This window comes from Amblyraja radiata, chromosome 24 (assembly GCF_010909765.2).
Source record: "Amblyraja radiata isolate CabotCenter1 chromosome 24, sAmbRad1.1.pri, whole genome shotgun sequence".
In the NCBI taxonomy this organism is placed as follows: Eukaryota; Metazoa; Chordata; class Chondrichthyes; order Rajiformes; family Rajidae; genus Amblyraja; species Amblyraja radiata.
The window spans coordinates 27,549,334-27,693,512 of NC_045979.1; the positions used below are offsets into that span (position 1 = coordinate 27,549,334).

General features: G+C 41.3%; 1 protein-coding gene across 10 annotated transcripts; it reads left to right on the forward strand.

Moving 5' to 3' along the window:
* Positions 1-19,976: 19,976 nt before the first annotated feature.
* csde1 (cold shock domain containing E1) lies at positions 19,977-107,577 on the forward strand. 10 transcript variants are annotated; one of them, XM_033042753.1, is made up of 22 exons: positions 19,977-20,130; positions 32,734-33,086; positions 45,526-45,667; positions 47,653-47,851; positions 50,902-51,011; positions 55,847-55,945; positions 62,258-62,355; positions 65,961-66,042; positions 67,491-67,619; positions 69,816-69,941; positions 71,069-71,281; positions 71,572-71,712; positions 77,834-77,998; positions 80,859-80,951; positions 83,479-83,586; positions 89,028-89,203; positions 92,270-92,382; positions 94,379-94,498; positions 95,691-95,872; positions 99,754-99,917; positions 102,933-103,065; positions 106,328-107,577. In XM_033042753.1, the coding sequence occupies exons 3-22, from the start codon at positions 45,533-45,535 to the stop codon at positions 106,373-106,375; spliced, it is 2,634 nt and encodes an 877-aa protein (XP_032898644.1). In that variant the 5' UTR covers positions 19,977-20,130; positions 32,734-33,086; positions 45,526-45,532; the 3' UTR covers positions 106,376-107,577. The 10 variants fall into 10 exon arrangements, with proteins under 10 accessions (XP_032898644.1, XP_032898648.1, XP_032898646.1 ...); XM_033042757.1 differs by lacking the exon at positions 71,572-71,712; XM_033042755.1 differs by lacking the exon at positions 55,847-55,945.
* The last annotated feature ends 36,602 nt before the right edge of the window (positions 107,578-144,179 follow it).

Below are 144,179 nucleotides of genomic sequence, written 5' to 3' on the forward strand. Positions count from 1 at the left end.
AAGAGTTGATTTGCGCCATGATCAACCTCTCAAAGCACTTCATCACCACCGATGTTAGTGCCACTGATCGATAGTCATTGAGGCATGTCACCTTGTTCTTCTTGGGCACTGGTATAATTGATGTCCTTTTAAAGCAGGTGGGAACCTCAGACCTCAGAAGTGAGAGGTTGGAAATGTCCATAAAAATTTAGAAAAAATTAGGAGTGCCATTGTTGAACCCTTGGTTGGATTTGATAGGACTTGGGGAAGCTTTATTCAACATTTTCACACGATATAAATTGTCGAAATTCTTTGCAGCCCAGATTTTGTTTTGCTTTTTTTAGTTTAGGGGGTTTTGTTTTTCTCTCTTTTCTCTTTTTTCTTCTTTTTTCTTTTTATCTTTTTGTTTTTATATATACAAGTTCTCTTTTAAACACTTAACTTACATAGAGACCGGGAGGTCTATACTCAATGTGTATTTAGACACTGGACTCATACTCAGGTTATACTTGTTATTAATGTAATCCTGATCCCTATGTATCAATATCACTGTTATGTTTATCATAATTTTTTTTGTTTTGTTTTGTTTTTGAAAAAAAAAGAATTAAAAGATTTTAAAAGAAAGAAAAACTCCAGCCAGTTGGTCTGCACAGGTTTTTAGAACACGACCGGGTATGCGATCAGGTGCAGGCGCTTTCCGAGGGTTCACCCCTCTGAAAGATTTTCTGACGTCGACCGTGACCAAAATACCATCACAGCTAACGGGGGCACGAGAAGGCACATCAGTGTCCTCCCGATCAAAGCGTGCGTAAAACGCATTGAGCTCGTCAGGGAGTGATGTTTCGTTGACATGTGAGTTGCCTCCTGATTTCGCCTTGTAGGAGGTGATTGCATTCAGGCTGCTTTTTAGGCGACCTGCTACGACTGTGACAGTCGCCGAAAAAATCTCTCATTAAAAATACAGAACCCTTCCCCACCTGCAGGTAAATCCAAGCTGTGAGCAGGGTAATTATTGACATACTGTAGCTCACTGAGATTGCATCAGCCACACATTTGCTGTTGTGCTTGGATTTCACTGGCAAAACCTGAGGATCTCGGTACAACTACAGCTCACGTGGGAGCGGCAAATGTTAGTCAATATTGTTCTGACTGAGTGTCAAACATCGATTGCAATCCCTCCATCTACTGGAGGTTATTGCCGATGCAGAACTGATAGTATTCACATATAGCCTTTTTTTTGATCGGACAGCATGCAAACAAAAACTTATCACTGTACCTCGGTACACGTGACAATAATACACTAAACTAAAGTTGCAAAATGACTTCCTAATTCTTAGACTCATTCCCCCAACCGATGAAAACAAACATGCCATACGACCACTATACTACTCCATTTACTGGTGTAGCTACTTTTAGGGAGCTACTGTTCTGACATTAATGCTGTTAAGTGTTTGCTATTAACCTTACATTCGAATGCATACCACACACTTGCTAATTTTAGTTTAGTTTAGAGGACAGCGTGGAAGCAGGCCCTTCAACCCACTGAACCCATTCACAGTGCAAAGATAAAGAATAAATGTTACGACATTTAGTGCAAAGATATAACACTGAAGTCGATAAAGTCCGATTAGAAAAAGTTCAAAGGTCTCCAAAGAGGTACATGGGAGGTCAGGACTGCACAGTAACTAATGACAGAACCGTTCAGTTGCATGATAACAGCAGGGAAGGAACTGTTCCTGAATTTAGAGGAACAGTATGCGTTTTCAAACTTCTGTATCTCCTGGAAATCCTTAAAAGAAATGTTGGGAAGAGTTTCGGGCCAACGTGTTCCTGTAATAGTGAAATGCAAAGCTGACAACATTAGGGATCATTCGATGAGGAAGAGTATTGAAGGCTTCTTCAGGAAAAGAAAGGAAAGAAATGGCAGGTAAGACAATTAGAATTGAAGGTATTTAAGAAGGAACTGCAGATGCTGGAAAATCGAAGGTACGCAAAAATGCTGGAGAAACTCAGCGGGTGCAGCAGCATCTATGGAGCGAAGGAAATAGGCAACGTTTCGTGCCGAAACGTTGCCTATTTCCTTCACTCCATAGATGCTGCTGCACCCGCTGAGTTTCTCCAGCATTTTTGTGTACCTTAGAATTGAAGGTATCTCATGATGAATATAGCGTGTGTTGGAGAGAATTTAAGGAGGAAATTAGGAGGGCAGAATGGGTCATGAAACGTGCTTGACAATAAGATTAAGGAGAATTACAGGACATTCGATAAGTATATAGGGAACAAAAGGGAAGCCAGGGAGAAAGTGAGGTGATCTATGTGTGGAGCCAAATGATCAAATGTATAATTGTTTTGGATAAATGTCAATGACTAAATTATATCATAGATACAAATTTAAAATTACTGCTATTTAACTTTTCTTCGTTGAACAAACCATTTGTGGATTTGCAATCGGTGTCCCTGTCTGACGTAAAATATTTTGAATTTGCTTACTAACAAGGTAAGCGTTTCCTTCAGTCGTCGTGTGGCAGGAATAGACGGCATGGTTTTTCTGTTTGATCCTCGGTGTCATTGCTGAAAACATACATATCAGGCATGTGAAGTGTACCGTGAGCTGTTAGATAAAAAACAATCTACATGCAGCTGGTGTCAGTTATGAAAAGCACAAATGAAATATGCAGCACCTGCCTCAAAAACGTGGCATATCTCACACTGTGGTGAAGCTTCCAAGTGTTGGAGGATGTCAGCTTTCAGATTGCAGAGAGAAGTATCAGAGGTTATCTAACTGCCGGCACTGCTGCAGTCCTGTGGTGCCTGGCATGATAGGATTGCTGATGTTGCACATATCTGCTCTGCTGGCTTGCCTGTGATGGATGCTGTTCAAATGAAATCGTTCAATGATGCTTTATCTCCACAGTGGAATTCCTTTTGCAAATCTACATATGCGGGCACCACTACATTTCCAAAGTTGGAAGCACCATACGCCCAAACATTTCGTGTACTGAAGCAGTTCCCGATCCAGCTAAGTGCCAAGCTCCTGATGGTTGTATCTCTGCAAGGAAGCATTTTATTGTGGTTTATTGGGACTTATTGATTTGATTTTGATTGATTTGATTATACCTTTAATAATCCTTTTCAGGAAATTACAGTGCCACGACAGCTTCAAGACAGACATAACACCACACATTTCCTCAAATGGCTTCCATACTTAACAAGTTAAAATACGTTAAAATACAAGTTAAAATACAATTAATTTAAAAAAAAGTGCAGTTATTTATGCGCATTATATAATCTTATAGCAGCTGGTAAACAGGACTTCCTATGTCTCTCCGTTTTGCACATTGGTGCAATCAGCCTCTGACTGAAGATGCTGCTCTTGATCACCTTCAGGGCATGGAGTGGGTGAGTGGGGTTGGTCATTATAGAACCTAGTTTGTTCAGAGTTCTGGCCTCTGCCACCTGCTGGACCGTTCGTTGCTCAGCCCCGACCACTGAGCCGGCCTTCCTGATTAGTTTGTCCAGTCTGTTTTTATCCGCTATATTGGGCAAAGTACTTATTAAGTACAAAGTACCAAAATACTCTAATATTGTTCTGGTGATCAATGAGTACGACCGCCTGTATTAAGAACTGTGGAACACGGTCCCGTCGGGCCGCGGAATGTTGACAGACCCCGGCAGCCGGCATGGCTCGCCCACCGCGGAACTGGGAACCCTCCTGGAGAAAGAAGCTCTCGAGCCCATCTCCTGCTTGTCCCTCAGGACCGGAGAGGAAGGATATGGTTTAGAGGGATATGGACCAAATGCAGGCGGGTGGGACATCTTGGTTGGCATGGGTAAATTGGGTCTATATGCCTGTTTCCGTGCTATATGACTCTATGGCTCTAAGACTGGGAAACGTTACTGATGGCCCCAAGACATTTGGACATATACCTGGATAGCAAAGGTTTAGTGGCAAATAGGCAAAACATCGGCAGGTGGGACTAGTGCAGAAGGGCATCTTGGTCAGCATGGGCAAGTTGGGCCAGAGGGCATCTTGGTCAGCATGGGCAAGTTGGGCCAGAGGGCATCTTGGTCAGCATGGGTAGGTTGGGCCAGAGGGCATCTTCTATGCTGTGTGACTCTATCACTCTAAAACAAAGAATTTCACTGTATGTAGGTATATGTGAAAGTACCATTGAAGCATAGCGGCTTCAATGGAAGATTTATTCCACCACTGTTTTACATGTAGAATAAGTGAAATAAAAGCGTGTTTGAGAATCAGAATGCACAACATCCAATAGTCTGGCAAGTCTGCTAGTCCAGCACCAGCAGAGTCCCAAGGGTGTTGGAATATTGGAATTTTACTTACGTAATAACTAGTCGATGATAATATTAATTCAAGCTGACTTGACTAACTAGGTTTGCATGCCGCTCAAAATAAGATACATTCTCCTGGACTGAGCTCAATTCCGAAACGAAAAGCTTGCTTGCTGCACTTGCCCTCATTGAAATTAATGTAGATGAGGTTATTTCTGCTCCGGGCGACCTCTCTGATGTTGCCGTGAGCAACCGGATGGGAGACTTGCCAAGGTCTGCCGCAGCTGCCTGGGAAGTTCCTGTGGGGAGGAAGTTTAGAGTCAATGTGACCTTCACTTCAGCGGAGAGAGCAGTCTGGGCTTGAGAGCATGGTAGAAGGTCTTTGTACAGAATGTCATGTATCTCAGAGAAGACGGCCTTGGGAAATCTGTGCCTGCGAATATATTGCTCTTCAGCGAGGTCCAGGTAGGCTGGGGTGTCTCTGAAGGGTCTCTGGGATTAGGCCTCCTTGTGGGTGGGCATGCATGAAATCCCCAACTCATCCTGAGTGACCAGGAGTGCCCAAGCCAGTGATGTCATGAATGAGTCACCCACTGAATGAGTAGTGCAACAGCTGAATGCTGGAGGAAACACTCCGGTTAGTTCAGGCACACTGTGCGGACTCTGGAAGGTGTTCGAGCAGCAGGCTGTCAGTTCTGCCGCTACCTAGCCAAGTTACCTGATTTCAGCAGAGCGTTCCTTCAAATAGCAGGGGAAGCAACTAACCAACACAAAATGCTCCTGGTTTCCATTGAGACTAATAATTCCCAATGGCTGTGACGTGGAACTTTGAGCTCCAAATTATCTTATTACATTAGTCAAATTATTGTGTCATCAAACATATGGAATTCATTCCCACAGACGGCTGTGGAAGCCAAGTCATTGGGTATTTTTAAGGCTGATATTGACAGATTCTTGATTAGTAAGTGTGCAAGGGTTATGAGCAGGCAGGAGAATGGGGTTGAGAGGGAAAGATAGATCAGCCAGATTCTGACAGTCTACCTTATCTATGCCTCTCACAATTTTATACATTTCTATCAGGTCTCCCCTCAACCTCCAGCTTTCAGTGAAAACAATCTAAATGTGTCCATCCTCCTCTCCCTGTAGCTAATCCCCACAATTTTATACATTTCTATCAGGTCTCCCCTCAACCTCCAGCTTTCAGTGAAAACAATCTAAATGTGTCCATCCTCCTCTCCCTGTAGCTAATCAGTCATCTCCTGTGTGGGACCTTATCAAAGGCTTTCTGAAAGTTCAGGTACACTACATCCACTGGCTCTCCCTTATCCATTTTACTCGTTACATCCTCAAAAAATTCCAGAAGATTAATCAAGCAAGATTTCTGCTTCATAAATCCATGCTGACTTGGACCAATCCTGTTACTGCTATCCAAATGTGCCGCTATTACATCTTTAATAATTGGCTCCAGCATCTTCCTCACCACCGACATCAGGCTAACTGGTCTATAATTCCCTGCTTTTTTTCTCCCTCCTTTCTTAAAAAGTAGGGATAACATTATCTACCCTTCAATCCACAGCAACTGATCCAGTATCTATAGAACATTGGAAAATGATCACCAATGTGTCCACAATTTCTAGAGTCACCTCCTTGAGTTCCCTGGGATGCACACAATCAGGCCCTGGGGATTTATCAGCCTTCAGTCCCATTAGTCTACCCAACACCATTTCCTGACTAATGTGAATTTCCTTCAGTTCCTCTGTCACCCTAGATCCTCTGTCCCCCAGTACATCTGAGAGATTGTGTCTTCCTTAGTGAATACAGAACCAAAGTTCCTGTTCAACTCGTCTGCCATTTCCTTGTTCCCCAAAATTAATTCACCTGTTTCTGTCTTCGTCTTTGCTATGTTATACGACATCTCCCTTAGTTTTATACTGTCCTTGACTTCCCTTGTCAGCCACGGTTGCCTCTTACTCCGCTTAGAATCTGTCCTCTGGAATGAAATGATCCTGCATCTTCTGGATTATTTCCAGAAATTCCTGCCATTGCTGTTCCACCGTCATCCCTGCTTGGGTCCTGTTCCAGTCAACTTTGGCCAGCTCCTCCCTCATGCCTCCATAGTCCCCTTTGTTCAACTGCAATACTGACACTTCTGATTTTACCTTCTCCCTCTCAAATTGCAGATTAAAACATCATATTATGGTCACTACCTCCTAATGCTTCCTTTACCTTGAGTTCCCTTGTCAAATCCGAATCATTACACAACACTAAATCCAGAATTGCCTTCTTCCTGGTAGGCTCCAGTACAATCCATCTCGAAGACACAAACTCCGTTTCTTGGGGTCTGATTTTTGAAGTCTACCAGCTTATTGAAATCTCTTATAACCACCGTAGCATTACTTTTGTTACAAGCCAATTTTAACTCCTGATGCAACTTGCACCCTATATCCAGGCTACTGTTTGGGGAACTGTAGATAACTCCCATTAGGGACTTTATGCCCTTACAATTTCTCAGTTCTATCCACAATGACTCTACATCTTCTGATTCTATGTCACCCTTCACAAAGGACTGCATTTCATTCCTTACCAACAGAGCTACTCTACCCCCTCTGCCCACCTGTCTGTCTTTTCGATGGGACGTATAACCCTGAATATTACTTTTGATAGGACGTAAAACCCTGAATATTCAGTTCCCAGCTCCGATCCTCTTGCAGCCATGTCTCTGTAATTCCCATAACATCATACATACCAATCGCTAACTGAGCCCCAAGCTCATCCACTTTATTTCTTATACTTTGCGCATTCATATATAACACTTTTAATTCGGTATTCACCTCTCCTCTCACACCGGTTCCTATTTCACCTGACCTTACTCTTTTATCCCTTCTTGAACTTTCTGTCCCATTAATTGGGGTGTCCTTCATAACTTTTCCTGCACTATCTTTCCCTTTAACACCATCCTTATACTTCCAGTTTGTCAACCCCTCCCCCCACCTATTTAGTTTAAACCCACCCATGCAGCACTAGCAAACCTGCCTGCCAGAATGTTGGTCTCCTCTAGTTAAGGTGCAACCCGTCCCTTTTGTACAGGTCACCCCTACTCCAGAAGAGATACCAGTGGCCTATAAATCTAAATGCCTGCCACCGACGCCAGTTCCTCAGTCACACATTCAAATCCCCTATCTCCCTGTTCCTGCCCTCACCAGCACGAGGTACTGGAAGCAAAGTGAGCTTGCATATAAGGTGACAAATGTGAGTGAGGACAGCTTTGTGGAAGTGTTTCCCGGCACGGTCATTATTCTCTGAGAAGTGTGGATATAAGAGTGTGGCTCCAGTGAAGCCAGGTTAGGAATACTTTATTGTCACATGTGACTAGGCACAGTGAGATTCTTTGCTTGCATACACAATGTGCTGTGCCCTTATGTGCACCCTGCAGAAGTGATCCTCTTGGATACCTTGGATGCCTAGAAGGAATGTGGTGTCTTCCCAAGAAGAAGGTGTAGGAGTTTGGAGACAGTCACCACCAGCTTCAAGAATAGCTTTTCCCAACAACCATCAAACTCTTGAACATTACACAACACTACTGACAAACTATGGACTGTTTAGATTGCACCGAGGATTTCTGCCTTTTTTGCACTACTATTGGGATTATTCATGTATTGAATTTTAGTTTATTATATATTATCTTTGTGTCATGTGCTACAGGCCTATAATGCTGCTGCAAATAAGAATATAATTGTCCTGTTGTCGGTACATATGACAAATTAAACACCCTTGACTCGTGACTTGTTGGATTAAGAGTAATAGCCACTATACTCTAGCCACTATACATTTAGACAATAGAAATGCTACATTTCACTTGGAAGAATAACAAGTAAGATAAACTAGAAGGCATCAATCTCAAAGGGGATTATGCACACAGTTAGTTGAGAGTGGAAGGGCAAGATGAGTAAGAGGTGTTTTTAAAAAAGCAAACAACTTCTTGTGCTTTATAAATAGAGGTATTGAGTAGAAGAGAAAGAACATCATAATGAACCTTTATAAAATGTTAGTTCAGTCACCAATGATGTACTGTATCCAATTCTAGACAGCGTGAAAATTTACAAAAATAGTTCTGAGGATGAGGGGCGTTAATTATTTAGAAAGATGGAGGAGATCTGGTAGAATCGTATAGAGTAGCTCAAAATTGTGCCCTGTGGCAGATGGGTCAAGAGTTAGTGGTCTTAGATTGAAATTGATTGGCAAAAGAACCGGAACAAATAAAATGAAGAGTTTTTCCTAAACAGCACATGGATGGGGTCTGGGATGAACTGCAAGGGAAAAACGTGCAGCTAAGAGGGAGATGTGCGACAGGCTGGATTGTTCTTACACAGAGCTAGTACAAGATGTAACAGATTGAATGGCCTCCCTTCGTACTGTGATTCTATGATCCTGTTTGCAGGCAGCACGGTGTGTGATGAAGCAAGTGTCGGTGCTCCGTGTAAGCCATGTTGGAATGTAAAATGGTGTGCAGCAGAGTGGTTTTATGTCAGCTTTTTGTGTGCTGGCCCCCTTTAGTCATCTGATCCGTTAACTTGGGCTGTTTAATTAACGAGGAACAGTGACTGTCTTTCCGATCGATATGGTGGAAAATCTCTGCTTTCGTGGTTAACATATGAGTTGCATAACAACTTAGAAACAGTGGTGATGTTAAGAGAGATGCTGGTGGATACATCGAGGGACTGGTCAGTGAATATGTGGAAACTCATTGTGGATGAGGACAGTAATTAGACCCATGGACAGATCTCTGCTGTTGGCCTCATTTGGTTGAGTTAGATACTAAAAGAAAGGTATTAGTAAGGATGAGCATTATAGCCAAGAATGAGGACATGAATGATGCTGTTTGCAAGCGAGCAGAATTGCTTTACTCCACATTAACCCAATTCTCAATGGTGCAAACATTTGTTTCTGAACGATTCTTAAAGCTTTGGTTCCATATATTCTCCTCCACCCGCATTGGAATGATCTGACATGATTGGAATGCCTTAAGTATCAATTAGCAAGGCAGCACTTTTAATTAGAATCGCTTTCCTTTCTCCATAGATAGACCCAAAAAGCTGGAGTAACTCAACGAGACAGGCAGCATCTCTGGAGGGAAGGAATGGGTGATCTTTCGGGTCGAGACCCTTTTTCAGACTGGTTAGGGATAAGGGAAACAAGAGATATAGACGGTGATGTGAATGAAAGATATGTAAAAAAGTAACAACCATAAAGGAAGCAGGCTGTTTATAGGGTGAAAACAAGGAGCTAATGTGCATAACATTCTTCTCTAGCTTAAGGAATTCAATTAATCTAAATCTTGTAGTATTACGTGTCCATCCAACTGAGCTATGCATTGACATGCCACATATCCCCTCTGGCAGTACATGCCCCCATCTTTCCCTCATCTGGCCTTAGATTAATTATGACCACACAATCTTTGTAGTGACTGTCACATTGGACACATCTTTCCCATATTGTCTAGAGCCTTTCATGTAGTTGGTCTCACTCATCATTCTCCAACACCTTTCCATTGCTCTTCACCTAGTTAGGAACTCATTTTTGGATCTTCCATTGTTATTTATCCAGAGATTTATCTGCAATGGCTCAGTTTCCAAGTACCATTACTTCCAAAGTTTTCCAAGGGTCTAATTACTGTCCACATGCAAAAGGACTGGCAACATTGTGACAGTTTCCACATTTTCATTGACTACTCCCTTGATGTATCCAGTAGCATCTCATTAACACCATCACTTACTAAATTGTTATACAACTCACATGTTAACCACTAATGGATGAGCAGAAATTTCCTACAGGAAAATATTCGGAAGGACAGAAAGGAAAGTAACATGTAGACACAAGGAACTGCAGATGCTATTTTACCAAACGACACAAAGTGCTGGAGTAACTTAGCAGGTCAAGCAACATCTCTGGAGAACATGGATAGGTGGCATTTCGGGCCAGGAACTTTCTTGAGACAGATTGTAGTAGGCGAAGAGAAAGCTGGAAGAATAGTACTATCGCCATGTTGAAGAAACATTTTGACAGATACATGGATAGGACAGGTTTAGAGGGATATGTGCCAAATACAGGCATGTGGGACCAATGTAGATGGGACATGTTGGCCGTTGTGGACTAGTTGGGCCAAAGGGCCTCTTTACATGCTGTGAGACTCTATGTCTCTATGTTATAGAGTTGGGATGTGAGGATCTGGCAAGTGACAGGTAGAGAACTCACTTGACTTCTGGTCATTTGAAATTCTTTCCCACCATTAGAATACATTTGGAGCATAGACCCTGTTATAACACTGGAAATGCGTCACCTGTTTTTCATGCTACAAATTCTTACAAAGAGCAAAGTCAAGAGTCAAGAGTGTTTAATTGTCATAGGTACTGACTGGAACAATGAAATTCTTACTTGCAGCAGCTTAACAGGATAATTTATAATAAACAAAAAATCAATAAATCATTACAAATAAATCATTACAATACTAGTGCAAAAGAAAACTCCAAGTCCACAGTGCAACCAAAGACAAATCTATATGTTCATAATTGAGATTAATGTTGTGTGTTCAAGATCCTACTTGTTGTTGGGAAGAAGCTATTCATAAAGCTGTTATGTACGGTTTTCATTAATTGATGCCTACTTTCAGAGTGATTCATCCAACAATGGTTGCATCATCAGCAAATTTAAAGATACTGTGTCTGGTTACACTGTCATAGATCATGGAAACAGGCCCTTCAGCCCAACCAACATGTCCCATTTACACTAGTCCCAGCTGCCTGCGTTTGGCCCATATCCCTCCATACCTGTCCTATCCATGTACCTGTCTAATTGTTTCTTAAGCACTGCAATAGACCCTGTCTCAACTACCTCCTCTGGCAGCTCGTTACATACACCTACCACCCTTTGTGTGACAAATTGACACATCAGATTTCTATTAAATCTTTCCCCCCATCACCTTAAAACTATGCCCTATGGTTCTTGATTCCCCTAGTCTTGGCAAGAAACTGCGTCTACCCGATCTATTCCTCTCATGGTTTTGTACACTTCTATAAGAGGTATAAGAAGTCATGGTTATAGTGTGCTACCAACAACATCCTATGAATTTTGAAATGTAAGAGAGCAATCTTAACATGACTTTGAGAAAGCAGTGTTAGCATGCAACAATGCTATTGAAGTACAAAAGAAGCAAATAAATGTTTTAGCTAAATAATCTGAGGGATGAGCAGTAATATAGGGCACAAGACCGACGTGATTCAGTAGGTGACTTGTGCTTCAAGAGTGTGCTTAGTTTGGCTGAGACCTTCTACTGGCGAGCATATTGACTGGTTGCATCATGGCCTAGTTCGCCAATTCGATTGCCCAGGAACGAATGCGATTACGAAAAGTGGTAGATACTGCCTGGTCCATCAACAGCACTGACCTCCCCACCACCGAAGGGATCTATGAGAGGTGTTATCTCAAAAAGGCAGCCAGCAACATCAAGGACTCACACCACCCTGACCACGCTCTCATTTCACTCCTACAATTGGTATAGGAATCTGAAAACCGTGACCTCTAGGTTCAGGAACAGTTTCTCCCAACAACCAAAAGTACTTTGAACATTGCAAACACCAACTAAAATATTTATTACGAACTGTCTTGGTTGCTCTAGGAACTTCGGATTTATGTTTTGCACTAATATAAGGTTTTTTAAAAATGTATGGAACTTTCTTTTGTTTATTATATTATCTATGAGTATTGTGTTTACAGACATGTTATGTTGCTACAAGTAAGAATCACATTGTTCTGTTTTCAGTACATATGACAATTAAGCACTCTTGTCTCTCATAAAACTTATACGAGGTCTAATGAGTGAGTCTCAGGCTCCTGCACATGATGACATGATACAGATTCTTGCTATAAGCCAGCATTTGGGGTTTTGCTTTCTGGAATCCCCAGATTTATGACTCTTAACAATAATCAATAATTAAGACTCCACTATAGACTAACCAACTATGGTAACTGCAGATAGACACAAATTGCTGGAGTAACTCAGCGGGTCAGGCACCATCTCTGAAGAAAAGGTGACGTTTTGGGTCGGAACTCTACTTCAGACTGAAAGAGAGAAAAGTAGGGGGGGGGGGGGGGGGGGGGGGGAGGAACTGGAGGCAAGAAAAGGCCAGAAAAATCACAGGTGGTAACAGATAACCTCAGGATGGGTGGAGTCCATAGTGGTCAATTGTTGACTGGGGAAGGTGTGCTAAAGAGAAGGATACAAGGATGTGAACAGTGGAACTGCAAGATTTATACCACTGGGTTGTAATCTGCCCAAGCGAAATATGATGTGCTGTTCCTCCAAAATTTGTGTTTGGTCTCAAATTTACTGTAGCATTAAATTCATAAGTTCCAGGAATCGAATTAGACCATTCGGCCCATCAAGTCTACTCCACCATTCATTCACGGTTAATCTATCTTTTCCTCTCAACCCCATTCTCCTGACTTCTCCCTATAACCATTGACAGCCTATAATGCCCCTGTCCCACTTAGGAAAGCTGAACGGAAACCTCTGGATACTTTGCATCCCACCCAAGGTTTCTGTGCGGTTCCAGGAGGTTGCAGGTAGTGGAAGCAGGTAGGGAGACTGACAAAAACCTCTGGGAACCTCACGGAAACCTTGGGTGGGGCGCAAAGTCTCCAGAGGTTTCCGTTCAGGTTTCCTAAGTGGGACAGGGGCATTACTAATCAAAGCACCGAATGCTAAAACTCCACCCCCTTAAACAATTCTCAGTCCCATTCCTAATTTACACTTGTCTGTGCGCCCTTTGGGACAATGGATTTCAGGATCTACTCAAGACTCCTATCCAACATAGAAACAGTGGCTACCATGTCTAGATTTAACTACATCTAATAGAAATTCACCTACCTAATCCAGAATAATAACTATGAGTGTTAAAGATGATGTAGTAATGACATTGGAAAACAAATATATTTAAGATTCAGAGATGTACGAAGTTAGCATAAGAAATAACTTCTGTATGGTGTGCACAGTATCTTCATGTGACTGCTGCTGTTCCTGAATTATGAAGCAGCTGTCTTTGCTTCTAAATATATCAAACAGCATCACAAGTTCCTTCCTTTGATAGAGTTTAATTTCATTGCCATGAGCTCGACCAAACATCAGACTAGCACATTAGTAAAAACCAACGACGTGACATTCACTCATTAGATATCGTCAATGAGACAAATTAACTGAGGATTTCAGTAATATCTCATTTATATATATCAGTAATATCTCATTTATATTTCCATTGTTGTCACCTGGGGTGAACAATGGAAGGATATGACCAAAGGTCAGGTTTGTTGCTCTTGCATCACCTTCGTCGATCTTACTTTGAATACTTTCAAGGTCATGTTTATGTTTCTGTAATTGAGGCACAGTATCTCTTTGCTGAACACAGATCCGGTATCCTAGCAATAGAAATACACATTGTGCAATCATAAGACCCACATTTCAAGCGAGCGAAACAAGGATTTTGCAATACACATACCAAAAAACAACTATGGTAACAATATTCATCCTCTGAGTTTACGAATGTTCATGTCCATTACCCTAACTAGTTACTTGCTCCATAATGTTTAGATTATTACAATAAATATTTCCATGGACAGAAATTCTGGAGTGAATTGCTGATGCAGTTATGTCCTTAAGACTTTAGAGATACAGCCTGGAAACAGGACATTCGGCCCACCAAGTCCATGCTGACCAGCGATCACTCCAGACACAAGCACTATCCTACACACTCGGGACAATTCGCAGAAGCCAATTAACCTACAAACCTGCACGTCTTTGGAGTGTGGGAGGAAACTGCAGCACCTGGAGAAAATCCACGCGGTCACAGGGAGAACGTGAAAAATCCATACAGACTTCACCCGTGGTCAGGATCGAACCTGGGTCTCTGGCGCTGTAAGGCAGCAACTCAACTGCTCTACCACTGTGCTGCCCATAACTCCAAGATAATTTCAGGACTTCAGAATTCTTCCTGCAAATTTCAAACAGTAAAAGGTTCTGTGCAGGAGAAACTGCAGATGCTGGTTTCGAGCAAAGATAGACACAAAATACTCAGCGGGTCAGCAGAATCTCGGGAGAAAAAGAATAAGTGACGTTTCGGGTCGGAACCCTTCTTCAGACTGCAAGTAGAGGTTGGGAGGGGTGGGGAATATACTGGAGGAAACATCCGGACGCATCAGGGCCAGCAACAGATGACTTTGCTCCAACCTTGTGAAAGCAGACAATAAATTATAGACCTGGCATCTCAAAATGAATAAATATCAACCATTCAGGCATAATGTGAACTTCAGCTGTACTTTGACTTTAATGGTTAGAAAATATGAATTTCAGATATAGCTACCAAGTAAGTATGAAAACGCATACCTCCAGATTCAGGGACAGTTTCTTCCCTGCTGTTATCAGGCAACTGAATAATTGTATCAACAACTAGCGAGCGGGCCTGAGCTACTCTCTACGTCATTGGATCTATAATCGGACTTTACTGGACTTTATCTTGCACGAAACATTATTCCCGTTAGCATGTATCTGTACACTGTGGATGACTCGATTGTAATCATGTAATCAATAGTCTTTCTGCTGACTGGTTAACACGCAGTAAAGGCTTTTCACTGTACCTCGGTACATGTGACAATAAACCAAACTAAACTACTGTGTAAGAAGGAACTGCAGATGCTGGTTTAAACCGAAGATAGACACAAAATGCTGGAGTAACTCAGCGGGACAGGCAGCATCTCTGTTGAGAAGGAACATTTCTGGGCGAGACTGAAGAAGTCACCCATTCCTTCTCTCCAGAGATGCTGCCTTTCCCGCTGAGTTACTCCAGCATTTTGTGTCTATCTAAACCAAACTATTAATCAGTATTTAGCCAAGTGTGCATAAGCTGCTTTGGGGAATTATATCCATTGGATTCCCTTACCACTGTATTCTCATGGAGAGATGGAGTTGGGAAAGAGAGAAACTATGTTAGTCTCAGTTCCAATTTAATTCCAAGTTCTTACGAAGGGTCTCAGATCGAAAATGTTAACCTTGATTCTCTTTCCACAGATGCTGACCTGGTGAGTGTTTCTAACATTTTCTCTTTTCCAGCATCTGCACTCTTTTTCATTGACAAGTATTTCCTTCTGCACAATGAGCTTTATATCCCCATACTGTTACACCCTAGCCAGATTCAGCAGAAGTAAGATTGATCGTCACACATTTAGGTGTAGGAAGCAACTACAGATGCTGGTTGAAACCGAATATAGACACAAAAATCTGAAGTAACTCAGCAGATCAGACAGCATCTCTGGAGAAACGAAATAGGTGACGTTTCGGGTCTCGTCACCTTATCCTTTTCTCCAGAGATGTTGTCTGGACTGCTGAGTTACTCCAGCTTTTTGTGTCTTTTCCACATTTAGGTTTACATATATAAATCAAGTCAAACTCAGGTACAATAGGTTGAGCAAAGGGGAAGATACAGGGTGAAACAAAGAACTGCAGCTGCTGGTTTATACGAAAGATAGAGATAAAGTGCTGGAGTTGCTCAGCGGGTCAGGTGGCATCTCTGGAGAAAAAGGATATGTCCGATGAAGGGTTCCAACCTGAAATGTCACCGATCCTTTTTCTCTAGAGATGCTGCCTCACCCGTTGAGTTACACCAGCACTTTGTGTCTATCTTTGGGAAGATACGGGGTGCAGAATATAGAATATAGTTCTCAGAGCACAGAATATAGTTCTTATCTATGTACAGCTGTGGATGCTGACAAACCTGCATGAATTATCGTTCAGTCACAGCTTGAAAGAAATTGAACTAATCAAGGATTGCCTGATGCCCGTGATCTTAATTACTAAAGACACGCAGATATATTGGAATATGTCCCTGGTATAATCACAGGTCTAACTGATCTCAGCTGGAACAGTGGTAGAAATTCATCTCTTGAAAAGGGAGAGGAGAATTGGTCAGGGCTTCTGCTCCTGAATACCCTTGCTGCATGTAGCTGTTTTTGACCAGCTAGTCTGTGTTTTTTTTTTCATTTTGTTGTCTGAGGATGTAGTTGGGGATGTGCGTCGCTGGTAAAACTATGACGCAGTAGATATAGTGGCAATGTCAAATTCCAATAGAGAATTTGACCTTAGTCTGTATCTTTGAATGTCCCAATTACTGGTGAATTGCTGCTGACCATATGACATATCCATTATTTGACAGAGACATTAGAGATACAGCGCTGAAATAGGCCCTTCGGCCCACCGAGTCCATGCCGACCAACCACCACCCCGTCCTACACTAGCTCTATCCTACACACTGGGGGCAATTTACAGAAGCCAATTAACTAGCAAACCTGCATGTCTTTGAAGTATGGGAGGAAACCCACCCAGTCACAGGGAGAACGTGCAAACCCCGTACAGACAGCACCCGTAGTCAGGATCAAACCTGGGTGTCTTGTACTGTAAGGCAGCAACTCTACCGCTGTGCCACATGATGCCCAAGAGGAATATAATTTGTTGCTCCAGTCAGCTGGGTTACAGATGTATTATCACTCACAGTGAAGACGTCAGACGAGCTGGTTTGGTTTCATCTTATGTCAACACTAGGGTACAATGATGGAGCAGTGGTTAAACTACTTAATTAGCAGTCCCCGACTCTGAACTAACAATGCCGACATCTGAGTTCAAATCCCTTTAAGGCAGCAGTGGAATTTAAATTAACTTAATTTGGAAAAGAATGATAACGACTAATCTTATCAATGGTGACTGCAAAGGTTATTAGATTTTTGTAAAATCCATCTGCATCACAAATATCCTTTCGTTAGTAATCTGCCAATTCTCACCTGGTCTGATCAACGGGTAACTATAGGTCCACTGGTTGACTCTGAAGAGAACTGGTAAGCCATGCAGAAATGTCATCTCACCCGTTGGCACTCAATGTTGAAAAATTAATGTTTAAATAAAAACGTTTCTGATGTAACACAGATGCCATGTTGCGGAAGCCAATGGCAAAGATTGAGAGTGTGTTCCACCATTTGAACTATATTCAGGAGCCCATCAGGTCAGTATAAATACAGAAGGAGCCTGATCAAACCCACAATTTACGAAATCAAATTGAAATCATTATATTGGTGAGATGGAATTTCATAATACCAAAGGAAGACACAAAATGCTGAAGTAATTCAGTGGGTCAGACAGTATCTCCGGAGAGCATGAATGTTTGACGTTTCGGGTAGAAGGGGCCCGACCCGAAACATCACCTATCCATGTTCTCCTGTGATGATGCCTGACCTGCTGAGTTACTCAGCACATTGTCTCTCTCTCTTTGGTAAACCAGCATCTGCTGGTTGTTATTACATTAATGATACCAAAGCTCTTGTTTCATATGTAGAGTGTTCTGAAAATTCTAAACTTAGACATTTGCCATTGGGATTTTAGAAAGTGGATTGAAATATCAGTAATGTTTAAGACCTTTCAATCTTCACCTTCATCTTCAGACCTCTTTCCCTTGCATCTAAATTTCATGAAAGAAACAAATGTCTATTTACCCTGAAATATGTAGTCAGCATATGTAATATCTTCCTGAACGATGAGTTTATCATGAATCTTCGCTGGTGACCTTATACATCTTCCCATGGTCTGCTTTTAGAAATTGTCAATCCTATAATATTTTAACAATTCCACACCACTTGTAAATGTCATAATCTTCAGCTCAGGTGCACACTTCAGAGAAATGTATAAAATCATAATAATCTTATTCTCTGAATAACATGACTTACTGCAATCTCATGACTGTATATATCTCCCATTGACTATCAAAGTCCCATAAACGTCCTCAGGATCTTTGAGATTCTCAGCATTGCTTGCATTCCCTGGTCTATAAATAAAGGGCTAGACAAACTCAGCAGGTGCGGGCAACATCTGTGGAGGGAGATGGGCAAACGAGAAACGTTGTCTGTCCATCTCTCTCCACAGATGCTGTATATAGAAACTATATATTTATACAGTCTCTTTGGATTCTGCTTAATCTTGTCTGCCAGAGCTATCCCATGCCCTTTTTGTCCCCCTGATTTCCCTCTTAAGTATACTCCTCAACCCCCCTGTACTCCAACAGGGAGACACTTGATCCCTTTATTCTTTATGGATAAGTTGGTTATCCATTTGGTTATATGATCAAATAATGGATTGTGATTGAATACAGTTAACATGAATGTAGTGGGTGATTAATTTCCTTCAAAACAATACCTTTGAATTCTATTAGACATTTCCAAAGATTTATTAATAGTTTGTCTTCATATTAATTATAACCCCGCCTAAATGATATTTGTGTGCTCTGGTTTGCAGTTCCAAGGCTTGGGTGAAATCATTAACTTTTTATTTTTTTTTAAATCATCTTTAGCATCATAACCTATTTCCAAATAAAAGCCAATGACAGTGATGCACAGTCATTTTATTTCTCATCTTCCAGAAAAATGTGCGATTGCTTCTTGCTTTGTTAAACTGCATCGTGATATTCTGACCAAACCAAGGAATCAGACTTGAAAACCAGGAAGCCTTCCATTTCATCCTGACAGAAAATTAATAGGTTGCCTCGTTAATTGCTTATTTACTCCAGGGACCAAACTAGTTTAGCTTAGAGATACAGCATGGAAACTTGTTCTTAGGCCCACTGAGTCCACACCGACCATCGATCACCTATTCACACCAGTTCTATGTTCTCCACTTTTTCATCCTACAAACTTTCACATACTTTCTCCCCCTCTGTTATCAGGCTTTTGAATAGTCCTTCCATAAGCTGAGCCAATGTTCGATTCACCTCTACCCCATTGAGGACATTGGACTTGGTACAAGGAACTGATGCGCTATAATGCTGAGAACTATATTCTGCACTCTGTATCTTCCCCTTTGGTCCATCTATTGTAAGTTTGAGCTGATTTAGATGGCATGCAAAACAAAGCTTTTCACTGCACCTTCATTAAAGATATGTAACAGCACAAGTTGACCCAGGAGAGCATCCCAGGCAGAGTGATCCTTCCCTTCCTCCTCCTCCTCGTTTCCCGTCTCCTCCACATCTCCCCCCTTCCTCCTTGTTGCTTCAATCTCTTATTCTCTTCCCTACCCCCAACCTCTCTTCCCTTCCTCCTTTCTCTTCACCTCCTACTCGTCCTTTTCTTTTGTCCCCTCCTCCTCTTCCCTTTCTAATCCCTGCCTCTCTTCCTTTCACTCTCATCCCCCCCCCTCCACCTCTGGTCATCCTTTCCCTCTTTCTGTGCCGTTTCCCTCATTTCCTTCCCCCTTCCTCTCCTCCACCTTTCCTCCTCTCTTCCCTTCCCCCTCCTCCCTTTGCCATATGTATTTAATCATTTAAACATTTGTGTTCCTTGCATGCAATAGTCCCATGTAAAGTTTGATCTTAATTTTGCCGCCATGAATTTCCCTTCCTCCTACTCTATCTACCCTTTCTTCTTCTTGCCCCTCCTCCTCCTTTCCCTCCTTCGCTTCCCTTCCCCCTCTCTCCCCTTCCTGTCTTCCCTCGCTTCTTCTTGCCCCTCCTACTAGGATCTTTGCTCCTACTCTTCCCTCCCCCCTCCTTCCTCTTCACTCCTCCCCTTCACTCCTCCCCTTCCTTTCCCCTTCACTCCTCCCCTTCCTCTTCACTCCTCCCCTTCCTCTCCCCTTCACTCCTCCCCTTCCTCTTCCCTTCACTCCTCCCCTCCTCGCGCGGGATTTGGCGGCTGCCGCGGGCGTCATCGCGAGATCCGGGCGGATCGCTACGTCATGTGCCGTGCTGCTTATGGCGGCGCTGGAGTGCTTCTGCTGTTGGGGTGAGTAGCGGGGATCGGGGGCTCCGCCGGCCGGCGCCCGTCTCCCATCCTCTCCCCGCACAGGCCGAGGATGCGGTGAAGCCGGCGGTGCGTGTCGGGGCGGGCGGGAGGGGGAGCGGTGGCGCTGCGAGTCCACGGGCCGGCGCCTGGCCCTCGGCCGCTGAGCTGCGCCACCGCGGGGGGAGCTGCTGCCGCTGCCGTCGCTGCTGCTGTTATTGTCCGTCATGTTGCTCGACGCCGGCAGCCCCCAGTACGGACGCCCCCGCGCCCTCCCTTTCCTCAGACTCCTGCCTCCATTCTCATTTTCTTTCCCTCTTTCTCTCTCTCTCTCCCCCTCTACCGCATGAATTTTTTTTTTAACGTGCGTGTCGATCGCCTTTTATGGGGTTGACGTTGATGGATGTGGCGGAGAACCAATCACGTGCGGGTAGAGGGGCGGGATTTCGTGGCGATGGCTTCCGTTTCCGGGCGGGTGGGGCGTTCGTTTGTCGTGTGGCACTACAAATACCACGGTGCACCGCGCCTGCTTCCTCCTCCCCTGTGGCCCGGAATATCAACCCTCTGCACTTGCAGGCGGAATTGCGCAACCTCGTTAGCTGACTGTAAACAAGATTAGAAGAAGCACGAGCGATACATGCAGTATTGTGTTTCACTGGAAAGTAGATTTCCTTCTTAATCTGTCAAGTGTTGCGTTAAATATTGTTATACATTCCTGTGTTGTCCATTTCAGGATTAAATACAGAACAAAGGTTTAGGAAGTGTAATTATACTGCTAAACTAGAATACGTGTATTTGATTAATTGAATAGCTTCTCTCGGGTTTATGGTTGGAAATAGTGTGACATTGTTAATTGTTAATCTTATATTTACAGCCAACTTCAAACATTGACGTTAGAATTTATACGGTTTAACCTTGATAAACGAGGCTTTAGAGGGTAGATACAGGAAGGATGTTTTACTTGATTGAGGAGTCGGGTTGGACTGAAATAGGGGGTGGTAATTTAGGAAATGTTGAATAGGCCCACTCTGCATGGCTCTTGTGTTGTATCCTGGTTTGTTAGTTTAAAAAAAATTATGTCGGTGTTCACAATTTTAAAGTTCCAGTCAACTTCCAGCATGGGGAGCCAGTTCAAGTCTTTGCTGAAATGCTTTTGTCAGCTTGTGTAATTAATTAAGAAGAATTAAGACGTTTTGAATAGTAGTTACATGGTTAAGGCTATCTTGTGTGTATTTAAAATGTCCCAATCTCTGGTTGATAGAAAATGTTGTCATGGCATGACAGCCATTGTTGGCTTAAGAGGGTCCACTGAGCTAATTCCTGGGGTGAGATGGTTGCCCTGTCAAGAAAGGCTAGACAGTTTGAGTCTGCATTCTTTGGAGTTGAGAGGAATGAAGGGTGACCTTATTCAAACATAGAATATCCTAAAGGAGCTTAACAAGGTAGATAGTGAGATGAAAATGCTGGAGAAGCTCAGTGAGTGAGGCAGCATCTATGGAGCGAAGGAAATAGACAACGTTTTGGGTCGAACCGACCTGAAACATTGCCTATTTCCTTCGCTCCATAGATGCTGTCTCACCCGCTGAGTTTCTCCAGCATTTTTGGCTACCTTCGATTTTCCAGCATCTGCAGTTCCTTCTTATACATAGATACTGAGATGTTTGCACATGCATGGTGACAGTTACAAAATAAGGCTTTGGCCTTTTAAAACTGAGGTGTGTAGCAATTTCTTCAGAGGGTAGTGAATCTCTAAAATTAATTGCCTAGAGGGTGGCTAAAGCTAGATCATTTCATGCATTTAGGTGACAATAGATATTTGAAAAAAATAGAGGTAGCTCGGTTTATGGGAAGCTGCCATAGAACGGGGTGCAACATAGATCAGCTATGATCATATTGAGTGGTGTGGCAGGCTTGAGAGGCTGTGTGAAAGACTGCTTGTGTTAAGGGGTTGAGTAGAACGAGTGGATCTGAGTACCAACTTGTAGTTGTTAATCAGAAGCTGTTGCTGCAATCTCCATGTGTGCATTGGGGACCAAGTTTATTCTTTGTTTTTGTTGGATTGTTCAATGATGGGACATGGTGTCACAGACAAGACCAAAATATTTGGCACCCTTGATTGCTTCCTGAGCTCAGTGGCTCGCTAGGCCACTTGGGAATAGTTAAGAGCCGATTACAATAGTGTTTGGAGTTGAAACTGGGGTACAGTATTTTGTGTAAGAAGGAACAGCAGATGCTGGTTTACATGGAAGATAGACACAAAATGCTGGAGTAGCTCAGCGGGACAGGCAGCATTTCTGGATAGAAGGAATGGGTGACACTTCAGGTGGAGAGCATATTTTGTTGAGCCAGCTGAGTTTGTATAATTTCGTGTTTTAGTGGTTTTGATTACTGTCGCTAGTTTTGTTCCAGTTTTATTTATGAGTTTACATTCCTTAGCCTTGATGATGACATTTTTAAGCTTCTTTCCAGGCCTGTAGTCCAGGGATATCAACGTTGTTCAGTGAATTAACCATTAAGCCACCCTGTGGTCTTGTCTATTGTTAGTACTGAGGCTAAAACAATGTGTGTTAAAATTCTTATCCAGATTGTCAACTTGTAACACTGCCACATCCCACCCCTTTTCTGTATCTCCACCAGCACTATACCCAGCATCAAAAACAGCAGAACATCTTGGGAATAAATATGGAAAGCTGTTTATTTGAAAAACAGTGTGCTGTTTTCAGTTGCATCAATATACTTTTCTTTGATATATTTCAATGGTGAGATTATAACAATTTGTTTTTACAGCTTAATTTCTGAGTAGCTGGTCAATCAGAAATTTCAAGTTCTTGTGAGTTACTTTGACATGATCATTCTAGCTTTCCACAATTGTAGTAGTGTGGGTGGATACGCACCATCTTTTAGAATGTCAACCTTTATTGTTGGCAACCTCCACCATTTCCTGCATTCTGGGTATTTAACCTTGTGCTGCATAATAATAAAGCACTGGACATTTTAGTGTGTCAAAATCCATAAAATTATGGCTTGTTCTATCCTTTAAGAAGGACTATAAATCGGTGATTTTTGGAAGTTGTGAAATCAATGTTAAAATTGGAGACTAATTTCATAATTGTTATTGATCACTAATGAGCACCAATTAAAATGTGTATATTTGAAGCAGTGAACACTCCCTGAACAACAGCCGTTTTAAAGATATTTGGTTTGTTTTTATAGTTTATTGAATTCTGGGTGTTGCAGAAACTCACTTGGCAGCTTGATGTGAGTGTGCTTCCCAATGATGAGCTCGGGTCATTCATTGAAAATAATGGGCTGATTCTCCACAAAATGTGATGCATTATGTTGAAACCCAGCAGGTTTCCACAGAATCGTCAACAGGAATTTTAATTTTGGTCACTGATAGAATTTCTTTAAACCTGTAACCTCCTCCTGTATGACACATATCCCTCTAAACCTTTCCTATCCATGTACCTGTCCAAATGTCTTTTAAATGTTTTTATGATACCTACCTCATCTATTGCAATGTTAATGATTCACTAAAGTTATATTCTATTCCAAGTGAGGTTTTAACTTGGCATGCTGCACCATTTTGGTACTGGAAATGAGAAACATTAATTTGCAGGAATGAGTTGGCCCTGTTGATTAATATTTCATTTGAACCATTTTTGATTTTTCTCCATTATTCTCTCGTAGTAACAATGTCCTACTTAATTTGTCTTGTACCTACTTGTGCTCCTTCATACTGAACTTTTCCATAAGTGTAAGCCACTTTAAGATTACATTTTCTTTAACTTCATATCTTTCATCTGTCCAGATTCTTGCACCACTTTCCTGATATTCAATTTAAAACTTCTTAGAGCAGTTGGTGGCTGCTTTCCTGTCAATTAGACCTATTTACTCCAAATAGATTGCAAGAGTTGAAATGTGCATAGTTGCGCTGTTTAATTTATTTTTCAAATCATAGCCCCACTTTCCCAAATCCGCTGCAATCAATTTCCTTGCAATGTTCTGGCATAATTTGTAAATCTGAGGTGAGTGTCACGTTGTTAATAAACATGAATATAACGAAACCCAGGAATAAGCTGTTATGATTGGACCCATTTGAGTAGCAGTCTAAATCAAAACTACATCATTTATTGGCTTCAGCCACCTTGTAATTGCCCTCTTGTATCACATATGGTCCATTAGGAGACTCCTCACCAAAATGCGTGGGACAGTTGGTTTAGTTTGTGGAAACAACAACATTGATTAAAACTGATTATCCAGTAGTGTTGGGAATGCTTAGTATGCAACCAGGAACAGCACAAATTCTATTGGACATGATGTCGCAATTTTATTTCTAGCTCGCAGGCAAATCAAACATGTTTACCTTGTGATTGTCTGTAAAGCCCTTACTTCTCAATAATGTGCTGAAAATGAACCGGATTCATTTGTCTGTCTTGTCGATTACTATTTTCAGAAATATGCTCTGTCTGGGCCAAAAGCCAGAAAGTGATATTTCTTCATTCAGCAATAATTGCATAATCATCCTGTAATGTTGAAAGCATGCATCCTTTCCATCACATTCTTCAGGAAAATTTACTATGTTCTAGCTTAATAGATTCATTGACACAATATATTGTAGATGCTGGAAATCAAGTAAAAACTGAATCGTGGTAATCATCAGGTGATGTGTTGTGAAAGAACTGAAATAGTTTCAATTCAACCATTCAGCAGATTGGGAATGTATTAGTATTATGCATTTTAGAAAATAACTAGGGAGGAAGAGGCAAATCACAAAGTTTGACAGAAAACAGCGTTTCCAGTGAAAGTTTTAACCCCCCACCTCCAGACGTTAAGAGAAGTATCTTTATTCCATAGGATTGGTGCTGGGTAAGTCACATCTGATGTATGCTATTGATTAGATTGTGTGACCGACTACATAATAATTCATTATAAGTTGAAAAATGTCAGGTGTAGGTTAATAGAGTGGGCAGATTTTGGGCAAGATGACATTTTATTCCAGAACAGTACAATGTTAGTTAATTACTTCAAATAAACTTCAATTTTATGTGTCTGAAAAACCAAGACGGTGAGGAAAGCAGTAAGTGGTTTGGAAAAGTTTCATCACAGTATTTTAAATTGGAACAATAAACTTTTGTTCTTTTTTTTATGTGTTAGATTGCTATACTTGGGCTTGAATGTTTTACCAAAGAGCTGAATTGCATTTTAGCAAAATAATGCTATAGTATTTTACTCCTATGTATCCTTCAATTATTTTCTCTCTTTATTGTATGACCTGGCGCATGATAGTTGCCCTCCATTAACAGCCCACTCGTCTGCAGAAGGGTCACCATCTGAAATGGCACCAATTCCTTTTCTCCAGAGATGCTACCTGACCCGCTGCCTTGCTCCAGCTTTTTGTGTCTATCTTCAGTTTAAACAAGCATCTGCAGTTCCTTTTTACACACTCATATTTTATTCTAGCAACTGTTTTTCAAAAATAATCTTAAATTAAGTGTTAATTTAGTAGTGGGGAGTATTGAAACCTAATTTGCAAGTGTAACACTATTTGCAAGAGGATGCAATATGAATGAATACGTTTATTGGCCAAGTATGTACACATACAAGGAATTTGCCTTGGTACTCCGCTCGCAAGTAACAACACCACATACAGTAAACAATTAAGAATAAAACATAAAACATTATGTTTTAAATGTGAGGTTATCCACATTGGTAGCAAAAACAGGAAGGCAGATTACTATCTAAATGGCGTCAAGTTGGGAAAAGGGGAAGTACAGCGGGATCTGGGGCCCTTGTACATCAGTCTATGAAAGTGAGCATGCAGGTACAGCAGGCAGTGAAGAAAGCGAATGGCATGTTGGCCTTTATAACAAGAGGAATCGAATTTAGGAGCAAAGATGTCCTTCTGTAGTTGTACAGAGCCCCAGTGCGACCACACCTGGAGTATTGTGTGCAGTTTTGGTCCCCTAATTTGAGGAAGGACTTTCTTGCTATTGAGGGAGTGCAGCGTAGGTTTACAAGGTCAATTCCTGGGATGGCTGGACTGTCATCTGCTGAGAGAATGGAGCAGCTGGGCATGTACACTCTGGAGTTTAGAATGATGAGAGGGGATCTCATTGAAACATATAAGATTGTTAAGGGCTTGGACACGCTAGAGGCAGGAAACATGTTCCCGATGTTGGTGGAGTCCAGAACCAGGGGCCACAGTTTAAGGATAAGGAGTAAGCCATTTAGAACGGAGATGAGAAAACACTTTTTCTCACAGAGTGGTGAGTCTGTGGAATTCTTGGCCTCAGAGGGCGGTGGAGGCAGGTTCTCTGGATGCTTTCAAGAGAGCTAGATAGGGCTCTTAAAAAAAATAGCGGAGTCGGGGGATATGGGGAGAAGGCAGGAACGGGGTACTGATTGAGGATGATCAGCCATGATCACATTGAATGGCGGTGCTGGCTTGAAGGGCCAAATGGCCTGCTCCTGCACCTATTGTCTATTAAAACATTAAGAATAAAATATTATTGTTTAAACTATAATGTTTTATTCTCTGGAGTCACTGATGTGGAGTCACTGATCAAAAACAAAACATTTCTCCATCCCATTCCTTCCTAGCATGGGTTAAATTCTGGAAGCTAGCAAGATAAGGTAATTTATACGAGGAGAAATCAAACTCTCTACCCTGTGGTCTGTGATTTTATTTTGCCACCATGTAACCCTGTAGGGAATTACAAGCAATTGGAACAATCAATAGGTGTTGTGGATGTGGTGCTTTAATCCCAAAAGATACGCACAGTCCAGTTAATCTATAGCATGCTTTTATTCTTTACACTGGCTACTGTTTCGGTTGCCTAAACATTTTGTTTTATTCTTATTAGTATTGCTACTTGTATATCACTCTTTAAAAATACTAATCCACGAATGATAAGCTATTATGAAGCTATTGCTGTGATTAATGGTGACACAAGAGACTCCAGATGCTGGATGTTGAACAATAGTGCTGGAGGAACTCAGCAGGTCAGACATCCGTAGAGTGAAATGCACAGGTGGTGTTTTGAATTTGGACCTTTCTTCAAACTAATGGAGTAGAGGAGAAGATGCTCGTAAAGAGGGTTGAGGGGAAGGGATGGGGCAAAAATGGGAAATGATAGAAACATAGAAAATAGGTGCAGGAGTGGCCATTCGGCCCTTCGAGCCTGCACCGCCATTCAATATGATCATGGCTGATCATCCAACTCAGTATCTTGTACCTGCCTTCTCTCCATACCCCTGATCCCTTTAGCCACAATGGCCACATCTAACTCTCTCTTAAATATAGCCAATGAACTGGCCTCAACTACCTTCTGTGGCAGAGAATTCCAGAGATTCACCTGTGTGAAAAATATTTTCCTCATCTCGGTCCTAAAGGATTTTCCCCTTGTCCTTAAACTGTGAGCCCTTGTTCTGGAGGTGGATTCTGGATGAGGAAGGGATGGTTGGCAGATGAGGGAGATAGTAATAATGGATGGAGGTGAAGTTGATTGGGAAGTACAGATATGGAATCGGATAAAGACTGAATAGGAGATTTGTAATGTGAAATAGAGGCAAGGGAGGAAATTTATGCTTCGAGTCAAGGGATGTAGGCAAAGTACTAAACATGTACTTTGCATCTGTTTTCACCAAGGAGAAGGATGTAATGGATGAGATCAGTGTGAAGAATATTAATATGCAAGGACAGTTTGAGATAAAGGAAGTGGTGTTAGCGCTCTTGAGGAGTAGTAAGGTGGATAAATTATCAGGGCCTGATGGAATCAGTCCTGGGTTATTGAGAGAGCAATAAAGATTGCAGGAGATTTAACGAAGATCTTTGTCTTCTCTCGTCACAGGGAAGGTCTTGGAGCACTGGAGAGTAGCCAAAGTTGTTCCTTTGTTTAAGAAGGGATGTAGAGAGATTTGATAAAATTATATACTGATGAGCCTCGGTGTTAGGGAAGCTATTGAAAGAATTCTCCAGGATGTGTTTCATTTTCATTCAAAAAAAATAAGTTGGGGGCAGTCAGCAAAGCTTTGTGCTTGGCAGGTCATGTCTTACTAACTTTGTTTTTTGAGGAGGTGATGGTGATTGATAACGGTAGGGCTGTGGATACATTTTAGTAAAGCACTTGATAAAGTCTCCCATGGTTAGCTGATCCTGAAAATGAAGATGCATGGGATTAACAGTGACTTGTTCACATGGATTCATTACTGGCTAAAAGCCCTGTCCCACGGCACGAGTTCATTCCAAGAGCTCTCCCGAGTTTAAAAAAAATCCAGCTCGTAGGAAGCATGGAGAATGAACGTAGCGGGTACGTCGGAGCTCGGGGACGTCTTCTAGCGGCTCGTTACGCGAACGGCAGGTACTTGGGAAGACTCGCTAATGGCAGGTAAGCACGTGAAGACTCGTGAAGAATTTTCAACACGTTGAAAAATGTCCACGAGAGCCCTGAGCACCGACGAGTGGCCATTACTGTAAATCTCCGAGTTCGAATCGGGGCAAACTCGGGAGAACTCTTGGAATGAACTCGTACTGTGGGACAGGGCTTTTACTGGTAGAAAACCAAAGGTTGTGGTGAGAGAACAATATTCAGACTGGAGGTCTGACCAATGGAGTTCTGCAGGGATCTATGCTGGAACCTTTGTTGCTTATAATATACCTAAATTACATGGATGTAAATGTAGATGGGTTGTAGTTGTCACGAAATTTGTTGCAGTCGCTCTCTGAGGAAGGCTATGAAAGTATACACTGGATATAGATCAGCTCAAGAAATGGCAGGTAGTGTTTAATCTGAGCAAGTGTGAGGTGTTGCACTTTGGGAGGTCAATTGTGAGGGGAAAATATGCAATTAATGTCATGACCCTTAACAGCATTGATGTACAGAGAGATCTTAGGATCCAAGTTCATAACTACCTGAAAGTGGAAACACAAGTTGATAGGGTGGTAAAGGAGGCATATTGTATTCTTGCTTTCATAGATCGGGCATTGAGTATAAAAGTCAGGAAGTCATGATGCAGCTTTATTGGATTTCGGTTAGGCTGCATTTGAGTATTGCGTGCAGTTCTGCTCATCCATTACAGTAAGGATGTGATGGTTTTGGAGATGGTGTAGAGAAGATTTATTGGAATGATCTAGAGGTATTGTTTACAGGGAGAGGTTGGACTGACTTGGATCGTTTCCCCTAGAATGCCAGAGGTTGAGGGGAGACCTGATAGAAGTGTATAAAACTACGAGGCATTGACAGGGAAGAGGGACATAATCTTTTTGCCAAGATTGAAATATCAAATACTAAAGAGCATAGCTTTAAGGTGAAAGGGACAAAGTTTAAAGGAGATGTGCAGGGCATGTTTTTTGCATAAATGGTGGTGTGCTGCCAGTGGTGGTGGTGGTGGAAGCAGATGCAATAGTGTAATTTAGGAGACTTTTAGTTAGGCACATGGATATGGAGGGATATGGATTATGTGTAGGCAGATAGGAATTGGTCTCAGCATCATGTTTGGCATTGACACTGGTCCGAGGGGCCTGTTCCTGTGTTGTACACTTCAAAAACAAGAGGGAGGGGTGGAGGATGGAAGGAAACCTAGAACAGTACTGCACAGGAACAGACCTGTGGTCCACAATGTCAGTGTCGAACATGCTGCCATGTTAAACTAATATCCTCTTGCATGTGATCCTTATCAATGTGCCTATCTAAAATCCTCAACCTTTTGCCTTTCTACAATCCATGTAGACAACATCCACTGCTTTACTCTCATCAATCACCTCCATCACCTTTTCAAAAATACTTTCTACGGATAAAAATGTGCTAACTTTCCCTAATTAACCCATTCTCTTCAAAATGCAAGTAAATTCCATGCTGAAGAATCCTCCCTATTTTCTTCCCTACCATTGTCATGAGGCTTGCCAGCCTATTATTTCATGGTTTATCTACAGTTTCTTAAACATGGTAGCAAAATTGGCTGCTCTCCAGTCCTCCGAGATCTTGCCTGTGGCATTGGAAAATGTAAAGATCTTTGTTAAGACCCCTGCAATCTCCTTTCTTGCTTCTTTCCATAACCTGGGATTTATCAATCTTAATTTAGTGCTTTTAAGAGATCCAACGCCACCACCTTCTTGATTTCAAACTGTCCTAGCATATTAATATTCCCCACACTGATCTCGCTGTCCTCATGTCCTTCTCCATGGTGAATACAGATGCAACGTACTCACTTAGTACCATTCCTACATCCTCGTATTTTAAGCATAAATTCTCTCAGTTAACCTTGAGTGGTCCTACGTTCTCCCAGTGTTATCCTATTGTTTTTCATGTATGTTATAAAATGCCTGGGGATTTTCTTTAATCTGACTTGCCAATTACATTTCATGGGTCCTTTTGGCCTTTCAAATTCCCTTCTTGTGTTCGTTCCGGTTTGATTCATTTTTCTCGAAGAATCTGTCAGATTGCATCTTTTTAAACATTAACGCATGCTTCCTTATTGACCAAATTCAGTCATCCTCTTCATCCAGGGTTCCCTTACCTTGCCATCCTTATTCCTTCTCATTACTGGAACATGTGGCCCGTCCTTCACTCTAATTAGTTAGTCTTTAAACTACTCCCACATGAATGATGTGTGAACTTGTCTAATGTCAGCTGCTCCCAATTATTTCTCTCTAGCTCCTGCCTTGTGTTATAATCTGCCTTGCCCTAATTCACTACTTTCCCCGAAGTCCAGACTTATCCATATTCATAACTATCTTAAAATTTATGTAGTTGTGAACATTGTTCCAAAAATATTCTTTCACTGAAACACCTTTCACCTGGCCATGCTCATTTTCTAATGCAAGGTCCAATATATTCCCTCCTTGAGTTGGACTATCCTCTTGCTGCTTCAAGAAATTCTGCCGTGTTAATGCCTTTTGCACCAACAGAATCCTAATTACTGTTGGGATTAAAGTCAGCCATCCCTTTGCCTTCACGGGTGTTGCTTTTTACATTCTGTAATCTTATCTACACATCTTGAAATGGGGTAGAGGTGGAAAATAAAAATGGGGGATTTTGATTATGGAGAAGGGAAAGGAAATGGGTTTGGGAGGAAGTGCGTGCACGTGTGGGAAACTGGGTAGATGAGAAGGGCGCTGGGGCATTTTACCTGAAATTGGAGAATTCAAAATGTTCATGTGCTCGATATAGGTGACCCAAGCAGAATAAGGTACTGTTCTTCCAGTTTGCATGTGGCCTCACTCTGGCAGTGGAGAAGGCTGAGGGCAGCAAAGTCAGTAACTCCTACCTATTTCTCCCCTCTTGCTACTTTCCTCCCTCTGTCTTCACAGTGTACAACTCTTCAATCCTGCCTCTTAACTTTCTGCTTTTATTTGTTTGTTCCAATCATCTGTCGATCAATCCCCCCCCCCCCCCCCCCACTGTTCTTCAACTATTACCTGCCATGTCTTGTCCTGCCTCTCCCCTCTTCCATCTTTCTTTTTGCCCTCTACAATCAGTCTGAAGAAGGGGCTCAACACAAAACATCACCTATCCATGTTCTCCAGAGATGCTGCCTGATCCACTGAGTTACTCCAGCACTTTGTGTCATTTTGTGTATTAATCAGCATCTGCAGTTCCTTGTTTCAGCATAATTCATACCATTACATTGTAAGCTATTCAAGCGGGATATGAGGTGCTCATATTCAACTTTGCGTGTGGCCTCGTTCTGGCAATGAATGAGGCCATGGACAGAAAGAACCCTACGGGAAGGGTAACTAGAATGGTTACCACACAGCAGATCATCAGGCCTTGGTGGACAAAGCACTGTGTAGCGTTAAATCGCGGCCTAGTTTATGCTTGGCCTCGCCAATGTAGAAGAGGCTAAATCAAGGGCAGCGAATGGAGATGAGAGGTGTAGGGACAGATGTTGAACCTCCTGTGGTTGCAGGGGACAACTGGATCGGGGCAGGGTGGAAATAGTTGAGGAAATAAAGGAATCATGAAGAGTGCAAAAAAGCAGATAGGGGTAGAGGTGTGAAGGTGGGACTGGTGGTGGGATTGCATTGAATGTGGTCGAAATGGCAAAGAATGGGGGTTTGGATATGGAGACTGATGGGGAGAAAGGTGGTAGCAGGGTAACTCACCCCCTGTTTTGTCAGGGAGGAGGGGGAAAAGAGCAAAACTGGATTACAGAGGCGACATGGATTAGGGTTGCATCTGCAACTGTAGGGGAAATCCATACTTGCTGGAGTGAAGATATCATGGATGTTCTGAGAGCAGATTCAAAAGAGATATAGAAACTGCAAGTAAGGTATGGTGTCCTTACAATAAATCAACAACCCCTAATTTACTTACAATAAACGTGTACATCTTGTACGTTTCTCTATTGTGCAAAAGGTTCCAATTTTGAGCTCTTAATGGCTCAGTTTTTATTGGAGCAGCTCAACTTGCTGTGGGGTTTCCTTGACTTTTAAAACTGTTTAAAGACTTGCATTTCAATCATTTTTGAAATGGAGCAAAGTTATCAAATGGTTATGTAAAGATTCCTTGACCCGAAATGCTGGATCTGATTCTTTCCAATGCTGTTTAACCGTCAGTGCTTCCTGCACTTCCAATTTTAACATTGATTCTATTGTCTTTCCAGTATGAAGTGAAATATACCTGAATTTACCATCTGAAACTGCTGCTTCAAGTTCGGATCACGTTGAGAAATAGAAAATTACGCTGAACAACAACCAAAGAGCAAACTACAGCTGAAAACTTGATCCGAAACAGAAGTTTGTGCCTACTCAACAGCCTACAAAGAGCACTTCCCAACGCTGCTAGACCTTCTACACTTCTTGTTGCTGTCCTGGGATGCTCTCTAGTGCAGCAAGAATAGGAATTCTCTACTAGCTTGATAGATCCTTCTCTCTCTGTCCACCCAGCATTTGTAAACGAACGTGTGCTAAACAGATCAGACAACAGTGCAAGTGCAATATTCAACATCACTTCAAGGTATGTGATTCACTTGGATATTATCTGAGAGTAAACAAATTTTGCCTGAGGTGTTTATTGAAATGCCTTTATCACTTGGAAAAAACTATTACGTTATGGAGAAATATGTTTTTAATCTGGGACCATTTAATCTTGCTAATTTTTCATTCCTTTAATAACTGCACATTTAGATAAAAATTGAGGCTTTGATGGGGCAAATGTGAGCAGATAGAATTGTGTCACAAATTATCCATGATTTCATTGGGGCATGTAGATTTGGAATTAAGTCTGTTTCATAGAACGCATCCCAACAATTCAGGCTGGAACAACAATTAGTTTATAAAGGGAGCTTGATGGTAGACCAGAAATGTTGAAAGGTTTGACACTGGTAAAGTAATGCACAGAAAGCATACAAAGATCATTTGAGATTGGATTAGGTAGAAATTTTAGGGCTCTAGTGCATTCTATATCTTTCTGACCACACCACAGTAACCAAGTAAAGTCCATTAGATGGGAGGTCATTCCAGTTCTTTCATGTGGGTGTTGACATTTATTTTAATGTTTAAAGCTGTTTAAAGTGCAGCCGTTCTTTTTAAGAAGTGTAACAACCTTCAATGAAATGGACGCAAACCTTGTAATTGTGAAGATTATCATCACCCAGCTTGCACTGGCTGGTTGGCAACGCAAACTAATCAACTTTGTATCATTCAATTACCATGTCTCCATCTCCAAACTCATCTCAAAATAATTAACTGAAGTCAACAGCAATAGCAGTAAACTTCATTTGCTGACAAGCAGATGTCCAGCATGTAATCCCAGTAGAATGAAAGATAGTTGGTCAGCAAATTCTGTCTAACCAATTTCTAGTTGGTAAACAAATTGTTTTTTTAAATCATGGTTTTTCTCAGAATCATAGAAAATAAAGGCAGAGAAGACCATTCAGCCCATGAACTGGCTAAAATGAGCTCGGGGTTAATCCTACTATCCTACATATACCCACTGGCTATGATTCATTAAGTCCTCATCTAGGTTTAAAAAAAAAAATATGGTGGTTATTTCTGCCTATTCTACCCGTGGGCACCAAATTTCTCACTCCCATGCCCCTTCACCATTGAGTGAAACTTTCATAATTCTCTAATCTTTCATTCTGTTAATTTAAATCTACTCCACAGATAGGACCTGTTACGTCTGGCTGCTCTTATGTGACTGTACTTGTCACTATGCCTCAACTCTATCCTGCTTTGCCTTGTTCAGTGCCTTCCCAGCTACATTCAGCACACCTCTTGTGTTTTGACAGCTTCCAATTCCCTGGCTCTAACACTTCATTTTCATTGTGGACATCATCTTTATACACCTCTCTCACAATCAGGAAGGGGTTGGGGGGCCCTCTGTTTTCTGAAACAAAGACCCAATAAGTTTCTCTCGATGGACACCTAACTGCTAGGAAGAATTTATTACTCTGAACAGCTTGACTTTCAATTCTTCACAATTTTTACAAATCAAATCTAGAACCATGGGCACTGGAGTGGGCCCCAGCTATGCCTATATTTATGTTATCTCTATGGAACAGTCCTTGTTCCAACCCTCCCACCAACTCTCCACAGATACTGCTTGATCTACTGAGTTCCTTCAGCAATGGGATTTTTGTTCCACATATCAATCTTTTCTGTTTAAATTCAATACATTTTAAGCATATCAGTCCTCAATGTATGAAAAACACGTGCCCTTCATTTTCTCCATGACCAGAGACCCAATCAGTCCCCTTCAATCATCACTGAAAAGTTCCACAACCATATGAACAAGCTAGGTCTTTATTCTCCTCTAGTTTTTGCCTTCAAAAATTTGATTTTTTTTAAACACGCAACAAGGTACAGATATTTAGTGCAAGTGATTTGTATTGATGATTTGGTCCTCGACCCTAAAATGTTGTGCACTCTTGTAGATCATACAATTGACTGGTGCATGTATCTGACAATCAGTAATTTCTTTCCTGTCGGAAAGTTAACTTTTACACAGTTGTCTTAACATATGTTCACAATCACTCTTATTTATCTGCTTCATTGGTAAAATAATGATGGGTATTATAATTGAAGAGATTTACTGCTTGTGTAAAATTTCAACCTGCAGTGGGTGGCACAGTGGCGCCGCTGGTAGAGCTGCTGCACCACAGTGCCAGACACCTGGGTTTAGTCCTGACCTCAGGTGCTGTCTATGTGGAGTTTGCACATTCTCCATGTAACATCGTGGTTTTCCTCTTTCACCCCAAAAAGTGCAGGCTTGTAGTTTATTTTTGGACATGCGTATCATAAAGTGGATGCTATGAAAGATTACTTGATGTACTCCCAAAAAATTCAGTGTGAATCATATATGACTTTGTTCGGATGCATTTAGTATTTAACAGCTTTTTCGTTTGCTAGTTGGTCTATCCTAGCGGTGCAAGTATTTGCACTATTCTCGTTTTAGGAAGCAGGATTAAAGATTGAGATCAGATTATGATTTGCAGGTGGGGAAATGTGGATGCTGTATTCTTTGTAGTTTCTATATGTAATTAGAAACTGCGTAGTGTAATTATACCCTCCTGTCATTAGCAGTTAGCATAAAAGAAAGTTGCCCAATTGAACAGATAATGTAATTTTCCCTTGGCGTGGCCGAGTTGAGCAGTTTTCGAAGATGAAAGATAACTGGAATGGTATGGGGAGATTTGGGGTTTTATAAACCTTTTTAATTTGAAGGCTGATTTCCTTTTGCCTCAATCTCTGTCTAGTCGTTTTCAAAAGTTTTAGCAGAGGTTGCTCCAGGTTAAGAGGTAACCAGCACATGAGAAGCACATTCTTCCTGAAAATAATTTGATGTATAGTATTGAGGAAAGATTGTCCACCGTCGCTACAGGGTTGCTGACCGGCGCAGAGGAGCGCAAGGAGATCTTCTCAAAAGTCTGATGTGCAGTGGAACCCCAAAGCGGGCAATCCAGGCTGCTACGAGGGCATGAGCACACCACTGCGTTGAAGTGTTCGTGAGCGGGATGGCCACCGCGTAAAACGGTCGACCACCGTAAGCAGGTGTGGGGGCGTCGGCCGAAGGATGCAAGAGCATAGTCGCCTGAGCCAATGCCTCCTTCGCCCCTTCAAACGGCGCCATGGCGACAGCGTCCCACTATCTGCTGCTGCTTTCCCGTCAGCAACTGAACAAGCGGCCGCAAAAGTTCGACAGCCGCCGGAACGAACCGGTGATAAAATGTGACCATCCCTACGAACTCACGGAGGCCACGTACCGTAGCAGGCCGCGGGAACTGGCGGATTGCCTCAACCCTGTCCGGCAGAGGCATTGCTCTGTGCCGTGTCACCCGATGCCCCAGGAAGTTGATGGCCCGAAGGCCGAATTGGCACTTGCCAGAGTTAATTACGAGGCCATGGTCACTGAGGAGCTGGAAGAGTAGACGCAGGTGGGCGCAGTGTTCCTCACGCCAGCGACTTGCCATGAGGATGTTGTCCAAGTTGACAAACAAGAAGTTGAGCCTGCGCACCACGATGTCCATCAGGCGCTGAAAGGCCTGCGCGGCGTTCTTGAGGCCGAAGGGCATCCGTAGGAACTCGAACCCGAACGGGGTGATAATTGCCGTCTTGGGGACATCCTCCGGTCGCACAGGGATCTGGTGATATCCCCGGACTAGGTCGATCTTGGAGAAGTCCTGTATGTGGGGAATAGGGTAACGGTCAGCAGTCGTGGCCTCGTTAAGGCGGCGGTAGTCCCCGCACGGCCTCCAACCGCCAGACACCTTCGGCACCATGTGCAGCGGGGAACGATACCCATGGCCTCCATACTCCGAAATTCCGCGTTTGTGATGAGGAGCTTGTCAGGAGCGAGCCTATGGGCGCGAGCGTGGAGCGGTGGACCCGATGTCAGAATATGGTGCATGCCAACGTGCCTCAGGCTGGATGAGCCGAACTTGGGGGTGGCAATGTCCGGGAACTCAGCCAGTACCTGGGCGTAGACATTGTCCACCGTCGCTACAGGGTTGCTGACTGGCGCAGTGGAGCGCAAGGAGATCTTCTCAAAAGTTGACGCATGGATGAGACGTTGCCCCTTCACGTCCACGAAGAGTGACTGCGCCCACAAGAAATCTGAGCCCAGCAGCGGCCGAGCCACGTCCGCGATGATGAAAGGCCAGGTGAAATGGCATGCGCCGAAAATGACAGGAACCGTGCGGACGCCATATGTGTGGATTGAACTGCCATTCGCAGCAGTTAACGGGGGGGCCCTCTTAACAGCACGAAGGTCGAGTCCAGATGGGGGCAATACGCTGACCTCCGCCCCCGTATCCACCAAGAATCTGAGCCCCAGACATACAGACGCTGCCGTTTCCCGGAAACGAACATGGCTGGCGGACTGCTGAACCCCAGCACTGATGGTAAAAACACCACATTCTTCTCCTTGGATCTCCTGGGTCCTGCTCAGCCATCCTCTTCTCCTGTGCCACTTGCCTTGTTTGTGGCTCCTGTGGGCGTGGTCCTGGGTCTCTGGGCCTGCCAGGTCGTGGTCCTGGGTTGTTGGGCCAGCCTGATCATTGAATAAATCCGGTCCAGTGATTCTGGTGATTCCAGCGGCTCCAGGTATTCCAGCACACCCACCTGCTGCTGGTCAGAGATCCACAGCTCGTCGGCACGGGCTGCTAGCTGGATGGGATCTTCAAAGCTCTCCCCCACGAGCTGCTGGCGAAGGTCTAGTGGCAACTGCTGCAGGTAGGTGAATTCAAAGAGCGGACAAGGCAGCTGGTCGCCCATGAGAGTGAGCATCTCGCTCATGAGGGCCGAGGGCATCCGGTCACCGAGCCCGCCCATATTAAGGACCTGACAGGCGCGGTGCATTCGTCTCGGCCCGTAGATCCGGAGCAACAGCTCCTTGAGCCCTGTATTTCCCAACGACCGGCCGTCTGCTGGTCAAGGGCGCTTACCACATAGTGATAGCGAGTCTCGTCAGCTGTAATGCCGCTGATGTGAAATTGGGATTCGGCCTGTCAAAACCAAACCCTCGGCTGCGAGGTCCAAAATGTAGGCAGCTTCAGGGAGACCACGTTGAGGTCGGCCTTGTAGGCGGCAGCGGCAGAATGCATTTAAAAAAAATTCTCTACCAGGATTACACTCCTGGGCATCTGGGGTCACCAATTGTGGCGGGGACTGGCAGGAATCCAGCCAAAAAACTAGTCGGACACAAGTTGTGTGCTCTAGACGTGTTTATTCTTCTGCATACATCTCCCTACTCCTCAGCTGACACGGGCGTTGCCCGGCCGTAAATAACAATTCGGATACCGACCCTGTGTCTCGCTCCTCCCCCACCAAGACGCCGCCCTCAAGAGCCGATGGTTCGTCGTGACCTTTGGTTGCTATCAGGTGCCTCCACAAGTATCATTCTTCACCGTAGACATTAGTGGATGTAAGTTCAGTGTTGGTTCTCAAAAAGCATCTTGACTTTTGGAGCAGTAGAAACAACTGGAGTTTCGTCCAGTTATATATACTTTTTGCAGACAACATTTCTTCTATTCTTACGCTACAGGGAATTTTTGGAAAATGCTGCTATCCATTATTATGTCTTTGATTTCAAAACAGATTTTTCAAATCAGATTTTCCTGCATCTTTGCTCAAAGGGCTTTTAAAGTTGCATCATTATTTTGAGTTGGCTAAAGATAAAACAAGATACCTATCACAATTGGTGACATTGTATACAAAACTACACAGTTGTGTTTTAGAAGGTTAAGTTGTTTTTACTGCAGTTATGCCGTGGGCTTCTCGTTTTTAAATACCTTGCATCTGAGAGAATTTTAGTGCGATTTGCTTAAAATTGTGCTATCTGATATTTGTAACATAGGATGACATATTCAGAGAAGGGAAAAGAGAGACAAAATAAATCTGTTTTAGATGCAATACTTTGGCTCTTAAAACAACTTGTCATTTGACTTAAGTCATCTCTGGAATGTAAATGACACTTTTTATGCACACTTAGTTCTAATTAAACAGCAAGAAATGTATGCAAAAAAAAAATCAAACTGAAATGTTCTGTAATTTGGCATATCTTGATTGTTATTTTGAACTGTTTGTAGATGTACGATATTATTTGATATTTTTCTTTGGCCTATGCTGAGACTAAGTTTATAAATATAACACTAAACTTAACATTTGCTACCCGTGGCAATGGACTTCCAAAGTGCTCTAGTTTTCCCAAATTTTATTAAAAAAACCTTGGTTCTATTGTGTTAATTATGGTTGTGGGTAGGCCATTTTAGTTACCTACATTTTCTTGAATTTTTTTTTCTGACTTCATTTATTGAGTGAAAGAAATGTGGATGTTTTAGTACAAAAGCTTTTTGACAAAGATGCATTGAAAGTTGATTTGTGGTGGCATTGTTGGAAAAGCTGAGATTTATTTGCTTCTAAAAGAAGCAGAGATAGGCAAGGCAACAGTTAGCAGCATTCTTGGGATTCTGAATTTCCACAAGATTGACGTTAAGAGAGCAGTATATTTATCTATTTTTTAAGTTTGAAGAGGGGGAGGCAGTGCTGGGGGATGAGGGGAAATGAGCCACGCCTGTGCAGTTGGGGGCTATGGGTGAGTGGTGGAATATTGTGTTGGGGAAACGGGTTGCGTTAGGGAACCGGGCCTCCCGTGTTACGGGTACCCAACGGGTTCCACTTGGTCTAGAATATATTACTGAAACACTCATCTTGTTTGTATGCATGCGTGCGTGTTCTGATAACTGTGCCAAAATGGTACATGATAGAGCTACAATTTCAAGTTCAAGTGAGTTTATTGTCATGTGTCCCTGTATAGGACAATGAAATTCTTGCTTTGCTTGGTACATGATAGGGCTACAATTTTTGGCCCACCTTACTCACCATTGTCCTGGGGTGTGCATTAGCCAAGTTTAATTCTGATTTATGTTATATTTTACAAGTTATTGACATTTTAAACTTTACAAAAACGCTGTTCCACCCTGCCCGTCAGCCGCGTTCGAAGTCACAATGGGATCCCAAATTTCATTTACATTAAAAAATCGAGATTTTCATTTACATTGATTTTATTCTAAAATCAAATCCGTTTTAATCAAATTTCTTTCGTTTTCAGTAACAGCTAACATTGTGTATAGGTTTAGGTTTTCATTGAGAATTTCATTTTTTTTAAAACATCGTGGTTTTCATTGTGGGGGGGGGGTGGGATACAGGGAAGGTGAGGAGTGGGGGAGAAGGGGGATTGAGGGAGAGGATGGGGGTAGGGAGGAGAAAGTGGGGGAGGTGAGGAGTGGGGTAGGAAGGGGATTGAGGGGGTAGGGTGGGAGGGGAAAGTGGGGAGGAGGGATAGTGGGGGAGGTAGGGAGTGGGGGATAGAGAGGGAGAGGAGGGCAGTGGGGGATTGAAGAGGCAGAGAGATGCGTTCACATTGATCTTATATTTTACAAGTAATTGCCATTTTGCACTTTAAAAACGTCGCAGTCGCGCTCCCACTTGCCGGCCGCGCTTGCGCAGTTGGGGGAGGGTGGCCATGACTTGCGTCACAACAGGGATCTCTGGCATCACCCCGGGAACCTGTCGCCTGTGCAGTTGGGGGCTATGGATCAGTGGTGGAATATTGCGTTAGGGGACGGGCCTGCAGCTGGTGTACTTTTAAAATTCTTGTACCATGCACTGGCTCCTTTTTGTCTGCTGCGTAATATTCACCAATTTGGAGTTTTTGCTTTTTTTTAAGAAAAAGAGCAAGTGGAAGTTTTACATTTTCAACTTTTCATTTACTAAGGAAAGTTCTTCCTGAATTAAGTCTGCTTTTTAAAATGGATATCAAAACTTGCATTTCTAACACCACCTGCATTTTCAATATTTGTTTTTTTTTCGGCTGTTATTTTAGATGAATGTACAATAGTGCACAATAAGTAATCATTTAAAATTATTGGAAATCATCCCTGTAAAGATTACTTCCATGTTCTTAAGGACTAATTGTTATAAGGATGGTACCATATGCATGTATCTTATATTTCTTTTGATGGCTCCTTTGACCTCTTCTGCTATCTCCAACTCTGGGGACCCACGAGAAGGAAGTGCTTCTTGAAATTTGGGCCATCTGAGGAGACGAGCTGTGTTTAATAAACTTCCCTATCCTGTGCAGAAGATTCCACGTATAATGCAGAATTCTAGGTTTTTAAAAAAACCCCAATTCACGCTTTTGAAGGTTTATAAAGTCTGTTTCATAGGTGATGCTATAACTCGCAATAGAATCGAGTGTTTTATTGTCATATGTTCTGAAATGGAACAATGAAATTCCTAGTGCAGGCAATGCAGTTTGGAGTAGTTAGTGTTCAATAGCCTGATGGCTGCTGGGAAGAAGCTGTTCCTGAACTTTGATGTTTGTTTTCAGGCATCTGTCGTCTTCCCAATGGCAGGATTGTAATGAGAGTGTGGCCAGAGTGGTGTGGGTCCCTGGTAAAGTTGGCTGCCTTTTTTTGGAAGTGTATCTGATAAATCCCTTCGATGGTGGACCGATGGACTGGGCAGTGTTCACTGGATTCACCACTTTTTGTAATCTCCATTCCTGGGCATCTGCATTGCCGAACCAGACTGTGATGCATCCAGTCAATATGCCCTCTACTAAAGAGAATATTTGTTGATCTAAACTTATAAGGAAGCAGAGACATTGATGGGCTTTCTTTATAATTGCATCGATGTGCTGAGTCCAGGATATAGTGAATAAGGATATGGAATAATAGTATTCAAATGATGCAATAATCTTTTTGAAAGCCATTTGCCCATTTTGTTTTTATAGGAATTGTTTATTTCGAGTTGTTGGATCAGTGTTTTTATTCCAAAGTATTAATTATTGGCTGAGTTTGTCCCTGCTCTTGGTTAAGAGTGGAATAGAATTAACTCTGGATTTCTCTTTATGATGACATTGAAAAATTGATGAAGAATGGGTGAAACTTAAGTGCAGTTGTAAAGATTAGCAGTACTACCATGGTCCATAACCCACTGTTGGTAAAAGGTACACTTTTGCCTGCTGTGAAATGTTGCCTTGGTGGGGAGGAGCAGCAATATAAAAATGTTTTTTTGTAATGTTTGACTTAACTGGATGTATGGTAACATGTGGACACAAGGAAGTGCAGATACTGGTTTATATATTTTTTAAAAAGAGATAATGCTGAAGTAACTCAGCGGGTCAGGCAGCATCTGTGGAGAACATAAATTGGTGAAATTTTAGGTTAAGAGCCTTCTTCTCAGAAGAAGGATCCCAATCTGATATGTCACCCATCCATCTTCACAGCAGATGCCGCCTGATCTGCTGAGTTACTTTAATATTTTGTGTCTTTATGTGGTAACATGATTCTTTAGATGGGAACCATTCTTTAGATTCTGCATTTATGACCAATTTTTAATTGGTCAATTTGCTTAGTGTTCTGGAGTCTATTCAAACTTGCAGCAGCTGCAATCCCCGTAGATGGATCAGTCCATCTGAAGCACCGATGACCCAGTCAGATTTGCTTGTTGCTGCTTTAACAGCTTGCCTTTTATTGTATTCCAAACCATTTTTATTTTTTTTTATTTTTATATTTTATTTTATTAGAAGTAAGTACAATCATTTGGCACCAAAGTGCCCAATATATATTTTCATAATACATTTTATGTACAGCTTTTTTTTTTTGTTATAATAAAGAAAAATAAGAATAAGAAAAAGAAATTAGATAGTAAAGGATAGAAAGACGTAAGATATATAGTGTGTGGCGAAGAAGAAGAAAAAAGAAGAATGAATGAAGAAAGTTGAAGAAAGTTGAAGAAAAGAAAATAGGAAAAAGAGAATAAGACATAAAGAAAAGAAGTAAGGAGATCATTTTTTATAATCTTGACCATCCCTCGTCCAGTCCTGAAACAGTTAGCTTTTACAATTGTGTTGCACCATATGATTCCAAAAAGACGACAAATGGAGACCAACTCGTTATGAATTGGTCTGATTTATCCATTAGGAGGAATCGCATTTCCTCAAGATGTGCAGTGTCCAACATGCTTGCGGTCCACATTTTATGCGTTGGTATTGATGTATTTTTCCAAAATTTAAGTATTAATTTTTTTGCGATTATTAAACCATAATTAAAAAATAAATTTTGAGATGGGTTCAATTTATTCCCATCTTCCATTACTCCAAATATAATCATTTCAGTATTAGGCTCCATTCTTATCTTAAATAATTTTGTAAATATTTCAAAAATATCACTCCAAAATCTATAATGTTTTATGCAGGAAACAAAAGAGTGTGTTATAGTTGCTTTTTGGGATAAACATGTATCACAAATGGGGGATATATTTGGATAGAATTTGTCAATCTTGTTTTTGAATAATATAATCTATGTAAAATTTTAAATTGAATTAGATTATGTCTTGCATTAATCGAACATGTGTGAATATATATCAAGTACTTTTCCCATGTAACCTTCATAATTTTTATCATTAATTCCCGTTCCCACTCTTCTCTAAGTACCTCTGTTGATGGTAGGACTATATTTAAAATACTATTATATAAATATGATATTAATTTTTGTGAGTCAGCTTTAATATTCATTGCTTCTTCCAATAAGTCAGGAGTTTTTGATATCCTTGTATGTATTTTTTCATGAAATCCAAACTATTTCTGGGGGAGAGGGACTGGGATCTGGCCTACTGCACCCTCAAGGTCGGCTGTGGAAGGTGCCCCCGGGGCACAAAGGGGGACAGGCGAGGAGAGGGACGGACATCTGTTCGCTGGTCAATCCCCACCAAGGAAGGTGGGGGCTTGAGGCCCGCAACAGTCTTGTGTTTGCCTGGATCGGGCAATGCTCAAGACCCAGAGCGTGAACTGGATTTTGAAAATGGCACCTAAAACATGGCATCTCCTGCATGTGAGCTCAGTGGACTATTTCTGTACACTGCTAATCATTGATTGTGCTTGGGGATGACAATACTTTTCTGGACTGTATGTAAGGAAAGAATTTCAGTGCATTTCACATGTGACAACAAAAGCACAGTTGAACCGTTGAAATGGTGTAACAGGAATAGTTTAAGTGCGAACGGTGGCTGGACTGACTCACTTTGATGTCAGTTTTGTGGACAATCTTGTAAACATTTTAGCAGTGTGATTGTAAAAGAGCGTCTTTGAATTTGTAATGTTCTAGAAGAATCTGTGGCAGAGGGTAGAAATGTGGGAAAGTATAACTAAAAAAATTGGTCAAAGATTTGGGCATAACTGCTTTACAAGGGTTTGAGGTGAGAAGAATTTGAAGAGTATTTTTGATTGGTATTTTGGCATTTAATGTCCTAATTGCTAGTGGAATAACAATAAAATTCGAGAATGACTGAGGCCAGAATTGGAAAACTGATAGAATTGCAAAGCTGTTTCTTGATAGATTTGCTTGAAGGGATTTGAAAATGAGGATTAAAACTTGCTTGAGAGCATGATGAACTAAGATCCAAGGTAGGTTGACTAGTATGATATCCTTTTAGCAGAGTTGCATTAGGTATGGTTCAGTCTGTAACTAGATTTTATTTTAGAATGATCATAATTGATTTTTATCCCACGCCAGTTAGGATTTATGGTGCTATGAACACTGAATAGCAAATTTGCATCAGTGGTCATTGGTTTATTTTGAATGTAAACCATGAGATTCTATTAACATTTAAAACTGGGGGTGGGGGGAACAGTATGCGGGTGATTGTCGCATTTTCGGTCAGTGGCAATAGAGACCCGACTGAGCCAGCTACCTTTGTTGGTATTGTTGGCAAATGTTCTAAGCAGCTGCATAGAAGTGAGCTGTTTTAGATGTATTTGTTTTTGGGAGGGGGGGGGGGGGGGGGGGAGGAGGAGAGAGTTGCAATTAATGCTGATTTGGCTGCTGTAGCATTTAATAGCACCAAATCACATTTATCATGACTGGTACAAATGACGGCATTCACCATTTTAAACAAGGATATTGAGTGTCAGAAGTGTTTGGAATAGTTTTCCATGTCTGCTTGGCATTCTTTCCCTCATCTCTCCTCCCCCCTTCCGATCGTCACTCCGGTTCTAACTGCAGTGTGCTACACATTTGTCCTTTGCAAACCTCAAGCTTGGATGAAATTCAGCTGAGCTGTGAGTATGTGGGTGTGATCGTGATCATTAAAAGGATTTTTAAATGACCTTGCCATGAACAGTAATGTTCTTATTATCACTTCTGCTGTGATCGCCAGTGGACTAATGATTGAAGCCTGAATTTTCCTAGTTTGCATTGGTCTGCTTGCTAAATTGAGGCCTAAGCCAATTTCGTGATTACTGGTTGTCTTCAATGTCCATATATTATGGCACATACTGAAAATAAACATTTATGTAGTGAATTTAATGTCTTTTTCGTATGGATGTTGTTTACTAAATGCAACTGGGTTTTCATAGATTTGTTCTATGATGCTTTACTTTCGCACTCCAGCTATAAAATGGAGAATCTCTACGCTGCGTCTTCAGAGCATCATAATCCTTCAACTTCCAGTGCTCCCTGTCACTCTCTTTCAACACGTTCTGCCTCAATCAGTGCTAAAAAACAGAAGAGAATTCCACTTTATCAGAGATCAGTAAGTGGGGAAGAATTGAGTATTTAATCTCATACTCGTGCTAACAGCATGTAGTAACAGCATTAGTTTGAACTTGGGATATAAGCCCACTTGCATGGACATTGCTTTTTATTTACACCCTAAGCTTTTAACTATTTTTAGGGGGTTACGGCATTGTTAATTTTGTAGTTGGTAATATAAATTGATCTATCAGCCACTTCTGTCATAATCTTGTAAATCAAATTTAAATTGAGGCATGGCAATATTTGGAGCACATGGCTATTTGGTGACAGCGTGCTTGATGTTGCTGGCTTTCTGGGAGCAAGTCTAAAACACCTGGTATAGTTTACACCCTTACATGAGCACCATGTGTAAAAGTACTTTGCATCCTAAAGATTGTAGAAAGTAATGACCTCACTACAATCGGTCATCAGATATTGGGAGAATAGACTGGCTAATGTTTCTGATATAGATTTTTCAGTTTAAATGAGTTGGACACTACTGTTAAAATCTGGGCTGAAAAGCTGATCTTGTTAATTGCAGCAGGTTTTACTTGAGGTTCTGAGTCCCATTTAGCATGAGGGAATGGAAATAATCCCCAATATTCAAACAAAAGTCACTACCCATTCTTTGTATCCTGTTTTCTTTTGGCTGTCTTGACTATTAAAGAACTACCGTAATAGTTCCAAAGAAAAAATGTCATGGTAGGAGCAACTTGGGTCTTTTGACTAGAAGCAAGCATTTCCAGATAGTAATTTGTCAGCATCATCTTTTTGGATCCTAATGCTCAAAGCTGGTTTGTATTGCTAATTAAACAATGATTAATGTAGATGCATGTTGAATTCAAACTAACAAACACCAAACTTGCACCCAGTGAATTTATTTATTGTCCTTTTTTTCTGCACCTGTTTCTAAATAATTTAGTTGCAAATAATGGGCCAGTCTGAATTTTAATCTTCACTTTAGAACGTTGCTTGGATAAAACAACATGATGGTAGTTCTGCTATAATTCCTTAACTTATTGGATATAAGATGATTGTTAAAATTGGAAATGCAATTTGCATTTTGGAGGCCAAATTATTTGTAATGAGATTTTGATTGGGAATTAGAGAAGTAGTTAAGTTACTTTGTGAATTATAAAGCAGCCAAAGCTGCCTTGGATTTATATAGTATAGGAAAAAAGTTTCCCATTGTCTCAAGAACAGAGCTACTATTATATCCACTGGTGGTCATATAAATTGACAGCCTATTGACACTTGTGCAATGAAAACTCTTAAATTATATTAAGAGTATCTTAATATTTTTAACATGCAGCAACAAAAATGAACTTGTACAAAAGACCTATTTTTTAAAATCATACCTGGATTCTTAGCGCAACTATTGCGTTATAGCAGAATTACCTTTACTTTGTCATAATATTAAATTGTCTTGTGAATATTCATTATAAATTATCTTCATGCTTTCAAACTTGAAATGTACACAGTATATTAATGCTGAAATTTAGAACTCTGGAGTAATTGTTTTAATCCTCTGAAAGCATTATCTTTAAAGTTTTTTTTCCCTCCTTGCTAAGATATTTGACGTAGAAATATAGTGGTAATTATTTAATTCATAAATGTTCCAATAATGGTATTATGAAGCAACAGTTCCTGCATATTAGTAACAAAAGCAACCAACCTCAATCTGCAGTATGTGGTGAGTAATTGAAGAATGTCAGTGAATCTGCTTGGTGTTCTTCTGCCGTTTCTCCCCTTTCTCGCCCTACTCAAATATTGCCTTCTCATTAGGCAATTGTCTGTGTATTCTATTTTGTGAATGGCTTGGTGAGATTTCTTACATAAAAATATTACTAATTTTTTGTTTAGATTTCAGTTACATAGGTAGTTTTATTTTGACTGCATTTGTTATCAATGTTATCTGGTTGCAGCCTAATTTGGTTTGTAGTGAATTGGGGTGTTCTTTCAGTTAAATTAATGAATATCTCTTTTTATATATCCTTGTCGCAGATGAGCTTTGATCCAAACCTCTTGCATAACAATGGCCACTCTGGTTTTGCTAACGGTACCTCAGGAGCCCTGCGCGAAACTGGTGTTATTGAGAAGCTGCTGGCATCATATGGTTTTATCCAGTGCACTGAACGTCAAGCCAGACTATTCTTCCATTGCTCACAATACAGTGGTAATCTCCAAGATCTGAAAGTGGGAGGTGAGAAATTGTTACTGCTTGATATGTGTAATGTTCCAGTTGTCCATTTTATGGGCACTTCATTGCTCTGTATGAAGTGGAATAATGTTATAAGTAGGGCACTAATTTATTTTGAAATTCCTTATTTCAATTCAAATTGTTCATTAACAAGTTTGTGTAAAATGTGTGTGTCGTGCTTATGTTTAAAACTTTTTAAATGCACACCATTATATTCTACATTTCGCATTTCTGACATGGGCAGTATATTCAAGTGAATGAGAGCACAAATGTTTTTCAATGAAAACCGCTGAGACATCAATGCCTAGCTCCCCATCCACAATGTTCTGTAATAGGATTGCCTGGCTATAGAACAGGGATTGCTGGGTCTCTCAGAGTAAATCTGTATTTCACAAATGAACTTGGGTATTTTGTTTTGGCAGTTTTGTGCAGGCATAACTTGGAATTCTGCCTAAATATAGGGCAATACATAAATAGATGAACATATTTGTTTTTAAAAAGTGACAGAGCTGACCCACTGTAGACAGTTGGCAAAGGAATAACAATGAAGATTGAAAAGGATAACAAAGCATTGAAGTGGAAATTGCATTAAAGAATATCAAAATTATTTTGTTATAGTTAAATCATGGTTAACAAGACATGCAAAGTTAGTCAGAAGAATGAATCAGAGGGCTATTCCAAACCTTTCTTTCATTTGCTACAAGTAAAATATCTAAAGGGCCTGTCCCACTTGCCGATTTTCTTTTTTTTTTTTTTTCCTTTTCGGTGACTGCCGGCATCATTAACTGACGTATCAGGGTTGCCGAAAGATTTTGAATAAGATCGCGACACCTGAGGAAACACCGCTCGTCAATACGTCATCACGCCGCAACTTTTTCAGTGACCTGATACGCCAGACAATGATGCCGGCAGTCGCTGAAAAAAATCGCCGAGTGGGACAGGCCCTTTAGTCACTGAGTATACTTTACTTTCTTGGGTGGTTGGCTCGGCTTCTGTATTCGTCTTGTTTTGAGGTTACGGTGGCTGCCACTTTCAGTGGTTTTAGTCTTGGGCAGATAGAACCAGCTTTGCATTTTGCAAGACAAATTTTACTCTGGGCCTCTGTAAAGGTCTTTCAATTATGTTGTTTAAAACCTACTTAAAATGCTTAAGATTGTGATTCACCTTGTTAAGAATTCACAAAGATAGTGATTTAAAATGTTTTGATGCTGTTTAGCTGTATGTATAGGTATCGGCTTCATCCAGATAATTGAAGAATATGCCACACACTCATGCTGTGACTTGTAGGTATTTTGGAGTCACTTGCCACAGAATATCTTATCTTTGACTTGCTGTGGTTTTTGTGGTTGATCCATTTCAATTTTAGGTGATCCTAAGGCCACTGAGTGATTTGGAAGTGGTAATACTAATGAAAGTATTTGGAGATGGTTATATTCCGATGGACATGGTCATTGAATATCAGGAAATGAGGTTTAGTCTACATCAGTTTGAGCTTGGACAATATCCAAGTCTTACTGGCAACAGTCATGATTTTCTTCATCATGAAGAATTTCAAATAGATCTGAACTTTGTCATCTATGGGTAGCCTACCTTGTGGCCAAACGACGAAGGGAACAGTATTGATGATGCAGCTGAATACCTCGATACTGACTGGCTGTTAAAAGGCCATGGCCATATTCCTTTTGTGCCTGGTACAACCCCATCCACATTTATCTTTCCTACCTGAGGGTATGCAATGATAAACGTTCAAGATAAAGGTTAAAATTCTGGACATGGCATGTTAATTTTCTTGTTCAGGGAAAAACTTTCAAGCCAGGCACTCGACTGCTTTCCTGAGATCACTCCTTGTTTTTTTACTCCTTGGAAATATAGGCTCCCCCTCACTATGGAGGGGTCGCATTATTGCAACACCATCCATATTGCGATTTCATTTTGTGTAAAGCAATCCCCCTTTGCCCCTTTGCACCTCTTGTTATAAGCACAAATGTATTCCTATGGGATGGCTTTCTCGTATGAAACCATTTTATTGGCATTGACACAATGACCTATCGCAATGATTTAACAGCTGTATTCAAAATAAAGTTGGGGATGGGGATGAGTGGAGAATTTCGATAAGGCTTGTGCAAAATAAACAAATTTTGTCAATCAGTAGTGTGGAGTATTAAGATTTGGATATAATGCCACAAAACCAGGTCCCTCTTTTGCCACGCCATCAAGGCTAAGGGCAGGTGGAGAGAGGTGTCAAGAGTTTCTCGCTCTTTAGCTGCAGGGTATTTTCTCTGATGTGCAAAACTCCTGTAGGAAAGGGTTTGGGAGCTTGAGATATCTGGGAAAGTGATGGGAATTGAGGATCGGGTTTTGACCTTGGCCCCTCGCTCTGCCAGAAAATTTAGAATGGTTAGCCCTTTTTGACCTATCTCTTCAGTTTTGCTCTTCTGCACCATCTGCAGAATTTATCTCTTCAACGTCTCCTATATTTTGCGAGTTCTCAAGGCAGTGCTCCAGATAATTTGGCAAAGATGATCCAGACCAGAAAAGGTTTAAATCTAGCCGTTGATACAACTTAGCTGTTTCTTTGAAGCAAACATTTCCCACTTGGAAGTCAAGAAGCTGTACACATTTCCATTCCAACCATATTCATAAATATAGTGCAGTGTCTACTCTGGCAATCCCTTGAGCCTGATGCACATATCTTTTTAAAAAGTTGGTAGACTACTTACCAGATCTTGTTAAGAGTAAATGCCAAGACCTTGGTATATACTCTTACCTTCTCACCTAAACCTATATTCTCTGATTCTTGATTTCCCCTACGCTGGGGAATTCACACTTGCCGCAACCTGTGGAAAGTACGCACTTGGAGCGCACCCATTGTATTCAACAAAATAGGTGTAATTGAGATGTAATGTCTTCTTGCTACCTCGGACTATTATCTTGCATTCAGATTGTTAATGAAAGTATTGCACATTTGTTTAAAATATTGTATGTACAAAATTGACAATTTGATGTTGTGGCATCGTAAGAGCTCCACGATAACCCATCTGAATCATCTGCAGATGATGTGGAATTCGAAGTGTCCTCTGACAGACGGACTGGAAAACCTATTGCTGTGAAACTGCTGAAAGTAAAGCCTGAAATTTTGCCTGAAGAAAGGATCACTGGTCAGGTAAAGATAATTACGTTGCTGCATTGAGATCAGGGAGATATCTTGCCAACATCATTAACACTATTGGAAAGAGTTGATGGGAATGTGGGGAGAATATAAAACTGGACTAGTGCGAATGGGTGTTTGAAAGTCAGTGCAGACTTGGTGGGCCAATGGGCCTGTTTCCATGCTGTATAATTCTGGCTCTTAGAACTTACCCACTGTAAACAATAAGTATTTACTATTCTGTAAAGTTACAGTTCTGAAGCTAAATTTACAATGAATTATCTTCTCCGACAGCAATCTAATTGTATTTAATATGGATTGAATTAGATATCTTATGGAACAACTGTCTTACCAACTTCAAATTGAGTTTTTTTTTTAATAACAGCATGCAGGAAGCCTGATCTTTTTCAAATCCTAAAATTTTAATGCTTGGGATGGGGATGGGTAGTGGGTGAAGGAAGGTCAGTACGTTAAATTCTTTGTTCTCCACATACCATATGTAGTTCCCATAAATCAATAAATCTGATGATTGAATTCCTGCTCCTTTGAGAGAGTACCTTGTCTGCATCGCCCACCTGGTGGTATTGAACGTAATTGGCATCTGTTGGGCTTAGACTTGAGGATTCAAGTTTGAAATTTCAGTCTTCATCTGGATGGAACTCGTGTGTGAGCAACATGAAAGAGTGATGCTTATTGATTTTCAGCTTTTCTGTTATTGGGGTCCTAATTGAACATACATTAACTATTTTTAATGAGCCACAGTTGTAGTGAGAATCTCTTAATCGATGGAACAGTCAGAATTGACTATGTGCTGGCTTTCTGAACCTTCCATTCAGTGCTTCTCAGGAAAGATTGTTCATTTCCCCACCAACTTTGGCTGCTCCATGCAAATTATCTTTAATCACAATCCGATTTGTGTGTTCCAATGCAGGCAACTTTTGGTAAAATCTTGAGTTTATCCTTCAGGCACAACAATGACTGGATTCGCAAACACTTTGGTTCCACGATCCTCCATCTGTTCACACCTTTTTCTCTTGTGTTGTCTGGTTAAAATTAAAAGTTCAATTGCATTCTCCAAACTGGATGCAAGAAGCTGTTCTCTTCACGTTAAGTAATATTTTGAGGGAAAATGGGCTAATGAATGCCACGAATTTTAAGTATTACTGTCATATTTGTAGAAGTTCTTTGGTATTAGGTGATATTGTTTTCTTCCATGAAGTGTGCACCTTTTTCGATCGTTGGAAAATCCTCTTTTGTTCCTTGTGTTAAAAGGGTTATTTATATTACCGAGCATCTCTACCAACATTCTCATTATTTTGAGATTTAAACTCATTATGCTGATTTCTGTTTCTTTACTTCCTGGCATCACAGCCCCCAACGTGTATCTGGTGTAATCATTTTTGGCGGGTGAGAGAAGCCAGTCTACGGTGCTGCTTAATTACCACTAACTTTATTTCTTTTGATCTCTGGGACCCTGCTCAAAGTCATGGCCATTCAATTAGATTTTTAAACTGTAAAAAAATTCGGTTTCAAAACATAAAACTTTTCTAATTCACGAGGAACAGTTCTAATATCCACAGTAAATTGTTTTGGTCAAATTCTCTTTTTGAATTCCAATCTAAAGCATTACATTTAGACTTGTGAAAATCAAATCAAGCAAATTCAGATGCCTTCAAGAAAACAACTCTATTTGTACTTTCACTGATCAAGAACTGATTGTGCTGAGGAAAGATATTGTGCAACTGTTATTGTCAAATTGGATGATAATTCCTTAATTGTTGAGCCAAATATTCCTGGTCCATGCACATTTAATTTGTATGGTAAATGTGGGTAGGTCAAGAAGAGAAGTGAAAATCTGGATGGTTGACCTGGGCACACAGTAGCTTGCAATATACTGTTGGACTATACCTGCTACATTTATGGATATGGTTATCATGATTTAACCTTGCTAATATTTGGTGGTGGTGTTCTTGGATTTACATTTAGGCTTCATTACCAGTGTTGAGCACTTAAACCATTATTTGCATTAAAAAAACAAAACATAATTGAGTTAAGTTGCTTACACCTATGCCCCATTTAGGTGGAACATTAGAGACCATGCCTTACTCTAATCTGCAGATATATAGAATGCAGTTGTGTGTGGCTATAGTATTTGAGCCATCTGTTTTGGTCTTGCAGGGAATAAAATAAATGAACCTTCTCAATGCAGTTGCCCTTATTTTGAGACTAGCTTTTTAATTAGTGACTCTCATTTGATATTTAACCTTGATCTTTCTATCTTTACCTCATTTTCTTTCATCTGACTGCCTCAAACTATAATTAAATCTCAAGGATGATCTATGAGTCAGCATATTTAACAATGGTAGAATTGTCACAAAGGACCAGCACCTGGTGACAGTAATAAGATCTGCCAATTGTTTGGGGAGAAAGAGGATAATTGCATGACAGACGTGGCAATCTTGTACATGCAGATTGCATTTTCCAATAGCCTTCTCATTCCCTTTATGTTGACTTTGATTCCCACACCAAAAAATGGGCAGGAGAAAGTGACATTCACCTATTAATGAGTAGCTAGTTTGTGAAAATGGGGATTGGTCTGAGGAAGGAATCCAGACCCCAATGCAAACTATACATGCCAGGAAATTCAATCATGGCGGTGTTTTGGGTGCAGTGAAATCATAATCACTAACTTGGACACATTATTATTGGCCCTGTGTGCATATTATTATTATAGTTGAATTTTGTTAAACTGAGGGGTTACTTCTTGGGGTATTTGAGATTGTGTATCAGTACTAATTAAATTTAGACAACTCGAGCTACGAAAGAGTAGTCTCATAAAGTCTCCAAAATCTCCATTATGCCAGGGGGTAAAACCCTGAAGCCCTGAAGGGAAATGGGTTCCAAACAATACTAAATCATCAGATGGCCATCTATTCTGAGGGAATTAGTTCTAATTTAATGTATCTTTATTTGAACAAGGTAGAGGAGAAGGGAATTGGGTTAATTCCAGTTATGTCCTTGAATTTTACTTACTGGATACTTAGCTTTTTGAACAAGGAGAAGCATTTGCATTAATTCCTTTCTCTGATAATGGAAAATAACAGTTTAACTATGGGCCACGGTTACATGTATTTGGTTTTAAATAGAGCAACCAGTGCACACAGGGTGGGGAAGAGGAATGATCTCCCATTCTTGGTAGCATGAGCTTGCTTTGTGTGCAGTTTGTAATGCCTTGTGGTCTGTAATGTGTATATAAAAAGGTGTAGAACACTTCCATTGTGATGCACAAGAATTATAAACTGCATTCTGGACTCCATTAGTGAGGCTGAATGGGTAATCTGTGTTACTAAAATTATGAAGGGGAGGACAATAGTGTGAGTTTGGTATGGATGTGTTTATTAATTAGCTTAGACGATATCAAATGTGGGAAGGTGTTATTGTGTCTTGAGCATCAGCCAGCAGGGTGAGTGAACAACTACTTCTCAGTAAACACAAGTACTGCAGATGCTGGTTTACTAAAAAAAAGACCCACAGTATTTCTCAGTGCTGTTTTGTTTTGAGATTAGGGCAGTTTTCTTATGGTAACACTTCATTTCATGTGGTAACAAAATTCTAGGTTTAACAACATTCTACTGTTATTACTTAATTTAATCCATTATTTACTTATTTTACAATACCATGATTTGGTGCTAATCGGTAGATATTTTATTGGATTCTTAGCCTGGCAGAATATAGTCTTTCTGCTTATTATTTGAGATTCTACTGTGGAGATGTACATGGTGTGTGGAGGATAATGAAAAAAAAATACTCAACTTCCATTTTGTGTTGAAGTAAGTCAACGTACTTGGTCCTTTACTCGCCACTCTTCTCCGGTTCTGGGCCTTGCTTTAAAAATCGGGTTCTTGGATATAGCTTTCCATTTTGTTGTACTTTGTTCCTAGTTCTAGGGAGCTCAGTCTGACCTGCTCTGGCTTTCTTAATGTAAGTACTCTTCTCAAAATTAATAAACTTTGTAGTGGATTTGAAGAGGTTTTCTGCATGTAACTTGGAAAAAGAATTCGATAATCAACAGCAACCGTATACATTTTTTCATTTGACAACGTCGAAAACACTTTTACAGCAAAATATATTTTTTAAATTGTGACTCCAAGCCTCATAAGGAGGAATTAGGTTGGATGACCAAAATCTTGTTAAAAGAAGATTTTTGTTTTGAAGGAAAAGGGCCGAGTTGTTAAAAGCATAACCACCAATGGCAGATGGGCTAAATTCGGGGATGCTCAAGGGCAAATCTCTTAAAGGGACAGATGAACAGTGGTTTCCCCATTGAATCATGATTTTCTTTCTTCCCCCATGGTATGTGGAGGATAATATCTTCATGTTTGAATGAAACTATACTTATTGGTGTGCAAGTTACCTTTCTCTAATGGAACAGTGTCATCATATGTTTTGACTATTGTTGTCTACAAGTTTCTGACTTTGTAAGAGAACTGTTTTTGCCAAAAAAATCATCTGGAAATCAGGGGTTGAAAAGTTAGATGTAGTGGTTTGGAAACAGACACTGGAATTTTAATCAGTTTGTCGGGCCATTGCAGGTCTGATTAGTTTGAGTACCGAATTACTGCTGCTAGATATGTGCTGTAATGTGAATAGAATAGCTAGTGGCAGAAATCTGGTACTATAATAAGTCAAGTTTTTCTACCAATTCGTAAGACATTGGAGGAATATTTTCTGCTGGTCTAAACCCAAAAACTAGACATACCTGGGGCCTTTGACCAGTGGCATTTTCAACCCCTGGAAAGCCTTCATGTACCCTCCTGACATTATTCTTTGTTATGTCATGGTATGTCCAGGTTGTCTGTGCTGCTCCCCTTAACCTTGAGAACAAATCTGGGCTGAAACCTTCATCTCCTGGTCAGACTTCAGGCAGTGTGTGCTATGAACGCAATGGGGTAAGATTGGATTTTGTCTTTCCAGGTAATAAATGATTTCAGGTAGGTCGCCCATATAGGCACTTGAGTTTAGGCATGCATGCATACGTCAGCCAGATTGATTTTAAATTAGATGGTTCCCATAAATATGGGTAACCTCTTGCCTCAAATTCCACGCCCCATTAACCTTGTTCTGTGCTAATTTTGGCTTTTACCATTTGGGTAGCATTTGAACAAAGATCATGGAAAAATTCCATTAGAGCTAAAATTAGTTGAGTCTTTACAAAACTAGAGTTTAAAGTATAGAAATGTGCAGAATTAAGCAACAAAAATATTTTGTTTGGCAAAAGCATGAAAATGTCCAAATGTAGCTTTAAATTAATAACCAATCTTTACAACTGCAGGATTTTGGCTCCAAGCTTAGTCCTTCAGTGAATGGTGTGCATGATTTTTAAACACTGGTAGATGTTTCACTTTCTAAATTTGATGCAAATGCTTGTTTCAGTCCCTGAAAAACATTGGATCCTTTGCAGAGCATTATCAACATCTATTTTACCTGCAGATGGTGCCTCATTAGCAAGCTTCAAAATACCACCCTATCCTGGTTTGATATTTTTATAAAGCAGTGGATTAGTGGGGAGCACATCGGACATGAGAATTTCTGAGTATACGAGAGATGGACATGAATGACCCTTGCAGAAGTTGCATGTTTTGACAGCCTGAGATAAGATTGCCATGAGTTATGTGGACTACTTTGTGTCTTGTGCTTTTGGTCGGAGATTTTAGGCCCTAGCTTGTCTAAACAAAGCAGGCTTTGACTTTACATGAGTAATAGAAAGGTTTCAAGGTCAATTAGATAATCCCTGTTGCTTTTTGAAGTGTGAGACTTTGCTATCAGTTCATTTGGAAGAGCTTCCAATGTGGGAAATCTTTAAATTATTATACTTTAAAAATGTGTCTGTAGTTCCAAGGGAGCAGTGGCTTCTATAAAACTGAGCTGTATAATTTGAATCCTTCTCTCTCGCTGCCATGTTCTAATTTAAATGTGGATTATTTCAAGTAAAGGTTCAAAAGTTAGTCAGCCAGCCAGAATAATTAAAACGTTTGTTTGAGTTGGTGTCGATGATTTAAACTATACTTTGCTTAATGTATTCGTTGTGTGTTTCTCAGCAAAGAGTTATTCTCTTGAACTAAAACATCAACTGCAATACATTAAGGCAAATGCTTTAAATGTTTCAATGAATGGCCACATGCAGAGGTTTGAAGCCATTGTATTGACTTCATGCTCTTTAATTGAAGCCTGCACAGAGGTTGTAAGTGCAAAAGGTTTCTGATTTTGCTTCAGGATTTGGTATCAGCAGAGCTTTCAAAAATTCTTGCTCAGTTTTCACAAGGTAGAAGTGGAGAAACCAGTAGTCTTCAATATCTATTCAACTGCTAGAACTAAGTTGGAAGAAGGACAAATTTGCCCTCGATTTGTTTTTCTCCATGAATGTTTTGGTGTGTTCCTAGTTCATTCTACATTATCCTCTACATACCATGAAAAGCAAATCCAGTAAATCCACTTAAAGGTTTTAAAATTGCTTATTCCCCCTACACTCCTGCAAAGTATAATTGCACCTGTATAGGATAACAATGGAAAGCTATAAATGGACAATCTGCTTGTACTGAGTTAAGTTGTTTAACTTTTTGTCTTGAATTTTGCGAAATTTTCCTTTGCCAAGTACCAGATTCCAAATTTATAACTAAATGTTCTTGCTGCCCTCTTTTGTTGTATTCTGTTCACAAAAATAACAATTGGTGGAATTTGTTTTTTCTGGCTAATTCGCTAGTTTCAATGTTTTGTACATGCCTTCTGTGCATCAGGAGCTGGGAGGGTGTTGTTGGGTTTAGGGGATTGTGGAGAGGTGACAATGGTAACATGGGGTGGGTGGGATGACTTAAACCCAATTAATAATATTTGAAGCGGGTCTGGTGTCGATTGAGACCTAGAATGCGAGACCCCATTTAATCTGTGCTGCTTTAAAGCAAGCCATAGAAACCCAAAGGTCACCACTGGCAGTAGGTACAATTGGTCATCTGTGATCAAATTTTGCATATTTGTTTTTCTGTGGAAAGTGTGTTGGATTTGGCAAATTTTTTAAAAGTATGATTTCATGATGGGAAGGCACTGGTTAGATTTTTGGATTGATTCGTTTGACCTGGAAATTGTTTTGCATTACATGTGCCGACAAGGCAGCATAGTTATCAATATGTTGGTAAAGATGGTTCCTTGTGGGGAGATTGCCATGCCTAGTTACTGCTGAACTATGTAATTGATTCAAATTGTCCACGCATAGTCATTTGTCTGTACTTGGCTAAACTCTTGAAGACTATTCTGGAAAAATCTTTTATCAAAGAATAGTGCAGTTAATATAGCTCATATGAGTACATTAAGGTCATTTTTTTAAATGTTTTATAAATAAAAGCAAATGCTGGAAATACTCAGGGTAAAACAGCATCTTCGGAAGGAAACTTAATATTTTGGGTTGAAGACTGCAGAACTGGAATGCTCTATAGAACAGAAAACTATAAAACCGAATAGGAACAGGTCCTTTGACCTGCTAAGTCGGGGCTGGCCATTATGCCATTTGCCTGTCTATTTATGTGCCTATCTAAACCCCCTCTATCACATCTGCTTCTTCTACTTCCCCTGGCAACATGTTCCAATCATTACCACTCCATTTTTATATATTTAAAAATGTCCTAATAAATCTAATTTTCAACTTGGCTTTAATAAATAGCATCTCTATCTATTGCCCGGTCTATGTTTAGCTTCGCCGATGCATGAGTCCACATCTTGAACAATTGATACAGTAGATGAGGTTGGAGGAGGTACAAGTGAATCTCTGCCTAACCTGAAAGGACTGTTGGGGTCCCTGGACAAAGTTGAGGAAGGAGGTTCCTCCCCACATCGCACCAGCTTCTCATTCTCACCTAGCAAACTGCTAACAATGGCCTGTTTCCTTTATCTTTTTTTTTTTTTAACGTATCTTTCATTCATTTGTTCTATATCTCTCTTCATCCCCATCTATATCTCTTGTCTCCTTTACCCCCGACTCAGTCTGAAGAAGGGTCTCGACCCAAAACGTCACCCATTCCTTCACTCCAGCGATGCTGCCTGTCCTGCTGAGTTACTCCAGCATTTTGTGTCTTATCTTTGGTTTAAACCAGCATCTGCAGTTCCTTCCTACACATGTAAGAGTGATGGGCCTGGCTATTACCAATGCAATGTACACAAAAATGCTGGAGAAACTCAGCGGCATCTATGGAGCGAAGGAGATAGACAACGTTTCGGGCCGAAACCCTTCTTCAGCATTTGCTGTTCCTTCTTAAATATATTACCAATGCAACCCAAGTAAAGCACAAGCTTTGTCTAGCTATCCCTGTTACCCCACTTGACTTGGTCTTGCCCTTTCACAGTTGCTCCCTTTTTCATCCTGTCCATTCTTACTGCCACAATGCAATTTTAAACTACCATTTTTATTTCTTCCCCAGTTCTGGCAAATAATTAAAATGTTAACTCTTTTTGCCTCTCTTTCCTCTCCCCTGCCACAGATCTGCCTGACCTGAGTATTTCCAGAGTTTTTTTTTAAATTTGGGATCTGCAAATTGTTTCATTACCTTTTAAAAAAAAAAAAAAAAATTCAATCCCACATGTAGACCAGGGCCTTCTGTAATATATTTTGCTTGAATTATTTCTATTTAATGCTAATGGGAAGAATATGTGAAAGAAAATGGGTAACAATCTTTTTTTGGCTCCTATGAAGGAGTTCCTGTTTTTTTCTCAGTGCCTGCTATAATAATTTGATTTGGAAGCTATTGGTATAGAGAAATATTGTCAAGCTAGTAATGGAGTGTTGTCTAATTACAGGCAAAATTGGATGTGATTTCGCTTTAAAATCGAACCCAGTATTGCCATTGATTTTTGTTGTTGTTTTTCTATCCTCTAATTATTTAATTATTGTTTAGGGGTTCGCCAAAGATAATTAAGTTCTCCCTTTCAGTTTCTTTGACGTTGTCAAACTATTCGGTCCCAATAGGATGCAAATCGTATTGTTTAGCTCCATGTGAAATCATTGTTCAGACCACTGTGATCGTGATGAAGGAACACCGGAGGTTATCTCCCAACTTAAAGTAGTGGGTGAAAATTTTTTAATTGGAAAGGTTCTACTTTACAATGGAGTAGTCCTGTCAGAATGTGCGGAGAAAAACAAGTTGTCCATGCTTGTTGGTACCTGACTTGCAATCTTGAACTGTTACATAAAGCTGTCCGTCAAGGCTGCAGTGTTTTATGTATGCAGGATTCAGTATTGTGTTACAGATCATCATGCAAGAAGACCATGAGCCTTTAATTCCAGGTTTGCTGAGTTCTGTTAAAGTAGTCTTGCTCTGTTCAAACTATTTTCATTCACTTCCTAACAAGGTTAGGAAGGCAGAGGAAAATTAAAAACAAAATGCATTTTTTTCCCCATTATCCTTGGTTTTTGACTACCTAGTAGGAAATGCTGTATTCTTGAATTTCCCTGTTGGTGAGTACATCAGATTGTTTCAGTAGCGGCTCCTAACGCCCTTCAAAGAAGCGGTACTTAGTTTGGTGGAACACAGAGGGAAAAGAGGCATGTTGCCACTTGACATTGATATCCTATATCAGATGCATGTGCTATTTCTTCAATCGGGTGGATAGGTAACCTAGTACCAAGACCACCTGTAAATTCAATCCTGTTAAAACCGTCATCCATGAATGACTCTGGAAATGACTATCTTTCTAAAGCTTTCTAAAGATCAGAAGTGCAGCTTCTTGAGACCCTAAAACACTGTTACCTGCCATTTTGTTTATGTTGTAGTCTCCTGCATAAATAGCTTTAGATGTATGTAGTGCAAAACTTATCTTGCAGGGAATTATTACCGGAGTTAAATTCTGTAGAACGTCTGCTCATTTTCCTTGGCTAACTGTTATTTGCCCTCAAGATTGGGTTAATCATTTGAAACATGTTATTTAAAAGGGGAGCAATTGCATACAAAAAGCAAACTCATAATTGGCACATTCAGAACTAAACTAAACCCAAGTGTATATGGGAGACTGACCTATGAGGAATTTTACAATATGTGTGTGATATGTTGAGCATGTGGGTGATGTGTTTTTTTCACACAGCAATCGGTTTCCCTCTAGAGTGTGGGGGAATGTGCCTTATGGTCCTGTCAAGCCTGTGTACCCTCATCAAATGTGCTTATTTGTTTGAGTGTTAAATAATGTGTAACATTTCACCAGAGGATTAGTGGACCTGGTATCTTTGTTGGGTCTCTTCAGTGCTGTAACTTGAGGGGAAAATGGGAACTTTGTATTTTATGCTTTTCTGCTAATTACAAATGACCTAATTACTTCAGGTACTCAAGTTGGATTTTTATATTTTAAGTGATCTCTCATCTCACTTCCACTTTTTAATTTGCATGAAAGCAAATTTGAAAATGTTCACTTTTCTTGCCTCTCAATCTCCACAGACTAATTTCATAGGTCTCCACTGTTTGACTTTGGTGGGGATATCATAAGATGAAAGAATCTAAAAAAGAGGTCAATCAAGCATCTTGCTAGCTTCATCTACAAACCGAAAAGTTAGACAAGCATTGTTAAAAAGCAGTTCGGGGTGGGGGCTGGGGGGGTTGTGAGAATTAATGGTACGGTGATTGTAATGGTGCCCCATGTAACGGTCTCTTTAGAAAATGAAGCAACATTCCCAACTGTTTCATCAGTCGAATAGCCAAGTTATCAAGATGAGAGAACTGCTAAATTTGATTTTCTCTCCCAAGCTGCATTAGTTTTCAGCACACCATTGACCTTGGTGGCTCTGGGTTTGGGGCAATTGGTCAGCGTTCCTTCTGATCAGAGACAGCTGAACAAGAGTAGCATGTGAGAGATCTGGATGAAGGTAGAATAACATTTGATTGATTATCTGCATTTAGTTAAGATTGACTGCAGTTTAGTAATTATTGGTCATTGCAAATTTAAATCTAATTGGCAAAAAATTAAGTGGTGATTAGAGCAAGTGAAAACATCAATGTGGAGCATCACATATCTGAGCCAGTTGGTGCCGTGAAAGGAAACATAGATTGGCATCAGCTGTGTACTTTCCACTTGCTTGTTAAAAAAAATATTCAGTCTCACAAATATGCAATGTCATATATTTCTGACATTGTTCTATTGTACCGCAACCATTTTAATATGCTGATTTTTAATTGGTTTGGCCTGTGATTGTATTTAAACCACCAGATCTAATTAATTACTTTTTGGTTTAGGAAGTGTTTTATCTGACATATACACCTGAAGATGTTGATGGAAATGTCCAACTTGAAACAGGAGATAAAGTTTCTTTCTCCATGGAAACCAATAAACAGTACGTATGGTCTCCTTCATTTCTTGAATCTGTATGAGACTCCTTGCTTGATAAATTCAAACTGCAGCCCTATCTATATTCTGAAACAAATGTCCTGATCAGATGGCGTCTGTAGTTTTCATAAACATGCTTGCTTCCTCTTAAATGATATTTTGCTGGTAAACTGTCGCTTTCCAATAGCATCTCAACAAAATTCACTGTCATAATTTGAAAGGTCCGCCATATAACGGATTGAATGTTCAAAATGATTTTGTATAAAACCTCCCTTGCTCTGTTGTGAACATAAAATACCTGTTTTCTGAACCACACCGGTTTACCAAAGTCATTTGTTCTTTCAAACTGGCTTTAATTTTAAACACATTGTCAAGCATTAAAATAACATCCTGGAGGTTCGCAGGAGGTAAAGCAACATATTTTCGAGAAAACCGGATTTAGCAATTCAGGTTGAATTGTCGTCAAATTTATAAGTGAGAATTATTTTGAACTGCAAGTGTGTGTAGCAGTGAGGGAGAATAGGTAAAAAGAATAAAGGGGATATCTGTGGTTGGGTGAATACCAAGATTGGCCATGTGACGCACGCTGTTGTCTAAGATCTGGTTAGTTTTCATTGTTCATTCACAGGACTATGACATTACTGATAAGATTTGCATCCACACTTTTTTGTCTGAGCTGGTGACCTGTTGGGCTAGTTGAGGGCAGTTAAGAGTCAACCACATCTATGGTCATCGATACTAGCTTTGTATTCCAGATTTGCTTAAATTCCTCAGCTGATGAAATTGAAAATGTTCAGCTTCAGGTGAACTGTCCTATTTCCAAGTCAACAATTCTAATTCCTTTCATTTTCTCAGGGAAACAAATAACCCAACCATTAAAAAAACCCAACTATTATTTGTAATGTCATATTGCAACTCAAAAACCTGTGATTTTTAAGAATTTGCAGTCTTGTGTGTAGTTCTGGTTGCCCCATTACACAAACAAAATGTGGAATCTTTGGAGCGGGTGCAGAGAAGGTTTACCAAAATACTGCTTGGATTGGAGGGTTTCAGCTACAGGACGAGGTTGTATAGATTTGGATTATTTTCTCTGGAACGGCAGAGGTTAAGGGAAGGCAATAGAAGTATATAAAAATTATGAGGCATAGATTGGGTAGTCGGTCAGAACCTTTTTCCCAGGGTGGAAATGACCAACTCTAAAGGGCATGGCCATAAGGCGAGGGAAATTTTATTGGAGATGTGTAGGGCAAGTTTTTTTTAGTTTTTTTTTAGAGTGGTGGGAGCCTGGAATACATTACCTTGGGCGGTGGTCGAGGCAGATACGATAGTGGTGTTCAAGAGGTGTTTGGAAGTGCAGGGATTAGAGGGATATGAATCATGTATAGGCAGGTGAGATCAGTTTAACTTGGCAACATGTTCGGGCGCAAACTTTGTGCGCCTAAGTCATAGATTCTAGGAAAATCTAGTCATAGATTTTGACTGCCTACCCTACCAGTTACACTCATGCTTCTGTCAGTTCCTCTCGACCTCCTTTACTGCAGGTAAAATAGCCACAGATTATCCATTCTCAAAACTAAAGTCCTCCAATCTAGACAACATCCATATGAATCTTTGCACTCTGCAAATGCAACTGCATCTTCCTATGGTGTGGCAACCCGAACTACATATAATACAAAGTTTGACCAAACCAGCCTTTTGTTAAATTGTATCAAAACATCACTTTTTTTTTTAACTTGCTGAGATTAAATTTCATTTGCCACTGCTCTGCCCAACCTTCCCTCTGATCTATCCTGCCGTAGCTTTAAACTACCACCCATTTTCCTGTCATCCATACCTCAAGTTCACGTCCAAGTTTTAATGTATATCACAAACACCAAAGATCCCAGCATCGGTCACTATGATACACCACTAATCTCAAACTTCCAATTAGATAACTCTCCTACCACCACAACCCTCTGCCTCCTCCATGCTAATTCTGGATCCAATTGGTTAGCTTGCTATGGATCCCATGTTCCTTAACTTTCTGTACCTTGCAAAACTTCATGTTGATAATATCTACAGCCCTGCTTTCTTCAATCTCCTTTATTACAACCTCCCAAAAAAAAACACAAAAAATTAATGAGATAATTTCTTCTTCCCAAAGCTATGCTGGCAGTTCTTAATTTCCAGATTCCTAGTTTCTACCTTTTTAAATGCATAAACCGTTTTCCTCAGTAATTTTGTCAATAATTCCCTACCACTGGCCTGTCATTATTGGCTTATCCCTGCTGCACTTTCTGAATAAAGGTGCAACATTATATCCAATTGGTTACCTCTCCTTGTCTGACTAAGATGCACAAATCGTTCAGGACCCCAGCAATCTCCTCTTGCATTTTCATAACAGTCTGGGTTAGATCTCATTAGGCTCTGGATTAGAACTCATCACCATTCTTGTGTGTTCAAAGACATCTTAAAACTTAATATTAACTTGCTCCGGTCTATCCAATAGAAGGGCGCACCATCCCAAAGTTGTCCTTGATGAATATCTTAGAGGAATATTCATTTAGGACCTGCCAACATACCCTGGCAACACATATATTAGCCCTTTTGTCCCTCTTTCTTTAGATATCCTCTTGCTCATCATTTGACAATTGGATTTAATGTAACCATTTCATTAGTCAGATATTTATAATTCCCTGATAGATGTTGGTCCTTTTGCAAATTTTGCATTCTAGTTAATAAACTGAACATGATGCTTGTGTAGGCAGTTTCATTTGATGCAAGAAGTAGCTTCTTCGTGTGAACTACCTTGTATGTGTTGTCCAAGGTATCCAAAATTTCTAACATACTCTGCTTCTTTGCACTTGGCAACATGCAACCCGTTCCACTTCTCCCCAGCCCCCATCACCAATGCCAACAAATTCCAGATGACGTTACAGACCAGTTCTTTCAGGGAATTGGTGTTGTCCCAGTGCTGCTAGAGCCATATGTCTGACTCGGCTAACATGCTGAGTATATTTTTACTTGTAAGCCTTTAACTAAATTATAACTATATTATTAGTCTCTGACTCCCCACCCAGCCTCGAGCATATTGGCAGTCACTGGGTTAGATTGTTTCACACCAAGTGGTCAGGAAGCGCTGACGAACTTTGGGTTGCTCTGCAGAGAATCAGTGAGGTAACTTCATTATTGGAATGCTTATCTGAGCTTTTTGTGATGTTTTAACTGCATTCTGAGAAACGTATGGTAATTTTAATGTACCTTGAGTGCATCAATATAATTTGACACATGGGATTTTATGAAATTTTCACTTCTCATGATAGACTGTTTCTTGTTTGCTATGTGGCGGACTTGACGAGCTTGCTAAACCAGTGTCTGTCCTGATGTTGCTTTGTTGGCTCAGCTGCTACCCATTGAAGTGCCAGAAAACTCAGCTTTTACTGTATTTTAATTGGCATTTGTGCAGGTTAATTGTGGATATGTTTATTGTACATGAAGTAATTTTTAGGTTAATTATTATATTATTATATGAATGTGTGAGGCAAAGCAGAAGTAGGCCATTCAGATTCTTGCCAAATCTAATTGTTCAAATTACTTATGAGTTCTCTAATTACAAAATCTTGTATTTTTCAGTACTGGTGCTGTAAACGCTCACAACATTGTACTGGTGAAGAAGAAACAGGGCCGATGTCAAGGTGTAGTTTGTGCCATGAAGGTATGTTTCCTATTTAGACACTTGTTATCATGGAAGGGGTGGATAATGTTGATGTATGGAAAGCTGATAACATTTCTGTTCACAGGAAGATAGCAGATTTGTTTGTAAAGCCGAAACGTACAGGGACAAAACAGTGAAGAAATTTGAAAATTCAAGGGCAGTTGAACATTAAACAAAATCTGCCAAAATAATTGGATTGGGTTAATATTCTTACTGTTTTATATAGTGCACCTTTTGTATGTCCTGAATATGACAGTTCTAAGTTTTGGTTATAAGAAATGGGAGTGGAATATTTTGTCTGCTGAAGTCTGTTCTCCCATTCATTTATATAATGTTTGATTGTGTACCTCGAGTCCCATTTTTTGTTTTTGGCCAGTCTCAATGCTCTGAGTCCCTGAGGTTGGGAGGTGGGGGGAACAAATACAGAAAATATTTAGCATGTATATTAACAATTCTGTTTCTTTAAAATCCTAAGATTTGTGTCTGTTTTTGTTTCCTTTTAATCACACATTTTGGTTTGGCTAGATAAAATGTCACATTCCCACTGTAACCTACTGGTATGTTACGCTGTTAATTAACGATATGGATTTTTAATTATCATTTGCTTGATTCATCTGTGATTTAGATTTTCAAAAGATGCACATGATGAATTGTGTAAGAAGGAACTGCAGATGCTGGTTTAAATTAAGATGAATTGTTGGGTTGTGGGAAAAGGAAGCAGGAATGGCTTTTTTTTGTCCTTCGAACCTCTGACCATTAAATTGGATCATTGCTTACCATAGCGACAATCCATGGGTCATGCTCAGTTGCCATGCCCTCTGATTCCCTAAAAGTGCAACTGATTTTCAGAATTTGATTGAAGGTGCCTTTTTAAATTAAAAAAAAATCATCCTTTATTTCGTTGGTTGGCAGTAGTTTCTTTGGATTTTAGGACAAAGTTTGTAAGTTTGATATCAGAAAACTATCTTTTAACTCATCCCAATCTTTTTGCTCATGACTTCAAAAGAGGAAATATAGTGGTGTGTTTCAAAAGGGCCAAGCAAATGTGTATCTCAATGTGGTTTGAGTACTTTTCTGCATTGCGTCCAATATTTAGAACATACCGCATGGAAATGGACCCTTCGGCCCAGCTCGTCCATGCTGATCAAGTTAGGCCAAAGTTGCCATTTTGTATGACTAAGTTAGTCAAGTTTTGCTCGTATCCCACAAAACCTTTCCTATCATGTACCTGTCCAAATGTCTTTCAAGTTTCAATACAGCAGGGAAATGATTATACCTGTGCAAGTGTACATTTGTTGGGGAAGGAAGATAGTTGCATATTTTAAGCAACATACACATTTTTTCTGATAAAAGTTCAGTTAAGTGTAAGTTTAATCCATGAGAATCTTGTATGCTGGATGTAATTTAAGGACATTGTGTCAACAATAATTCTTTACTGAAATTCACAGGAAGCATTTGGATTCATTGAAAGAGGTGACCTTGTGAAAGAGATCTTCTTCCATTATAGCGAATTCAAAGGAAATCTAGACACATTGCAACCTGGCGATGATGTGGAATTTACGATCAAAGAAAGAAATGTAAGCATTGTTGAAGGATAACTAATGTGGGCATATTTGAAGTGTGGGCGTACGGGTTCAAAACTAAAGCAACTGCTGAGGACAGCGTTACACGTTGGGGGGGATGGTGAAACACCGACAGCGGTTGGGGCTGGAGATAGATCCAGACTCTGAGGTGGAGAGAGGGCGGGGGCTCAGATCGGAGGATGGAGTGGCGAGGTGAAGAAGTCTCATGGTTAGCATGGGGATGTGAGAGGGCAGCAAGATGCAGTGTCGGTTTGAAGGCATCTAGCGGAACAATAGGTGCCAGGAAGGTCAATCAAGAGGAAGCAGTTGGAGCTGTTGCCGGCCTGGAACTAGCCCGTGCTGCTGTCGAATCTGGCCGTGTCGATGACCCGAGCCTGCCAGTGGCTGGGGATGCAGTGAGGATCGGCACAGTCAATGGTTTGAAGGTACTGGTTCTGGAAACAAATTAGTAAAGTGCAAGAAAAGTTAAATTAACTAAGTGCGTGCTTGGCTACCAGGATTTAGTACACACGTTATCCTTTAGAAGAAACAATACTATTTTGTGTTTTCTTTGTTCTGCACTCAAGCCTGTTCTGCCATACAGTACAATCACTACCCTTTATCTCATATTCCTGCTTTCTTGAAAGACTCCTTTGTTGTCTAGAAAACGTCATCCCTTAAATATAATGTTACTTAAACTCCAGTGTTATCTGACAGGGAAATCCATAGCTTCAACATCTGAATGAGAAAATTTCTTTTGAAGGAACACTGACATGTATGGGCTAAGATGAAATGTACAAAGGTGTATGTCGATCCATATACACAGGCAGAAGCCAACTGAGCTGATAAGACCTATCTTTACAAAACATTTGCAAAGAACATGTTAAATTTCCATGGGTGGCTTTTTTTCTCCCTCAAAGGATTGGCCTATGGTTATATAATCCTTGAGGATTAGGAATCTGTTTTGGGAATAGTGACATCTAGTGTGAGGATGAAAAGTGTCATCCTTTAGGCATACTGTGGATGTTCATTTTATTTGAATGTGAATTCCAGACTAAAAAATTCTGGAAATGCATGTGTGCAATTTGTGACTAATTTTCTCAAATCTGTACATTTATACACGTTGAACTATATAGCTGAGGTTTTCAATTACAATCTAAGCCTAAACTTAACAAAAAGATACAAAGTATGGAGTAGCTGTGCGAATCAAGAAGCTTCCAGGGAGTACATGGATAGGTGATGTTTTAGGTATACCTAGGCCTGCTGGACATCATTCCCCTTAGGTAGCTTGCATTGAATTCTCCAACTTTAAGTAACAATCTGTCTCCCTTTTTGTCCCTCTTCCCTGTGAACCAGCTGGATGCACACCCATTTCTCCCCCTGTCCCATTCCACCTATATCCCCCCCCCCCCCCCCCCCCCATCTCTTTTCAATCTTTTGAATTTGTGTTAAGAAGGGTCCCGACCCAAAACATCACCTTTTCATATATTCCAGAGACGCTGACCCACTGAGTTACATTTTGTCTTTTGTGGGAAATGATTGGGGTAGTGTTCCATTTTTAAGGCTCTGGTGATGTGATCAATCTGTGTATTCAAAATTTGTTAACTAATTCTGCCAAATTGAGATGGTAAATGTCAGAATCCTTGGATTATAATTTTGGCTACATTCATGACTCCCCCTTATAATAACACATTTTGTTTCCTTCTGAAATAAGGTGAGAGCAGTACATTTGCTTTCCTACCTGAAATGCTGCTTCCATTAACTGCTAGCACGTGAAGTGATTTGGTATTGTTTTTATAACAATGGTACAACATTTGAATCTGCCATGACGTGAAACTGCAGATAGGTGTGATGCGACTGAATTTGTACTTAATCTCAGAACTATGAGGATACCTTATTGTAAAAATCATGAAAGATTTCTTTACATCAGGCTTCTTACTGTTAAGCCATCTTAATGCGGTGGGATGTTTTATGATTCTAAGGTGTGCAATTCTTTAGTAAATACCTAGAAATATACAAAAATTCACAGTACATTTCTGCGAGTGGGAAGCTAATCCTAACTCTTAATTGTTAGAACATTTCCAAAACTATTTTGCTCATTTTGTACATGCTCAGATTTAAAACTTATTCAGAAAAAAAATTGAAATGCTCTCAAAATAATGATTTGAAATAACCTTAGTAAAAACACGTCTGATTTTTGTTTTTATCTAGGGAAAAGAAGTTGCCACTGAAGTGAAACTGTTACCCCAAGGAACTGTTATATTTGAGGATGTTAGTATTGAACAGTTTGATGGAACTGTCACAAAAATTATTCCAAAAGTATCCAGTAAAACCCAGGTAAATGTAGTACGCGTTTGCTCTTTTTTTTTAAGAAGATACAAGTACAGGATTGAAGAGAACAGAACGCTTGTTACAGGTAACAAGTGTTCTCTGGAAAATATTATGTCTAATAATTCTATCACCATTTTTTGTAACACTTCAAAATATTAGTAATTGGGCAAACAATTTTATGTTTAAGCATTCTAACAAAAAATGGCATTAACTGTTGCTTCAAAAAGGCTGTGAGAAGAATCTCAAAACAAAAATACAAATGGGAAAGACAGGAACATATAAGAAATCATTTTAAGTACAAGTGCATAATGCCCAAATGCAAGTCATAGAACATGGAGCAGTACAGCACAGAAACAGGCCCTTCAATCCACAATATCTGTGCCAAACATGACGCCAAATTTAATCCCGTCTGCCTGCATGTGATCCACATCCCTGCATTCCCTGTCTAAATGTCTCGTGAACAACACTTTTGTATCTGCTTTTTTGCAGCGTGTTCCAGGCACCTGCCACCGTTTATAAAAAGAAAAGACGTCCACATTTCAAGCCACATACATTTATGACAGATAAATAGAATTCGTTGTGAATTAATGTCACATGTTACAGGAGTAGAAATAGGCCATTCAGCCCATCTTGTCTGTTCTGTTATTCAATCAAGGCTGATCTCTGCCTCCTAATCCCATTTTCCTACCTTCTCTCCATAACCCTTAACACCCGTTCTAATCAAGAAATGTCTAATGCCAGTGATAGCAGTGAGAGGCAGGGGTTAAAATAAAACATTTTCACTGGACACTAGTGATTTCTATGTTAAATACCACAAGTGGTTTGACCCGTATGGTTTGTCCGCTAATGTGACAGTAAATGTCAACATCTTTGAAAATTGACCAAATCAGTTCAAGCAAATGAGCAATAAAACCACTCTATTCCATTACATGTAATCCTTTTACAGTTCATTAATCCATAAACAATACCAGCCACTGTGATAAGATTCTGCCCTACAAAAATGTTTCTGAAAAAATTACAAAATGCATTTATTTTTAATTTGGGTTTACTGTTTCAGCAATATTTTTCTGAATTATTAATCTTTGCATGCTATTACTTTACTACCTACTGAAATAGTTGTCACTTTATTTTAGACTGATCCTTTGCCAGGACGTATCAAAGTAAACTTCGCCATTTCCAAAGAACTTCCCTTTGGAGATAAGGACACCAGATCTAAAGTGACTTTATTAGAAGGTGACCATGTCAGGTTTAATATCTCCACTGATCGACGTGACAAATTAGAACGTGCTACAAACATTGAAATCCTGACTGATTCTTTTGAGTTAACTGAAGAATCCAGAGAACTGGTAGGTTTTTATATTTTACACAACGCTTCTTAATATATCCAATATACTGTTAGGATACTACTAGATATTAGTGACTTTAACAGCCACTATGGTTTTATAACGGGAGACAAAGTAGCAGATAGTGAGATAACAGTTGGGGGCACGAGTTAAGATCACTATTTAGATTTTCTGCTGTGAGTAAAGACTATGCTAAGGATAGTTAAATATCAATGGAGATACTTCCACATTAAAATTTCCAAAGTTGTGTATTCTCCTTCCCTGAAGAGTTACAGGTTCTCTTGTTTCTATAGGGTGTGATTGCAGCTATGAGAGATGGATTTGGTTTCATTAAATGTGTAGATCGCGATGCTCGAATGTTCTTCCACTTTAGTGAGATCATGGATAGTCTGCAGCTCCACATCTCGGATGAGGTTGAATTCACAGTTGTCCCCGTAAGTGCTTTAATTATTGAGTGCTTTTACTAAAATCTAAACACAAATGTGTTCAAGCTAATAATGGATCAGAACCCTTGGCTTCGGGTCCTGGCTTGTTACTCGCTCTGTATAAACAACGTTGTCTATATTTCACGTCTGAAGTTAGCTTGATGACATTGTAAGCAAACTGCCTGTGTATTATGACATTCCAAATTGGTAATTAATGTATAATACTGTTTATCTTTGGTTCCAAGGTAGACAAGAGTGCTGGAGAAACTCAGCGGGTGCAGCAGCATCTATGGAGCGAAGGAAATAGGCAACGTTTCGGGCCGAAACCCTTCTTCAGACTGATGTAGAGGGGGTGGGGGGGGGGGGGGGGGGGGGGGAGCAGAAAGGAAAAAGGAAGAGGAGGAGCCCGAGGGCTGAGGGAGAGCTGAGAAGGGGAGGAGACAACAAAGACTACCAGAAATTAGTGAATTCCATGTTTATGCCACTAGGGTGCAGACTTCCCAAGCGGAATATGAGGTGCTGCTCCTCCAATTTCAGGTGGTGCTCACTCTGGCCATGGAGGAGGCCCAGGACAGAGGTCGTATTCGGAATGGTGAGGGGGAGTTGAAGTGCTGAGCCAGGTTGGTTAATGCGGCGCGAGCTGAGGTGTTCAGCGAAACGATCGCCCAGCCCACACTTGGTCTCACCGATGTAGATCAGCTGACATCTAGAGCAGCGGATGCAATAGATGAGGTTGGAGGCGATACGGGTGAACCTCTGTCGCACCTGGAACGCATCATTGAATGGAGTTGGGGGGGTAAAGCGACAGGTGTAGCACCTCTTGCGGTTGCAAGGGAAAGTGCCCGGGGAGGGGGTGCGGGAGGGAAGGGAAGAATTGATCAGGGAGTTACGGAGGGAGTGGTCTTTGCGGAAAGCAGACGAGGGGAGATGGGAAGATGTGGCGAGTGGTATACAATACAATACAATACAATACAATTCAATTTATTGTCAAAGAGTGGTGGGGTCACGTTGGAGGTGGCGGAAATGACGGAGGGCTATTTGTTGTATGTGACGGCTGGTGGGGTGAAAGGTGAGGACTGGGGGATTCTGCCCTTGTAACGAGTGGGGGGGGATGGGGAGGGAGAGCAGTGTTACGGGGTATGGAAGAGACCCTGGTGAGAGCCTCATCTATAGTAGGGGAGGGGAACCCCCGTTCCCTGAAGAATGAGGACATTTCCGATGCCCTGGTGTGGAACACCTCATCCTGGGCGCAGATGCTGCGTAGACGGAGAAATTGGGAGTAGGGGATGGAGTCCTTACAGGACGCAGGATGGGAAGAAGAGTAGTCTAGATAGCCATGGGAGTCAGTGGGTTTATAGTGGATGTCGGTCAGAAGTCTATCATCTGCTATGCAGATAGTGAGGTCAAGAAATGGGGAAGTGTCGGAAATGGTCGAGGTGTATTTGAGTGCGGGATGGAAGTTAGTGGTGAAACGGATGAAGTCAGTTAGTTGTGTATGGGTGCAGGAGGTAGCACCAAAGCAATCGTCGATGTAGCAGAGGTAGAGGTCGGGGATGGGGCCCTGGTACGTCTCGAACAAGGATTGTTCGACGTACCCGACAAAGAGGCAGGCATAGCTGGGGTCATTGCGCGTGCCCATAGCTACGCCTTGTATTTGGAGGAAATGGGAGGAGTCAAAAGAGGAGTTATTGAGGGTAAGGACCAACTCCGCTAGGCGGGGGAGAGTATCAGTGGACGGGTATAGGTTGATTCTCCGGTCGAGGAAGAAAGGTATGTGGCAATAAGTTCAGTAGGGCACGAACAGGCATCCCCCACCAGGATGGTCTCAAAGCCCTCCGATTCTTCCTCGACCGGAGAATCAACCTATACCCGTCCACTGATACTCTCCTCCGCCTAGCGGAGTTGGTTCTTACCCGTAATAATTTCTCGTTTGACTCCTCCCATTTCCTCCAAATACAAGTATTTCCTCCAAATACAAGGCGTAGCTATGGGCACGCGCATGGGCCCCAGCTATGCCTGCCTCTTTGTCGCGTACGTCGAACAATCCTTGTTCGAGACCTACTAGGGCCCCATCCCTGACCTCCACCTCCGCTACATCGACGATTGCTTTGGTGCTACCTCCTGCACCCACACACAACTAACTGACTTCATCCGCTTCACCACTAACTTCCATCCAGCACTCAAATACACCTGGACCATTTCCGACACTTCCCTACCATGGCCTCACTATCTCCATCACCGGTGATAGACTTCTGACCGACATACACTATAAACCCACTGACTCCCATGGCTATCTATACTACTCTTCTTCCTATCCTGCTTCCTGTAAGGACTCCATCCCCTACTCCCAATTCCTCCGTCTTCGCCGCATCTGCTCCCAGGATGAGGTGTTCCACACCAGTGCATCGGAAATGTCCTCATTCTTCAGGGAACGGGGGTTACCCTCCCCTACTATAGATGAGGCTCTCACCAGGGTCTCTTCCATACCTCGTAACACTGCTCTCTCTCCCCATCCCCCCCACTCGTAACAAGGGCAGAGTCCCCCTAGTCCTCACCTTTCACCCCACTAGCCGTCACATACAATAAATAGTCCTCCGTCATTTTCGCCACCTCCAACGTGACCCCACCACTCCCCACATCTTCCCATCTCTCCCCCCCCCCCCCCCACGTCTGCTTTCCGCAAAGACTGCTCCCTCCGTAACTCCCTGGTCAATTCTTCCCTTCCCTCCCGCACCACCCCCTCCCCGGGCACTTTCCCTTGCAACTGCAAGAGGTGCTACACCTGTCGCTTTACCTCCCCCCTCAACTCCATTCAAGGACCCAAGCAGTCGTTCCAGGTGTGACAGAGGTTCACCTGCATCTCCTCCAACCTCATCTATTGCATCCGCTGCTCGAGATGTCAGCTGATCTACATCGGTGAGACCAAGCGTAGGCTTGGCGATTGTTTCGCCGAACACCTCCGCTCGGTCCGCATTAACCAACCTGATCTCCCGGTGGCTCAGCACTTCAACTCCCCCTCCCATTCCGAAACCGACCTCTCGGTCCTGGGCCTCCTCCATGGCCAGAGTGAGCACCACCGGAAATTGGAGGGGCAACACCTCATATTCCGCTTGGGCAGTCTGCACCCTAGTGGCATAAACATTGAATTCACCAATTTCCGGTAGCCTTTGCTGTCTCCTCCCTTTCTCAGCTCTCCCTCAGCCCTCGGGCTCCTCCTTTTCCTTTTTCCTTTCTTCTCCCCATCCCCCACCCTTCATCAGTCTGAAGAAGTGTTTTGGCCCAAAACCTTTGCCTATTTCCTTCGCTCCATAGATGTTGCTGCACCCGCTGAGTTTCCCCAGCACCCTTGTCTACCTTCGATTTTCCAGCATCTGCAGTTCCTTCTTAAACAAATATCTTTGGTTGTAATTGGAGGAATAATAGTTCTGGTGAATATGAAATGCTACTTAAGAAAGGAATGTTATCTCATGGAACATATATCAAGTCCTTTACAAAGGAAGAAAACTGGGTGAAAGGGGAAATGGGGGGGGGGGGGTGGCGGAGATAATTGCATAGATTAAAGTTTGAAATCTCTAATGATGAGTTATTAGAGGCAGACTTTGAGTTTTGTGTAGGAGTAATGTCTGCTTGCCCACTACATTTACAACTTGTGTTAATCACCCATTGTTTCAAACTCAGTGCAAGTTTTTGACTTTGATATAATTATAAGAATTTTCAAAAAGTGTCAATGGCCCACAGTCAAGTATTGGCATAATGCCAGGGTTCTTGCATGCACACCAAGGTGTGTTTAAAAATGTGAAGTTTTGCGATCTTGCATTGTGTGCTTAATCCACACATTTTTTGTTTTTTTTATGAACTCTTGATGTTCTGTGGGAAGATGAACTCTTGCCACAAGAGAAGGAAGATTCAGGATTGGAAACTGTTTTTCATTATACCTGGGCTCCTCCCAAAGTACAGTTGAAAAACAGGAAGAGTGCCTAATTCCATTTGTGGGACTGTGTACAGTAAAGCCACATACATAGCTGAATGTTGACCAGCATTTAATATTCAGTTTCCCCGCAAGCCTTGAGAGACAAAGGCCTCCATGTGAGAAATGTCTTAAATAAAATTAACCACATCCAATTCCTGTGGATTTTGATTATCTAGATCACTAGGAACTTCATAAGACTAACGATCAGAGCCCAAATTCTACGGTAGTGCACTACTTCAGTGCAAGATCTAAGAGAAAACTATAATTATAGATGATAATTGAAGCTAAAATCCTGCCGAATGGCCAAATGTTATGTCACTCACTAGGGACAGGTGATCAGATCAGCCATTTGATAGAAATTGGGAGGTGAATCACTCGAACATAGTTGGCATTTGAGGAAGGACGACCCAGGTGGTCACCGTGTCCCATCGAATTATTGCTGGATTAACCTGTGATGGTGATGAGCTAGCTCTGATGTCTGGGTGGATCAACTGGCTGGAGTTCTTTGTGGACATATTCCACCCTTCCCTACTAAGGTCTGAGGTCCCCACTTGTTTTGAAAGGATATCCATAATACAGGTGTCCAAGAAAAGCATGGTGCCCTGCCTCAATAACTACCATCACCTCCGTTGTGATGAGTTTTCTTGAGAGGTTGGTTATGACATCAACTCCTGTCTTAAGGACCTGGATTCCCCCCCCCCTCCCCATTCATGTACCGCCTTAACAGATCAGCAGTGGATGCGATCACACTGGCTCTCCCCTCTCACTGGATCACTTAGACAATAAAAACGCATGTCAGGCTGTTGTTCATCGACTCTTGGTGCTCGACACATCCCCTCTAAACTAGTCATTAAAGTCTGACACAAGTTGTGATGCAATTGGATTCTCGATTGCCTCAATAGGAGACCTCATCCAGTACGATTGGCGGCAACAATTCCTCGTCTAACCATCAGCACAGGAACACCTTAAGGCTGTGGTCAAACCCCTGCTCTACTCTCTATGCCCATGTTGCAGCTCTTTGCCATCTTTAAATTCATCAACAATACCATCTCTGAGCGAATAATGGGCAACGATAAGTCACAGTATAGGAGGGAGATTGATAATCTAAAAGCTGTCAGAGCAGCATTCTTGCTCAACGTTGCCAAGATCAGAGAGTTGATTGTTTACTCTGGAGCCTCTCTTCAAGTGTACAGTAGAGAGCATACTGACTGGCTACATCGTGGCCTGGTTCAGTAACTTGAATGTCCAGGAACGAAAGCGACTGCATAAAGTGAAAACCACTGCCAGGTCCACCCAGAGTATTTGCCTCCCAACCATCAAAAGGATCTGTGGGAAGAGCTGCCTCAAAGGTAGCCAATGATTCACACCACCCTGACCAGACACTCATCTTGCTGCTCCCATTGGGAAGAACTGTGATCTATCTCCTGGTTCAAGAAAAGCTTCCCATCAACCATCAGGCTGTTGACCAGTGCACAGCCCTAACTACATCCCTGCTTCAGCAACTCTGATCAATGGACTGTCTTTGGCTGCACCACTTATTTCAGTTTTGCACTCTCATAGTCTGGTTACCTAGCATTACTGATTTAATTCATTGTACATTGATTATTATATATTTAATTTGTGTTATTACATGAATTGACGAGTAAAATCTGCAGCAAGTAAACAATTAATTTCTCTGTTCCCAATGCACATGACAGTTCAACACTCAAGTACCATGGGTTCTGCTCTGAGCAGAGTTCAGGAAGAGATGGTTCCCATGTCAGATATAAAATTAAGATTACTGTAATTTAATAAAATTAATTTTATGCTGGGACAGAATGGTTATTTCTGTTCTGTCATTTAATCCCCAAATCGGACTTTAATGCAGCTGGTAGTAATTCAGTCCAAGATTATTGTAAATGTAGAGGGCAGGGAAACACAATCCTATAAAAGTAAACTTAAGTCTGTCTGGTTGAGAATGGTGCTGGAGAAGAATGAAGCCTCTTCCATATTTTACACTTCTAATCAGAACAGATTATTAATTCAGATATTTTACAGAAATATTAAACATTTAGTCTATTTCTTTATGGACTACACATGGTAAAATAATTCCTTAGCAACAGTCTATTGGGTATTAGCCTTATCTGTGAAAATCTGTAATTAAAGTTTGTTTTTTCCAAGGATGTCCTTTCAGCTCAAAGGAACCATGCAATCCGAATTAAAAAGCTTCCAAAAGGGACAGTGTCGTTTCACACCCAATCTGAGCAACGTTACTTTGGAGTAGTGGAGAAAGAAGCTGCTGGTTCAATATCCAAGTCCACCAGCCCGGCTAAAAGTAAAGAAAAGGTAACATGAATTGTTAATGGGAAGCATTGGATTCTCGCTGCTTTAAGATGTCGATTCTGTAGAAATTTTAAGATGTTCTCTTGAATTCTTCAAAGGCATCAATTATAATCAGACCAAAACTGATTACAATACGAATGTTATACCTGCTGTAGAAATAGAAATCAAAGCTGTTAGGTATCTGTAGTTATTCTGATCATAGAATGATGAAGCTGAAAGTGAACTATGTTCATCAAAGTGAGGGCTTTTAATGTAGACTTGATTTTTCTCACTTCAATTGTGGGTCAATAATGCGAGGTCATGGTCATAGGTTTAAAACCAGTTGGAAACGATCAATGATAAATTAGAGATTTTCACCTAATTATCTGGAACTGCGTGGTATCTGAAAAGTGATGGAAGTTGGTTCAGTAAGTCATTTTAAAAAGATTGTGGACTTGAACATGAGTTTAGAGTTCCAGAAAAAAAGGGCATGGAACTGCTCACTCAGTACATGGGTGGAATGGCCGTCCTCTGTATTGCAGGCATCTGGCTGTGAAAGAATCGTATTGATTCTGGGCTGGATCTCAATGCATGATTTTTATGTAGCTGTGGAGCTAGTGTCGGTTAGTTCAGTTTTCTCATCTAGTACAGTCGTGTCCAAACATATCCCCTAATGGATTATAAGGTGTTCAATTTTTTTTGTGGAGGTATGGTTATTAATGATTAATGAACATTTTCTTCATTGTTCAGCACATTTGGTTACAGAATAGTTATTCAATTTATATTAAAATTAAGGCGCAATGACAGGTTAGAGTTTAAAATCTTTTTTTTCCCTCTATCTGCATGAGGAAAGCTACACCACAAATTAAATAATTGTTCTAACCTAGCCATAAAATTCAGGCTAGATCTCCCATCAAATGCTACAGCAACTTAAACTGAGCAATTTATTATGGCAGAAAAAGATTTACTAAAAAATGATCTCCATAAACCAAGCTTCAAACCGGTTTAGGGTCTTTAGAAGACAACGATGTTTCTACCTTGCTGCTTCACTTTCTAACTTTGAAATCTGTTTCATCCTTACAATACAATACAATACAATACAATTATACAATACAATACAATTCAATTTATTGTCATTTGGACCCCTTGAGGTCCAAACGAAATGTCGTTTCTGCAGCCATACATTACAAACAAATAGACCCAAGACACAACATAATTTACATAAACATCCATCACATTGCTGTGAAGGCCAAAAAAACGTATCTCTCCACTGCACTCTCCCCCCCAATGTCAGTCAAAGTCAAAGTCAAAGTCAAAGCCCCCGGCTGGGCGATGGCGAATTGTCCCGCAGCCATTAAAGCCACGCCGGGTGATGCAAGGTCGCACACCGGGTCTTGATGTTAGAGCCCCCGGCGCGCGCTCGCAGTCCCGCAGCCATTCCAAGCCGCGCGGGGCGGTGCTGTAAAGCCTCGCTCAGGTGCTCTTCAACCCCACAACTCGGGCGGGAGAAGTCGCCGTTGCGGAAGCCCTGAAAAGCGGTCTCCCTCCAGGGACCAGCGGGCTCCCGGTGCCGCCCGCCAAACCCGCAGTTGCAGCCACCGAATCTCCGGGGGTCGGGTCGCAGCAGCGTCCACCACAGCTCCACCCGCTCTGGACTCGGCCAGCTCCGCGACGGTGAGGTGAGTAGCCCCCGGTCTTCCTGTTGGAGGCCGCTCCTCGTTGCAGCCCCAACGACAACGGAGACCCGACAAAGAAAAGGTCGTTATATGGTTATATTTTGGAATACAATTTTGGCTAATGTCACAGGTGTTATGTTGGTGTGAATAAACTAGATTGCAATTCTTGTAAGCTTTCAATGTTCAAGTTTGAACAGAGTTTGCAGAAGGGTCTTGACCAGAAACATCACCCATTCCTTATCTCCAAAGATGCTGCCTGTCCCACTGAGTTACTCCAGCATGTTGTTTATACCTTTGGTGTATACCTGTGTCTGCAGTTCTTTCCTAACCATTCAATGTTCAATGGTTTCTTTATTGTCACGGGGAGTGGCGTGTGGAAGGTAAGACCCCTACAGACTAACATTGCTTTTTAACCACTCTTCGGAAAGCTTTCTCTCAGAACTCAAACAAATTTCAATGACTGCATAATCTGGACGGATCATCATCAAACAATCTATTGTATAACCATATAACCATATAACAATTACAGCACGGAAACAGGCCATCTCGACCCTTCTAGTCCGTGCCGAACACGTATTCTCCCCTAGTCTCATATACCTGCGCTCAGACCATAACCCTCCATTCCTTTCCCGTCCATATAACTATCCAATTTATTTTTAAATGATAAAAACGAACCTGCCTCCACCACCTTCACTGGAAGCTCATTCCACACAGCCACCACTCTGAGTAAAGAAGTTCCCCCTCATGTTACCCCTAAACTTCTGTCCCTTAATTCTCAAGTCATGTCCCCTTGTTTGAATCTTCCCTACTCTCAGTGGGAAAAGCTTATCCACATCAACTCTGTCTATCCCTCTCATCATTTTAAAGACCTCTATCAAGTCCCCCCCTTAACCTTCTGCGCTCCAATTGTACCAATTTTTCTAATGATCCAGCAATATCCATATGATTGTAATCATATATTTCTATGGTAGCGCTCTCTTGGGAAGTAATGGAACTGAAATGTTATGTTGACGTTATCAATGGAAAAAGAAGCTGCAAGTCATTTTCGCGCTTAATTCTTTTTTTCCCCCTTCCTATTTGCCCTCTTCCTTTCAGCTAAAGGAGAATTACTAAACTCCTTTTTATTGCGTGCCACCTTTTGTTCAGGAAAAATGGGAGAATCCTTGCAAACCCTGTTTGTATTCCATTAATACGTGCTGCTTTTTCAGAATGGAGAATTACCACCGTCCGCAGAAGACTTCATGAACAGAAATACAGAGTCTACACTGCAAGATGCAAACCAATTTTTACACACAACAAAAGTGAGAGGATCATGAATGTTAAGCTCAAACTGGGCAGAACAGTCATTCAAATGCATAGACTTTGGCATAGGGAGATTTGACTGACCTGTGAGAAGCTGTGATGTTGTTGCAATCAATCTTGAATGAATGAATGAATGAATGAATGAATGAATGAATACGTTTATTGTCATTGCACAATACTGTGCAACGAAATTCCATTACACCTCCTCCGGTTAAAAAAAAAAAAAATATATACAAACACGACAACCATTGACACATATGTACACTTATTAGTAAAATAATAAATAAGTATTTAAAAAGAATTAAAAAGAATTTGGCGGCATTTCTTGGAATTACATTTTGCTTCCCCAGTGTTCTCTGTTGGAATTAAGCTCTTTTATCGCACATGGGTAGAAACTATTTTTTAGTCTATGCCTTCAGAGACCTGAATCGCCTCCCAGAGGGTAGCAGAGTGAAAAGGTGGTTGGCAGGGTGGGATGTGTCCTGCTTGATATTTGTGGCCCGGCACCAGCATCGGGCCCTATATATATCATCCAAGGAGGGCAGTTGAGCGTTTGTAATGCTCTGCATAAAGGGATATGGAGAATACTGGAGGATATGGATATTGATGCAGGCATATTTACAATGTGCTGGTAACAAGGAGTGGCAATTAAGTTTTGTCATTTGATGTAAACATGGCCAACATTACAACTCAATTTACTAGGCGAGTATAAAATACTCTAGACACCCATTGCTCTCAAAGCACATTGTAGATTGAGAGCTCAAAGTATATTGTAGATGAAAAGCAGATTTGAATTGGGACTGAATTAGTTACGACTGAATACTCCCTGCCTTGCACGGTTCATTGCTACCACAGCAACTGGAATTTGTAGGATTGGTCCAGTTAACTTTAAATGGTTGGACTTTTGAATGTTGGGGATAAAGATTCAATTTTTTTTTTCCTTGTGGCAGTGGCAGCAGCCAGAGATTATGCCAAATAATCAGACTGTCCAAGGTCATGTGAGCAAGGACACATTATGACACGAGTTGATAGTTAAGCTGAACATGATATAATCCTCAACTATTCACACTCCAAACCTAATAGCGGATGGTTATTGAGGAACTTGAGGCAAGAGGCTGAAGAGTTTTAGTGACAATTTCATTGTTTGTGCTTGGAGTTTCTCCCACCCTAATTAATTTACATAATTAGGAACAGAAGGAGCATTTGATCTGCGATTCATCATGATTATAACTAATTATAACTACCTTAGCTCTGTTTTCCTCCAGTATTCTCCATATCCCTTTATGCAGAAATAAATAGGTCTTTCTCGAATGAGCTCAGTCCTTCAGGGTAAAGAATTGCAAAGATCTGCATGAAGACATTTCTTATTTCTACTTTAAATGGTTGGCTGCTTATTTTAAAACTGATCACTTGTTCCAGACACCTGAGGTGGATCAAATTCCATGCTTTTTTCCTCTAATGCCCTGTGAGACCTTTGTGCGATTGATCACCCCTCATTCTGATTACAGTCCTAGTCTGCTTAAGCACTCCTTTGCATGACAAACCACTACAATGTTATGACCCAACATGTCTGGCAATCCCAGGAATTAACCTGGTGAGCCCTTCCTTCATTCCCTCTAATACCTTTATATCCCCTTGGGGAAGGGAGGCCAGATCTGTGTATGCAATATTTCAGACTTGGTTTCAACAGGACCCTGGAAATTCAGAGCACAAAATAAGTGTTTTTTTCTTTTGTATTCAACAATTTGGCGATAAAAGCCTTATTCCTTGCTCTACCTGCACGTACTATTCGATTTTGTGCATTTTGTGCAAATCTATCTCTTGTCTTTCACGCTGTTTCCTCCCACACGTTTCTTTCCTGGTGCTAAGGAAATTCTTGATGAATACCATTTAGATATGGTAGTGCTTTTCACAGGTGAAAGTTTTAGTGGCATAGTCAGTTATTAAGTAGCATGGAAACAGGCGAATGAGCCCAACTCGGCCATGCGAAGATGTCTCCCTGAGCATATCCCACTTGCCTGCATTTGGCCATATCCATCTAAACCCTTGCTATCCATGTACCTGTGTAAATATATTTTAAACATTTGCATTTGTACCTGCCTCTAACTTCTTCTGGCAGTTTGTCCATAAACCCACTGTGTGGAAAAGGTTGCCACTCTAGTTCCTATTCAATCTTTCCCCTCTCATCTTAAATTTATTGTATCTAGTTTGGAATTACCCCATCCTAGGGAGAAAAAAACTGACCATCCACAGTATGATTTTATAAACTAAGGTCATCTCCTCAGTTCCCTCAGCTTCACATCCTCTCCTATGAAAGAATGTAACCTTTAAATATTTTAAGTGTTAACATTACATTTCTAAAAAAGTAGATTTTTGTGGCATGTCTCATTTAATGAAATGGTTTAAACTTTATAGGAATTGAACGAATCCAACAATGAAGACTGTTTCCCTAACTCTGGTCTGGCTAATGTGTTACTGGTGAGCTGACCTCCATTGTTGAACTTTTCCTATTTTGTCATTTTTTAGGATTCGGAAGAGGGAGTAATTGCATATGACGAAGCTGGAATAAAAATGACTGTACCATACCATATAAAAGAACTGGAAGGGTGTCCAATTCCACAGCTTGGTGACAAGGTACGTGAAGCTTGGATTTACCAGTTCAATTTTACATTTGTTACTTGGGTTAAATGTCAGCTATTATGCATATTTTTTAATGACAACTATACAAAATGTAATGCAAGTCTTAAAAAATGCTCTGTTATTAGATCTTGTGACGAATTAAATGTGCCTTCACTCTGGGGTACAATTTGGGGTACAAGAGAAAGTTAGAATTTCTCTGCTGCAAGTTATACTAACCACGAAAATCTTCCTGAAATTTTTTATTCAAGAAATTATCCTACCTAAGAATTTGCATGTGAGGATTTGAGACCAATAGGAGTTTGAGGATGGTTGGAGTACTGTGGGATGTTTGTGTGATACCAGGAACTCAAGTACAAAAGATGATGGAATGCGCCAGTGGGAAATTGATCTTTTTCACTATTTTTACAAGATGTCGGATACATTTTCCTTTCGTTTTCTGATGATCCCTAATTGTCAGTGTAGTTGTACTTTACCAGCACTGAGCAATTGCTGTCAGTGAGGTGAACACATCCACACTCAGTTTGTTGAGTAGGTCGTTCAAGTGTTGAGACATTGTATTTTCTCTTAGATGGCATTCGGCTTTTGTTGGAGCTAAATGCATTCCATCACATTTCAGTTGTGTTGGTAGAAAGGCTTTGCAGAATCAGGAGGCAGATTTATGTTTTTTTTTTTGCAGTTTCCAGTGTTTCTGTCTTGAGTGTTTGTTTCTTTCTGTCCCTAATTCTCACTTCCCACCCATGATTTTATGATGGGGGACACTGATAACTGCATGGCAGGAGGCTCTTTTGATTATTTGACTTTTTAAGTGATTAACTGTTATCCCTTTCACTTAAATTTCCCCACAAAGGGGTATCATGTTGCCATGATTCTTGACATATAATTTGCCCCTTTTAAATTGAGAAGCCGGTGCAGAGCCACCATGTGGCCACAGTTGAGAACACCAGAGTTATTTACCTTTTTTTTTTTAATCCAATGTTGCATGATAATTTTGAACCTTGGCTATGTTGTGTACAGGTGTAATTACTGCAGGCAACTAGTGTGTTCCCAATGGGTATTCTCACTGAAGTATTGCAATAGGATATATTAATACATGTAGAAATTGTAGTGTCTTAAGTTTCATATTACATGTGCAATGTTAACAATTATATATCTGTTTACAAGTCTGTAGGCCCTGAAATATTACTGAAGAAAATAATTTTGGCTTTATTGTAGTTATTCTTCAGTAATAGGGAAGAGTAAATTTTGCTTCACACTTATTTATAATCTGGTATGGTTATCATGACTGTTGCATACCCTTTATTTTGCTTAAGGCTTGCTTAAGAATGCAATAGCTCACTGCATTTTAGTTTCTTCAGTTTAAAAAATCTTCAAAACAGGATTAATTGGGGATAAATTATGTAGTCCCCAAAAAGCCAATTCACTGCAAATGAGTTTGGGTAAAGCCATAATGGGCACAAGATTCATAAAATAATTTGGAACTACAAATGTAATATACCCTGCACATGATTTAGATGCCTTTTGAAAAGGAACTTCATAGAATTCACCACATTAGTTAATATCAGAGTAGGTAGACAATTCCAAAAGACTTGTAAGACTACTTTAAGCACATTTCCACTAGCAAATTGTACACTGAATAGGCTTTTGGAATTGTGCAGATTTACTACTGTGTATGTCTAGACCCTTAATCTGATCCGGAATAAACCATGTTTCTGTAAAGGCATTAAAGTTGCTTCCAATCTATCTAAATGCTTTCAAGTTTTAGTGAAATGGTCTGGATGATAGAAATATAGTTTTCTCCAGAGACCAGGCATGCAATAAATTAGAGTACGTTCTAAATGCGATCTTGCAATGTGTAGGAAAACGCTATGGTTTTATTAGTTGGTGAAACAATTTTAAGTGCATGAACCAAAACAATTTTAAAGATGCTTGTCCGAATTTTTAAAAGCTGAGCTAATGCTCGAGCACATGGGCAGAAGGGCTCCAAAACACCTCACCACATGGAGTGATTCTGTACTGTTCTGGAAAGAAACAGAAATTAAAATGCCTCTAAACTGAATTTAACATCACTGAGCCTTTATTTGCTTCCTTGCATAAATACAATTGCTAGAATGTGAAGAGAGCGAAAGACAAGCAGCTGTAATAACTAGGAGGGTCAGGCAGCACCTGTGGAGAAAGGAGGATGGTCACGGTTTCGACCCTGATGCAGCATCACAACCAGAAATGTCAACCATCCCTTTACCGCCCCAGCTGAGTTCCTCCAGCTGCATGCATTGTTTGGCTACAATTTTTTTTTCTATGGCTCAAGCTAAAACAAATATCTAAGTGTAAGTTTCATATTTTGCTTCGTAAAGCAGCTTGTTTAGGAACCTGTTCGGATTTTCTAGTTCTAACTCATGACATCTGAGAATGAAAAATTCTTGCTCCTGTTAAGGGAATGATTGGTATAATGATCTGGTATAAATAAGAAAATAATGGATGGAGAGGTTTGGGAGAAATTTATTGAAATAAGAAATGATTTGAGAAAAGAATAATGAATACACATTTGCTTAAAGAACTGCTGAAAAGAGGTTTTAAGAGCAGGACTTTTTTTTATTGGTCAATAAAAGGGACTGGGAAATGTTTGCTTGGTTTTTTTTTTAATTATCTGTTAAAACATGCTAAATATTTCCTCTCTGCAGGATATTGCTTTGCCTACTTTTCACCTGCCCTTTATTATGAGGTGGAGGGTTTGCAATATTTGATCCAACTGAAATTCTTGGCTTCCGATTGTTTTCTCAGTGTAGTGCCACAGCATTTGTTCTTTGGTTGAAAGAGTGGTGCAGATCTATTCCTTTGTCATAATATAATATTAAAGGGTGGTGGTGGCCCGTCGGTAACGACGATGGCGGGTTGTGCAGTCTCAATTCTGATGAGTTCTGACATGGCTCACGAGTCTGTGTAGAGAAAGGGGCTGCACAAAAACCTGTGCATGAATGAGTTTAAGGTGGAGAAGCTGTTGCACTGTAACAACCCCACCCTCTCGGCCGCAGAAGTCAGTCCAGTGGTATGAAAAATCATCATGGCTGGAGGCTTCTTGGCTGTAGTGGGTGGCCATGTCGTCTTTAGTGTTCTGACTAGCCCTTCGCATTCCCAGTGTGTTGCTGCGTCGCCGTTGGTTTATAAAGATCTCTTCCGCCTGTCCGCCAAAGCAGACTTTCTATGAAGGATGAGCATGTCCCACAGGTTGAACTGGACTACTACATGGTACCAGTTGCAAGGTTATGCCTTGACCTGTCAGTAAGGGATAGGTTTGAAAACCAGATCTGTGAGGCATATTCCTTCTTTCCAGAGATGCTGCCTGTCCCACTGAGTTACTCCAGCATTTTGTGTCTTCCTCCGTGAGGCATATTACAGGGTAATGTTTGGGTTTATCTGCTGCATGCTTTCGTTTCAAGAAATGGATGCATTACTAGTAAGTGTGTGCTGATCTACCTCGTATTGTTGAAATGAAATGTATTATGAATTCTTATTATGAATGCATTGATTTACAATAAGTTGTAAAATGTAACATTAATCTGAACAAAACTTGTTTCATTTACATCCCAGGACAACGGTGAGTGAGGTGGGCCAAAAATTGTAGCGCTATCGTGTACCGTTTTGGAGGGGTTTTGGAATATCACATCCACGCACGCATACAAACAAACAAGAAGAGAGTTTTAGTAATATATACTAGACCAAGTACCCGTTCCCTGCCCTTGCACTGCGTGTTGCAATCGCAATTCGCCCTCCCCCTCCTGTGAGGTGAAAAGTTCAGAGTGTTTTTGTGTCGCAACATTGGATCGAAGTGTGTTGGAAGCTGGCAGGAATGATTTTAACTAAAAAATCTTGTGAAAGTTGGCACTTTTAAAGCTTTAATCACGAATAACGTGAAATATAGGATGAAATCTTCAATGAAGCTGATCACTGCTAACCGAGCCACTGTGACGTCATCAGTTGAAGCTGGTCTTTTTTAATTCAGTCTTTTGGTTTTTTAAACTTTAATCAGTAATAAGTCGAGAAATAAAGCATAAAATGTTCATTGACGATGATCTCTGTCTAGAAGGGGAAAATATGAATCAGAATATGTAAAAATGTAATCGTTACCGCGTAGTGTTTTTGCGAAGATGTAAAGACAGCCACATATACACACAAACAAGATCAGTGTTTTAATAATTACTAGACCAACTGCTCCCCAAACGCACCCGTTCCCTACCGTAGCCTCCACTGGAGGCGTGGTCCTCCAACTCAAGCCGTTCCCGAACGTAAGATTCCAGCACTCACCTTTCCTCCCTCAGCAGTGCTCTTAAAAAAAAATTCCAATTGCACTTGTCCTGCGTGTTGCAATAGCAATTCGCCCTCCCCCTGCTAGTCGAGCCATTGTGACGTCATCAGTTGAAGCTGGTCGGTTTGAAATTTAAGTTCTTTTGATTTTTTTTTAAACTTTAATCATACGAGAAATAAAGCATAAAATGTTCAGTGAATGTGAACTCTGCCAAGAGGGGGGAAATGTGAATCAGAATATGTAAACATCTTATGAAAGTTGGCATTTTTAAAGCTTTAATCGCGAATAACATGTCAAATATAGGATGAAATCTTCAGTGAAGATGGTCACTGCTATCCGAGCCATTGTGACGTCATCAGTGAAAGCTGGTCCTTTTAAATTCAGTCTTTTGATGTTTTTAAACTTCTTTCATTAATCAGTAATAAGTCGAGAAATAAAGCATAAAATGTTCAGTGAGGGTGATCTCGCCTCGAGGGGAAAAATGTAAAATTCTTGTGAAAGTTGGCATTTTTAAAGCTTTAATCGTGAATAACGTCAAATATAGGATGAAATCTTCAGTGAGGCTGGTCTCTGCTACTCGAGCCATTATGACATCATCAGTTGAAGCTGGTCATTTTAATTTCAATGCCTTTTGACTTTTTCTAGACTTAATCAGTAATGAGTCGAGAAATAAAGCATAAATGTTCAGATAAGGTGTTCTCCGGCCTCGAGGGGAACTATGCCAATCGGAATATGTAAAAATGTAATTACCACGTAGTGTTTTGGTGAAGATGTAAAGACAAGCACGCGCACGCACACGCGTACGTACAAGATCAGACTTTTAATAAGTATATGATATATTACCTTTGAATGATAATGCATGGTACTATATTTTAGTGACCATTCTGCAAGCCTGTTACAATCACAACCAGCATATTGGTATCAGTTGTTCATTGGCATCACTTCTGGTGAATTTACAATGGAAGAAAGCCACAAGAAGCTATGGCTGATCTGTTCCAGTACTATACCCTGTGTGTATTTCTATCAATAACCATGCTAGTTTTATTCAACTACATTGTTAAATGAGAATATATATTGTCATTTTAGGAAAGCGTTTCTCACTTAAAACATTTCTATTCTCTAACCTTTCATACAGATTGAATTTAGCATTTGTGAAGTTAAAAGAACCGGTCTACAGAGTGCAGTATCAATCAAAATTCTAAATCGTAGCCCCAATACCAAGAGACTTGTAGGATATGTTGCAGCATTGAAGGATAACTTTGGTTTCATCGAAACTTCTCAACATGATCAGGAAATTTTCTTCCACTACAGGTGAGCCTCATTTGCACTTACACTGTATTTACTAAACATCATCTGAGTGCATAATAATTTTTCCTTGCATTTTTTGGTTACAACAGCCCTCTGTGTTAACTTTCTCAACAGGTTTGACAATTTAGATTGGGTGTGTATTTTGCTAAATTGCATGATTTTGTACTCTGCCACGTTGGATAGCTAAGGCGGCCTGGCCTGCGCCTCAATTATTCCTGCAAGACTGCAAAAAAATAAACAGTCACGGAACGAAAGCATGGTAGTGGGATGTGGTTGAACATGGGTGGTGATGTGTGTTAGTGTATCTGCTTCACGGAATGCCTAGCATTCCAAACCATGCACCTATTTCGATTGAATGGCTTATAAAACCAAATTAAAATTAAACTTAAACAAAATGTTGGAAACACTTGGCTCAAGCACCTTTTATGCAAAGAAATGGTTAACACGTCCATTTCATCTGAACAGTGAGGAGACCAATTTTAACTTGCAAGGAGAGTAGAATGGGACAAGAGAGTATTTCTGAAGGAGGTGAAGCCAGGAATGCCCAGATGATTCGTATTTACATGACAGTCTGGTTTGTAGATTAATGAGAGCAGCTAGAGTGAGAAAGCAAAATTACATGTTTTGAAGCTGTGAAATGCAGGTCAGACATTGCTGACACCAAAAGCAAAATGCTGTGGAATACCCAGCACATCAGGGTCTGGAGAAAAGGGGAAAAAAGTTGAGTATTTTTAAATTGATCGGCTTACAGCCAGACTGGTCAATTCTGAAACAAACCACAATTGTTCAATTGCATATTGAACTCTGAAGGCCACAATGTGCCCTGGCAGGAGATGAGATGGAAAATTGTTGCTTCACCTGGAAGGAATGTTTGGATCTCGTGGATGGTAGGGAAAGGCAGAAGTGCAGAGCAAACCATCTCCTGTAGTGGATGTGAAGGCACAAAGGATTTGAATCAGAGATGAACAAATGAACCAAGGAGTCAGAAGCACACCCTTTTGGAAATGGGGGAAGAGTGGCATGTTGAAATTTTCCACCATGTCATGTACACATCCATAAACCCAAAACCTCAATTATTTTCATAAGTGGCACATAATGTTCCCTCTAGAATCATTTTTTTCCAAACGTGCCTTTCTGAAATGCTGCACGTGGTTGTCAAAATCTTGCAGTAAGCATTTTGAGACATAGGTAAAGTTGGCAAGTAACTAGATGGGAAATAAACCATCTTTAGATTATACTGTCATAGTAATTTTTGAATATTTTTAGCTAAACCAAGGCGTAACAAAGATGTTTTAAATTTTATAAAATGATAGTGTCACGGAATGGGCGCTTCATCTTTGTGCCTGTCTAGCATGCAAATGACCTACTTTATCCTATATGTATTTACTTTCGCCGTTTGCTTTCATTTTCAAACCCAGGTAATTCTATTTTCAGAATACATTGAATGAAACTGTTGTAGCAGACGCTCCACAAAAGTATATTCTTTTGGTAGTGAAATTTAATGTAATTACTGACTCATGAGACTGTGTTTGGTACTCTGAAAATACTGGAAACACTATTTTGTGCCCAGGTATTTCACTTTGAACCTTGTAATACTTCTGTCGCAATGGTACTCTAGAATTCTTAAAAGACTGCCTTAGTGTTTTGAATACTGCTGTCAGACCACATGTTGATCTTGCTGATTCTATTGAGTTTCCAACCCCAACCTCACTGAGCATAGAACACGGAAAAGGGCATTATGCCTGTGCCAAATGTAATGCAAAATTAAGCTCATCCCTTCCTCCTGCACATAATCCTTATCCCTCCAATACATCTGTCTAAAAGTCTCTTAAGCCCTACTTCCACCATCACCACTGGCACCAAGTGACAAAGATTTGCCCCACACATCTCCTTTAACCTTCTCTCTCTCACCTTAGCTATGCACTTTAGTCTGTGACATTTCCCTGACCATCCACCCGATCTATGTCTCTCATAATTTTACTTATTGGGTCTCCCCTCAGCTTCCAGTGCTCCAGAGAAAACAATTCAAGTTTGTCCAAACTCTCCTTATAGCTAATCTAGGCTGCACCCTTTCCAAAGCCTCCACATTCTTCCTGTAATGGGAAGACCAGAGTTGTATGCAATACTCCAAATATGGCCAAACAAGTTTTATAAAGCTGCAACACGATCTCCTGACTCTTGTACTTAATGGCCTGATGAAGGCAAACATGCCATGTGCCATTATCTACTTGTGTGTACTCTCAGGAAGCTATGGACTTGGACCACAAGATCCCTTTGCATATCAATGCTGTTGAGGGTCCTACCATTAACTGTCCTACCATTAACAGTCCCATTAGGGGTCCACTAGGGGCGCCGCATTGACAGCAGCCTCTGCCTACAGCCGGTTTGTTTTTCAATCTTTTTTTAAATTTTTAGTTAGTTTAAAGTCTGTTTTGGGGGAATCTTTGACTTTTCTATGTGGGGGAGGGGGCAGGGTAAGGGGGAAACTGTCTCCCAGTCGCTTCCTGGCGGGGACGCGACAATTTCTCCGTGTCGCGTCCTCGCCCCCCCCGTGGCCTACCACCTGGATCGGAGCGGCCTTTCCTGCCGGGGACCGGGAACCGGATCAGAGCTACAACAGCGGCGGCGCAGCGCTGAATGTTTTCGGATGTTGGAGGAAACTGTAGCACCCGGAGGAAACCCGCTTGGTCATGGGGAGAACGTACAAAGTCTGCACAGACAGCTCTCATAGTCGGGATCGAACCTGAGTCTTTGGTGTTGTGAGACCGTAGCTCTACAGCTGCGCCATTTAATGGAAGAAGGTTGTGGAGTGTTGTTAATTGGCCGGTCCAATGATAGTGGGTTATTGTTGATATTTGCTGGACTGAATTCACAGACCTGAACAGCTGTTTATAAAATGTGGCTTTTTTTAACTGGAGTGGCACTTCAGTCTTTTGGCCAAAACATGACTGTTTTAATGTATTGGGCTTGGCACAGAATCTATATCTGGATGTCTAAGCTGAAGAGACTTAATTCTTTTAAGCATTGCTATAGTTGTTTCATTTCATGAATTGATTTTCCAATTCCCAGTGAATTCTCAGGTGATGTTGATGAGTTGGAGGTTGGGGATGCCGTGGAATACAATTCGTCAAAGGGAAAAGGAAACAAAGTGAGTGCTGAAAAAGTTGCCAAGAGTACAACAGGTAAGAACCAGATTAACTTTTTATTTGAATGCTTGTTCTTTTAACCTCGTGTTACAACTACCAAATAACATTAAGAACTTGAGTTCTGATTTTTGGATTATTATGGCAGGTTAAAATTCCATTGCATATAAGGTGACAATTTTAATGAGACTCTTAAGTGCCCAAAGAATACGGCTACTTACAAATTCTGTCTGCAGGTGACCTCACCAGAATTTTGGTCTGTGCAGTCCTGCATTCGGTGCATGTCACAACAGGATACAGTTTGGTCAACAGCAGCCACTTATTCCATGTTGAAGTTATGAGTTTTTGTTATACTATCCTCTTAGAAAGGTGATAATACCTGAAACCAATAGAAACCCAAGCAAAAGTGTGTAGATCTATAATGTAAATCAGTGACCTAATGCTTTGTTTTGTCAATTGTGTGTAGAATTTCTTAAGTGCCGACATGAATACATTTTATGCATTAATTGACTTGGAATTGAATAGGATTCTACTATGTAATTTTGTGTTTGTATTGAAATTTATGATTCTGTTTTGTATTAATGTTATTACACTAAGGATTATTACACTGTAAGGATTTTAATCTTCAGATTATTTTTGTTAATTCACTAACAGTTTTTTAGGTTGTCGTCAATAATTTGTACTGTGTACCTCTGTAAATTCTGGCTGTAAATTACTGTTTGTGTTTCCAAAATCAATCTACATTCCCAATTGCTGTATTCAGGGTTTTGGTGAAATGGATATTGTTAAACCACTGAAAATGTAATGTTAGTGCTAGAAAGATGAGAGACAGTGAGCAGAGCATTGACAGTGCATTGAAATCTCTACAAGTTGTCAGATTTGATCAATTCTTCTGTGGGCTGTCAATCTGAAATATTGGTCAGTTTGGCCCACTGCTCTCATTAATTTATCCACAAGATAACTTCATCCATATTTATCCTAATACAACCCTGTTCTAGCCCTATCAAATTCTCTTTATCCTGCTCAACTCTTTCCCCGCCCTCTCTGCAACCTTTTCTGTCCCAGATCTGATGAAGGGTCTTTAACCTGAAACAGAACTATTTCTACTTTCATTGATGCTGTTCAACTTACTGATTGTTTCCAGTATTTTCTATTTTCATTTTAAGTTTCTGACATCTGCAGCTTTTTGGTCTTCGTTGAAATGTTTCATTTATTTTAGTAGGCAGTTTTGCAAAATGAAACGGTAATCCTCAAATTATAGTTATTGTGTTCAAATAGCTCATTAACTTTCATTGAAATGTGTTTGAACGTTGAATTTGGGCATGGTACTGGAAGCTACTTTGTGCTAGAAGATGAGGTGGGTGTTATGCGCACAACCACCATAGATTAGTTTTGCTGACTGAGTTTTTTATTAGGACACTAGAAACTGAAGCAAATAGGTAAAAATCATAAATCGGGCAAAAGTTCTGCTCTAGCACATTTATGAACCTGCAACCCCCCATCCCGATTCCTCATCTGTTTTATAAGGAGTTGATGGATCTGGTGCAAAATCCAAAGCATATTCAAAATGTGTTCTGAGTTTCAAAGTTTGCTGACATTTTAAAAGTAGGAACATTTTGGATTTTTGCAAGCCCTGAGAAATAGAATGAGATGTAATGTTGGATTCCCATTTTAATTTAAGTTATATTACTGTTTCGGGCTTTAATCTCCCTTTTAATAGTAACACTTTAATCTGACTAGATGGCTTTTGTCTTCGATCATTTAAGGATGGCAAATATTAACCTGGATCAGGATAACCTGCAGGAAGAAAAAATGCAGTTGAAAATGTTATTGTAGGAAGATTACAGAACCTTTGTCTGTCCTCTGACATTTTGTTCTTTGTTTCATGTTTCAAAACTGATCAAGTGCATGTTGTAAAATTCATATTGCTGCAAGTGGTCTTATTTTTGATTCTCAGTTTTTATTGCTGCCAGCTATTTAAAATTACAATGACTGGTGTGCTTCCCATTTTAATGTTTTCTTTTCCCATTTACAGTAAATGATCCCAGTGACGAAGTGTATCCAACAGTCTATACTGGTAAAGTGTTGAGGCCATTGCGCAGTGTCGATCCACAGCAGGCAGAGTATCAAGGACTTGTCGAGGTTACAGAGGAAGGTGAATTTCTGTTGCATTATTTCTGAATGATTCTGTAATCATTCCTTTTGAGTGTTTAGCAGATTTGATGTGCTTGTGGACAGGGGAGGGGCGAGAGACACAACTGTTAACTCCTGTTTATCTCTGCCTCTCTTCACCCCCACCCCCCAGTATTACAACCTTCAACCATGTCTTTCTGTGTTCTTGGATCAATGGTGTTGTTCGGCTATCCTTCCTGTCTCAATGACTCGGATTAGCTTTTGGCTCCCATATCTTCTTTCATAATATTCATCCATGTTGTATGGATGGACCATTTTTGGACTTTCATTTATACCAGTAATATTTTTCCAGGCCTAGAAATGCCCAATTCCCTTCCCCACAAGCTTTGTGTTTGTAACCCTATTCTCTCTCCCTTCACTGCCACCAACCCCTGCCTCCAAACAATTGCTAACTCGCTAAATGGCAGCTTGTGCTTAAACTTCATCTCCTTGTCCTTTCATAACTTTTAAAATACGGGTCTTACTAAACTTGGTCACCACTCCTTATTATCTATTTGTTTCTCATTATACATCTGAAGCATCCTGCTTTTGATTTTCCTCAAGTTGCTAATTAAAATATTTTCAAACATCTGCTCAATTTATGTTGAGAATAGAGAAAGTGCTAATAACAATCAGAATAAATACCTAATTTAGACTGGTATTCTTTAACACAATTATTTCTTAATTAGATCTTTTGTTCTTAATCCTAGTTTGAATCTGAAGGTTCATGAATTATAGTCATGTATTTTAAGAATATTAATATTGGTCTAATTTTATTTCTCCCATGGTTAAATTTCCCTCAAATGTTCTCTGACCATTGGTCCTAATGATTCCAACTCTTGCAATGTGCAAATAACCATTTGTTATGTTGAAGCCCATACAATGATTATTAAATGTGAACTAAAACCCTGTTCTGTCCCCTCATTGTTTGCACTTTCCTGCAGAGAATCATTCATTAAAGACAAAGAGCATTTTTTGGCAATCTGGACCACAATAGGCATCACTTGTAGCTTCAAATATGTTCTTAAATTGTGCCCGGACTTTCAGACTTAATGGCTTACTGCAGGGGTGCAATAAATTCTGAATTCATTTTTCATAAACATCAGACCTGCATGCGATACTTTATGCTGAAGACATTTATACTATTTAGTACTGAGGAGTTTGTGTTTTCGCAGGGTCTGATGAGAAAGGTGAAGTATATCCTTTTGGCATCATCAGTTTGGCCAACAAAACAGATTGCCTTCAGAAGGGTGAAACCATCAAGTTCCAGCTATGCACAGTGACTCAGACAGGACAGAAGCTGGCCTACAATGCCACAACTTTACGGAGAGGCACTGTGGACTGTGTAAAAGACCAGGTGAGAGTTAATGTTATTTGAACGGTTTATTTCACTGGAGTCAGCGCTTGGGCTTTCTGGTATCCTTCCTCCTGTGTAGTTGATTCTGACTTTTCACTAATACGTAAAGCTGGTGCAATTGTGTTTGACATTGAGACTCCATACTGCAATAACAGATCCTTAGATTGACAAACTATCTCTTCCATCTTTTTGCCTGAATGTCAACAGGCCAATAATTTCCTGGATAATTGGTGGGGGCAATGCAGAGTTGTTAGAAGTACAACTTTGAAATCAACGTGGCCTTCATATGCATTTAAAAATAGGCATTCACTTTTCAAATTTGTTTGATATTTGATGTGATTACCTTATTTTCATGAAGTGACGACTATAAACTAATATTTGTAATTGTTACAGTGGAACGGCAACATAGTACAGGTAGATCCTTTATCTGTCGACTTTATCATGTCCAGTTGCTTTATTGCCCTGATTTTAATAAATGTTTGGAGATTTGTAATTTATTTATCATAACTACCATGATAGCTGTAGCATATTGCAGAGATGTGAAGGTTTGTAAGAAACCACCAGATCTAGTTCTTTTAGTGGTGAATTTTGGATTTAAGCTATAGTGAACATTTTCAATGAAACAAAGCGATACACATCTTTCCTTTGATTGTAAATGATGATTTGATGAATATGTTACATAATGTGGCAACAAAGATTCCAACATTGATTCATTTTGTATCCAGACTAAGGTCAACAGGGTTGGTGGCGAAGATGGGGGGGGGGGGAAATATTGCAGTGAGAAGATAATATGCCAAGATCCTTGCAATTGTCCCCCAAGATTACCTGAAAGGCAATCTCTTGTATAATTTTAGAATAAATATTAGGATACAGAATACAGCACACTAAATAACCCATGTACTATGTAGCCATGGCAGAATGCCGGTTTGCTATCTTGTTGCAAAAATAAAGAAATTGGTGTCTCGATAATCATTAATTTTATGTTGGTGTAACAGAGTGACTATGATAGCAACAAAGCATTTTGCGTAAGACGTGCTATTTCATGCCCTCAGTCGTCACAGAAGCTGGAGATTTAGTTGCCATGGATATTGGAATCTTGAATGAATGGAAAGTGGGCAATTGAATGTCCATCCCTGGGTTTGGGCACAATTACTAAGCGTTTCATAAATCAGTTCATTGTTACTAACATTTGCCAACTGTGTCGACTGGGTTTTGGTCATGATTCAACAATGAATTGGTCACAAGCCAAAGAACTGGTCACCTCCATGATTCAAGTGTTTCTTGATGAGTAATTTTGATGTTGTGAGCAAAAGTTGACAAGCTGGTGTTCTCACCGTAGCTGTTTGTGTATTGGAGAAGTATTGTATTAATAAGTCGCATGAACATGGTATTGAATTAATGTGGAGTTTTAATTGTAGAAGCTGGTTATATGGCACTGTAACAAAACTACTTTCCCTTCGCCAAACATCCTGCCTGCCCCACCCTAGTCCCTCAAGTCCAAACATTGATTTTCCCTGCTGTCCTCTTTTGCCATCTTCCCTTCACACAAACAATCTACAACTGCTAAACACCTGCCCACTGAAACCACACTGACCGTTGCCACGTGCTCTGCTGACAAAAGTCCCATCCGCTATGTTATCTGTAAGTGGTCCCTGTTCAAACCCTTCCTTGCTGCTGAGAGTACTACACACTTTCTCGCTGCAGGCTTCTGTTGTCAGATTGTGGTCTCCTCATACTCTGGGATGTTGATGTGCTGCTATCGGCTATATAAATATCCCTGCCCTAGTTAGTTACAAATGTTTTGAAAACCTGCTGTCGTTTGAGTCCAAAGTATTCATTTTGAATTACTGAAATATCGTGTTTGTAATATTGCAGGTGCGCACTGCAGTTTACTTAACGCTGCTTCAATCTTAATTTGTTTTTAGGAATGCAACGCTACAGTGAGTTTGGTTTTTCAGGACAGAAGCAAATCTCTTGTCACTTTACAGAATATACATATGAACAGTTAATCTGTGCAGTTCTCATTATGTTTGATCTGCATTTTGTAAGCTTTGTAAGCAGTACCCAGCCGAGCCCTGCGGGAATGGCTTCCAAGGCAGTACTTAATTTGCGCTGCATTTTTTAAAAGGGTGTATTGGGGGAGTAAGTTTCACTGCCCACGGATAGATCTACACATTGCTACCTTGGCTTCATCACCTCCCCCTCCAACAAGCGCACATACAGTCAGTCACAAGATCCATTTGCTGAGTAGGATTTATATTCCACCTGACAATTCTTAACCCTTCTTGTTAAACTGAGCTTGTTTTATGTTAATTAAACATTCTGAGGAGATATTTTGCCAATTAATTATATTTTAAACATTTATTTAATGTGAGTTTGAGTTTTTAATAATCTTGTGGTTGAAGGAATTGACTGCCGAGTTGAATGTATCACAGGGAATAGATGACTAATCTTAGAAAAGTTACCTCATTTGTTATACAAACGCATAATGGAATCTGAAGTAAACACATGCTTTTACTGAGCAGGTCAAACAACACAATGTAAAGAGAAATAAAATGCAAGAAACACTCAACAGGTCACCTAGGAGGCGAAACACGATGACTCATGACCAAAGGGCCAGTTTCCATGCTGTATCTCGCAACTAAATTAAAAGAATAATAGCCTTCTGTTAATTGCCTTTTTAAGTTAGTTCTGGGCCTGAAAGAGATTCCCTTTGTAGAACTCCCATTGAGAGTAGGGAAGATTCAAACAAGAGGACATGACTTCAGAATTAAGGGACATAAGTTTAGGGGTAACATGAGGAGGAACTTCTTTACTCAGAGAGTGGTAGCTGTGTGGAATGAGCTTCCAGTGGAAGTGGTGGAGGCAGGTTCGGTTTTATAATTTAAAAATAAATTGGATAGGTATATGGATGGGAAAGGAATGGAGGGTTATGGTCTGAGTGCAGATAGATGGGACTAGGGGAAAATAATTGTTCGGCATGGACTTGTAGGGCCGAGATGGCCTGTTTTCCGTGCTGTAATTGTTATATGGTTAATGTGTAAGAAGGAACTGCAGATGCTGATTTAAACCGAAAAAGCTGGAGTAACTCAGCGGGACAGGCAGCATCTCTGGAGAGAAGGTACTAGTGACGTTTCGGGTCGAGGCCCTACTTATAATGCCCTTGTCCTCCACCCTCACTGCAGTGTAAACTGACCAACTGTCTCAGATCTGAAATGTCAACTGTTTCTCTTTCCACGGGTGCTGTCTGACCTTGGTTTTTCCAGCCTTTTTGTATTTTCTAACCTGTGCAGTTTTAACTTGTGCAATCTGAAGTGTAACGTTGACATTTCAGGCATGAATTTGTGCATATGTATAACCAGAATTAAAAATGGTAAGCAATGCTGCACCCCCCCCTCCCAAAATGACATGCCCTTGATCTCATCCCACTTGACCTGCAAGTACTCAGTTGCTGTTTTACAAAAGTGCTATAGTAACTCAGTGGGTCGGGCAGCAATCAGGCAGTCTAAAGAAGAGCCCTGTCCCAAACCGTCAGCAATCTACATTCTCCAGAGATGCTGCCTGACCGGCTGAGCTATGTCAGCACTTTGTCTTATCTTGCCTTGTTTGCACTCTAAAGTAACAACCAAATTCAACCTTCTCCCTGCACTAAAGACTTCATTTAAGACCCAAGTTATAAAATGCTGCCTAAATAACTACCTGTTTTTGTGCGTGTGTGTAATCTTTCAGCTCCTCAGCTTTTGCTTTCATTTCTTTGGTTTTATCATTTTACTGAACCTGCTCTACAAAAACTGTTCCCTGAAGAGCATTGTAGTGTGACCCACGTTTCTAAACTACTTTAGTTATTCATGTGTGGGAATATTTGACTTGTGTTTTCCCAGTTTGGCTTCATAAACTACGAAGTTGGTGATGGTAAAAAGCTATTCTTCCGTGTGAACGAGGTATTGGATGGTGTGGAGTTGCAGCCTGGAGATGAAGTGGAGTTTTCTGTCATCTTAAATCAGCGTACAGGAAAGTGTAGTGCCTGCAATGTATTCCGTGTCAGGTAAGCTTCTGGTAAATCCAGTAATCAAATACTGCAAAATGTTCCTTAAATAGTTTGTGCTCTTAGGTATTGAATTGACATTACAATTGTATGCATTTTAAATACAAGACAGCATTTGCTTTGTTCACAATTTATATTGGCACTGTGCAGTGATGGACCAAATCCAGTTTAACTTCCATTGTTGAAATCCAGCATATCCATTGTAATACACATCTTTCCCATCCCCCTGTGTACCAACTGGCTCAACCTCACAAGGACACCTTGCGGCTTTTGTGTTTTTGCTCACTCCTCACAATTTTCCACATCAATTTGTGCTGTGAGGTAATTGGATTGAGATTTGTCTCATTCGTTTCATTCAAGGTCCTTGCAATAAAATCAATAGAACGAATCCGTTGTTGAATACAGCTATGCTTCCCTGTATGGAGGTTTAACTAGCTCCTTTCACGGGATAATGCTGGCTACCTTTCCATCTGTGGAAACTGATCTAATATCTGGAAATGAGTACAGGCCATCGCTGGGGAATGTGGTTGCTGGCTGTATGTATGTGCTAATTGCATTGGAACTACGCTAAAGATCTGTTTACCACATTCTAGTATTCTGTGCTTCAGCCTTTAAATTGCCAAACTCATCAATTTGCCTATTTTAAATGACAATGTTTTACACCACAATTCTATATTTTAAGGCTAATTAGAATAGAATTAGAATATATATTACAACATAAATCAAATAAATGACTTCTCGTCACATGAAGTGCCAAGTTTTATGTGGATTTTGCAGCTGATTGATGCACAACTGCACTGTCCTTGTGTATAAATGTAAATAAACTCAAAACTGTCTTTTTATATTTATTTTCCATATCACTTGAAATAAAATTTACTCTGCTTATTTTCTTCAAAACAGAACAGCCTTACATTACCGCTTAAACCAAAGTTACTCGATTCTAAATGTCTAAAGGATGGTGCAATGTATTTGCTGTGTTCTGGACTCTAATTGCACCTCATTCATTCTAGATCTGTAGTTTGAAGGTTTTCTCCGTCTTCTGTGAAGATGGACATAAAATACTGGCTATTTCTCTGAAAATCTGTGTACTCTCCTCATTTCCCATGTAAAATTTCCCCATCTGCTTGTATTCCTTCATCAGAGGAACTTTCTTTGCACTCACTGGTTCCCACATGGACAACATTAGCTAGATTCCTTCCCACCCCACCAGGTCCTCCTCCTTGATCTCCAATTCCAATGAGATGTGCTTAAATTTGCCACCAGAGAAGGAATGCAGGGGTGATGACTCATGGGTGCCGAGAACTGCAACTAATCCCCAAACACATTGTCCCCTTTCACTGTTAGATTTGTTTTTACTTGCCAGATTTGAATAGCTCCCTGTAGTATGGTGCTGTGATCACTTTGTTTATCCAGCTCGAGTCCTTGCACTCATCCAGATGGCTTCCAGAACTTGCACCTGTGGACAAATGCAAGGAATAAGACTGCTCTGCTGCCATTTTAATTATAAAGATACCTATCACATCAAGTACCTTGATCAACCCTGATTTGTGTTTAAAAAGTAGTGCATGGAGTTGGGGGAAAGGGGAAAATATTTGAAGCTCTCAAGCAGATTTCATTCAACTTGCATGTTGTCTAAAAGTCCAGTAAAAATAGATTGTTTTATTCACCAATTCTGATAACTTCTTTTAATTTTCTTGAGGTCAAATTGTGTTGGCTTCTATTTGTCAGCAGAAACAATAAAACTTTCTTGAGGAGTTGAAGAATCGGATCAATATGTGGATCAAGACCTTGCGCACTATGCAGTTATTCATTGTAAACAGTATTGCTGTCTATAATGTGATTCTAAACCCTCTGTTGTTGATAACCTATGTACTCTATAGAGAAGAGAATACATTTATTGGTGTCTAAGATGACTACATTAAAGCTGCCGTCCAAATTTGGGTTTCTAGCTGCATCGGGTATCCAACATTGCTACCCTTCCACATCATGGCATTAGGATTTTCTCGATATTACTACAAAACATCTTTCTCAATAGGTGCCTGAGGCTAGTTTGTGAGAGGATCAAACAAAGTCTCCTTTACTGCCTGGGCAGTTGAAATCGCTTGCACAGAAGTTAGGAGTTGGCTCCTTGGCCCTAGAGGCTGCTCCACCATTTACAATGAAACGCTATTAATTCAGCACACTCGGTACTTTGGTTCTGGTTCAGCAGATTATCCAAACTGCCAGATGTTCTGTTAACACCAACACAATTAATTCACTTTTTAAAGATGTTACGTAGAATATTTTTTTGTGGGCCAGTGGGTTTCAAGGGAATGTGGGCAAACAGAACCCGGTGAGTTAAAAGGGAACAGGGGAATGTGAGCCCTGGTGAGTGGAAGCGAGTATTCAATCAGGGTCCAGTAGCCGGAGCTGAACTATTGCCATTTCTGGATGGCAGATTAGGTTTGGCATAATTTCTCTGCTGATTGTAATCTCAGCTCAGCATCTTGTTTTTTCCATCTACCCATGATCTTTCATTGCTCGCGTTATCAAGAATCTTAGTTTAGAATACGTTGCTGTTGCTTGAATGTTTGCAGTACAATTGTACTAACCACAAAGAAAGCAATTTAAGACACATCCTTTGCAAATTGCAAAATTGATGGTTTGTAAATATTTCCTATGATTGGCATAGCATATTTATTTTCTCACTGAATGTTCCTTAGTGTCAGAAGATCATAAGTTTAAATCCCCCTATAGTTTTTTTTTAACCACATCATTCAAGATGTTCCTGTTTGCTGTTAGATGTTAAATTAGAATTGCCTATTGTGGTGTTAAAATATCCTATTTGAGAACTAGTTAACAACTTGCTTATCCACAATAGCCGCTCTCTCAATTTGAGCAAGGATAATTAGTGTAGTAAAAGAATTCTGAACTAATGGCTCGACTCTTTTCTGCCTTTAACTGTGCACGGTTTTATGCGGCCTCATAAAGCAACTTAAAATACTCACACCTAACATGTGTATTTCTCCTTTTTAGTGAAGGTCAAAAGCTTGTGGCAGCACCACGTCCTGATCGCTTAGTACATCGTTTGAAGAGCATCACCTTGGATGACGCAAGTGCTCCAAAATTGGTTGTGGTTCGCCAGCCAAAGGGACCCGATAACACCAAGGTAAATGCTATTGATCAGCCAGTGTCCCTCACTGCTGGTGAATATTCATCGGCTATTGCTTTAACTTGCATCTGATATCTCTCCCTACCATTGATATCGATCACCATTATGTAATGGTGATTACAAACCAATTGCCTGTAATTCTTTGGCATAGTACACGAGTTCTCTGTAGTTTAAATTTGTTTTTTAATTTGCTTTGATGGATGCCATTTTTTGGGATATGGAATATAAGCAATTACTTGATAACTATTATTGCTCAAGCTGCAAGATTGATTTTTTTAGGATGAAAGTGCTAGAGCTATTCACTTTATACCTGTAACGGCTTGTACTCGCTAGAATTTAGAAGATTGAGGGGGGATCTTATAGAAACTTACAAAATTCTTAAGGGGTTGGACAGGGTAGATGCAGGAAGATTGTTCCCGATGTTGGGGAAGTCCAGGACAAGGGGTCACAGTTTAACGATAAAGGGGAAATCCTTTAGGACCGAGATGAGAAAAACATTTTTCACACAGAGTGGTAAATCTCTGGAACTCTCTGCCACAGAAGGTAGTTGAGGCCAGTTCATTGGCTATATTTAAGAGGGCCCTTGTGTGGCTAAAGGGGTCAGGGGGTATGGAGAGAAGGCAGGTACAGGATACTGAGTTGGATGATCAGCCCTGATCATATTGAGGCTCGAAGGGCCGAATGCTACTCCTGCACCTATTTTCTATGTTTCTAACAGTTATTCTCTAGAATTTTTCCAATATACAAGCCACCAAATCTACACTAGCACCCCCACCTACCAGCAGATGTTGAAGGGCAAAAGCTTAGGGTGAAGCAAGAGAAGGAAATTTGGGTGCCGAATATTGCAGAATATTGCTAGATGCAGGAAGCATGTTCCCGATATTGGGGGAGTCCAGAACTAGGGGCCACAGTTTAAGAATAAGGGGTAGGCCATTTAAAATTGACATGAGGAAAAACTTTTTCACAGAATTGTGAATTTGTGGAATTCTCTGCCTCAGAAGGCACTGGAGGCCGATTCACTGGATGCATTCAAAAGAGAGTTAGATAGAGCTCTTAGGGCTAGCACAATCAAGGGATATCGGGAGAAGGCAGGAACGAGGTACTGATTGTGGGTGATCAGTCATGATCACAATGAATGGCGTTGCTGGCTTGAAGGGCCAAATGGCCTACTCCTGCACCTATTGTCTATGTATCTATGTATATATAATAGGATACCAAATTGCTATTTTGTATGGACAAGAGGAAAGACGTTACAAACGTTAACTGGGGAAGAGGCAGGCGATTCATATATGGAGAGCAAATATTAAAGGTCCTGTAAAAACCTAAAGTAAATGGATGGATCTGACTGAAATGTATCCCAGTTGATTGAGAGAAGCCTGTGAGGAGATTGCTGCAGCTCGGGACAATCTTTGTGACAAGCCTGTTGGCTTGGAGCCATTGTGCAAGTATTGTTACTGAAAACGATCAGACAGAATGTAGATGTCTTCTAATGTCATGTCCATAGTGGGCAAATTATTGGGGGGGGAAACTGAGGGAGAATAGAGTTTGGAAGGCATAGATTAAACGAGGAGAGTCCACATGGATGTAAAGGAAGATGGTATTTGACTAGAAATTGAACTTTTGCTGCCTTCTATAGATTACATGGATCCTAGCAAAATGTTTGATCACATTTCATGTGGCAAACTGATTGGAAAAGTGAAGTTGCAGAGTCTCTAGTTAGAATTTCCCTTCAATGGCTAAACAATTTTTTTTTAAATTGTCATTAGTAGAAGCCTCTTCAATCTGATTTTGTTTGTAAATGCAGTTTATTAAACATTGAGGTCATAATAATGCAAATAATTGACTGGACTTTAATCCTTGTGCCTCAGTGAACAAGATGCACCCAGAGCATTTGAAGCATTATTTAGATGTCAGTTTAGCACTTTCATCCAAATGTAGTCGACTATATTTTCCATCATAAAATTTGGGATTCTTTTTTTAACTGCATCAGCTTAAGTTGATTATAACGCAAACTGAAAGCGGAGGTTATCTCTGGATTAAAGTTCTGAGGCTGTTTTACTCTGAGTTTTAAGGAAGTTTATCTTCCTCACTGAAACAGTAAAGTTGATCAGTTCACCTTCCCTCTTCCGAGAATCCTTTTGTCATTTCTTCCCGACCTTTGTGTTGCTGCATATTACACCACTTTCTACAAAAGTAAATTATTTGGCAAATAAGGAAATGGGCTTGAGTAGGAGAACTGACGGGCAGAATGTGGTTGTGGTATGCATTGTAGTCTGTGAAACAATATTATCTATTCTATCCTACTGACTGTAAACGCTGCCAAAATTTAAACAGCTGGAAGCTTCAATAGAGAAATGAAAAGTGGAATTTTATTCAGAGAGCATTTCACACCTTAATGTGGGTGTAGAGTTTTTTTTTATTGAAGAATAGGTTCATGGTTCTGAAGAAATTAAACAATTATATCCCACTTCTCAGTCCCTTTCCCTGAATAACCATCTAATTTGACATAAAACTGAGCCCCAAGAATTGTATTGACACTTCGTTAACATTAATTTTTGGGATGATGCTGCAGTAGTGATGGCACATTTTTTGTTTCCTTGGTTGACAATGTTGTTTTAAACAGTTTTCTGGGTCCATATGGGAAGATTGGGTATTGTAGACTGCAGAACCACTGTTCTATCTGTTCTATCCAACCAACTTTTCATTCTAACAAAATCTGAGCAGCTGGAAGCCTCAATAGAGAATTACACTGTCCCCTACCTCCCTCTTTCCCTAACCCCTACCTCAAAATATTGCCCTGCAGATGCATAACATCCGGAATTACGAAATTGTTTATTTGTGACCTTTAGACTTTGCCACCTGTAGAAGCACTGTTGTTCCATTCAGTGAAGCAGAAACAGACGAGGGGTGGGGTGGAGTGTGGGAATGGGCTGCCAGCCCCTCGTCTTTGTGAATCAACTACAGTAGAGCACTTCCAGTCCGTCAACCACACCAGGGTTATTTTTGATCACTTTAACCATTGCAAGTTTGACCTGCAAATGAAGTTAGACAATAATTCCAAATCAGCTTGCAATTAGCAGTTACAGTGAGAAGAATTTATTTCCTGTGTTTTATCATACTGGTTTCTGGCCAACGTGGCAGTCTACACAATTTAAATTAATAAAAATTAAATTAAAAAAATTCTAAAGCCTGTGTATGTTAAATTGGTTCTAGTGTATCCAGTATTGGAAAATTAACCATTTTGTGTTTTATCTTGCAGGGATTTACTGTGGAGAGAAAGATTCGTCAAGCAGGAGTCATAGATTGATTTATTTTCTTCCCCCAGCAAGCACATTACCCAATGCAGTATCTTCGGGGAGGGAAGGGTTTACGCAAGGTTATCTGCCTCCACCGCCCTCTTGTGTTTCCTAGTCCAACATGGAAAATGGAGCACAATTTATCTATTTTCAAGCAAAACTACAGTTCTACCACTTGTCTGTGCTTTTATCAAAAGCTTTAAAAAAAAAAGTACAAAACGAAGCAAAAACAAAAAAAAACATTTAAAAAAAATATGTCGACGCGCAGGCTCGGGGCAATGAATGAGCAGAAAGCCTTAGTTTCACAACCTTATAGGAGCTTGATTTAAAATCAAAAAAAGCATCTTACATCAATGCTAATTTGAAATTTAAGTTAATTTGCCTTTGTTAGTAATGAGAGAAATCTGAAAAAGAAAAAGCTATACAACTGAAACACGAGTGCCATGAGTGCTGGCTTTCATTAAACCTTTCAGTACAAGTTTGTTGATGCCGTGGAGCACTGCAGCCTTGGAACACATTTTCCCTATTCCAGAAACTAACAGATTTGTGCATAAAAACAAATATCACTGTTATTTCCCACGAAGGGCACCCTGTGTAATGCCGAATGGAAAAGGAAGCGGCTGAATTTTTTTTTAAAGTATATTAATGCATCAAGGTGGAAATGTTAATCGTTGGTACTGTATATATGCCTTTTGCATAGAAACAGGGAGACTAGTTGATATCAAGCATTAGTAATCAAAAAGACTGGTCTGTGTTCCTATACCAAATAAGATCAGGAATTTAATTGATGTTGATGTGGGGCAGAGGCAGTATCCCGTTTCTGTTTCGCCTCTGCTCACAGTTTGGGGTTTGTCTAAACTGGAGAATGCTTTGTTCTTGCAAGAAGGGAAAACAACTCCTGGCTTTCTCCTGTGTCCCTGTTAATGGTCATGAAAAAGAAACTAGAATAAAAAGTTTTACCATAAATTTTGAACTCTTGAGTGGACTTTGTCTACCCAGATGACTGACTACACATTGTCATTCAGTGACAATCTTTCTATGGAATACACTGCTTAAACTTGGATAATTGATTTGGTATAGACTGCGTCCCCGAGTTACAAACAAACAAAGCACCGGCCAGGAACTTTACAGTTGAAATTGCGGAGAATCTAGGTATATGCGGGTGAGCATGAAACCTTCGTTTCAACTAAGATTGTCAATAAAGTCCGGTAAACTAATTACTTGTTTTGTCGCTGCCTGTTCCAGAATTCTGCCACTTTCCGAAATGGAGGGTTTTTTATGGTAGGGGGAAGGGTGAAGAATAGAAAGTTTCATATAATACAACAAACTGGCCCCTACACAACATCTCAAACCTTCAATTATCTGCATTTAATTGGTTCCTTTAAGACGGATGCTTCACATGTACATGGTTAAATCAAACCTGATAATAAGCTACATAAGAGATATTGATGCTGGTGAACAAAATATTTAAATTAAATGGAGAGTTGCAGAGGGAAAGAATTCCAGAAATATTTTCCTCATTAGCAAAAGATTCTGCTCCAACGCCTGATCTCGTATCACTTCAAGTCAGAAATGTGTGTAGGGAATGGGATTTGCAATGAGGCGTTACAGTGAGGTGTTGAATTGGAAGCCAGTGTATAATAATGTGCGGGCAGTTGGTGATCTGGTCACCCGGCAAGTCGGTCTGTGGAATAGTTTTAGACCAGCTCAAGTTTGTGTGATGGAAGGTTACAGACTTGTCAAAACAACAATGTGGCCGAATGATTACAAGGATATTGGTGAGCTGAAGTACAATTAAATTTGGGCCATGCTAGAATTAATATTTACAGAGCAGATTTATAATCAAAACATCTGTCTGCACCAAGACGGTACACCAAGGTCAGTTTGGGGAGCTATCAAGAGGAGAGATGAAGTTGAAGGCTTCTCAGGAGGTCTTTGTGAAACTGAATTGAGAATTAAAAATATATATTTGCTGCCTGATGAGCAAAGACTAATTGGAGATGGAACAGACATAAACTGGAATGTAGTTACTGCATATATCTCTTTGGATGGTATCAAACAAGTAGTATGTAGGTAAGAAATAGGAGATGGTGCTTTATCGTATGACTATTTGGAAATTTTAACTAAGAAACCAGTGTTGGCAATAAAAAGGACATTGTCAAAGTGAGGTGACACTGAGGGATTAAACATGATCTTGACTGACATTTCAATAGCCACAGTTACAGATATTACTGGTGTGGCTGAAGAAGGGGGAATACATGAGGGCAAATAGGGATGGGTATGAACATGAGCTGGTGAAAGATGGAGGCATGGAGAATGAAGCTTTAAGAGGGCAGTGACATCTGTTGAGAGTGGCTAGTTTTTGAGAAGAACTAGGAGCCAGTAGGGCCTTGATGGGGAACCAGATCTGGAAGCACATGATCCAGTTTGCTGGGCAGAACACATTTTTGGCTCTTTGCGTGAGTGAAGATGAAGACTATGCCCATCTCCGTTCCTCTGCCAATGTTACTGGTGTAAAGGCAACAACGACAAGGAGATGAGTATGTTTGTCAGATGAGTCGACATGTTTTGGTATGTGTAAAGCCAAGAGAATTCATTGTATGGAAGTGTGACTCGGCAGCTTGGCGGGTCTGGCACCTTTCATAGACACCATCTCCAGGACATTGTATCCAATTATTGTGCTGCTTGTGAACCGCCTGCCTCATTCTTCCCTAGTTGGCATTGTCATGCAGTGCGCTACCAGCCACAAGGTGTCTCCATTTAGGATTGGAATGGTACTTGCCAGGAAGTTTATGTTGAACTGGTACAAATTGTATACTTAGAATAAGACCGGAGTGTGGGAAGATTGTACAAGAAGTGTGTCATGCCATAGGATCATTTGCATCCTTGAGGGCAGATAGGACCTCTGATTTCTCCACTTGGATTAGTATTGCACATCAGTTTTAGAACTTTCCATATGAGACTCTTGTATCTTCTGTCACTCCAATAACACGGGGAATGCAAGTTTGCATACAGCCATGAAGTAGTTTCAAGCGTTGAGATAATTCCCTGTCAAGGTGTTACTGCGAGTGTCGGGTGAACTTGTGTGCATGAGAGAGATTTAATTATTTGTTTGATCCCCATACAAAAGAACCTTAGACATGCAGTCATGTCAACCTACAATGTCAGGCTACTTTTTGGATTCTGTCTGAGTCAAGATTGCTACCAATTGATACACTGGTAACATTTTATAATTTGGTGAGTCAAATAATGAATGCCAATAAATGGAGTTCACTGCCAAAGTGGCCCACCCAAACAGCAATGTTCTGAATTATTTTATATGGATTTCTTCTGATGTGTTGCTGGGGTTGAAGCATAATAACAGGTGACAGAATGGAAGGACTTTCTTTCCCTGTTACTACATCTCCGCATTGTTTATTGATCCCAGGACATGTTTGAGGGTGCCCTCTGGTTTATAAAATCATGAGAGACATAGATAAAGTGAACAACAGATGGACACACAATGCTGGAGTAACTCAGCGGGATGACAGAATCTCTGGAGAGAAGGAATGGATGACGTTTCGGGTCGAGACCTTTCAGACTGATGTCGGGAGAGGGAGTTACATGGATAAGGAAGTGTAAAGTGAAAATACCACAAAGAGAATGGAGATCAAAGAAAATGTAGAATAGATCATTGTTAGCTGGGAGAAGGTAACAACAAAGCAGCAGATAACATCCAGTCTGCAACAGTAAGACTGGTCGGAGAACTGGGAAGGGGGAAGGTGGGGGGTGGAGAGAGAAATCAAGGGTTGAAGTTGGAGAAGTCAACTTTCATACCATTGGGGTGGAAGCTGCTGAAGCAAAATACAGTGCCCTCCATAATGTTTGGACAAAGGCCCATCATTTATTTATTTGCCTCTACTCCGCAATTTGAGATTTGTAATATTAAAAAAAATCACATGTGGTTAGAGTACACATTGTCAGATTTTATTAAAGGGTATTTTTATACATTTTGATTTCACCATGTAGAAATTCCAGTCCCGTCTCCCCCCCTATTTCGGGGCACCATAATGTTTGGGACACGTGCTTTCACAGGTGTTTGTAATTGCTCAGGTGTGTTTAATTGCCTCCTTAATTCATGTAAAAGAGTTCTCAGCACCTAGTCTTTCCTCCAATCTTTCCATCGCCTTTGGAAACTTTTATTGTGGTTTATCAACATGAGGACCAAAGTTGTGCCAATCAAAGTCAAAGAGCCCATTATGAGACTGAGAAACAAGAATAAAACTGTTAGAGACATCAGCCAAACCTTTGGCTTACCAAAATCAACTGTTTGGAACATCATAAAGAAGAAAGAGCACTGGTGAGCTTACTAATCGCAATGGGACAGGCAGGCCAAGAAGGACCTCCACGGCTGATGACAGAAGAATTCTCTATAATAAAGGGGGGGAAAAACACCTCTCTGGCAGATCAGAAACACTGCAGGAGTCAGGTGCGGATTTGTCAATGCCACTGTCCACAGAAGACTTCATGAACAGAAATGTACTGCAAGATGCAAACCACTGGTTAGCTGCAAAAATAGGATGGCCGAGTTAGTTTGCCAAGAAGTACTTAAAAGAGCAACCACAGTCTGGAAAAAGGTCTTGTGGACAGATGAGACAAAGATTAACATATCAGTGTGATGGCAAGAGCAAAGATGGAGGAGAGAAGGAACTGCCCAAGATCCAAAGCATGCCACCTCATCTGTGGAACACGGTGGTGGGGGGGTTATGGCCTGTGCATGTATGGCTACTGAAGGTACTGGCTCACTTATCTTCATTGATACTGTGAAAGTTCATTTCTTAAAAAGCAGATTGCAACAAATGTTGAAGGTAGACCATGGCAATCTTTAATTGATTCGTCAGGCGGGAGTGGCAATCTACAATGAGCACAAACATTGCTCAGTGCTTCTCGGGCTCCCACTCACAGAACAAAGCCGAGTTCGCACAATTATACATTTTTCTTATCCGTAAAACACTCCTACCAAGTCTGAACATGACTGAAAGATTCTGTAGTCTTTCACAATATAGGAAAGCTGGGTCCAAATCGAGCTCATCCAACGGCAAGTTATTACTTATCTCTAGAGCGTCAGCAATTTTTTTCAATCTTGGCTTCTTTATGGCCTTGAAGAAGCACATGTTATTACTGCAGGCTGCCATTTTCATGTCTTTATTGAAAAGACAACCTGTCCTCCATATTATGTTTCATATAATTCACAAAGTCTTTCAGACTTGGCACCGAGCTATTCTTTTGTTCAACTAGTCCATGCTTTTGTAGAAGAACGAATCCATTTTAGATTATTAGATTTGACTATTAGCTCTTTCAATACAACTGCTGATGGTAGTAACATAATGAATTCTGAAGTTTATAGACACAACCTATCTGCTCAAGTTCAAACAAATGCCTTAAAAGTCATTGGCTGGCAGTTCATTCTGCAACAAGCCAATGATACCAAACATACTGTTAAAGCAACAAGGAGATTTTTAAAGCTAAAAAATGGTCAACTCTTGAGTGGCCAAGTCAATCACTCAATCTGAACCCAATGGAGCATGTCTTCTATATACTGAAGAGAAAACTGAACGGAAATAGCTCCCAAAACAAGCATAAGCTAAAGATGGATGCAATACAGGCCTGGCAGAGCATCACAAGAGAAGACACCCAGCAAATGGTGATGTCCATGAATCGCAGACTTCAAGCAGTCATTGCATGCAAAGGATATTCAACAAAATACTAAACATGACTACTTTCATTTACATTACATTGCTGTGTCCCAAACATTATGGTGCCTTGAAATGGGGGGCTGTGTATAAACACTGCTGTAACTTCTACATGGTGAAACCAAAATGTCAGATTTTAATAAAGGCCATTTTTATACAATGTGCGCTTTACCACATGTGATTATTTTTTTCCTCCTATTACAAATCTCAAATTGTGGAGTGCAGAGGCAAATAAATAAATGATGGGTCTTGATCCCAAACATTATGGAGAGCACTGTACACTAGTCCCACCTGCCCGCATTCTGTGTTGAACTTCAGCGGTTCAATGGTGCTTTATTGTGATGCATACTGAGGTACAGTGAAGTTCTTTTTTGCATACAGTTCAGTGAAACTTACTATATACAAGCACATAGATTCAATACAAGTGTAGAGGAATAGTACACTGCACAGTGCAAGAGTCGCCAGGTTTGTGCCATTTTTAAGTCCCAAGTTGTAAGTGCAGAGTTAATAACCTGGCCATGACGTCCAGTTGTCCTGTCAGAGTTACAGGGTTGGCCTGGCCAAGTGTGGCTGATAGTCTCCACCGTTGCATTGCCACTGCAGGTCTTGTCCTGTCCGCACGCAGATTAAAGATAGTCCGAGTGTCTAAAGTGAGGTTGATCGTAGCTCAGGACCACTCTTGTTGTTGATTGGATGGGTTCAGTTGTCTGATAACAGCTGGGAAGATGGATGTGTGTGTTTTCACACTTTTGTACCTCTTGCCTGATGGGAGAGGGGAGAAGAGGGAGTGACTGGGGTGAGATTCGTCCTTGATTATGTTGGTGGCCTTGCTAAGGCAACGTAAAGTGTGGATGGAGTCAATGGGAGGTGAGGTTAACTTGTGTGATGGTCTGGCTCCGAACAAAATTCTCTGCAATTTCGTGATGTCTTGGATGGAGCTGCTCCTAAACCATGCTGTGATGTATGATTTGGGAGCAGTTTAGAGATACAGCGCGGAAATAGGCCCTTCGGCCCATTGAGTCCGCACTGACCAGCGATCCCCTCGCATTAATACTATCCTGCACACATTGAGGACAATTTACACTTATACAAAGTCAAATTACCTACAAACCAGTATGTCTTTGGAGTGTGGGAGGAAACCGAAGATCTCAGAGAAACTCAACGTTATCTTAGGGACAACATACAAACTCCGTACAGACAGCACCTGTGGTCAGGATTGAACCCGGGTCTCCGGCACTACAGGCACGGTTTAGCAGCAACTCTACCGCTGTGCCACCGTGCCCCCCTCGGTCTAGATCTAGGTGATGTTTCAAAATATCCTGTAATTCTTCACCGCCACAGTCTTTTGAGTATTTACATCATCTTTGATTGTAAATCCTGTTTCCCAGCCAACGGAATCCAGAACAGCTTTGGAACATACATTCAATGATAAGGTTAGACATGGATATCACTATTTTAACAGTATGTGAAATGCAGCATTAATGCACAGAATGTACTGATATCACTGTCTATTCAAGCATATACTTTCTTTGTTGGTTGTCCTGCCGGAGTCTGATTAATTACATTCGGTGTTCGATTTCCATGTCTTGTTGGCAGCTAGTTTACTCAGCAGACAAATCCAGAATATAAACGTTGATCCTAAACTGGATTAAAGGTCAATGGCAAATGTACATTCTTGATGGCCTTTACAAACACAAAACAACAGTAACTGCACTTTGAGTTTTTTGGTACTTATAGTCAGTGTACACTACAATTGGTAAACTTTTAATATATGTCATGAATTAGGTTAACTTCCACCTTATAACGCAGAATAATAGCTGCTTTCATTACTACAACATCCGAGATATCTGCCATGCTCAGGCATATGTAAGTAGGTTTAGAAACATAGTGTTCTTAAATAAGGTTTAGGTTTAATATAGTCATATTTCCCAAGGTACAATGAAAAGTGTAGTTTTACATTCTATTCAATAAGTTCAGATAATACTATACATCAATTTGGGGGTTGCACGGTGGCGCAGCGGTAGAGTTGCTTCCTCACAGCGCCAGAGACCCGGGTTCTATCCTGACTATGGGTGCTGTCTGTACAGAGTATGCACGTTCTCCACGTGACCGCGTGGGTTTTTTTCAGGATAATAATAATAATAATAAATTTCATTTATGGGCGCCTTTCAAGAGTCTCAAGGACACCTTACAAAAATTGAGCATGTAGAGGAAAAACATGTAAGGGGAATGAAATAAATAGTAGAGACATGACTAGTACACAAAGTAAAGACAGAATTCAATACAAAACACAGTATGAGGCAATTAATGCGCAGATGAAAAGGGAGGGGGACGTGGGGCTAAGGATAGGCAGAGGTGAAGAGATGGGTCTTGAGGCGGGACTGGAAGATGGTGAGGGACACGGAATTACGGATCAGTTGGGGGAGGGAGTTCCAGAGCCTGGGAGCTGCCCTGGAGAAGGCTCTGTCCCCAAAACTGCGGAGGTTGGACTTGTGGATGGAGAGGAGACCGGCTGATGTGGATCTGAGGGACCGTGAGGGTTGGTAGGGGGAGAGGAGGTCAGTGAGATATGGGGGGGGGGCCAGATGGTGGAGGGCTTTGTAGGTGAGGACTAGGATTTTGTAGGTTATCCGGTGGGAGATGGGAAGCCAGTGAAGTTGTTTGAGGACTGGAGTGATGTGATGCCAGGATTTGGTGTGGGTGATGAGTCTGGCGGCTGCGTTCTGGACCAGTTGGAGTCGGTTGATGTATGTGGAGCTGATGCCAAGAAGAAGTGAGTTGCAATAGTCCAGTCGGGAGGAGATGAAGGCATGGATGAGTCTTTCAGCAGCGGGCGGTGTGAGAGAGGGTCTGAGAGAGGATGGTAAACGCTTTCACACCTTTGTACCATCTGTCGGACGGGAGCAGGGAGAAGGAGAAAAAGGAAACATGGAAACAATAACAACACTACCATCGCCGTCATTTACTCCCTCCAACCTTCCCTCCTCCACCTGCATCTTTTCATACTACTACACCTTGGTTTCCTGAAGGAAGAAACAAAGGAAGATGACAGAACACAGTGATGTACATTTAAGCTGCATCCAAAACATCTTGGTGCTGTGCTGCAGCACACATTCTGAGAACAGTCTGCGCTGCTTATCTCTACCAAGGGGACATGAACATTGGTAAAAAGGGAGATGAATGTTGAATAACCTCATTATCCCATATTACGAGACTTGACTTGTGCGTGGAGGATTGAGGGGCGTCTGGATAGTGATAGGATACCAAGTGAGGATTGTATGGATTGTGATGTAACAATTCATACGAGTGAGAGAGATTGAGTCTGAAGAAGGGTCCCGACCCGAAACGTCATCTATCCATGTCTTTCAGCGATGCTGCCTGACCTGCTGTGTTATTCCAGCATTTTGGGAGGTTTTTGTACACCAACATCTGCATTTCCTGATGTCTTGGTTTCTTGGTCCTCCAAAATATTCCAAATGGAATTTAAACTGGAGGTGGTGGAGGGAGGACTTAAGCCAGAAAGGGTTATTGGGAAGAAATAGCTACTTTAAATTTAGTTTCATCTGGTTGGGTAACTATAGTAGGGTGGAGATTATTCCATGCTTTAATTGGCTGGCAGACAGGAAGTATAGAGTAGGAGTAAACGGGTCCTTTTCAGAATGGCAGGCAGTGACTAGTGGGGTACCGCAAGGCTCAGTGCTGGGACCCCAGCTATTTACAATATATATTAATGATTTGGGCGAGGGAATTGAATGCAACATCTCCAAGTTTGCGGATGACACGAAGCTGGGGGGCAGTGTTAGCTGTGACGAGGATGCTAGGAGGTTGCAAGGTGACTTGGATAGGCTGGGTGAGTGGGCAAATGCATGGCAGATGCAGTATAATATGGCTAAATGTGAGCTTATCCACTTTGGTGGCAAAAACAGGAAAGCTGACTATTATCTAAATGGTGGCCGATTAGTAAAAGGGGAGATGCAACGAGACTTGGGTGTCATGGTACACCAGTCATTGAAAGTAGGCATGCAGGTGCAGCAGGCAGTAAAGAAAGCGAATGGTATGTTGGCATTCATAGCAAAAGGATTTGAGTATAGGAGCAGGGAGGTTCTGCTGCAGTTGTACAGGGTCTTGGTGAGACCACACCTGGAGTATTGCGTACAGTTTTGGTCTCCAAATCTGAGGAAGGACATTATTGCCATAGAGGGAGTACAGAGAAGGTTCACCAGACTGATTCCTGGGATGTCAGGACTTTCTTATGAAGAAAGACTGGATAGACTTGGATTGTACTCGCTAGAATTTAGGAGATTGAGGGGGGATCTTATAGAAACTTACAAAATTCTTAAGGGATTGGACAGGCTAGATGCAGGAAGATTGTTCCCGATGTCTAAACCAAGCAGATTGCAAGGCACAATATTTCCTGATAATTTAATCAGACTCATTGATGTGGATTGAACAACTGAGGTCCCAGCACCGACCCTGCAGCACACAAGTCAAAACCATTAATGACACTTTCATTTCTTCAGCACAGTTGCTCAACGGTAGAGTTACCAGAGTACGGGTGCTGTCTGTACGGAGTTTGTACGTTCTCCCTGTGACCGTGTGGGTTTTCTCCAGGTGCTCTGGTTTCTACCCAAACTCCAACGTGTTTGCAGGTTTGTAGGTTAATTGGCTTCTGTAAATTCTAAATAGTCCATAATGTGTAAAATAGTGCTAGTTTACGGGGTGATCGCTAGTCAATAGACAACAGGTGCAGGGGTAGGCCATTCGGCCCTTCAAGCCAGCACCGCCATTCACTGTGATCATGGTTGATCATCCACAATTAGTACCCCGTTTCTGCCTTCTCCCCATATCCCTTGACTCCGCTATCTTTAAGAGCTCTATCTAACTCTCTTGAAAGCATCCAGAGAATGGCCTCCACTACCTTCTGAGGCAGAGAATTTCACAGATTCACAACTGCCTGGGTGAAAAAGTTTTTCCTCATCTCCGTTCTAAATGGCCCATCACTTCTTCTTAAACTATGGCCCCTGGTTCTGGACTCCCCCAACATCGGGAACATGTTTCCTGCCTCTAGCGTGTTCAATCATTAAATAATCTTATATGTTTCAGTAAGATCCCTTCTCATATTTCTAAATTCCAGTGTATACAAGCCCAGTCGCTCCATTCTATCAACATATGACAGTCCCGCCATCCCGGGAATTAACCTTGTAAACCTACGTCACTCTCCCTCAATAGCAAGAATATCCTTCTTCAAATTTAAAGACCAAAACTGCACAGAATACTCCAGGTGTGGTCTCAAAAGGGTCATGTAAACTGCAGAAGGACCTCTTTGCTCCTATACTCAACTCCTCTTGTTATGAAGGCCAACATGCCATTAGCTTTCTTCACTGCCTGCTGTACCTGCATGCTTACTTTCAGTGACTGATAAACAAGGACCCCCAGATCTTGTACTTCCCCTTTTCCTAACTTGACACCATTCAGATAATCTGCCTTCCTGTTCTTGCCACCAAAATGGATAACCTCACATTTATCCACTTTAATAATAATAATACATTTTATTTATGGGCGCCTTTCAGGAGTCTCAAGGACACCTTACAAAAAATTTAGCAAGTAGAGGAAAAACATGTAAGGGGAATGAAATAAATAGTAGAGACATGACTAGTACACAAATTAAAGACAGAATTCAATTCAAAACACAATATGAGGCAATTCAAGCACAGATGAAAAGGGATGGGGACGTGGGGCTAAGGATGGGCAGAGGTGAAGAGATGGGTCTTGAGGCGGGACTGGAAGATGGTGAGGGACACGGAATTGCGGATCAGTTGGGGGAGGGAGTTCCAGAGCCTGGGAGCTGCCCTGGAGAAGGCTGTGTCCCCAAAACTGCGGAGGTTGAACTTGTGGATGGAGAGGAGACCGGCTGATGTGGATCTGAGGGACCGTGAGGGTTGGTAGGGGGAGAGGAGGTCAGTGAGATATGGGGGGGCCAGATGGTGGAGGGCTCTGTAGGTGAGGACCAGGATTTTGTAGGTGATCCGGTGGGAGATGGGAAGCCAGTGAAGTTGTTTGAGGACTGGAGTGATGTGATGCCATGCATCTGCTCACTCTGTCCAAGTCACCCTGCATCCACATAGCATCCTCCTCACAGTTCACACTGCCACCCAGCTTTGTGTCATCTGCAAATGTTCTAATGTTACTTTTAATCCCTTCATCTAAATCATTGATGTATATTGATGTATTGCTGCGGTCCCAGCACCGAGCCTTGCGGTACCCCACTCGTCACTGCCTGTTATTCTGAAAGGGACCCATTAATCCCTACTCTTTGTTTCCTGTCTGCCAACCAATTTTCTATCCATGTCAGCACCCTGCCCCCAATAGCATGTGCTCTGATTTGCCCACTAATCTCCGATGTAGGACCTTATCAAATGCTTTCTGAAAGTCCAGGTACACTGCATCCACTGGCTCTCCCTTGTCCAGTTTCCTAGTTATATCCTCAAAAAATTCCAGAAGATTAGTCAAGCATGATTTCCCCTTCGTAAATCCATGCTGACTCAGACTGATCCTATTACTGCTATCCAAATGTGCCGCTATTTCATATTTTATAATTGACTCGAGCATCTTCCCCACCACCGATGTCAGGCTAACTGGTCTCTAATTCCCTGTTTTCTCTCTCCCGTCTTTCTTAAAAAGTGGGATAACATTAGCTACCCTCCAATCCCCAGGAACTGATCCTGAATCTATAGAACATTGAAAAATGATCACCAATGCATCCGCGATTTATAGAGCCACTACCTTAAGTACCCTAGGATGCAGACCATCAGGCCCTGGGGATTTATCAGCCTTCAGTCCCATCAGTCTACCCAACATCATTTCCTGACTAATGTGAATTTCCTTCAGTTCCTCCGTCACCCTAGGTCCTCTGGCCACTGACACATCTGGGAGATTGTTTGTGTCTTCCTTAGTGAGGGCAGATCCAAAGTACCTGTTCAACTTGTCTGCCATTTCCTTGTTCCCCATAATCAATTCACCTGTTTCTGTCTTCAAGGGTCCAACTTTGGTCTTAACTAACTTTTTTCCTCTTCACATACCTAAAGAAGCTTTTACTCTCCTCCTTTATATTCTTGGCTAGCTTACCTTCATACCTCATCTTTCTCCCCGTATTGCCTGTTTAGTTATCTTCCCTTGCTTTTTAAAAGTTTTCAAATCCCCTGGCTTCCCGCTCATCTTTGCTGTTATACTTCTCTTTTATTTTTATACTATTCATGACTTCCCTTGTCGGCCTTGGTCGCCTCTTACTCCCCTTAGAATCGTTCTTCCCCTTTGGAATGAACTGATCCTGCACCTTCTGTATTATTCCCAGAAATACCTGCCATTGTTGTTCCACTGTCATCTCTGCTAGAGTATCTTTCCAGTCAATTTTGGCCAGCTCCTCCCTCATGGCTCCATAGTCTCCTTTGGTCAACTGTAATACTGACACTTCCGATTTTCCCTTCTCCCACTCAAATTGTAGATTAAAACTTATCATATTATGGTCACTACCTCGTAATGGCCCCTTTACCTCGAGTTCCCTTATCAAATCTGGTTCATTACACAACACTAAACCCAGAATTGCCTTCTCCCTGGTAGGCTCTAGTACAAGCTGCTCTAAGAATCCATCTCGGAGGCACTCCACAAGCTCCTTTTCTTGGGGTCCAGTACCAACCTGATTTTCCCAGTCTACCTGCATGTTGAAATCTCCCATAACAACCACAGGATTACCTTTGCTACATGCAAATTTTAACTCCTGATTCAACTTGCACCCTATGTCCAGGCTACGTCCCCCCCCCCCCACCCTCATTCCCCCAAACTATTCACACTTTGTAGATTCTCTAGCTGCACAATTTGCAGCTCTATAATCCTTTTGTTTCACACCTTGCGTGTGTTCATCTCTGGCCTTAGTCCAACCATCTGCCCATCTAAACCCCCCTCGCTTGTGTTCACCCTCCTGCCATGTTTTGTCCTCCTCTCCTCCACCCCCCCCCCCCCCCCCCCCCCATCCCTGCAATCAGTCTGAAGAAGGGCCCTGACCCGAAACGTCACCTATCCATGTTCTGCAGGACCGCTGCCTGCTCAGTTACTCCAACATTTTGTGTCTTTATTTAATTTCCTCTCTCTGTTTTCTGTCCATTCATTAATTCTTAATTCGCAACAGGATATTGTCCCCAGTATCACGTCCTTCATCTTGTTTAATATTTCCTCGTGTGGTGTCTTTTGTAGTCCACATACCAACATCAACCGGTTCATCTCATCTGCTAGATACAGTCTCAAAAATCTCCAAATGATTTTTCAAATGTCGAGAATCCCCAGAATCCAGGTCATTCGCTTTTCAGGCAGAAGCAACAGAATCCCAAAGTCCCACACCACCCGGATCAGTAATAGCTATAATCACCAGGTTCTTGAACCAACCTGCTCAAGCCTCATCCCAGCCTCAGCACCGGAGCACCATGACCACCCCCGTCACTACCATGGACTTTTTTCCAAATCAATAAACTGTCCTTGTTTCAAACGAAGCCTGGCACCATTCCCCAACTCTGCCTCATCAATGACCTCGTTGGAGCTGCCTCCTGCACCTGTGCATAATGCCAGGTTGAAAGTTACACAAGCAGTACTGTTCTTCCAGTCGATAGGCACAAAATGCTGGAGTAACTCAGTGGGTCACGCACCATCTCTGGAGAAAAGGAATGTGACATTTTGGGTCGAGACCCTTCTTCAGACTGAGAGTTAGCGGAGAGGGAAACTAGAGGTATGAAACGGTTCAGAACAAATGAGAGCTGGCACCGATGGACAAGGAGCCCACAATGGTCAATTGCTAGCTGTGGAGAAGGTGATTACGAAGGAAACCTGTACATGTATGGGAGGAAAGAGGAGCACCCAGAGAAAATCCATGCAGTCACAAGGAGAACGTACAAACTCCACACAGACAGCGCCCATAGTCAGGATCAAACCCAGGTCTCTGGCGCTGCCGTAGTATGGACAAACTGGCTGTAATTAGATGAGTTTCAATGGTAATATCATTAGTCATGTACTGAATAGTTACTACAATTGACATTAGTCAGGTCTGAAGAAGGGCCTGGACCCAAAGCATCACCTATTCCTTTTTTCTGTGTGTATAGTGCAACTGTGAATGTGAGTTGCGATGAGTTGAGTTGAACTCATGGCTGTTGGTCTTTTATTTTAATTGTAAAGTAAGCCAGAATGAGTCAGTTAAGACCTGAACTTGCTGAATCTTTCATGAGCAGAACTAATTAAATATTTATAGTGAGTTCTCAGCCTGGTTGCTGGGAGTTCATCAAAGTGGAAGGTTGGAAATGGTGTCAGAAAATCTAACCTGCTTCCACAAGAATCTGTTAATTGAATTTAGTAATTTGCACGTGGAACCACATTAAAGCAAGCTAAATTATTCAACCTTTATCACTTTAATGATGTTTACATTGATCTTTCAAATTCTAAAAGGACTATTTGAGATAAAATATGCACCATAACCACCTAAAACAAATTGCCACAGTTTGACCATTGAATCTTTGTTCAACGAACAAATTGCAGGAGGAATTCAGTAGGTCCGGCAGCATCTGTGGAGGGAAATAGACAGGGCGTACCAGTGGCGCAGCAGTAGAGTTGCTGACGGGTTGCTAGAGAACCGGGTTAGATCATAGAAACATAGAAAATAGGTGCAGGGGAGGCTATTCTGCCTTTTGAGCCAGCACCGCCATTCATTGTGATCATGGCTGATCGTCCCCAATCAATAACCCATGCCAGCCTTCTCCCCATATCCCTTGATTCCACTAGCCCCTAGAGCTCTATCTAACTCTCTCTTAAATCCATCCAGTGACTTGGCCTCCACTGCCCTCTGTGGCAGGGAATTCCACAAATTCACAACTCTGGGTGAAAAAATTTATAGTGAGTTCTCAACCTCCCCTTTATTCTAAGACTTGGCCCCTGGTTCTGGATGCGTCCAACATTGGGAACATTTTTTCTGCATCTAGCTTGTCCAGTCCTTTTATAATTTTATATGTTTCTATAAGATCCCCCCCCCCCCCACTCATCCTTCTAAACTCCAGCGAATACAAGCCTAGTCTTTTCAATCTTTCCTCATATGACAGTCCCGCCATCTCAGGGATCAATCTCGTGAACCTACACTGCACTGCCTCAATCACAAGGATATCCTTCCTCAAATTAGGAGACCAAAACTGTACACAATACTCTAGATGTGGTCTACTACCCTATACGACTGCAGAAGAACCTCTTTTCTCCTATACTGAAATACTCTTGTTATGAAGGCCAACATTCTATTAGCTTTCTTCACTGCCTGCTGTACCTGCATGCCAACTTTCAGTGACTGGTGTACAAGGACACCCAGGTCTCGCTATACTTCCCCCTTATCTAACCTAACCCCCTTGAGATAATAATCTGCTCCCTTGTTTTTGCCGCCAAAGTGGATAACCTAACATTTATCTGTATTATACTGCATCTGCCACGCATCTGCCCACTCACCCAACCTGTCCAGGTCACCCTGCAATCTCCTAACATCCTCTTCACAGTTCACACTGCCACCCAGCTTTGTGTCATCCGCAAACTTGCTAGTGTTGCTCCTAATTCCCTCTTCCAAATCATTAATATATATGGTAAACAGTTGCGGCCCCAACACCGAGCCTTGCGGCACTTCACTCGCCACTGCCTGCCATTCTGAAAATTACGCATTTACTCCTACTCTTTGCTTCCTGTCTGCCAACCAGTTTTCTATCCACGTCAACACCCTACCCCCAATACCATGTGCTCTAATTTTAGTCACCAGTCTCCCGAGTGCCTACGAGTGCTGTCTGCGGAGTTTGTTCTCCCTGTAACCTGTGTGAGTTTTCTTCAGGTCATCCAGTTACCTCCCACAATCCAAAGACGTGCAGGTATGTAGGTTAATTCAGTAAATTGTATAATTATCCCTACTTTGTAGGATAGCGAGAGTGTACAGGGTGATTGCTGGTCGGCACTGATTCGGTGGGGTGAAGGGCCTATTTCTGCACTGTATCTCTAAAGTTTAAAGAATTGGAAACAGGAATAAGCAAAGAGACAATCGTGAACATTGTGGCTTAGGGCAGCACAGAGCATGAAGCAACAAATTTGAGGATCGTTCCGTCCATTTCCCTTGTTCAGACCTCACATTTATCCCTACTCTGAAAAGGAATACAAAATATCGTACACTTTTAGGATTTTCTTAGAAGGTCCCACTAATAATTGTTTTCCTATTCTGTCATTAAATATCTGGCAGAGAATTCTTAGAGCTCACAGTGGCCATCACATCCCTTTCATTAAACACTGCGAACTACAGAACTCCTCGTATCCTGGAAGATGCAGGTTGTGTAATTAAAGCATAACACCGGTCACAGCGCAGAGATCGAGAGGATAGGGATGCGTTAGCAAAGGGGAGGTAGGAACTGTTTACATCCTCCACCTTGGGGCCACAATAAGGTGAAAGAAAGCTGCTACATTTTTACATGGACCTTCTACATTCTTAGGATTCACGAAGTGTTTAACACTTGGTTAACTGTGTCAATGAGTCATTTGTCCAGCATGTCAGGTTCCTGTTTATTAAAGTCATAGTCATGGAGTTACAGTGCCTTCCATAATGTTTGGGACAAAGACCCATCATTTATTTATTTGCCTCTGTACTCCACAATTTGAGATTTGTAATAGAAAAATGTACATGCAGTTAAAGTGCACACTGTCAGATTTGAATATAGGCCATTTTTATACATTTTGATTTCACCATATCGAAATTACAGCAGTGTTTATACATAGTCCCCCCCCGCATTTCAGGGCACCATAATGTTTGGGACACATGACTTCACAGGTGTTTGTAATTGCTCAGGTGTGTTTAATTGTCTCCTTAATGCAGGTATAAGAGAGCTCTCAGCACCTAGTCTTTCCTCCAGTCTTTCCACCACCTTTGGAAACTTTTATTGCTGTTCATCAACATGAGGACCAAAGTTGTGCCAATGAAAGTCAAAGAAGACATTATGAGACTGAGAATCAAGAATAAAACTGTTAGAGACATCAGCCAAACCTTAGGCTTATCAAAATCAACTGTTTGGGACATCATTAAGAAGAAAGAGAGCACTGGCGAGCCTACTAATCGCAAAGGGACTGGCAGGCCACGGAAGACCTCTACAGCTGATGACAGAAGAATTCCCCCTATAATAAAGAAAAATCCCCAAACACCTGTCCGACAGATCAGAAACACTCTTCAGGAGTCAGGTGTGGATTTGTCAATGACCACTGTCTGCAGAAGACTTCATGAACAGAAATACAGAGGCTACAGTTTGCCAAGAAGTACTTAAAAGAGCAACAACAGTTCTGGAAAAATGTATTGTGAACAAATGAGACGAAGATTAACTTAAATCAGAGTGATGGCAAGAGCAAAGTATGGAGGAGAGAATGAACTGCCCAAGATCCAAAGCATACCACTTTATCTGTGAAACACGGTGGTGGGGGTGTTATGGCCTGGGCATGTATGGCTACTGAAGGTACTAGCTCACTTATCTTCATTGATGATACAACTACCGATGGTAGTAGCGTAATGAATTCTGAAGTGCATAGACACATCCTATCTGCTCAAGTTCAAACAAATGCCTCAAAACTCATTGGCCGGCGGTTCATTCTACAGCAAGATAATGATCCCGAACATACTGCTAAAGCAACAAAGGAGTTTTTCAAAGCTAAAAAATGGTCAGTTCTTGAGTGGCCAAGTCAATCACCCAATCTGAATATAATTGAGCATGCCTTTTATATGCTGAAGAGAAAACTGAAGGGGACTAGCCCCCAAAACATGTATAAGCTAAAGATGGCTGCAATGCAGGCCTGGCAGAGCATCACCAGAGAAGACACCCAGCAACTGGTGATGTCCATGAATCGCAGACTTCAAGCAGTCATTGCATGCAAAGGATATGCAACAAAATACTAAGCATGACTACTTTCATTTACATGACATTGCTGTGTCCCAAACATTACGGTGCCCTGAAATGTGGGGACTATGTATAAACACTGCTGTAATTTCTACATGGTGAAACCAAAATGTATTAAAATGGCCTTCATTAAAATCTGCCAATGTGCACTTTAACCACATGTGATTTTTTAAAATATTACAAATCTCAAATTGTGGAGTACAGAGGCAAATAATTAAATAAGGTGTCTTTATCCCAAACATTATGGAGGGCACTGTATATAGCATGGAAACAAGCCCTTCTGTCCAACTCTCTCATGCCAACCAATATGCCCCATCTAAGATAGTCCCATTTGCCCATATCTCGTTAAACCTTTCATTTTAATGTATCTGTCCAATTGCCTTTTAAAAGGATGTGCAGATGCTGGTTTACCAAAAAAGACAGAAAGTGCTGGAGTAGCTCAGCGGGTCAGACAGCAACACTGGAGAACATGTTGTCTGAAGAAAGATGCCAACCGCAAGCGTCACCCATCCATGCTCTCCAGAAATGCTGCCTGACTCAATTCAAGTTACTCGAGCATTTTGTATCTTTCTTTTAAATGTTCTGATTGTTATTGTTGTGGGAGAGGAGAGAGCAGAGCTGTCCCGATGTGCAGGAGCCAACACTGCTGAGAAATTGTGTGGACTGAGCTGACAGTAGCAGTGTTCATTATTTACTGCTGTTATTTGAGGAAGTAACACATGCCGTGGATAAAGGGGAACTGGTAGATATGCTATATTAAGATTGTATTTTTATTTTTATTCTCCAGAGGTGCTGCCCGACCGGCTGAGTTACTCCAGAACTTTGTGTCTATCTGTGACTTTGTGACATTCTCTTCTACAAAGGGTAGTGAAAGCAGAGCCTTTGATTAGGTAGATAGGCAGTTAAATTTCTGATAAGCGTGGAGATAAAAGGCTACCGCTGGTGGACATGATTGGCATGTTGTGAATACGTTGGATTTACAAGATCTTAAGTTAATCGGAGCAGGCTTGAGAGGTGACTGGTCTGCTTCTAAACCATATGGTTGTTTGTAACACATGGCATGCAGGGAATGAAGGAATATGGATCATGTGCAGGCAGATGAGATTATTTCACCTTGACATCATGTTTGGCACAGACATCGTTGGGCCGAAGAGCCAGTTCTTGCGCTGCATGTTTCTATGTTGCATGATAGGGTGATTACATGTGATGAAAGCACCAACAGGTCACGCATTGAACGACTGTGCCAACCGATGTATGAGATGGCAGTGTTGACACGAGGTGAAAATGCTGACTCACCGTGCTGAGTGTGCATGTGTTAAATACCAGTGTCAAACAATGTGTGGATGAAGTAGTGCGATGGGAGTACAGTGGTAATTGTGGAGACACAGGGCACTAACATTCTGCTGAGATGAACTGTAAGTTTAGCCAAGCCTGCGGCAAGAACACAATTAAATCCTGATAAACGAACATTGATTAAAAATTGATCAAAATGTCTCTCCTGACATTCGGTGAGGAACCAACGGACATCTGCATAAACAGGCTGTGAACTGGAGAAAATGAACAGCCTGTTTCCTTCTCTGAAATCCATGGTGTTGCTTTCCAAAGACTTAAGAACAAACAGTGTGGGAAGGAACTGCAGATGCTGGTTTACGCTGAAGATAGACACAAGAAGCTGGAGTAACTCAGCGGGTCAGTCAGCATCCCTGAAGAAAAGGAATAGGTGACATTTTGGGTCGAGACCCTTCTTCAGACAGAGTCAGGGGAGAGGGAAATGGGAGACATAGAAGGTACATAGAATAAATGATGAAAGATATGCAAGATGGTGGTTAGGCAGATGGTGAACAAAGGCCTGAGATAAAAAGTCAGACAGGCAAAAGCATTGAAGAGATGCGAATTGTGAAGCTGGGGAAAAGGAATGTAGGTGGGGGGGAGGGGGGGAGAAATAGGTGCGAGCCCCAAATGGGAAATAAAGGAAACAGGCCATTGTTAGCTGTGGGCTAGGTGGAAAACTAGATACAGCCAATGAAACTCACCTGGATGACTAGTGAAACTAGTACATCCATTAGGGTGCGGGTGAGCGGGTTGGAGTGAGAGGGAATGCAAGGGTTACTTGAAGTTAGAGAAATCAATATTCATAGTGCTGGGTTACAAACTGGAGTGGATTGTGTTCAGTCAGAGTTAAAGAGTAGTGCATGAGAGTTGAATTTTCAGTTTTAATTAAGAATTAAAAGTGCATAAAGTTGTTAAAGTCTAGAGATTACACCAGTACATAGTAATTTATAGGGTTTGGTATAATCTTCAGTAATTTCTAGTTTTTGGTGTGCTTGTATTTGTAACATTAGCTCTGTCTGAATAAACGTTTACACAAGTTCTGGGTTTGCCCTCTCACCATTACCCGCCCAGTAATTTAGGTAAAACTTCGAGGACAAGTGTAAGAGACGACCTACCTAGATGCATGGGTCCAGTGACATTGCCAGTAGGCTGCATGGGTGTCACGATGGTGCATGCATGCTGCATGCGTGATGATGGGAGCTGATAGTGTTTGTGTGCATGACAACACGGCTAAGCAAATAATGCAATATGTTCATGTTCACATGTTATAGGAGCAGAATTAGGCCATTTGACCCATCAAGTCTACTCTGCCATTCAATCATGGCTGATCTATCTTTCCCTCAGAACCCCATTCTCCTGCCTTTCCCCCCCTAGCCCCTGATACCTGTACTAATCAATATGTGCTGTCCATGACGGAGGTGAGCCCTGGATGGTCAGGAACAGGTCAGGGGCATCAGTGGTGATGTTTCCCAACAGAATCACCCCTGTTATCTGCTGGGAATTGCTCCAAATACACCTGTACTCGGGTAGAGTACGAGCAGGAGAACGTCGCTGGTTCTGGTTCTGGTTCTGGTTGATTACTGCGCAAACACCTCATCAGTGGTTATCTCGCTGCCACCGGAGGGTATGTGTAATATGCTGGTAACTGACTCCACAACTTGTGGGTAGAGTAAAACAAGTTTTTCTTGTTTTTCTATGTACTATATTACATTGCTCATTGCTCAGCTACTTGGGGTTACTTGGAAGCCTGCTGCTCTCCGTAGTGTAGAACATAGAACAGTACAGCACATGAACCATGTTATCTGCTGGGGATCGCTCCAAATACTTCGGTAGAGTATGTGCGCCCACAATGTTTGTACCGATCATGATGCCAAGTTAAACTGATCTCATCTGCCTGTACATGATCCATATCCCTCCATTCACTGCATTTCCATGTACCTATCTAAAAGCCTCTCAAACATCACTATCTTATCTGCCTCCATCATCACCCTAGCAATACGTTCCAGTCTCTCTCTCTCTCTCCCCCTCCGTCTCTTTCTCGCTCTCTCTCTTCCCCCCCTCTCTCTTTCCTCTCTCTCTCTCTCTCTCCCTCCCCCCCCCCCCCCCTCTCTCTCTCTTTTCCTCTCTATCTCTCTCTCTCTCTTTTCCCCTCTCACGTTACAGCTATGCCCTCTAGTGTTGGACAGTTCCACTCTGACCATCTATGCCTCTCATAATTTTATATACTTCTATCAAGTCTCCACTCAACCTCTAACGTTCCAGAAAAAATGACCCAAATCTATCCAGCCTCTCCCTGTAGCTGAAAGCCTCTAATCCAGGCAGCATTCTGGTAAAGCTCCACTGGTGCAGTCCAAAGCCTCCACATCTTTCCTATAAATCGATGCTGTTGAGGGTCTTGTTTTTAACTGTATACTTTCCCCTTACATTCAACCTCCCAAAGTGCAACACCTCACACTTGCTCGAGTTAAATTCAATCCTCCATTTCCCCAGCGGATCTCTATCCCACTGCATCTTCCTCACTGTCTGCAACTTCTCTAATGTTGGTGTTGATTTGCTATTGTATTTTACATGTCAGGCTTCATCTTGTTCTTCAGTCATCGAGTAACACAGCTGGTATATTTCGTATGTCCTGCTTTCATTGATCTTACCAGGACATGGCAGTGGGTGTCACGTGACTTGTTTATGTATTTATCTAAATTGGCTGTTTTACTGAACGGCACAAGAAGAATTCAGTGAGGAGACGCAAGGAACTGCAGATACTGGAATCTTAAGCAAAACACAAAGTGCTGGATTATCTCAACAGGTCAGGCATCATCTGTGGGGAGAATGGAGAATAAGTATTCACTAGTAAGTGAAAAGCAAATGGCATCTTGTCAACCTTGCTTTAAATTTAAGGGTGGCACAGCGGTAGAGTTGCTGCCTTAAAGCGGCAGAGACCGGGTTTGATTCTGTCTACGGGTGCTGTCTGCACGGAGTTTTTAAACGTTCTCCACTTGACCGCTTGGGTTTTCTCCAGGTGCTCCGGTTTCCTCCCACACTCCAAAGACGTGTTAATTTGGCTTCGGTAAAAATTGTGAATTGTCCCTAGTGTGTGGGATAGTGCTAGTGTATGGGGATTGCTGGTCGGCACGGACTCGGTGGGCCGAAGGGCCTGTTTCAGTGCTGTATCCCAAGTCTAAACTAAACTCTAAACTACACGTCAATGTCAGTTAACAGAAGATAATCAATCAGCTGTAATTGGATGGTTCTTGGGTGGCAATCAGAGTGTTTCTAAGATAGAAATAAGGTTTCTCCTTAACAGTTAAAAAATTGAGTAAAAACACCCTGAAAGGCTCGAAAACTGCTATAAATATATGGCAAGTATGCAGTTTACACGTTTTGTCTTTAGAATGCTGAAAGATGGTTTTCAAACTGCACAAATAATATTGGCAATTAGAACAGTCTGAAGAAGGGTCTTGACCCGAAACGTCACCCATTCCGCTGAGTTAAGGGACTGTCCCACTTGGGCAACCTAATCCCCGAGTTCTGGCGATTTTGCCCACGACTCATACTCGCAGCATGGTCGACACAAGATCGTAGTAACTTTGTAACTCTCCTTCATACTCGAGAGTAGTCCCCGTGTACACGAGGACTCAGCTAGGTCGTGGCGTATTTTTCAACATGTTGAAAAATGCCTGCAAGTAAAAAAAAGGTCGCCATGGAAAAAATTGATAGTTTTTTTTACTCGTAGGTTTAGTCATAGTAGGTCGGCATGTTATTCGTAGGTAATCGAGGGTAGTCGAAGGTAGTCGTAGATAGTCTTCATCATAGTCGAAGGGAGGTCGAAGGGAGGTCTGAGATCGAAGGAGGTCGTCTTCACTCTCCACTATTCGGTATCCAATTTACCCGAAGTTATTCGTAGCTAGTCGAAGACAGTCTTCTACATAGTCGAAGAACGTCTTCAACATGACATATTTTTCTCCTAAACTCGCCAATTAGGTCGCCCAAGTGGGACAGCCCCTTTACTCCAGCTTTTTGTGTTTATCTTTGACAATTGCAATGTTGTTGCAGGTCAGTGATGAAAAACAACTGAACAGTAAGTGTTGGGGATTAGTGGAGGGAAGTAAAGACTTTGTCAAAGTTGTTCCATGTGAGGGATTTTATTCCAGATTTCACCTGTGAAAAGTTTATAGATGATCGTGAGTATTCAAACAGCTAACAGCATCAGTTAAACATATGAAATGTTCCCAAGGGCAATAGTAAATGTATAAATAACCTGTGCAATTAATGACATCTAAAGGCATTTTAAATAATGGGACAATTGAGGTTCTTTACAGTCAGATACTGAACCTTATGAGAATTATTACCTGATGTAAAGGGCATACCTTCTAATTCAAGTTCAGAAGTGGCTGGAGTCGGCACAGATCATACAGGAGAGCAGGAATGTCTTGGAACTAGAGAGAGCTCATGAGAACAAGAAGCGGGTGGTCACGTCGAAACAGGGAACTGCAGATGCTGATTTACAAACAAAGGACACAAAGTGCTGGAGTACCTCGGTGGGTCAGGCAGCATCTCTGGAAAACGTGTCTAGACGAGGTCTCGGGTCAGGACCTCTCTTCGTGACTACGTCATATGCCACGTTAGGAAGGGGCGCACAGTGTAGGAACTGTTGCCGTTCACAGACAGATCAATGGAAGTGAATTTGCTGCCATATGAAGTGCAGAGAGTCGATACATAGCACCGTGGGGAAATGACTTTATGGACAGGGCAAATGACTGTCGATAAATAGCAATGGAAGGGCTTTGCCGTAGAGGGAGTACAGAGAACGTTCACCAGACTGATTCCTGGGATGTCAGGACTTTCATATGAAGAAAGACTGGATAGGCTCGGCTTGTACTCGCTAGAATTTGGAAGATTGAGGGGGGATCTTATAGAAACTTACAAAATTCTTAAGGGGTTGGACATAGAAACTTACAAAATTCTTAAGGGGTTGGACAGGCTAGATGCAGGAAGATTGTTCCCGATGTTGGGGAAGTCCAGAACAAGGGGTCACAGTTTAAGGATAAGGGGGAAATATTTTAGGACCGAGATGAGGAAAACATTTTTCACACAGAGAGTGGTGAATCTCTGGAATTCTCTGCCACAGAAGGTAGTTGAGGCCAGTTCATTGGCTATATTTAAGAGGGAGTTAGATGTGGCCCTTGTGGCTAAAGGGATCAGGGGGTAATGAGAGAAGGCAGGTACAGGATACTGAGTTGGATGATCAGCCATGATCATATTGAATGGCGGTGCAGGCTCGAAGGGCCGAATGGCCTACTCCTGCACTTATTTTCTATGTTTCTGTTTCTATGTTTAGATCATTTACGGAAAGGCAGATATTGCTCTAATCCTTATGCAGTGATGGCAGGTAAGAAGGTGCAGAGCACCTGGGGGCAGGACACAGTGACAGTGCCTTTGAGGGAAGACTCGATGTGGGGGATAGACCAAAGGCAATATCTCCGATAGGATAAAACCAAACATGTTAACGTGGCATGCAGAGCCATTTGTGCTTCTTTGTCTGTGTTGATCATGTGCTCCTAATCGACTATATGGCTTTGGCACAGACCAGCAGGTCAGGTTACACTAAGCTAACTTAGAACATATAACAGTACAGTACAAGAACAGGCCCTTGGCCCACCGAGAACAAGAACTTCTTTTGCCAGCGGGTGGTGAATCTGTGGAATTCATTGCCACAGATGGCTGTTGAGGCTATGACATTGAGTATTTTTAAAGTGGAGATTGATAGGTTCTTGATTAGTAAGAGCATTAAAAGTCACAGGGAGAAGGCAGGAGAATGGGGCTGCGAGGGAAAAATAGATCAACCAAGCCATGATTGAATGGCAGAGTTGACTTGATGGGCTGAATAGCCTAATACTGCTCATCTGTGTTATGGTCTTGAAAGGGATGACGTGGAATGTGGTCAAAAGGAGAGCCATCCGTGGAAAGTCTGGAAAAGGTGCACCATGTTTGCATTGCATAATATTCGATGAAACTGCACGCAAAACTTATGCTCCCACACCATTGTCATGATTTTCGGGTGATGTCAATGTTACAAACTTCCCGTTTGTTGCCTTAACACACGCGCATTTTGGATATCCTAGAATGGAAGGAGAAATTGAGAGTAGGGGATAGCATCTTTGCAAGAGGCAGGTTGGGAGGAGGTGTAATCTAGATAACTGTGGGAGTCGGTAGGCTTGTAGTACTTTGCTTTGGTAGACAAAAATGCTGGAGAAACTCAGCGGGTGAGGCAGCATCTATGGAGCGAAGGAAATAGGCAACGTTTCGGGCCGAAGCCCTTCTTCAGACTTGCTTTGTTCAATCACCCCTTCCCCTCGCTTAAGGCTGAGAGATATATTCACCATAGCCCCAACATTACAAACCTGTAAAAGATGACCTAATATAAACCACACATCTTCTGAAACCATCCATGTCCAGCAAAGGTCCTGCAGTACTATCTTTCCTATCAAACAGAAACAAACCTCTAAAATCAATGAGAATTGAAATAACACTAGTTCTAAATAGGGGGTTTCCCATTGATTGTTAACAAAAAGCATTAGCTGGGTCACCAGGCTCAAATTAGCTATGATGATGTCAAAGCAGTAATGCACAAAGACTGATAGCAAGAACTGCCTGTTCTGCACATTCTATCATGTGCGAGTGATTCTAATAAGTTCCACTATGTGGACTTGTTGACAGACAGGCGAGCTGCATTTAATCTGTGCGTTCACAAACTGCAAATAAAATTGGAACCAAGCCAACACGGTAGCAATGAGAAACGAGGAACATACAGGCCAGTTCAGATTCAAAATCTAGTAGGAGTGTTACCACACAGATGAAAGAACCTAGAACAGCACGTACAGGAACAGGCCCCTCAGTCCAAGATGTCATGATGCCAAGTTAAACTAATCTCCTCTGCCAGCAAGTGATCCATATCTTATAGAATCTTATAGAAACGTACAAAATTCTTAAGGGGTTGGACAGGCTAGATGCAGGAAGATTATTCCCGATGTTGGGGAAGTCCAGAACTAGGGGTCACAGTTTAAGGATAAGAGGGAAGTCTTTTAGGACCGAGATGAGAACATCTTTTTTTACACAGAGAGTGGTGAATCTGTGGAATTCTCTGCCACAGAAGGTAGTTGAGGCCAGTTCATTGGCTATATTTAAGAGGGAGTTAGATGTGGCCCTTGTGGCTAAGGGGATCAGAGGGTATGGAGAGAAGGCAGGTACGGGATACTGAGTTGGATGATCAGCCATGATCATATTGAATGGCGGTGCAGGCTCGAAGGGCCGAATGGCCTACTCCTGCACCTAATTTCTATGTTTCTATGTTTCAAGAGACCCAACACCTCCTTGATCTGAAACAGCGTTTGCATATCAGTACACCCCACGCTGATCTCCCTATACTTCATGTCCTTCTCCAAAATTAATACCAATGCAAATACCAATAGACACAAGATCTTAAGACAGAGCAAAATTAGGCCATTTGACCCTTGGGTCTGCTCTGCTATTTGATCATGACATCTATTTTTCTCTCAACCCCTTACTCCCACCTTCTCCCCATAACCTTGGATGCCCTTACTAATCAAGAACCAATCAATCTCTGCTTTAAAAATACCCAATGACTTGGCCTCCACAGCCATCTGTGGCAACGAATTCCGCAGATTGACCACCGTCATCTCCATTGTAAAGATATGTCCTTTTATGCTGAGGCCGTGCCCTCTGCTCCTAGACTAATCATTTCGTACCTTGCATACATCCTTTGACTCTAAGCATAGATTTCCTGAGGCTGATAAAGGGTCCTGACCAGAAACATCACCTATCCATGTTTTACAGAGATGCTGCCTGACCAGCTGGGTTACTCTAGCACTTTGTGCTTTGATTTGTAAACCAGCATCTTCTGTGCCTTGTATCCATAAATCCCCTCCTTTATCCTGAAGTAGTCCAACCCTCTCCCCTGTTTTCTTCTCTTTTTGTATGTAATTATTTTCTTTCATCCCTCTTATCCAGGACATCTCATTGTCCTTTTCAGTCCTCCTAATTCCGGCTTGAGTTCTTTCCTGTTTTCTTTATATTCATCACTATAAACCACAGCACCACAGCAATTGTGTTGCTGCCTTACAGCACCAGGACTGCATGGTATGGAGTTTGTACGTTCGCCTTGTGACCACGTGGGTTTTCTCCAGGTGCTCCGGTTTCCCCCACATTCCAAAGTCGTATTGGTTTGTAGGTTAATTGGCTTCTGTACTGGGACCCACAATCAATCTGAAGAAAGGTCCCGACCCGAAACGTTGTCTGTTCATTCCCTCCACAGATGGCGACGATCCAGCGAGTTCCTCCAGCACTTGGGTTTTGCTTAGGATTCCAGTAGCTGCAGTTCCCTGTGTCCCAATGGTCTAACTACATTCTAATGCTAGAGGAAAACCTAAACACAGCTATAGTCAGGGTAATAAAGATCAAAGAAGTTCTGCCTAACCCCATTGAATATACAGGTAAACTGTAGTTTTCCATATCACAACAATTGGTACCTCCTAAAGTTTCTATTTAAACATTTCAATGGATAATTTAAATATTTAAAAAGTTGATCTCTCAAAAGCACCAGGTATTACGTGGTGGTGTGTGCAAATCATAAATTGCCAGCCGTACAATCCTTGGAGAATCAAATGAGATCAAGTGACAATCCTTTTTGCGGCCACTGAGATGCTATTTGACCCACTGAGTTCCTCTCGAATGCTGTTTTATTTTCCAGATTTCTGCATCTGCTATTCTTCGTGTCTCAGGTGAGAACGCTATTGAAGCACGCAATCCCGCGCATCAATCCAGCCAGGACAAATACACTTATTCAAAACTCCCGGCTCTGATATTTGGCTAAGCATCACGTTCCTCACTCAAAAGAAAGATGAAAGCACACAAGGTATATAATAGGATGATAAAGATTGTTGGACTATGAGGAACAAAGGAGGGAATAAATAGATGTTTTCTTCTGGTATGATGGAATGAATGGCCTTCTGTGCCCATATTATTCAGTGATTATTCCTCTTGCTCACATACCTTTAGATTATTGTCAACTTGCCTATATGGATGGACTTCGCCCTCAGTGCACTTTACCTTAGAGTCTGGATAGTTTTTTTTATATCAGTGATATACAGAGGCTATCAATTTATCAAAATTAAAGAAAAAAAACTGCAGTGCTAATAAAGTAAAAACAGGGAATGCTGGAAATGCAACAGGTAGGGCCTGCTGTGAGCAGGGAAACAGAGTTAACATTACTGATTGAAGACATGCTTCTATTGTCTCCTTATGGGCATTTTCCATTCCAATTGATATCAATGTTGCAGCTACAGCACTCCATAATTTACATGTGGCCTGGGTGAAGGCAAGTTTATGAACACAGGAAAGGAACATAATATTCTACACATTCAGTGGGAGAATTGTGGCAGGTGAAGGGTGATGAGGAACCATGCCGAAATATGCTTGCGGGTATGGCTAATAAAAATAATTGCTACCTGTATTTACACAGTACCTTTCACATAATACAATATCCCAAAGCACTTCACAGAAGCATGATTGAACAATATTTGAATACAGGTGCAGGCACTTCAGTCAACGAGGGAACAATTAAGCTCATGGGCAATCATGAAGTCACTATTGGAGTAGGGGATTGGTGGGTGCAACACTGTACATTGAAAGAGTTAACAAAGATAGCAAAGAGTGGGATGGAAAGGTTAGAAAAACAAAGATGAGCATCTTACAAATTGATGCTTTTTAAAATTGTAAAATACAGCATGGAAATAGGCCCTTTATCCGTGTAGTCCAAGGATTGCACGACCTACAATTTATGATTTGCATACATCACCACGCTAGTTCTACTTTCAGAACCACTCCCTACATACTAGGGGCAATTTACAGGGGCCAATTAACTTACAAATCCGCATGTCTTTGGGATGTGGGAGAAAACCAGACCACGCAGAGGAAACCCATACGGTCACAGGAAGAATATGAAAACGTCACACAGATAGCACCCAAGGATTGAACCTGGGTCTCTGCCGTTATGAGTTAGCAGCTCTATCAGTTGTGCCATTATCTTATTTAACCAACACCCAATGTGGGTCTGCAAGCATAATGGTAAACAGTATTAGATGCCAGCTAGGACAGCAGAGGTAGATGATTCATTTGATGGAAGAAAGCATCAGAGGCAGCTGAACGAATGGTTCAAAGTAGATCATGAGGATCTCATGTGGTGTTACACATGCATTGTAGGATAATCCTGGACTAGCAAACTGTTTCAACAGATGAAAGCAGTGCTTTGTGTGCTCTGGCATTTCTGGCAATGTTAACCTGCAGTTCTGGAATAGATAGGGTAGATGCACAGTCTTTTGCCCAGAGTAGGGGAATTAAGAACCAGAGGATGTAGGTTTATGGTGAGAGGGGAAAAAACATAATAGCACCCCGAGGGGCAATTTTTTCAGAGGTTGGTAAATGGAACGAGCTGCCAGAGGAGGTAGTTGAAGCAGGGACTATAACAACATTTGAGGGAAAGGTTTATAGGCAATAGACAATAGGTGCAGGAGTAGGCCATTTGGCCCTTCGAGCCAGCATCGCCATTTAATGTGACATTGACTGATCATCCCCAATCAGTACCCCGTTCCTGCCTTCTCCCCATGTCCCTTGACTCCACTATTTTTAAGAGCCCTATCTAGCTCTCTCTTGAAAGCATCCAGAGAACCTGCCTCCGCTGCCCTCTGAGGCAGAGAATTCCACACTCACCACTCTCTGTGAGAAAAAGTGTTTCCTCATCTCCGTTCTAAATGGTTTACTCCTTATTCTTAAACTGTGGCCCCTGGTTCTGGACTCCCCCAACATCGGGAACATGGTTCCTGCCTCCAGCGTGTCCAAACCCTTAACAATCTTATATGTTTCAATAAGATATCCTCTCATCCTTCTAAACTCCAGAGTGTACAAGCCCAGCTGCTCCATTCTCTCAGCATATGACAGTCCCGCCATCCCAGGAATTAACCTTGTAAACCTACGCTGCACTCCCTCAATAGCAAGAATGTCCTTCTTCAAATTAGGGGACCAAAACTGCACACAATACTCCAGGTGTGGTCTCACTAGGGCTCTGTACAACTGCAGAAAGACCTCTTTGCCCCTATATTCAATTCCTCTTGTTATAAAGGCCAACATGCCATTCGCTTTATTCACTGCCTGTTGTACCTGCATGCTTACTTTCATAGACTGATGTACAAGGACCCCCAGATCCCGTTGTACCTCCCCTTTTCCCAACTTGACGCCATTTAGATAGTAATCTGCCTTCCTGTTTTTTATACCAAAGTGGATAACCTCACATTTATACGCAATAAACTTAATCTGCCATGCATCTGCCCACTCCCCCAACCTGTCCAAGTCACCCTGCATTCTCATAGCATCCTCCTCACAGTTCACAGATATGGGCCAAACACAGGCAGATGGGACCAGTGTAGATGGGGCATCTTGGTTGGCATGGACAAGTTGGGCCAAAGGGCCTGTTTCCATGCTGTATGACCCCATGACTAACATGAAAGCTAATAGGGTTGGAAGGGGCATTGGTGGGCAACAATCATTAAAAAAAAGTGATCAGGGATGAATTTAATATATCTGATATGCTGAGATTAGCAAGGCTGTGGATGGACCTGCATATAGGCTATCTGGAGAGAGTCTATTTAAGGGCAGGAGGGCAACAAGTGCAGAGGAAAGACAACACATTCTATTGAGATAGACTTTGCAATTTTCAAGAATAAGATGATCTTTTGATGTAAAGTATGAGGGAGGAAAGAAATGTAAATATGCCATGAAGAAAATATTTATGGTACGTGTTTGGTCAATAGAAAATGAGGATGTTAAACGAAAGGGAGGAGAGATGGAACAAAGTGAAAAGGAAAAAATACATGGGGTAAAAGATCAAAGTGATTGAGGCAAGTGATGGAAGGTAAAGCCAAAGTGTAGCAAGAGGTGTTAAAAAAGACAGTAAGAGCTTCTACAATTATATACAAATGAATTCCTTTTTGACAAAGCCAACTGTAATTACTCTGGGGAATAAAGAACTGGTCGAGGCATTAAAATATGTTTTGCATCTGTCTTCACTTTAGAGGACATAATAAATGTGGCAGAAATGGAGGGGAAATTAGGATCCAAATGACAATGATGAATTTAAGGTAATTAATAGTATCATTGAAAAAATCTGAGAAAATACTGGAGAAGCTAGAGACTAAAATCACAATAAATCCACTGGACCCGTTTTCCAACATCCCAGGGTTATAAAAGAGGTAGCTAAATATTTTGCTTGGGCAGCTTACAACCCAGTGGTATGAATATTGATTTCTCGAGCTTCGAGTAACCCTGGCATTCCCTCTATCCCTCCCCCACTCAAATCGCACCAGCTTCTCGTTTTCACGCAACAGCTGACAATGGCCTGTTTCCTATATCATCGTTACTTTTTTGCATATCGTTCATTCATTGTTGTTTATCTCTCTACATCATCGTTTATATCTCTCGTTCCCTTTTCCTCACTAGTCTGAAGAAGTCTCAACCCTGAAACGTCACCCATTTCTTTTCTCCAGAGGTCCTGCCTGTCCTGCTGAGTTACTCCAGCTTTTTGCGTCTAGCTACATAGAAAGCAGATTAGTGATGAACACTGCCATTAAGGAAAGAGAGAGACAAAGTAGGGAACTACAGATGGACATAAGCCGTTGGGAAAATATTGAATTCGATTTTTAAGTATATGGTAACGATTATTTGGTATCTAGAGTCAGAGAGATACAGTATGGAAAAAGGCTCTTCAGTCCACACTAACCATCAACAACCCATTTACACTAATAGACGTCACTCTGTTTTATTTTTTTAAATTTAAACAGAATGCTAAAGCACCTTTTTGCCAGACCTTTGTTCGCTCCCATCTGGAATTGTGTCCAAGCTTGGCTCTCAAAACGATTCATAGAAATGTCATGAGTGTAATGTATAGTTTACAAACCTTCAGATATAATAGTTGGGAACTCAATTTCTGGCCATACAAAGCATGGACTTTTGAAAATGTAATTGATGCAATTAAAATATCTCTATATTTGTACTTGTGTGAATTATATCCATCCATTAGAACAAAATGATTTACATTGAAATATTATTGGGAGATATTGGGAAATTCTTCATTTCACAAAGAGCTTTGGAATAATCACCAACTCATGCAGTGGGTTAAATTCATTGCAAACAATCAAAAGGGAGCTTAATTTCTTGGTTGAGTCTTATATTTCTGTGTAAGAAATACAGTGAGGATGTTTGGTGACATCTATTATGGTCATTATTCTCCTGGAAGTCATTTTGGATTGAATTGAGACTTTAGCAAGTTTTTCTGTTACATTTTGATTGTGATTACAATGTGTGTCTTTTACATAATGTACTGCAAGAACACACAAAGACTTTTCAACTACATCTCCCATATCGTCAATCTCTACAAGCCAGAAGCAAAAATGCCATACATACGAACATCATGATCGCCAAGTTTTTTATTCCACAAGTCAAACACCTTCATGACTTGGAAATAAAGTGACTTTCTTTCATTGCCTCTGGGGCAAAACCCTGGAAATATTTTCCTAACAGCACCATATGGATCTCAGCACTACTGCAACAGTTGAAGGAGGATGCCTACCATTCTCTTCCAAATGAACTTGAGGTTACACAATTAATGCAAACCGTGCCAGCAATGCAACTTTCTTCAAATGAATAGATAATCGGCTGAGAAACGCTTCAGGGTCAGGACATCCTGGGGATATGCAAGATATACTATAAATACAGGGTTCTTCTTTCAATTATCCTGGTTGTTTATGGGACCCTGCTGTGTAAAAATGGTCTGTCATAGTCACTGGGATAAGAATAGACATTGTATCTCAAGTAATTAATGGAATGTAATGCTTTCAGGTATTTTGCTAAATCGTCAAATAAATGAACATATTATATGTATGCAGAGTGCAATTGGATATACGAGCTGCATCTTTGGATTATTGGCCCAGATTTTGAAAAATAACAACGGCAAAACTGTCAGCATTCACTCACTTTACCCCCACATAATTGACAGCAATTAGATGATTTGTGTGACTGTAGATGCAGAGTAGAAACGTTGCTACTGGCAATGTGTCTCTCGTAACAGCCACTGGAACCATTCACTGGAATCCACATGGAGTTCAGCATGGGAGAGGGAATTTGGGCTTAAGTACTCACCTGAGAATTCTGTGCAAGGTCCAAGGAGTATTCACCTCATAATCTAACAGGAATGTAGCTGGAAGAGCCTCAGGTAAGAAAGTGATTATATAGAAAGACATTTAGATGGGTGTTAGTTTAAAAATACTAAGAATTGAAAAAAAAAATCTTATGGCTTGCTAATTTAGATTTCTTTGAATAGGTTCTTCATTGCAGATATCTATCTATCTATCTATCTATCTATCTATCTATCTATCTATCTATCTTCTATCTATCTATCTATCTATCTATCTATCTTCTATTTAATATATAAAACTCTCGCTCCGTCCGGCTGGCGTCCGGATCCCTTTCTGCCTTTCGATTCGTTCCCGCCGTGCGATGTCACAATGCCCGATGCTCGCAGATGTCCAATCGCAATGCCCGACGCTCGCAGACGTCCAATCGGAATGGATCCATTTACATGTACGGCTTCCGGCCGCATTTCTTCCTTTGATTCCCTGCAACTCCGAAACCAGACGCAGAATCGCCGACATCTTTTCCATTTCGGTAGAGATTTCACTTATCTTTCTAAGTATCCGCTCCTCATTACATTTCGTCGTGTTTAAGTGCACGTTTTTAATCAAATCCTTCTCCCCCCCCCCAATATTTCAAAACTAAACTGGCTTCTCACCCATAGAATCAGCACCAGCCCCAGCCCCTGGTGAACGTTCCATCGTGTGATGTCACAATGCCCGATGCTCACAGATGTCCAATCGGAATGGATTCATTTACATATGCCTTTGCAGGAGCACAAGCACTTGGTGAACGTTCCATTGTGTGATGTCACAATGCCCAATGTTCAAATACATTGTTGCCATAGAGGGAGTACAGAGAAGGTTCACCAGACTGATTCCTGGGATGTCAGGACTTTCATATGACGAAAGACTGGATAGACTCGGCTTGTACATGCTAGAATTTAGAAGATTGAGGGGGTATCTTATAGAAACGTACAAAATTCTTAAGGGGTTGGACAGGCTAGATACAGGAAGATTGTTCCAGATGTTGGGGAAGTCCAGAACAAGGGGTCACAGTTTAAGGATAAGGTGTAAATCTTTTAGGACCGAGATGAGAAAAACATTTTTCACACAGAGAGTGGTGAATCTCTGGAATTCACTGGCACAGAAGGTAGTTGAGGCCTGTTCATTGGCTGTATTTAAGAGGGAGTTAGATGTGGCCCTTGTGGCTAAAGGGATCAGGGGGTATGGAGAGAAGGCAGGTACAGGATACTGAGTTGGATGATCAGCCACGATCATATTGAATGGTGGTGCAGGCTCGAAGGGCCGAATGGCCTACTCCTGCACTTAATTTCAATGGTTCTGTTTCCCTCTCCCTCTCCCACCCATCCCTCTCTCCCCCACCCCCCTTCCCTCTCTACGCCACCCCCTTCCCTCTCTCCACCCACCCCCTTCCTCCTACCCCTGTCCCTCTTCCATCACCCCCTACCCCTCTCCACCTCCCTCCCCACTCTTCCACCTCTCCCCCTTCCCCCTCCACTCTCCCTCCCCACTCTTTCCCCTCTCTTCCCCCACCCCTCTCCCCCTCCCTCCCATCCTCCCCCACATCTCTCTCCCCATCCCCCTCTCTCACCCCCTACCCCGCTCTCCTTTCCCTCCCAAATCTGTCCCGTTGGAGGCTGCAGTGTTTAATAGCCTGATAGCTGTAGAGAAGCAGCTGTTACTGAACCTGGACGTTAGTTTTTAGGCTCCTATATTTTCTTCTCAATGAAATGAGTGTGTGGCCAGGGTGGTGGGTCACCTTCCCTCTTTACTTTATCCACTCTCCAGCTGCTCGCTCCCTCCTAGAGTGAGGCTCTACACTCTACAGCCGACCACTAGAGCTCATCTTCTTCAGGGCCGCATCCTGATCGCTCTTCCACCCCAGCCCCAGGAGCCATGCTGCACAAAGCCTACCGCCTAGACCAGAACATCATCCAGCTAATGTTGAGAACCTTCAGTTGTCTGCTAGACATCAGCAGGTCCATCACCCAGTTCACTGCGCTCGGCTGGCAAGTCCTGGTGCATTGCTTTACTGTCCAATAGGAAGTAATTTGTTCTACAGGTGCATAGGACATAGAAGAGTATAGGAGTAAATTATTATTTTCACCAGTAAAGGAACAAGCCCTTTGGCCCAAGGGGCCCATGACAATCATGATGGAAAGTTAAATTAATCTCCCTGCCTGCATTTGATCCATAGTCATTCAAATGTGTTTCTTTCCTTCCTCGTCCTATTGGAAAGTTCCTAACCCGAAATGGTAAATCCCTTTCACTATCCGCAGATGCTCTGACCTGCTGAGTGCTTCCAGCATTTTCTGTTTTTATTTGCCCAAATGCTCTCCCACTAACTTGTATACGAGTATCTGAATTCAGATTCCAGTTCCAAATCATTGAGCTAGAAAGTTTCAAGGTGAGACCAATGAGCTTGTCATCAACAAACTTCCAGATCCTGCAGTTCAGTTCTTCATCCTACTGTGTTTAGGCTGTAATAAGGTTTCAGAAAAAAAACATACTAAACATTAATATCCTGAACAAAATTTTAAATACTTACTCATGATTGAATGACGGAGTAGACTTGATGGGCTGAATGGCCTAATCCTGCTCCTAGAACTTGTGAACTCTCAAGCTTCAACAACTACAAGCATTGGAATGATTCACCTTCTGCATGGAATTCACTCATGACCAATTTCTCAACATTTTCTTTAAGCACTCAATTCGAGACTACACTCGGCCAAGGCAAGGCATACAAGTGGTAGAAAGGCTTTGGGGAGGCAGGAAGTTGACACATTCACAGCAGATAAACATTTTTCTTACCCGTTATTAGAATCCTTTTTAGAATCTTCTGGAAGATTCAGCCTTGGGCCCGATAACTGTTCAAGTATGCTGCAAGTGGACATTGACTACTATCTCATCTGAGAGTGCAATGGAAATAATCACTGGTGGCAAGTTGTAATTCTTTTTTAATAAACAGTGAAAAACAGTAGCTTGGAACAAAAAGGGCACATTCTAACCGAAAACAATTGTCGGACTGATTTATAATGTTACGCAAAGCTTAGTTTAGTTTAGAGATACAGCGTGGAAAAAGGTCCTTCGGTCCATCGATTCTGCGCCAACCAGTAATCAACCATACACTAGTTCTATCCAACATATTAGGAACAATTTACAGAATCCAATGATTTGAATGAAATCCAGGGCACCCAGAGTATTGGAATCTGGGCACCCAAAGAAAGCCCACGGGGTCACAGGGAGATCGTACAAACTCCATACAGATAGCACCGTAGTCAGGATCGAACCCAGCTCCCCAACACTGCAAGGCAGCAACTCTACCGCTGCACCACTATGCCGCAAGGCATTTCCTGACCATAAAATGGAGATTTTGGATACTTTATTCTGTAAATGCTATTTTTAACCAAGGTGCCTGCCTGCCTCTGTAAGGTTTACAAAATGAATCATCCAGTTATAAAGATTTTGATTAAGTATCGAGAGCATAAATCC

Excerpts from the sequence above, each read along its gene's own strand:
- csde1 (XM_033042753.1), top strand. The coding sequence starts at position 45,533 with ATGGAGAATCTCTACGCTGCGTCTTCAGAGCATCATAATCCTTCAACT. Across the intron at positions 77,999-80,858 it reads CGGCTAAAAGTAAAGAAAAG|AATGGAGAATTACCACCGTC; the intron begins GTAACATGAATT and ends CTGCTTTTTCAG. Across the intron at positions 99,918-102,932 it reads TGCAATGTATTCCGTGTCAG|TGAAGGTCAAAAGCTTGTGG; the intron begins GTAAGCTTCTGG and ends TCTCCTTTTTAG.